Here is a 122,064-nt window from a genome sequence, read left to right as displayed (position 1 = left end):
GATTAATGTTTTTAGAAATTCAGATATAATCGTGCTGACACCCACACATAGACTTGCACGTGAGATGAAACAGCGGCAAGTACAATCGTGCACGTATCATAGTTTCTTTCGGTGGCGCGGAGATACATGGACTCCTGAACGGATGGGAGAAAAATATATACCTAAAATAATTATTTGGGATGAGATATGCACGGTCTCATTGGATACATTAAAAATGTTTCTTGATTGGTTGTTGACAAAAAATACCGCCATAATAATGTGTGGCGATCATGGTCAACCGCCGCCCTTTGTTGGACCATCTCCACATGATTGGTTAAAAAATTTCGTTGATTATTACGAAGAAATAGATGATGATCATAGAGCTCTTGATGCAAATTTGAAGGAGTTTAAAAAATTAATCAGATTACAATCAAACTAAATTCAGTGTGAAATAATACGTGGAGTGATCTCAGAGACATCAATGAGTGATTTTTTGAAATTATGGAGACCCACCGATTTGATCGTAGCAAGTAGAAAAATAATCAGAGACGCTTTACAACAGCAGTTATTTCAACTACATAAAGAAAAATATTCAGAATTACCCGTACCGTTGTGTTATAGACCATCAGATACACGAAAACAGAATATTAATGTTGATATTCCAGGACCCTTGACAGAGTCAAGGAAACAGAATCTCGTATTAAATGATATTGTCGCCGTTGATATCAGTGTAGTCGAAGATGCAATACACGCTGACAAATCTCCATGGGTGTTGGGATACGCCATGACAATCCACTCGTCTCAGGGATTAACTATTTCTGATACACGAGTTTGGATTGTAGACGATCGCATCGAGTGGTCAAATTTAGTTTATTTGGCGGTATCGAGGGTCAGAAATATATCTCAATTACGTAGAATCATAATTCCTGAAATCGTTGATAAATTTAACATCATCGATGATGATATAATAAGAAAAAAATTAATCGGATACAAAAAATCTGATAAAAAAAATAAACGTGACTTTGATCTTGATGTTGAATTTATTATTGAGTTAAAACAGCAGCAGAATAATCATTGCACCAGTTGTAATTGTATAATGTTATGGCGATATTCGAGTAATGATTCAAGACAATTTACCGTAGATAGAAAAGATAATAGTCGCGGTCATACACGAGAAAATACCATGTTAACCTGTCTTGAATGTAATCGACGTAGAGGCGCTAGTTAAGTGATCGAAATCACCGGAGTGATTTTGGTGGTAGTTGTGTATCCGCGGGAATTATTTGTAGTTGTTCACGTGTAAATCCACGTTGAGGAGCGGCCGAATCTAATCTGTAGATTGCAGGTCTGGAAACGCCTACGTTTCTCCCGGTGGATCTTGTCACGGTAGATATTTTGTGTGTGGTAACACTCCAAATAGGATCAGTTGCTCTCGCTTTACCACCTTCAAGTTCACCAGGCTCATATAAATATCTGACTGTGACATCACCTAATATTTTTTGTTTTCCAACATCTTTTCGTTGTGTTGGTATATTTTTTTTTTGTGACCGCGCTAATGGGTTTCATGTTGGTTGTTCGTGTGATCTCATTATTTAATGCAGCTATCACGCCTGGTAATCTTGCAACCCATTCGCGAGATCTTTTATCCTGAATAAATTCCCTCGCGTATTGATATCCAAATAACCGCTCAGCAAGTGTTCGATTAAATCGCTCAACAATTGCTTGATCACGGTGAATTGCAGTATGACCTCGTCGTATTTTGGTATTATGTTGTTTCATCAACGATGATACTGGACCAAGAAATTCCTTACCAGGATCAACCTGTAGTAGCTGTGGCCATCGTAGACCACCTCGTGGTCCACCACCTCGTTGATAAATTCGTTCAAACGCATCGGTTACTTCAGATGATGTTTTCGCTGATAGCGGCTCTGCTTCTTTATATCTACTTGCAACATCAACTACGGTTAGCGCGTACTTGTACGTTTTTCCACGCACAGTATCATGCGGTAAAAACAGAATATCAGCTTGATGAACTTCATTAGGAACACTGACATCGAAATACGCGTACTGAATTTGTTTAGGACATGGTAGATAAATTTGCCATATTGCTTGTTTAGATAACCACGTTTTAGCAGTAGAATGTTTAACCGCCGCTGCATCAGCGAGTTTACCAATTGCTGCTTTGCCTCTCCAGTATCCAACTGGTGAATAATAAATTGATTCCATTATTAATTACCAGCCCCAATCGCTAATTTACCTTTCATCGAGGATCTTACTAACCAATTAGCTAATGATTCTCTAATATTTTTATTTTTTATAGAATTTAATGAATGAATTAATTTTACATCTGCAATATGCCTATCTTGTAGATTTTGACTTTTATAAGCTACATCATGAGCATGACAAGCTCGATCAATAGCGTTTACTGGTTCCTCGCCTGGTTTTGGTTGATCTTGATTATCGAGCCTGATATCGAGTCGAGTACCAGGACCGCAATAATTATATCCTGGTAGATGTTTTTCTCCGCTGTATTTAGCCCATGGAGTACCTGGAAACTTTGACATCAAATTAGCAATATCATCACCGCGCTTATTAGGTAAAAACGAAAATTTCTTTCTACCGCACACAGAACATTTTCCACCGTACGCTATTTTTTTGTTTTTTGTTATAACCGTAGCTAAATCAGTGGTTGGAGTTTTAACTTTACAGCGTAAACAATATAGATTCATGTTATAATATATATGGATATAATTGATTTCTCAGCAACTCGGCAACGAGAGCCAGTTAAGCATCATCCTGCGCTACCGAACTCCATCAGAATGATTATCATAGGACCATCTGGATCGGGTAAGACGCAATTATTACTTAATCTGATAATGAGATGGTTGAAATGGGATAAATTATATTTAGTAGCACCATCCGTTGATGATCAACGATGTTATGATGTACTTAAAGATTTCAATGAAAACGCGCGATTACTGGATGAGGATAATGATGTTATAGAGTTTATAACCGATATTGATGAAGCACCATCCGTAGATTCCATAGACGGATTTATTAATAATTTAGTTGTATACGACGATGTGATGCTAGATAAACAATCAAATCCAGCCAGAATATTTTCCCGAGGGAGACATAAAAATACAGACGTGATCTATGTTACTCAACGATATACACAAATTCCGAAGGTGATCAGAGACAACTGCAACATTTTAGTTGTGTTTAATGGCGTAGACACACACACGTTGCGAAATATTCATCAAACTTGGTGTGGTGGTGACATGGATATAATTAAATTCAAAAATTTCTTCTCACGAGCGCAAGCTACCCCACATGGATTTATAACAATAAATTTACATGATCCAAGAACAAGATATCGTGTGGGTCTTGATAAAATATTTGGGTAACAGGGGTGATGATAAAATTAAATTAAATTAAACAGATATCATTAATATAATGAACAACTGTGCGTGGTTACGTCAAGGAACAACAGATAAATGTAATAAAAAAATGCCGTGGAGAATATTGCAAGAAACATAATTATCTTATAAAGAAAAATCCTCATGCTGGTCCACGAAGTTGTGTTGGATGTAACAACGGCGTTAGAGGATTATATCAGATTTGTAAAAATTGCGGTGGAGATCGATACAGAAGTTTGATGAACTATTACAGAAAAAGAAAGAACATAAATCCCAAAATAGAAAAACCACCATCAGAACTTGAATATTACTTGAAACATAGAACAAATTCCCATGATTCAGATGAAGATTCCCATGATTCAGATGATGATTCCCAAGACTGATAGCAGCAGAGAGGGCTCGTCTACAATTCTGTTTGGGACAAACAATAATCGTAGACGTGGTAATTGACCTCTATGAGTGGTCACTATTTTTTTTGGTAAAACACAAGGGTGACCACTCCCTTAAGTGGTCTGTTCACCCTCTCTGCTGCTCCATTACTGACGGCCCACTTTGCAGCCCGTTCCTATGATCACTATACCAAAATGCAATGTAATGCATTTCGATAGTAAACTATATTTCTACATAGCTAATACAAGTGCGATTCTGAGTACGATGGGGATATTGTGAGAATCATGTAGATAGAAGTAATTACGGTAACTCGGATACAGTTTGATTATTGTTTCAATAAGTACCATACAAAGGGTCATTCTAGCCTAATAAAAGACACCGATTCTGTCCGATAAAGGCGTATTTTATAATTTTGCGAATTTTAATTTCGATACGACTTATAATATGCAAGTTCAATTTTTAAAGGCAGTTCTTTCGCGATCTCATTTTGATCGCTGAAATGTATCTTCCTATAAGCATACCATCTATACTGTATGTGTATATATATATATATATATATATATATATATATATATATATATATATATATATATATATATATATATATATATATATATATATATATATATATATATATATATATATATATAATTACTATGTTTTAAGTCAGTTACGACTCTGTGTCTTAAAATATGCAACTGAAATGGTGATGCCAAATATAAAGTTAAATCAACAAGTTATTTCTCTACAATACAAAATGAAAATTCAAGAGACACTTACAGCATTTCGAGTTCAATCCCAAAAGTCCAAAAATGTTCGCAAGTCCAGAATTATAGAATGTTCTAAATGAAATCCAATAGTCTTGAAAGTTCTGATGTGCCACAATAATGCAATTCGGAATGTGTTGTTTGAATGAGCTCACAATAATCCCAAAGCAGTGTATATCCAAAATCAATGAGCTCTTTGGTAATTCCAATGAATAATTTAAATACATATTTCCTCTCGAATTACCTCTAAACACAACTGTAAATCAAATTAATGGATTCCACAGACTGGACTAAAACGGTAATGTAGTATTAAAAAATTCCTTATTTAGACACGTTTTCACTAGACATGGCTGTGAATGATTCCATATGAAAATTTCATTCTAATTGTAAACAAGACTGAGCCTAGAATTTTCTGAACTCAAAAGATCTGTCAACATTTTATTTGTTACTTACAAGCATGAACAGATGTTAGCTACGTAAACATGTTCTTTATATTATCTACAACTTACAGTCAAGATCAAAAGTTATGCACACATCTCAATATACATAAGACATTCATATTACCTCTCACTAAACGATATATTAATTCTGTCCGCTGACTTAAATAATTGTGTTATAAATTACGCTGACTAAAATAATTGTGCTATAAATTAATTATGATGACGACTTATGTCTAGATTATTCAGTGTATCTCAGATATGTATAAACATTGTCAAACTCATTGAAATAGATTTTTGTCGGTTCAGCAGGTGATTTGCTCCCACCCATTTTTGTTCTTTCTTGGCCAGGATATCGCCACAGTTGAGTGTAATATAACTGCTGGTGGGAATATATTTTTCAACTGGCTGAGAAGGAAACAATTGTCTGTACTGAAGCTATTATGGTAGCCAAAGTTTGTAGAGAACTAAATTCCTTGTGATCACTCCTTGTGATCATTATTGTGAGCTTTCCTTGTGATCATTCCTTGTGATGATTCTTTGTGATAGTTCTTCGTGATCATTATTGTCAGAATTCCGTGTGATCATTCTAACCACATCCTCTCTTTCCTTTGTATCAAGGCAAACTTGACATCTATTGGCGGTAGAGGTTTTGATTGTATCAACAAGATCTCAATCTATATATATTTTGTACTTGTTTTTATAGATAATAAATTTTACCTAACATATAGCCGCGTTAAGTCAGACAATTAAGAAACTCGCAGTTTTATGTCGAGTTAAAAGTTAATACAATCGATGGGTGTTCTTCGTATTTTTATATTATTTTTGAGATGATATGATACATAAAAGCAACACGCTATCAATAAGATGGTATGATACATAAAAGCAACACGCTAGCAATAAGATATGATACATAAAAGCAACACGCTAGCAATATGATGGTATGATACATAAAAGCAACACGCTAGCAATAAGATGATATGATACATAAAAGCAACACGCTAGCAATAAGATGATATGATACATAAAAGCAACACGCTAGCAATAAGATGGTATGATACATAAAAGCAACACGCTAGCAATAAGATGGTATGATACATAAAAGCAACACGCTAGCAATAAGATGGTATGATACATAAAAGCAACACGCTAGCAATAAGATGATATGATACATAAAAGCAACACGCTAGCAATAAGATGATATGATACATAAAAGCAACACGCTAGCAATAAAATGATATGTTACATAAACGCGCCTTACTGCACTATACTGTAAAACACGCAGGATAGGGTCTACTTTGAGCAGTCTCAAATGGCGGTTACATGTTTCTGGGTCTCCTACTTAAGGACATAAGAATAGAAACAACGAAAACAGTAACTTTCAACCCAAAATTAAGTTTATTATGGCGGTTACCAGTTGCTAATACATATATACATGATTCGGTGCTGTAAATACATATATTAAAAGTACAGTTCAAAATAACATTGTAGATGGCATAATTGACTAATCTGTTTTGTAGATCGATTTTAACCCTAGAACTTAAAGTATATCTAGATTATGTTATATGTATTAAATGGCTTCAATTAGAAGGTATTTCTCCAGAGAATAGAATATGGAGTATAATCTGCACCATAAATAATACATACGGTACACCGCCGAAACATTGGCGGTGCTCGTGGCAGAAAGTGCAAGCAGGAGATACGCAAGTGACGGTGCACTGAAAGCTTGCCACATGAACGTAGACCGTATATTGTGGCCAAAGATGGAATGTGCTACAGAGAAGCACAATACTACACGACCAAGGTACAATCAAATCAGATACATGTACCAAGGTTCTTACTGAAGCATATTACAACTTCCGAAGGTGCAAGTAATAGACTGAATCGGTGATCATGCTACTCAGAAGGTGCACAACACGAAGTGTAATGACAGTATGTATTACATCATAAGGTACATTGGCTCCGGCCTTGTAACATTATATAATATAAGTATGCTCTAGCCTATTATATAATTAAAGCAAGTTTCGAAGGTGCATAAACAACCGCACTAAAGGTTCAGGGTATCAATCACAACATTCTCTGGAGATAACCACACCTCTGTGTTAAAAAAATGCTATTTCCAAATTATCATACCATTTCATGATTTTGCATCCTTAATACAAGAGATTTCTGAACCATGGTGAGTTTTCAGAAGATGTAAATACAGATAGAAATGGAAATGTTTAGCTGAACGCTACGAAATCAGATTGTATCTGCCGAGCTAGACAATGCTGCGCATGGCTCTTATACTCCACCCTAGCAACAGCGTGTAGCAACCAATCAAAACTGATTTACACCACAGACAAAAACGATTAAACGTGGCCGCGCTAAAACAGTGGATATACCTAACAACATCGGCTTACTCACTTCACAACGTTCATCTTGAATAGATGAGTCTGTTGCACAAAAATACGAACGCCAGGTAATTAATGTATAACGTGTGAAGACTAAACAATACGTGTATGTTCAGGTTAAGTTGTACACAAAAGAACAGTAACCCACCCCCATCCACAATTCATTGAGCAGTCAAACGCAACTTGTGAAGAAATCTATTTTTCTAACAATATGAATGATGTGATACATAAAACCAAACAGATAACAATAGGAGGATGATATGATATGTAATGCGCATTGCTAGCAAAAGGCAGATGGTTAGATACATATATGCCCCTTACTAGCAACAGACAGATGGTTAGATACATATATGCCCCTTACTAGCAACAGACAGATGGTTAGATACATATATGCCCCTTACTAGCAACAGACAGATGATATGACATACTAGCAATACACAGTTACTATGATACAATAAGGCGAGTTGTTACCAATAGGCAGAAGGTATACATAAAGGCGATATGATAAAAATAGCATATGATGCGACAAATAAAGGCGCCATTCTAACACTAGGCGGATGATATGATAGATAGAGGCGACATGCTAGCAAAGTTAAAGATGATCCAGAACTTTAAAAAAAACTTAAACTTAAAAACTAAAAAATACATACAGAAGCAATATGAAAGAAAAACTCGAAATGAAGATATGAAAGAAATAAGGTAGACAAAATTAAGACGTAGAGTGAAAATATTGAACTAATACAACTCAATCTTGAAATATTAGGACTTAATTTATGCACTATATTTGAATGGCTCAGCATTTATCGGGCAGATTGCAATTCCGATCACCACGTCTTATGTTAAAGCAAAACAAATCAAGATATTTAAAGGGAGTAGCAAGCAGAACGTGTTTCTCGGTTTTATTATAGAACGATCACACACTATCTGGATGTTCATCAAGGCAGAGGAAAATATTCAAAGACATTAATTTAAACAGACATAATAGATCTTTTAACAGGGAGTAGAATAAACGTTAGACAGTCAGAACCATGAGATCAGTAAGGAACGGGCTACTTTTTACAATTGTGGCAGGTAGGTAATGTCGTGTGGCAGAAATAAGGTCTACAGATTAGTGATGTTGTTTTGTGGGTTTAACGCCATGTTTCAGGACACGATAGTCTATACATAGATGACTCAATGATTGGTGGATGAAGAACTCCAATAAAGCCCGGTGAGAACTATTGGCCTACGGGAAGCTTCTGGGAACTAAAAGGTCTTGTCTTATATTTTATAAAGATTTGACATAACTGATATTTGGTTTAATTGACCGCGTAAAAACACAGACAATCACTGAGTAAAGCATACGTTAAGCAGTTTTGTTCAATGTATCATTCACGTTACGGTAGTTTGTCTGGATGAAACATATTTCATTCTTTATAATCAAAATAATAGAGATGGTTTAGAAAATATTAAACATTGAAGTATCTAGAATTAATATAGTCTGCTTGAACAAAACAAGTAGTTCCTGCTTTCATGCAAACTTCATTCTTCCTGTCATCCACCTTTTCTACCTAGTTTATTTTGTGTCTAAACTCAGTTAGCAAATATTTAAAAAAATATAGTTGAAAGTTAGAGATGCTGTAGCACGATCGATAGTGTGAAAAACGAAATAAAAAATTGCGAACGTTTGCTACAGAGTGTTCAATGTAAAATGTATTTTAAAGTGAGTCTGTATTTTGCCATTTAACATGGTGATCATATTATAAATCGGAAAAACGATGACCCTCTTTTGATTTCAAAGCCGTAATGAAATAGTTCTTATAGAAATGGTTATATAAGTACATGTTTATACCAGCTGACCGTCTCCGGATTTCGTATTTAATGCCAGTAAGAGTCACAAACGATCTGACTTAGAAAAAGTCTTGAAGGCGAAGGTCATTAAAGATAACATTTATTACAGATTATGTCAGGGCTTGCTATTCTCGTATAAATAGCAGCATCAAAACATGCAATGCCAAGTCATGGAAAACAAAACATTTATTCTAGATGTAAAAAGAAACACTTAAAGGGAAGACAGTGATGCATGTTGAAATATATCGGAGAAGTCATTGTTGTGGCTAATTTAAGTTACACCAAACAGTGGCAGAAAAATCAAACTCTATAGTTAAATCTTAAAGGTTATATAAATTCCAAGTAGTGCAAAGGCATTTCGAATGAAAACTTATGCTCTACTCTGTGTGTGTGTGTGTATATATATATATATATATATATATATATATATATATATATATATATATATATATATATATATATATCCTACAGATATTAATATATCCATGTGTCTTTGAACAAATGTTACAGAACTGTGGTTCCAAAAAATGATATTAAATGAAACAAGTCAGTCCACTTAATGTATCTCTTTCAAGACCAGTAAAATATCAAGAATGAATGATTCCGCGTTCTAGTCCATTGATATATTAAGCTAACAACCCAATAGCTAGACAATTCAATACCAGGCTTTCAAACAAATAATTTAGTCTTTAGAAATACTCATTTAAAATAAACAGCATCTGCTCCAGTTCTAGAAAGTCAGGAACTAGGACAGTCTGACGTTTTAACAGTACAAGTGTCCTGTTTATTTAACTGTTTCATTGCAGGGACCGTATAATTTGTCTATGAAATAGTAATATGTGTTATACATGACTGATCTTTGCAATATAAACCCATTCATAGGACATTAACATTAACAATTGTAATTAACTAAATAACCCTTACTAAAATAATTATTTCGAAAATAATATACATAATGTAGATATGCATATATATATATATATATATATATATATATATATATATATATATATATATATATATATATATATATATATATATATCTTTGTATGTGTGTGTGTGTGTGTGTGTGTGTGTGTTCCTTTTCGTTAGCATCAGTGGCAACGGGGTCCACGCTAATATTGATACTTTTGTTTCGAGAAGCTGATATTTAATGGGTGACTATGGGAATCACTTTTTGCAGTAATGAAACAATTTTTAAATAACGTCATATACAGTGTTACTCAATCGGTCGAATGAGAAGTTAACAGAAAGCCAAAAACTTCAAGAAAACCATATATGAATGATATATCTATGGCAATATAGAAGTACGATGACATCAAATCAGTGAATACGCATCTTGTATATTTTCATGAAACGCTATTACCTTGTCGTCATGCTATCAAATATTTAATATTTTCAGGTATATTAACTTCTTTACCGAGAAGCCTCAAACTTGTCAATGCTATGGCATTTAAATGAACACGAGCAAATGTCGTCTGTCATTGTGGCGTGATGTCACTATCAACGCCATCAAGCGACCTGACAACACAATTTCACTGGCAGAGATCACAACTATGATTTGCATATTTCAGTGTAGAGCATAACTTTCCTTAAGATTTTCACCCTCATGATCTTCATCTTCTTAGACAAATCCAACGTAGGACACTGAAATGCAAGTTTGATATATTTGGCCATACCGCAACCACATACAGTGACGTGCAAAGGAGCCATGCAGCAAAGGCAAGAATTGGTAAGCATATATCTCCTATCAGCTATTTCCGAACGCTGATGTTTTAACTTGTCTTGGTAAAAACATAAAATTGAAGTTTGAAAAAACAAGCTACGGAAAACCAATAATTTTCCAAATATGGCAGTTTGTATTCTTTCTATGCACAGTCCTCGCACGTTTCATACTATCTCCTTTCAATAAAAAAAATAATTGTCAATCATAAACAAATGTTTTCAAAACTTTTTCGCTCTAGTTCATTTGGTTTATAATTTGTAATAAAAATGTCTAATGAGATAATTGTATATATATATATATATATATATATATATATATATATATATATATATATATATATATATATATATATATATATATATATATATATATATATATATAAAGTCATCACAATGACCTATTACTGGCCGATAAAGATGACTTTGGAACTTATGAACACGTGTCAACGGAGCATCCTTACCTGAGTCAGGACACCGAATATACAGTTATGGTCGGCGAAACATACTCCTTAACCATTGTATCCAGGTATTGTTATTATTTGTCATGATACGTTAGGTTTAAAACCATGTTACCAAAATTTCATTGGAAATACCAATTTTTACCTGTTTACTAACACATTGTATTAAGATCATGTAGATATTCAAAGCCGACTATTTCAGCAAGGAGTGTATGTTTTTTTTTCGAATTTGATTACACATTCCTTTATTGCTTTATTTGGATCCTCATATATCCATACTCTTTTGGAATATTATTAGTTACATGCCCCGATAAGTACATACGGCAAAATTAATGTTAAATTACGTGGACAATTTTGGACAATATCAACATAAAGGCGTGATCCAGTATAAATTGGATTGAATGCCGTGCGCTATGATACCGCAATGAAAGCAGCGCGTGCTGAAGACAAGTATGTACTACCCCGTTATTTGTTATGACAGGCCCGACGCCCTCTTTTCTTAACTAAGTCTAGTATATGTCTACCAATGTAAACTTAAGAATTTTCGTCTAGAAGTTGTTTGATGATATTTAATGTGCAGAGCATTTAACAGTCTGAATTGAATAGTTTGTTTAAATTATTTTAATATTAAATTTTAAAACATCAGTTCCTTGTCATGTATATTACAAGGTACCTTTTCTTGTTCCGACATTTTACTTTTAAATTTGTTTCTGTTTGAATCAGCTGAAAAGAGAAGAACCTGATGCCCCTGAAAATCGATCTTACTGTTCATTTTTTCTAACTTTTATGTGAATGTTGGTGGTGTGGGTGCAGGTGGAGAGGAAACAATAGGTATTGCCTTTTGAAGATTAAGGTATGCATATTCTCAAGAGGAAATTAAAAAGCTAGCTCCAGACGCATATATTCGGTTTATAGAATTGTTTTAATTGATTAAATTAAACACTGTCACAAACAATGTATATGTTTAAGTGTCACGGGAATGAATGTCTTGTTTGAAAAGTCTATGGATTAGGCTAGAATTTAATAATAAGAATTTTAAGGAAGTTTAAATCTGAGTAGTAAGTGTTTGTCACTCCTTCATACTTGCACCGCAAACCTTCTCTCGCGTCCGACGTAATCCAAAAGACACCGTAAGCCTTCTCTCGCGCCCGATGTCATGCAAAATATCCCGGAAGCCTTCTCTCACGTTCTACGTCATTCAAAAGATACCGTAAGCCTTCTCTCGCGCTCGAAGTTATGCAAAATATACAGGAAGCGTTATCTCCTGTATGACATCATGTAAAATATACCCGAAACCTTCTCTCCTGTCCACGTCATACAAAATATACCATAAGCCTTCTCTTACGTTACACGTCATACAAAATATCTAATCATTCTTTTTTATTTAGGCATCAATGCAATACGGCTTGTAACGAATTGCATCTGTTCCATTGGACTTCAATCAGTATCTTGTATCAACAATCCGTCATTCAATATTGGAAAGACCATCATTGTTTCGAGGAGATAAATAGACGGATGGGATACAGGCTAAAACTAAAATCGGTAGGTACTTATGTGCGGCAGTCAGCGGAGTAGTAACGAAAAGTTACTATAATCAAAGTTTTATTGGCACGTGCACGAACAAATAGATATGCACATTTACATGTTCTATTTTAAGAAAACTTTATTCAGTCACGCACCTCTGTGGTTTTCAATTTTATTACAACAAGGCAGAATGGATACGCTAAAGATAGCAACGTTCTTATAAGCAGATCGACTGACAGGAAGCGACCAGTAAGAAACACGTTGACAATATGCAAAAATTAATCGGTTAAATAAAACATTGTTTAAAATGAAATGTTATACCAAGCATTTTAACAATGAATTTTTTTAAACGTTTATACGACTTATCAAACTATGCTTTTTTGTGTTGTTGCGTTGGGTATTTTGGGTTTGTTTGTTTTGTGTTTTTGTATTTTTGCTTAACGCCATTTTCAGCGCATTCTAGGATATACGTGGCGGTCAGTATACTTGGTGGCGGAGGAACCTGGAAAACACCGGGAAGAACCATCGAACCACGGGAAGCTTCTGACAGGCTTTCCCACATACCCGCGTTGGCCAACCCTAGACTCGAAACCATGCGGACAGGATTGAGATGTCAGTGATCGGTGCAGGCTAGCGCCTGACACCATTCAGCCACCTGGCCTGACTGCAATCACAAGAAATCCTATAGAATAATGTGAAAATCAAACATCTAAATGTCACAATGTAAATGAGTATTCCTACACATTACTCGATTTAAAGAGCAAAACTATATTTTTTTTTATCTTAGGTTGGTCTCCCAAGTGCCACATCTGGGACTATATGTGTTAAGTCGAACTTTGCAAATGAAGGTTTTGCAGCACCTTTGAGACAGTATGATGTGAAGATCGTCCTTAAATCAAGCAGTGGGTAGGTGTATTAGCCATTTTTGGGAGTGAGTGATAAACACACATACCGCTTTGCACCGTAAAAAATTCATTAGTTGGTCAAGCTCTTCATATCTGTAAGCAAGTGAAATTAATTAAATAATATGGGCTTTGAGTTTTCATACGGAAATCATCGAATAACACGTATTATAATTTATATTCTTGACGGATGAAATCAAAGGAGCATCTACATACACATGGTATAGGCTTAGATCTTGATCTCTTCTTAGGATTATTATACATTTTATAACATGCCAAACACGCGTAATACATATTATAAGATGCTGTGTAGGTAACGTGAATACAAAAATAGAAGGAAAAGTTCGAATACACTAGGTGTACAAGTGAAAACGTTAAATACACTTCAGAAAGTTCAAAACGGAAATATCTTGCTTTGTTTTATCTAGAAAATATTCATATTTTCCATTTTCTCATGTTTGGACAGGTATTCGTATCCATTTTCGCATCTTTGTGGTTCTGACACAAGAACATGGTTGCCAGAGTCGGATCACGTGATCACTGGAAGCGTAGCAATCCCATCTAACACGCCCACAGAGTCGTATCAGGAAATATAAAGACATATTTGAAACAAAAATCAACGAATGACCATATTAGGTGTAATATGTTAAACAATATAAAAATTATACATATTTTGATATGTATATTTGCTTTCTTTAAGTGACTTCTACCCAGTCTACAGAAATATTAAATAGCGTTTACAAATCAAAAGAGGGGTTACTACACTATGTCTCTTTGTATTCAAAGCAAGTACATAACTTATTGGGGACCTCTTCCTTTGTATTCAAAGCAAGTACATATTGGCGACCTCTTCCTTTGTATTCAATGCAAGTACATAACTTATTGGGAACTTCTTCATTTGTATTCAAAGCAAGTACATAACTTATTGGGGACCTCTTCCTTTGTATTCAAAGCAAGTACATAACTTATTGGGGACCTCTTCCTTTGTATTCAAAGCAAGTACATAACTAACTTATTGGGGACCCGCGTGGCCTAGTGGTCTCAAGAGCCCACCGTTCCGGATCACTGCTATCTCACCTCTGTCTGAGTGGGTTCGAGTCTCGGGCTTGGCTAACGTGGATACATGAGAAAACTTGCCGTTAGCTTCTCGTAGTTCGGTAATTCGCCCTTGGTTCTCCTTCCGTTACTTGTACTGACCACCATGTGTAATAATCCCCTTTCACATTGCTAACTACAGTAATAAACCACTTTCACAATGCCTGCTACAATAATAAACCCCCTTCACACTGCCAACTACAATAATAATCCCCTTTCATATTGCCAACAACAAAAGTAATTCCCTTTCACATTGCTAACTACAATAAAATTCCCCTTTCATACTGCCTCTTTTTTGGGAAGATACAAAGTTTGCAATAATTCCATGCAAGAGCATGAATACAAATACCAAGCGGTAAGCGAAAAGCTGACCTACAAGGTTATAAAATTTTTCCAGAGGAGCAGCGTTTAACTGTTAAGTAGCCTCGGGATATGGCAGCGCAGTATTATACCAAGATTCTTACCCTAGCCAGGCAGGATAAAATAACACAATAATAAATGTACAGCCTATTCAACAATCTATATACACATGCAAGCGGTTTAATATATATATATTATATATGTATTTAGTACGCAACGGCTACTTGATGACTAGGACTTTTACTGCGGTGCAATCGGTGAAACACTACAGCGCACCATCATACCAGAACCTGGTTCAGCATTCTGAAATTTACAACACTACAATGAAAAATGAAAGCAACATATATCATCTGCGAGGACTTCGAATGAATTAATTAACCAGTGGAAAGCGCAACCGGTGTCCCTGCACAAGTCTCACTATGGTTTTGTTATACTGTAGTTAAATGCAATGGGTAGACTGAATTACCATTGTTGTATCGCTGCCAGGACTCGGTTGGGTGTTTCTTAAATCGATCGAGGTTACGGCAAAAATTTAATTTTACTTGACATTCGAGTAAGTAATATTACTACAGATTGTGTAATCTTACTAGGTATGGTCAAATCCAGTCATTGGTAAGAATATTTTCGAGTTAGATTTGGAGTCAGCTAATGTTTAATCACAATGGGGGCGGTAGCTGATATAATGTAGACTGCATTTGCGCTGTATTCTTAATAATGACTAAGATTTAGTGACTAATACTTATACGTACTAACCTATTCCTCTCCAGTATTGAGAAAGGCTTGTAATAGGTTGATATACCAGATGACAATAAAACGGACAAAATCTACTTGAAACAAAATGATTTATACCTTCTTTGACAGAAATTTCTTCGTTCAATCGTATTAAATATTTTCAGTAATCAAACAGCATTGTACAGGAAAGACAGAGAGTGTGAATGGATCACTGTAGAATTGTAAAGGATACACAAAATCTGAATTGATCAATATGACATCGCACAGGAAAGACAGCCTGAATGGATCAATGTAGCATTGCACAGGATGGATAGAGTCTGAATGGATCAATGTAGTATTGTAAAGGAAAGACAGTCTCAATGGATCAGTGTAGCATTGCACAAGATGAACAGAGTCTGAATGGATCAATGTGGTATTGTAAAGGAAAGACAGAGAGTATGAATTGATCAATAAAGCATTGTAATTGAAAGACAGAGAGTTTGAATGGGTTAATGTATCAGTGTACAGGGTAAACAGAGAGTCAGAATGGATCAATACAACATTGTACAGAATATACACAGAGTATGAATGGATCAATACAACATTGTAGAGAATACACACAGAGTATGAATGGATCAATACAACATTGTACAGAATATACACAGAGTATGAATGGATCAATACAACATTGTAGAGAATACACACAGTCTGAATAGATCAATACATCATTGTACAGAATGCACTTTAAGTCTGAATGGAGTAACACAAAGTTTGAATGAATCAACACAAACATGTACAGAATACCCACAGAGTCAGAATGAATCAATACAACACTGTTAAAGGACACACAGAGTCTGAATGGATCAATACAACATAGTACATGATACAGAGAGAATCTGAATGGATCAACACAAAATTGTACAGAATACCCAAAGAGTCAGAATGAATCAATACAACATTGTAAAGGACACACAGAGTCTGAATGGATCAATGCAACATAGTACATGATACAGAGAGAATCTGAATGGATCAACAGAAAATTGTACAGAATACCCAAAGAGTCAGAATGAATCAATACAACATTGTAAAGGACACACAGAGTCAGAATGAATCAATACATCATTGTAAAGGATACACAGAGTCAGAATGAATCAATACATCATTGTAAAGGATACACAGAGTCTGAATGAATCAATACATCATTGTAAAGGATGCACACAGAGTCTGAATGGATCAATACAACATTGTACAGGATGCACACAGAGTCTGAATGGATCAATACAACATTATACAGGATACACAGAGTTTGAATGAATCAATACAACATTATACAGGATACACAGAGAGTCTGAATGGATCAATACAACATTTTACAGGATACACAGAGTTTGAATGGATCAATACAACATTGTACATGATACACAGAGAGTCTGAATGGATCAATACAACATTGTACAGGATGCACAGAGTCTGAATGGATCAATACAACATTTTACAGGATACACAGAGTCTGAATGGATCAATACAACATTGTACAGGATACACAGAGTCTGATTGGATCAATACAACATAGTACAGGATACACACAGAGTCGGAATGTATCAATGTCAAAGTATGCAGACTGGTTAATAAATTTAGAACATATCTATGATAGAAAAAGCATACTGAAACAATCAAACATTAGTAACTTTTACAAAATCTCTTGGTACGATAAATGTTTCGATCTGCCATCGATAAATATTTGAGTAGAAAAGTATTATAAACACCATAATAACAAAGTATTTGAATTTCGATGATAAATAATTGACGTGGGACAATATTAGCCTTCGTGTAAATTAATTTGATATTCAATGGCCAATAATTTACATAGAAAAATATTAGCCTTCGTTTACACTTCTTTGATATTCGATGACCAATAATTTATATAGAAAAATATGAGCCATTATGTTTATAAATTTGATACTTGATGACAATAATTTACATAGGAAAATATTATTCTTAGTGTATCTAAATTTCATACTCGCCTTTGTGTAAGAATATATTTGCTCTTTTTCTAATTCGGAAACTGAAAACTTTACACGTGTACAATTCATACAGAAAGAATAAAAACATTTAATAAATTCAAACCTGATTTCAAAACTCAGATATTGATTTCCAAGTCTTGCTGCAAATTTCCATCTACTAAACATAGAATGTAATGCTGAAATACATTTTTTATGAATCTTGTGAAACTGGTCACTAATTAGTTACTATGGAGATGGTTAAAAATAACTATCAATAATACCAAAAGCTTATAAAAAGGTGTTAAAACTTTGGCACTGACAACTTTGGACAAAAGATTTTCCTTCTTTTTCTGACTTCTAGTGGCTAGATTATTTAAAATCCATCTAAAACATATCCCGTTGCTTCCATGAATTGGAGTAACCAGTTTAGATTTGGAAGCGCTTCGACAATATTACCTTTATATAGCCACTATGGTAGGTAAAGAGCAGGAAACGCCATGGTGTGCAGAGAATTCGGTTATGCTACTTCACTTCATTCTCTGCAAATTGGCCCTTTTATTTACTTTTTATTCTTAAAATCCTTTAACATGTGAATAGGAGGGATTTACTCCCGTATAAAGGAAGCTGGTTTAATATTTGTGCACTGTCCACCTTCTGTTTTTACCTTTAAATTCTTTGATAGACAAACTCTAATAGTATTGATGGTGATCGGTTGTCGTAGAGTGGTGCCTCTATATTTGGGTTTGTGTAGTTCGCTCGAAATCATAAACACCATGCACATGATGATCTGCCAGCATATGCGCATACACATCTCAGTTGGGTGAGTGTTATATACATGAGAAGTACGGCTCTGCATATCCTGGTTGGACCATGACTCTCTGCCAAAACAATGGCACCATCCTGAAGCGGCCAGACATTTGATGGGGTTAGTTTGAATATTACATTTAAATCCTGATGCGGCCCAACATTTGATGGGGTTAGTGTCAACATTAAATTTAAATCCTGATGCGGCCCAACATTTGATGAGGTTAGTGTCAACGTTAAATTTAAATCTGCAATGATGATAACGCATTTAAAACGAAAACAGGAATGTATTGCACGCTCAGTTAATTGATGCATATCATTCTGGCGCATAAATAATCCGTGACCATTTACACTGACCGACTAAAATATCAGAATTGATACATATGTATATTCCTCTTCTTAAGTGTATCCTGTGTATTACCGCGGTACCTTAAACCAGCAAGGTACGATTAGCCGGCTCCAGAAGCTTCTTTTATATCAGCGAGTCCTTTCGATACTTGTATACGAGCATCCTCGACCTTGTGGCTTCCGATCTATGAGCTTATAAGGAACGAGGCTAATGGTTTAATGCCATTTCGTAACAAACTTGAGACGCAAAGACACCGAAACATCAAGGCTTACTCTCATATATTTCAGTGTACAAGCTGAAATGATCATGTATTTAGTTAACTGAGTCAAAATCTTAATTTTCTTTTATTTTTTCCTTTTTTCTTCTTCTTCTAATCAACGTGTTCGTCATAGAACTTGTTCGATATATAACAAACCTTTGAAACATCTCCTAGCCCTATCATTGTATCGTATAGCATATATTTATTAAGTTAATTTTCCGAGTGAGAGTTGTTGTTGTGGTTGGTTTAACGCTATTTATCAGTATAACTTGTGGAGGAAGAACCCGCTTGAAACCCCCGGGAATCTACTGACAAGCTTTAATATATGTCCAAACAGACTCGGTCAGCAAGGTCCGAGTGAGAGTTCATTTATGATAAGGATATGCAGTCAGTATATACACTATATATTTTACTTCGTTTATTCATATATATATGATTATTTTGTACGACAGTCATTGAAAGGGAGGGTGTGTCGACGCCCGTGTCCACACAAGCTATCACCAGTCACAAAGACGATGATAACTCAGCATTCCTCCTGCATTCTCACTTTTACTTTAAGGGCTACTGGTAATACACAATTTAGGACAGGTGAATGGGGGATGGTACTCTGATTATGAAGAAATGGCTACGAATTATGGTAATAGTGATGTCTCATTTCTTTTGTCCTGCAACATTTAGCTCTGAGTGTGTGAAAGAATAACTTAAAATAGAAACAATTCCATACCTTTTTGTCCACCGAGTTTAAAGTGGTGTGCAACAATATGGCGTCGGTATGTATTGACAATAAAACGTCACTGACACTTATGAATAATCCTTTTAGTGGCAAGGAGAACTGGATATTGAATAAAACTTGGAGAAATTGAACACGAATTATTTTTCTATACATACTCTTCACAAATAAAATGGATTCTAGTCAGTCCTGAACAACTTTGACAGTAGTTTCTAAAAAATGGTACGAATGCCTGTCATGGCCATACGCATTTTAACATCGAGACAATAGCGCAATTCTCCATGCATTTGGTAATAATAAAGGCGACATAATTTTAGTCCCAATTATTATGATGTTCCCCAAAATCAAGATTCTGGAATATTCATGTTCTCTGCTCACACGTCCTTCTGTACAGGCTGAACTAGTTATGGTACCATAATTGGACGTGTGGCTTTCTAAACTTTATCAATTAATGAATCTTGAGTTTAAATCTCTAACCACTTTCATGGTATCCTAATAATGGGTTCAAGGCCAAATTTCGAAATCTAAGACTTTGGTCTAATATTTTCCTTTTATGTAGACCACCAACCATATTAAACTGCATCCTTTTACCCTGATTTATACAGAACCCATGTCTTTGCAAGTGACTGCACAGTACAACGATAAAAGCTCATTGATCGAGTCCCTTGTTCAGAGGGCATACTATAAACAACATAAATAACGAGCCATCACAAATACAGAAAAATGTTACTTAAATTACCACTAACATGTACATAACTAAAGCATCATGCGAGGTGAACAGACCTTTTGCTAGAACGTCATTTTTGAAAAAATAAAACTTCTTACGAAAACGAAAACACCATAAAGTCAATAACGCTAAACCGACGCCACTAACTTACCGAGAGTTTCTCTAATTGGGTTAGTTTTGTTTTGTTACTTTATTTTTTGTCGTGTTTTTTCTAAATTTGTATGTTCGTTTTGCTTACCCACCGGACGTTTCGTTGAGGTCGCACCTCCTCTGCTACTATAAATGTACGATTAATTAAATCATTATTATATCAGTAATAGAATCTTACACTAGTAGATTAGCTAGAGAAAGATTAGAAGCAATCAGAAGATATATGCCTATTCGTGACGCTCTCAAACAAAAACTGCAAGAACGTCAAGAAGCACAAGTTGAATATGCAGAAGATAAAGAACAAGTATTTAAGCCTGTTACGAAAGTTACTGAAAGAGTTGCACAAGCTGCTGAAAAGATAGCAAAAAGAACAAAACAGACAAAATGATTTTAGAAGATCTTCCAACTAAAGTAGTTGCCTCTCAATCACAACCACAACCTGCCCCTCAAACACAACCAGAACATAAAAGGTGAAGAAATAATTGAAGGTGCTCTTGGTGAAGAACCAGAACCTAAACCAAAAAAAGATAAAACTAATATAAGTGAAAAATTTAACCCAGGAATTATTAATGAAATAAAAAAGGTAATGACATTGATTTAGCTAAATTTGGATTATATTCTTATAATTACAGAAAAAATACTTAAACCCCAGGTATAAAAATATAGATTACAAAAACGAAATGGGAAAAATGGGTATATAAAATCGAGCATATAAAGGTACTAGCCAGGCTAGAGATGATGATCGTGAATTTATAAAATATCTAATTAATACAGACAAACTTCAAAAAAGTATAGGAGGATTTTCAACGCATAAACAAGCTCAGATGGCGTCACAGAATTTAAGAAAATTGGATGGTCAACCGGATCCTTTTAGAAAATTGTTTAAACCTGAAATTATTAAAGAACTTGAAAACAACACTAAATTAATTGGTATAGCTGCATATGGATATAATGAAAAAGACAAATATATAATACCTCAATATCTTCGAAAGCGATCACCAGAAAAATGGTTTGGTGAGGTATATGGAATTGTAGGTGATTTAGATAAATTTAATTGGGATGACCCAGAACTAATACAATTTCAAAAAGTATTAAGAGAATATAAAGAAATAAAAGAAGTACAAGGACGAAAACAAACGTAAGAGGAGGAAGAAGAGGAAGATGTTCTTGTTGAACTGTTTGGAAAACCTGGCCTGACAGTGTTCTCGCCGATGTTGACCGACTAGAAATTCTGATCGGAGGAAAACGTGCAGGAAATAATTCTCCAGAAATTATTAATGAAATATCTGATATTTGCCGAAGATTTTTATGGATCGTAACATGTATCATTCTCTCATTAATGAAATTGCTGATGATTATCATAGTGACTGAAAACAATTAATTAATCAGCATGTAATTTAAAAACGATTATACACAATGCCCAACGTGGGCCTATTATAGTTAGGGTACTAAACTCACGATTGCCAGCGTACAAAGCGATTTACGGAGATGGACTTGGTGATGTTGTTCAAGGAATAGCTCCAAAAGCAATACCGATTGCAAAACAATTAGGAATGAAAGCTATTGATGCTACTCGCGATAAAGATTATGGTGCTGTTGGTGATATTGCTGGTAAAGCATTTTCATCGATCAAAGAAAGATTAGATCGATTAGTACAAAGAAAACCACAACCAGTAAAATTACCCAATATTAAAATCATGCCTGCAAATATAAGTCAAATAATAAATCAAGCTGCAAAGCAAAATCTAGAAGAATCGTCTAATATAGACCAGTCAGAAAAAGAAAATAATATAACGGCAAGTTTAATAGCAGGAAAATAATGATTGAATAAATTCACAAACACGTAGTCATATAATATTTGACAAACTTGGAGTTAGTGAAGCTTCCTTACGAATAAATCGACATCAAGAACCATCTGAAAATATATTGTTAAATTTTGATTTGAACCATATAGCACGTGTACATCATTGATTACTGACATTTATGGGACGTGATCAAAATATAGATACTGGTTTGCAAAAATCTCAGTTAGATTTTACAAGTCTTTATCCAATCTATTACTTTTCATTGGAACATATAGGCTTATTTAAACAATCTGTCGTTGATGTTCATTTTCGAGCTTGTGTAAACCCAGCTGGTGTTGATTACAGAGCAATTGCAGTTATACTCAGCGAAAAAGCAATGTTAATTAAAGGTACTAGTGGACGAATGTGAATTATTGACTCTCCAACAGAAAACATGTAATTAAATCGATCACGATATTTATAATGTCATATCCTTATGTTAGTGTCAGTCTGACTCCTGGTCCGATTAAAAAGCTTCAATCAAATTCAGCAAAGAACTGGGAGGAAAAATATCACTAAAAATGATCTTATCACAGGAGGTCAAAATAAACTATCATTGTCAGAACGTCAACTTAGGCATTTCAATGGCCCCTAACAGTCAAAAACAGGCGTCAAACTCAATCTTTCTGCAGGTGTGGTTAAAGACTCAATTAAAACAGACGGTATACTTCCACTTCTTGCAGCTATACCAGCGTTAATAGCCGCTGAAGCTCCAACTGTAGCAAAAGCAGCTGCACTTGGTGCTGTTGGAAGCGCTGATGGGATGGCATTAAAGAAAGCAACAGGACAAGGATTTAAAAAAGGGAAGGTATCAAAGATTACCGGGAACCCCTTATCGATACGGAAAAGGTCTGAGACTTCCAGGAACAGTTCGTTAATTCTTCCAATGTCAAATTTTGATTTACTTGATGCTGCTAAAATAACTAAATATCAAAAATTTTAGACGTGTTTTTATGCTTATAGAACAACCAAAGAATATTGAAACCGGTATCATTAATCTTGATAATAGTTCTGGTCCTGTTGCTCATTGGGTGGCATACGCAATTAATCCACGTGGAATTGTCTTTTTGATTCGTATGGGTTGGCACCACCAAAGGAATTTTTAAATTACGTAAACACAATAAAAACTCCAGTCTGGTATTCAACATTACAACACAAACAATAACCGATCCGCCAATATGCGGCCGTGAAGTAATTGCTGTACTCGACACTATATCTTCATCAACATTACCGCCTCATAAAGTCGTGCACGGGGAAACAAGTAGTCGCGAATCGTTTTAAACAGATTCTAAGGTATAATGGTTGATATGTACGGAAGATCTTCTATCAAAGACAAGAAAAAAGATGATATTGATTTGTCAGATTACGCGACTAAAGATGAACTTGACGATATTATGTACCTATCTTGAGTAGAACAAGATGAAGTTGTTACTTTTCAGGATAAATACGGTGTTTTAAAGACGAGTAAAATCGAATGGAATGATATAGTTCGTAGAGTTCTCGGTGCTACTACGGATAATATTCCAGTATTTACTGACGGCGGTAGATTCAGAGACTCAAATATATGAATCGCAACTATTAAAAATGAAACTGCAAAAAGTCTTGCTAATAGTTTACGATGTACCGGTGATACAATGACATGTGAGCATTTAAATAACATTTTCTAAGTTAATATTATATAACTTTAAACTCATTACCTGCTAAACCTTATACTAGGATGACCGCTCCGATACCCTAGCGGTTAGAGCCTCCGCCTCGGAAGCGGAAGGTCGTGGGTTCTAACCCTGGCCTAGTCATACCAAAAACTTACAAAAAATGGTACTAACAGCTGCCTCGCTAGGCGCTCAGTCCCAGTGCTAGACATCACTATAAACTGCAGACATCGTAGCTATATGACTGTTAATTGTTAAAGCTACGTTAAAAATCCTAATCACACACACATACCTTATATTGGGCTATACAACACCCGCCCATCTGTCAAGCCAATTCATAATACCAATAGCCCTTCAAGCACAACTGAATTCTGGGCTTTACTTGAATGACTACAATGGATCAAAGACAACCAAATACCTAAAGCAGTCATTATAAGCGATTATAAGCGATTCCCTTAGCGTTATCAAATCGATCCAAAATCCCAATACACACTCTAGGGAAACAAATTCCTCGACAGAGCATGCCATTTAATCGACGATATCACCACAGCACATCAATTAGTCGAGCTCGTGTGGATACCGTCGCACATTGGAATCTCTGGCCACGAAACTGCAGACAAAGTTGCACAAACCCAACTAGGAGATCAAAGCTCTATCAAGCTGAACTATAGCTCTACAGAAGCACTAAGCTTCGCACAAACATATATAGACCAAATGGCAAGATTTTTGGAACTCCTCCACAAAAGGTAAAAAGCACTATGAAACCCCAAAAAACGTAGATAGGAACATACATCTACCTAAGGGAACCTATTTAGAACAGAAAACCATAAACAGGATAATAACTGGAAAAACTAAACTAGCAAGCAGTTTTGGAAGGTCTATAGGACCCAAACTAGCAACCATTAACTGCTTTAACTGCCACACCACCGAAGATCTACACCACGTAATCAATATATGCCCAAAATATCAACCAGCTAGGAAAATATTTATCAAAAACCAAAAAGAGATTGGATCACCACACACATACCCAGAGTTACTTATGGACTCTAATAAAAACAAATAATCAGCATATAAAAATATAAATCAATTCATAGACTCAGCAGGACTTAGGAACAAAATATCATTACTATCCCCACAAAACCAAAAGACCCAGTAACTAGCTAAATAAATTTAGAAGCCCCCACATAAAAACCCATGACATATCATTCAATTTTATAAAAATATTAATAAATAATTCACTTACGAAGCACCTATCAACAACTAAGGAAACCGCAAAATCGGATGTCCTAGATGTCCTTAAGGAACCGAGTAATCAGCAAGGACTCCGGTCCTAGATGTTCTTAACGAACCGTGTAATCGGCTAGGACTCCGGCCTCTTGCTAAATAAAGTATAAATAACATTCAATCTCTAAAAACCTTAATTAATAAATAACTTAAAGAGGCAATATCTAAAAACTTATAAATAATATAACGCAGGAAGCACACCCTAAACACCTCGACTAGTAATACCATAATAACCTTGAAAATCTCTCTTCATACATGATTTCTACTAACAACCTCTATAAACTGCATAGAACACACACACACACACACACACACACACACACACACACCTTTTTAGAACATTTTGAATGAAAAAAGACGATAAAACGCAAGAAACACCAGGCAAATGCAACAAGAAACCTGCGATGTGATGCAACCACGACCTTTCCCGAGCTCTCCATCCCACTAATGACAGCCAACCATTCAACTGTAAGGGACCTTTATGGACCCACAGATTGAGACCAAACTATCAGGGTTCCTTGAACCCATAAAAGCCTGGGGGAGGTGGCACCATTCCCTTCCCCAGGAACGACTAGCAGGCTGCGGTGCAGTCAGAAAAAAGTGGCACATACACAATTGTGCGCACACCACTATAATTAAACTCAACAACAACAACAACCTTCAAGCAACAATGCCGCCATTTTCATAAAATTTCACCATTCTTAGAATCTAACTAAAGTTTGGATAGAAGGAAATAATTTGTTTTAAAAAATCTGACATTAATCATTCTTTGACATAATCAAGATGTTAGGTTTAAACGACGTTCAAATATACAGATTAGAATTAAGAAGTGCCACCTAATAAACGGACAGTTTACGAATTAGGCGGATGTGACGCACACGGAAGAACCTCATGCCCAAAAGCACCCCACTTGGACAGGGACGACTGTTGGAGCGAAATTAACTTACGTCCTAATAGCAACCGTTGTTTTGCACAAACTCGTATGAGCAGCACCATAGTTAAGCGTCAGCATCACAACGTGTACATTCCAGTTTTGTTCTCTTTGTCCGTAATCAATGTGGCAGAGCACGTCAAGTCTTGTGGATAAATTATATGCATAACAACAAGGCGAATTAGTATTCAGTCGCCGAAGTCATCCTTAATTCCTTTTGTTTTCGGGAGTGCTCTAAAATTAGTGACGTCTTGCATTTGATTACTTCCTCTAGTGACTAATTTATTAACAGCAACATTTGCACATGGCTGAAAAAAAAATGTTTCGAGAAAGAATGGAGAGGTAGGCCAGATTTTTTAAGTGGATCTGAGATGTTTGAAATAAAATAAGCTTGTGTACGTATCAGAAACAATATGCTTGTCCATTTTCCTTCACTTTGTACACAATTTGTTTATATTTGAAACAAAGAAATCTAGAATAATATCACATAAGGATCACCCTATCGTATCCGATTTAGCGTGGTGTTGGCTTCTTCTGTTTTCAACGATGACTTTATCAAATATTGTGTTCCCGCTTTGAAATCGGTTGACCCGCGTGCGTCGTCGATCAACATTGTATTACTTTGTATGCATGTTAAAAATGGCCTCATTTCTTAGTTTGAGCGAGAGTTTTCAATGCTCATAATGCGATGAATCGTCGATATTATCTATTATTTAAGGCACCCAGTGATGTTAAGGACTAATATATTTCAAGATTCATTATTATTCAGGTGACTTAATATAAACAAATTTTGAACGTAACGGCGGCAATGGGAGTTAAAACAATTTTACTTGCTTATCCATTCTATATTCCACACAAGCTGATACATTCTTCCTTAAAGAATTTATAGAAAATTATATTTTCTGGAAACAATCACCACTGATTTTTTTACAAATCGTATTCCCATACTCTCACCACTAGTATGTATGTATGTATGTATGTATGTATGTATGTATGTATGTATGTATGTATGTGTGTGTGTGTGTGTGTGTGTGTGTGTGTGTGTGTGTGTGTATGTATGCATGTATGTATGTATGTATGTATGTATGTATGTGCTTTAAAAGAGCTATAAAGTGATTATTAAAAGTTTAGTTCCAGAAAATGGAAGGGAAAAATTTGCGAAATCTATAGGAAGATAAATCCGTCCACATAAACATAAATCTGTCGAAATAGCTGGCGAAAGTTACGCTGAGGAGACAAAATACGGGGATGAAGTCATATAATTATCAGTCTTGAAAAAGTAATTATAGGGTCATTATCAACCTTGAACGATCATTAATGGTCATTCAGTTTTGTAGAATCCAACTGGCTTGCGCTTTGCGTTTGCTCATGCATGTCACACTCGCTCGAGTTATTGTCCTTGGAATGGTATCAAGTGTATCATATAGTTATTAGAATGTATCAGACCCTTTTTATTCTTTGTTTTTTGTTTCATTCGATTTTAAAATTTTGTCTCAAACAAGGGCCATTAAATATTAAATATTCGATGACAGAGTTAAGAAAAGTGTTCAGCTACAGTAGTCTGTCGTTTTTCTTAGCATGTATGCACCATGCGTACACCACAAGACTTTCTTTCGAGATAATGCGATAACAAGCGTTTTCAGTCATTGTGAACTAGTCCATGAAAAGTCTCTCAAACACCTATTACAATTTACGATAAACTTATGGGAAAGCATATAACAGGATTCATGGTTTAAACGTTTTTTTTTTCTAGATATCTGACTAGATTCAAACTGTCGTTTCATATAGCACATTTCGTCTTTGTTTTCTGTTATGTCATCCCTCACTGTCCACAGCAAATATTTGTTTGTCTTCTTCTTTGTCCTGAGACTGTTTTGTCTGAAGACTTATGAGTGTGTCCAGCTGTGACCTGAAATGTATATAAACGGTAACTTCAGCTGCTAATGTATATAATACACAATGTATCTAATTATTGATCTAAACATGCACCAAACAACCAAGCAGAAAAATGTATATCCATGTCGCCGAGTTTAGACCCTACATATGTAATATACAATATTGTTTTTATAAACTAACAAACAAAAAATGAGATCCTCGTTTAATTTGCATTGATTTTCAAATACATACTTTATTTTACCAGCAGAGTTGCCAGAAACTAACTTGAAAATGTTTGCATGAATACAAAAATATTTCCACTTTTACTAGGACGGTCGCTTTGTTATCCAAGAAAAGTGATGAGTATGGGGTGGAGGTGGCGTCGCATGCGAGCATACTGGAGTTATGTTATCTTTTCATCTGCAATTTAGTAAAACTACTCCTTCACAATTCAGATAAATATATGTTTTGCTCGAACCATTCTCATGTACCACGATTGGGAAGGGATCACTGTGGTTGGGGGTGATGACAGCAGGATAGTCGAAGTTGGTACGAATGATCTCAAAAAGAGTGTGGACAAGCTGCTTTACTGTTCACAGATTTTAAGAACATAAGTGCCTCACAAGAATAAATTGTTTGAGTTACATACCATTTATGCCTTATACAAATTCATTCATCGCAAGAAGGTGTTTAGTGGAATCATATGTCGTTCAGATTGCAAAGAAGTCATGCATTTTACCACGGAATTCACAACATCATGGTCCGTTACAGCGAGGGACTACTGATGTATATTTATTAAATGGCGAGTAATGTTATAGCTATGATGTGATGTGATTTTTATTTTTAACATAGCTTTAAAAATTTTTTAGTCATATCGCTACGATGTCTGCAATGTGGCAGTTTATAGTGATGTCTAGCACTGGGGCATCATGCCGCAGACATGTAGCGTGATGTCCCACCCAGTCACATTATCCTGACACCAGGCCGACCAGTCCTAACACTAACCTCTTAATGCTGAACGCCAAGAGAGGCAGCGGTTAGTACCATTTTTTAAGTCTCTGGTATGACTCGGCCGGGGATCGAACCCACGACCTCCCGCATCCGAGGCGGAAGCTCTAACCACTAGGCTACCGGAGCGGTCTTATAGCTATGAAATATTGTGATACATTAGCAACAAGGGGGTACGTTAAAGTGATACACTACTATAATAATTCCGCAGTAGCGAGATATATTATAGCGCGTGATTACTGTGGTACTTTTCCCTACTAGACAAACGGGTTATAGAAAGGAACTGAAGTAAATGTCCGCAATAGAAAGGTACGTTTAAGCACGGAACTACTTAATAAATGTCTGCAATATAGAGATACGTTGTAGCAAGGAATCACTGAAGTACATTTCCACAATACAAAGGTGTGTAATAGCAAGAAAATACTGTATAGAGCGAAACGTTAGAGCGAAAGACTACAATAAATAGTATACACTGACAAAAAAATTATAACATTGACTAACTGTATTTTGAGAAGCGCCGTCTCTTGGCGTGCCAGTCGATTCCTGACCGTCATCAAATTCAGTTTGTGAGTGTCCAAGTTATCCAATATATCCCGGATGCATTTGTTCATCTCGTTCAGTGGAGGTGTCTCCCATTTTTCAAGAACTTCTTGTAGATCCGTGATATCTTCTGATGGGATATATCTGTTGACTCGATAACCCTTGGGAATGAAAGTAAGACTGGTATGAAAATACAGGCAATCATCTAATTACATAGTATAAAAAATACCACACAGTTTGTCGTGTACAAACTTCCTCCGAAGCACCAAAAAAAAAAAGATTCTGAGACCAACAAATTAAAGCCTTTCCCAACTGTTCCAACAAATGCGTGCAAACAGCTAACCACAAATGGTTGCAATGATGTTTGTTTTTTTTATTGCATAAGCTATTACTTACAAAATAAATTATATACCAATTACTAAGAAAAGACATTTTGAACATGCAAACACGCGTGCATATTCAAGCACACAAAATGTGCTTCAGCATCACGGGCAATTTCGATGTTTTAGTAAAACAAATGGACTGCGTCAGACAAGCTGATACCAGGCTGAAACCCGTGCATATACTATATTTGATTTCACAACAATAAGAAAATATCCATTAATTAAAACCAAACCTTAAGGAAATTCTTCAAACCATATTGATTTAGGTCGAATAAAATGTTCCCAGATTCTGCATATCACACACTCTCAATGAACCTGCATTTTGTCTTTATTTTTGGTTTTAGTTTTTAGGCAGTGGTGGTTCATACAATCAATACTTACTTCTATTAATGGTTTTATTATTCAAAATACTTAGAATAATATTTTTTGTTAAACGCTTTGAAGCATTGCGCGTAAGTCTGTTTGGACCCAAATGGCAAATACGTCAACCATGTTCTGGAACCCTTTGAAAACTGTTATGACTCTATGACCATAAACTAAGCAACAGAGAAGAGCAAAACCAACAAGTTTTGTAGAACTTAACAAATAATTTAATTTTCAAAGATATTAATAAAACGTGTTAGAGGAACTTACATCATTATAAAGTGAATCCAAAATAATCATGATAAAGTTCTATGAAAGTTCGAACCGAATGAAAAGTTCAGTATACATTTCAAAACCGGAAATATACTGGACCGTCAAGAACTGTGACGTTGTCAAGATGGCGTTGTCCAGAAATCCTTCGAATAATTCACAACAGTTCCAGAATAATAACATAGTCCAAACAATGAGCACTTTCTGTTTCCAATGAACAGTCCCAACCAACGTTTTTCCTCCCGATTAATATCTAAATACAAAATAATACACGGCTGCAGACTTACAACAGGAACACAAGAAATAAGAATGATTCCAAAATACGAATGACTCTCATTGCTCAGTTCTCCCATACACCTATTACGATTCTATTTCACAACATATTCCACGTGACATATCATACTACTCGTTTTATTGCGAATTTTCATATTTATATGGCCTAACTCAACCAATAGGACATTACTTACATCTTATAGAACCGTCTAAACACAATCAGCCAATGAGAAATTAAGTCAAAGTCGTCATCAAGATTAGTATTAGTATTTGTCAAACAGTACTTGAGAAAGCCTGCCAGTAGCTTCTCGTGGGTCGGTGGTTCTTCCCGTGGTTTTCAATGGTTCTTCCTCCACCAGTTATACTTGCCGCCATGTATAGCCTATCTTGTGCTGAAAATGGCGTTAAATCCTACAACAACAACAACAACTTGTCAAACAATCGTAAGCATCTGTTTATATATCCTATGTATTTTTACGCTGTTTTAACAGACTCGGTCATGCAGGCAAATTCTGACTAAAGATATTCTGTACAATTTACAGCCATGAATAAAAATTATAAAAATTAGATAAAATCATGTACCGGGAGTTACAAGAAATATAGGGGCCCCGAGTGGCCGAATGGTATAAAGCGCTGTCCGTTACGGATCACTGCCATCTCACCTCTGTCTGCGTGGGTTCGAGTCTAGGATTCAGCCAATGTGGGTATGTGAGCAAGCTTACCAGTAGCTTCTCGTGGGTGGGTGGTTCTTTCCAGTTTTCCCGAGTTCTTCCTCCACCATTAATACTGTCAGTCATGCATAGCCTATCGTGTGCTGAAAAATGGCGTTAAACCCCACAACAACAACAACAACAATAAGAAATATAGATACACATGAAAAAGGATACTACAATTATACCTTTCCAATGTAAATACTATTCAGCTCGACCTTGGCTACAATCCAGGCCCGGCTGACCTCTAATCCCCGTTGTGCGTCGTTTTGCACGTTCTGATACGTGTCGCTCAGCTGTGCGATGAAGATAGTCAGCAGCAGCACGCAGCAAGTGAATATAAAGCACACCATTAGAAAACAGCTGATTGGACTGTGAAGAGAAAAACGACAACCGGATTATAAGATGGTTCAGAAGTAAAATAAAGATCAAAACTCAAATCAGAATACACACTAGGACAAGAACAATACTTCTATATAAAGGATGCCGATCACGAGACATAAAATATAGCCAGTATCGATAATGGTGGTTTTGGATCGATGAAACAGACACATATGATTCAGTCAGAAGTGACAATAAATAATCAAAATCTTTAACAGCACATTGATGACAAGATTGTCACGATATTTCTTCCCTGCAAATCTGGCTTGTTTGATCAAAGAATAAACAAAAGTATCATTAAAGGCGCATTTGACGTCCCTCAGTGCTTAAAGGTTTTCTGTGTTGGCACTATCAGGTATAGTTGGCAGACGGGTTTTGGTATGCGGACTTGACATTAACTATTTTCGTGTAAGGATTTCCATGACCGTGAACTCTTGACTTGTAGACACCAAACTCAAATACAAGACATCCGCAAAATTTGGTCAAGGAACATCACTGGGAATAAAAGTTACTCTGCAAAACCAATTTTAGTTGATCTGCAGTGACTGAGATTTGATCATTTGACCCCAAAAATTAGGATGGCCTCTTCCACATAGTTAGGTAAAAATGTATATTGATTTTTCAAAAGCGAAACTGATAACGGACAGAGAAAATCTTTATGTAATACACTCGGCCTAATGGTGAACGTATGCAAATAATCAACTAAAACCATAGATTCATGAGGCTTGGAAAATTCAAGTAAGTAATACTAAAAAGTGCATACCTGTACCCCTCTGGCCCTGTATACTGAACTACGGGCTGTGCCTCTGTTAATATTCTCACTCCAACGAATAAGATACCCCAAAACGTGCTGAAACCAAAAAACATTTTGTTTACATTATTGATACAGCGATACCACTCGCCCAATCTGTAGGGAAACATGCTTTTCTCAAATTCGAGTCCATGATATTTCCTGATAATCGATGAACTAAATACTAGAGATGCCACTGAATCAAATTTGATTAAATTTATATCCATCACAAAAAGACCCTGCTAATTTTTCTTGACTGATTCTCCTACAATTAGTTGTCTGGAATTGTTACATTATAATACAGATGAACCATTCTCATTTTAAGAGTACTTGTAAAAGCACTCTCATATTGTATTATTGTAAGCTCTACTACAAATCAAGTATATACAGCACAGGAAAGGTCAGCTGCTGTTTACAAAAACTAGAAATAAAACATATTCAAATTAATACTAGATTAAGGGACTTTACTTTATATAGAGATCAGACTATATTATCGATGTCTAAATTAATGGTTTATCGAAATACTCTACTGCATATAGAGATCAGACTATGTTATCGATGTCTAAATTAATGTTATATCTGAATACTTTTCTGCATATATATTGGACTATATTATCAATGTCTACGTTATTACAATGTCTAAATACTTTAATGTATATTGTGATTAGACAATATTATCGATGTTTACAAGTTAATTTTTACATACAAATTTATTTGATCTTGTTTTCAGAAAGTTTGATATTTCATTCACTTACAGAGCCACATGCAATGAGCATCGGACAATTTTAAAAAAATCACTAATTCTGATTTAGTCAAATGATGCTAGACGATGGTGATATAAGACCGTAAATGTAACGTTAATTTGGTGTTGATGGAACTTTGCAGAACTTGCGTAAATAGAGATGGCAGCGACTTCTATTTCTTATCAAATAATGAAGAACGAAAAATCCTTATACCATCTAATAATCACAATAAGATTCCTGTGAAAGAAAATGATCAAGTCAATGAAAAGTATACGAGACCTTTGACATCTTTAGTAATTACAAGTTAACGTAAACAACCCGTACAGGCTTTCTGCTGAAGAAAACCAATCCAACCTCTATAAATCAGTCACACTGACAAAATTCATTTATCATTGTATACTTTTATAAAACATATTTCATAGGTGACATATATGATCTTCAATCTGTACAAATTTGGCAAATATTTTAATATTTATACAGTTATTATTTTTCGGACAATTAGTGACAAGATATTTTGTCCCAAAGTTTTGTCCGTAAGGACTCCTTCCTTAGAGAGCGATATTCAAACAGGAAAATACACATCGGTCAGTATCTTTTAAGTGATGTTGGATTGCTTGGCCCCTTAGCTATGCCAAAAATAACGTTTTTTATATAGTTAAGTTTTCGAAAATTGGACAAGATATCAACCTTAAGTTCTGTTGGTTAAATACCGACATGGACAAAATATCCGAAGTAGATTTCTTGTATTGTCCCAAGGTGATTACATGTATGGCTCCGACTCCAGAAAAAAATCGTGTGATACTAGATTTGATGTACAGAAAGTAACGAAACAACTTTTTCACTTGGTTTTACCTGGTTTCATTGTGAACATCCAAACCATCATCTCCTCTAAGCGACAGGACAAAGGATCCACTGAATGCTACAAGTATTATGATGAACAAGACGGCGAACTGAATGAAGTCATTGACTAACATTCGCCATAAAATCTGGACGTAGGCACCCGTTTGTCTGAAAAAATGTTATCATAAAACGTTCGATGACTGTGACAGTACTGTACTAATACTGGTTACTTGACAAAAGAACGCTTGATTTCATAGCATAATGAATTTCGCTGGCCAATGAAATGATAAGCAATGTGTTCTGAAACTTTTACCATTATTTATTTGTGAACATGCCTCGTTATGTAATACATGTAAACATTCTAAGCTTGTGTTAAATATTGATATTGTAATTGCTCAATTTTAATGACTGAAGCACTATGGACTTGTGTCTTGTGAAGAGAAAAAAATGTTTACCAGAGGTAATTGCTCCAGAAAAGACATGCTATTTTGCTGTAGAGACATCGAAGGGCGTTTTAGAAGAGAAATCGGTCAATGCATCAATACTTATAAGCCAATACATACAAATGTTTTCTTCTTGATGAAATCATAACGTTTTCTCATATTAAACATAATAGTGTTGAAGGGTGCAGTGCAAGATTGTACCAAATGTCATATATGGGTCAACCGAGTCATGTTTGTACTAGCGATCGTGAAGTCGGAAAAGCAAGCAAATATATCAGATGACAATTTATTTAAACTGCAACAAAATATTTGGAGACTAAATAATTTTCTACGTGTCCTGTTGTTATCCGAATTGCATTTCATAGTCACTACCGGCCGCTAGTGTATATAGAAGCTGAATTAATGACAAAAAATAAACTCACCATCTGAAGGGAAAAGGAATATATTTCCGAAATATATGATTTAGCAATAAATTAATGATTGATTCCAGAATGGAAAATATCTATAGTACAACCCTTGAACAAAAATAATTACACATGAACATGTCATTTGTTTCTTTCGAGCCAAATTTGCCGAGGATTGTACAAGATCTGGGGCGAAAGAGAGCGTAGTCTAAGAGCAAAGAATTTATGATCATATTGCTAAAGGGAATGAGACAGAAGTAAAATGAGCATAATTATTCATGAAGTTCATGTGCTCGTGATCGTTTATTCTTCCGTATTTATTCTGGATATAAGAGCAAATAAACAATGTATCTTCATATATTTCATTGACCAACGATGAAAATTCATTACAAGAGTATAGTATTATTATTATTATTATTATTATTATTATTATTGTTATTATTATTATTATACATATGAACTTTTAATGTGCATTTATTTAATGAACACCTGATTCGTCACCTGAGAGAAAAAGTAATTCTTTACTATGATCAATAGAGTATGGTCAATAATAAACTTTCATAGCAAGTAATTGTGAATAAAATGTGACATAGACAACATAGGAACTATTTCCATGTTAAATTCCCGTTATACCTCCAAGTACCGCATTTTAGAATTTCCAAAGATTAATATTAGGTATTGGTAATTTCCATTATTGCCAGAGTGACACTGTATCCCCAAAGTGACACCAAGATGGCGATCTTAATGTAGACTCAAAATGTTCCAAGAGCGATATTCCTACATTGGTTTGCAATTGTAATTACCCTTTAGTGCCTCGAGTGGACATAATACTAAGTATTACATTTCCCCTTAAAGTTCACACACACACACACACACACACACACACACACACACACACACACGCTAAATCTATGTATATTTTAACATTACATTCCGTCTTAGGCCAGACAGACCCAACCTGTTATATTTCCTGCCATTCAGACCCATAATGGAAACCTATAGATATTTTAACATAGGATCTCCCATTTTGTCTCCAGAATCCACAAACCCTATTTAACACAGTATATGCCTTTGCCCCTAGAGTGACATCCTACTAATACGAAAATTACCATGAACATGAACGATTGTTTCCTCTCTATTCTTTTCTTTACTACAATCCATTTCGTTCTGTTTGATAATGTGTACTCAACGTTTTCTTGAAACCTTTCCTCAACTGATTTGAAGTGACATACAATATCAGAACAAAAGTGAGTAACTACCTTTAACGTCATAGGGAGGAAAACTAACGTCATTGCTGTTGGTAAAAGAATCTAGTGACGAAAATATGAAACAATGGTATTTGTATCTCCTCATCATCGTCATCTTTATTTCCTTCCATAGACGATCGCATGATATAAAAATAAATCATCTGAATGCAATCAATAAATAAGTACCAAAAACAAATTGAATATTAGAATACAAATTCTTAGAGTGTATCAATTAATAAATTGTTCCTCAACTGCATAAGATGCAAGTTGCAGTGCCTTATATGCAGAAGATAGCTGCACATTGCATGACAAAGTTTTCTTTTTCGGTCCCTTTGCTCTTATCATAGCATGTCACCTCTTTGGTACAGGGTCGCGAATCGTTCTGATTTAGATTGCCCAAAAGAGTATCAGATGTCAAGGACAACGTGAATATCATTGGATTTTGATTTTATTTTATTTATTTGTGGTGTATGTTCTCAATAATAACTCGGTTTGGAGTCTGTCCTGGTAAGAACTCGGCGTTTTATCATTTGTACACTCTTTTGTCCAACCATTAGACAATTATTCCCCTGGAAGACCCATTCCCAATTTGAAAACTCTTCTGCAATAACTAGCGCACGAATTTTCATCAAAGATGGAGTATCACTTTTGTCAGACTCTTATTGATCTCAAAAGGGGTCAGTTTTAGCGCTGTTGCAAATGATGTACCCCCTAAAACATTGCCCAAATATTTTTGAATGGCATGTGTGCACTGCACAAACCTATAAACTCTTGCCAATTTTCTTAAAACATAAACGTTTGATCTTTACCCAAAACAACTTTTAGTTTCATCGTTAGAAATCTCCCTTGACTACTGGCTTTTAACTGTCGAGTTATGTCTCTCTTCAAACTATGACTATGCATGATTCTGCTGAAAGATTGTTCGCTTCATTACAATGTATGTATTGAACCATAACTCTTTAATATTTTGTTGATAATGCTTTCAGAATCATGAACAATGAACATAGACATACTTATTCAATGCTACGGTGAGATCCTACAATGACACTCTACGAATATCAGCATTATGATGAACAAGGGGAGACAGTACATTGCAATCCAGTTTGCAAACTATTTTGATGTCCAGCTTGCTTCTTGTTTTCCAAGGAACCACTTTTTGTGCAACTTCTTAAAACGTATATTATTTGTAGAATACGATACTCCAGTTATTTAACATGTTTGTGTTTTGTTTTTATTCTTGTTGCGTGTGTGTGTGTGTGTGTGTGTGTGTGTGTGTGTATGTGTGTGTGTGTGTGTGTGTGTGTGTGTGTGTGTGTGTTGCACACAAATAAAATCAAGCCTAATAATTCTTACAATGAAGTCACGGCATGAAATCATATTTTGCAAATAAAACCGATTCTTGTGATAGACGTGGCTCCCCGCTTTTAACATTGCGCTGTACATTTCAGAATCATGTATGTTGACATGTCACTGTACATGACAGAATCATGTTTGTTGCAGTCAGAGACGTATAAGGCAATCACGGGTCCTGGGGTAAAAAGCACATGGGCCTCTTCTAGTTCTTGGTCAAACAAAATTTTTCTTCCATCAAATTACAAAGTGTTGTTCGGCTTGGGCTCCTGGGATGCCCCCTTACCTATTGTCGGCCCTGATTGCAGTCTACACTTGAATTACATTTAAAGTTATTGCATTTAGCGGAACATATCACAATTATAAGTTTATTACATTTCTTTCATACCTGACAACTGAGGCAAACTTAAATATTCTGAACGTCCAGAAAAGATAAGCAAACGCAAAGACGTGCCACTGTTCTCGTCTGTGAGTCAGGCGCAATGGAAGAAGTGCTATCAACAGCACTGATGAAGATATGTCCATTATATTAAATGCATCGTGGAAATATTCAATCCTGTGCCTGGAAAGATCGAACAAATTATTCATATGCCGTAATTTTAATTGATTAATATGTCTAGAAAAGGGCATTGTATAACTCTGACAATGTCTCTGCAAATAAGTACGAAAACGTTGACGGGGAAAGAAGTTGTTTTTTTATATACAACTAACACTGCGTATTCTCTACATAAATGCTGAATGAAAACAAATGAAAACTCAATTTATGTTTTGTTTCAACTAAACAGCACTCATAGAGCGAACGTAAAAAAGGACTTTAAATAAGCGAGACATAAGCGAAAAACTCGTGTGGTACACAAATGAAATATTCATTTCACAAGAAACCAGATGTAGATTCTATGATTTTCTAAAAGTTATAAAATTGCCAAAGTTATCTTTAAAAAGTCAGGATAGGATGTGGTAAATAATAAAAGCTGACTGAATACAGTGAAAACGTAATACAATTTTAAATCAAATGGAATCGTGGTAGTAAATCACATTTTAAATAGGAAACAACTTGATTATAAATTATGTCTCACTTCCTAAGTTGATTCATTTCTGTCACAAATGTCAGAATAGCCATGACGTAATAGATAACCTCGAATACTGCGCGCGTGTATTGAAGTCCGTTGTCATAGACCATAGGATCCGGTGTCATGGCAGCCACGATTGCAGAAAACGTTAATCCCAGTAAGGTCAGTAAGTAAAGGAATGAATTGAACCTGAAAGAAGGAAAAAATAAATGTGATTTTTAAAACTTTTGTCCAATATTTCTACCCAGTTCGAACACATTATTGTTACAATGTGGCCATTTTATGATAGCTAGCAAAATGTATTAGGTGGCGCTCTACAGTTTCGTGTTTTGCATAGGTTAGAATTTTAAAGGGAAAGAATTTCCTCGGGTTTCCTCACTGGTTATACTGACTACTTAAAAGAGACCTTGTATATCTTACGTATTTTTCAAAGAACCTTTAATTCCATTTCAGTTTGTGTATGATTGATGGGTGCAATATGGGTTATAGAGTATACAGCTTGGCCTTACTCCAGATGTGCATCTTTCAAAAACTGCTAGCTCCGCTTGGTCATTTTCACTACCCGGACTTTAGAAGTAAATTGTAAAAAGAAAACAACAGCCGATAATTATTATTTTTTACATTTTATGCATGTATTAATTCATCCATTGCACGTTCAGAAGCTGGTATTGTCTAGCTGAGCAAAATTCATTTTCCCTGTTATAATATGTGCTAACGATAGTGTACTTTTAGACTAATTCAGGCTGATTTTTTCAGCATAAGGGAGCAGTCATTTCAGTTACCAGTGTGCTTAGATCATGTACAATTTCCATACGACAATATCCAAAGAAATGTCAGCCACATTACATCAAAGTAGCATAGAGGTATGCCACCATTCTCTCCACTGTGCATGTTTTAAATGCAAGCAACTTCACCTTACATACATCACTCTCTCAAAAGTACATAATAACTGGTGAGCGCCCCCTTAACACCTCATACACACATTGCGGGCCTGCTTCAACGCAGCCATTAGTGTGGTTTGCGAAGGGTTACACATTTGCAGAAACATTTATTAGGACAAAGGATTCTTTGTCATATATTTTCGTTGAAAAAAAATTATTTCGTCAGTACAAATTAAAATTTCACGCCAAATGCATGGGAAATTTCGTATCTTTGACCATTTAAATTTGCATACGAGACGTAGCATCAATCATGACAGTGTCTGAAGGACCAGATTTAGATCAGTACTTTAACTACTAAAATAAAATTTATTAAACATACAACAACAACAATGATGATGATGATAATAATAATAATAATAATAATAATAACATTAATAATAGCGATGATGAAAACATTCCTTGGTGAGCACCGGCATAACTGAAAGGGAATAATTGTGTTGGAATTTATGAGAGTCTGTTAGGTTACTCTATTTCGTGCTGAACATCAAGGTGTAAGACATATTTTCTACGCTCTCTCTCTCTCTCTCTCTCTCTCTCTCTCTCTCACACACACACACACACACACACACACACACACACAAACACACACACACACAAACACACACACGCACATACACACACACTATATGCCTGACCAAAATCTAACATTTACAAAATGTTTTTTTTTTAATATGGTAACTCCTCAGTCTATTTTCTGCTGACAAACACCATTCGGTCCCATTATCCCTTCCCCACTCTACGAATTTCATATATTAAAATGTATAATACAGTGCGTGTGTGTGTGTGTGTGTGTGTGTGTGTGTGTGTGTGAGAGAGAGAGAGAGAGAGAGAGAGAGAGAGAGAGAGAGAGAGAGAGAGAGAGTAATTTGGTTGGTATTACACTTGATAATAAAGAAAGATGGAGGAAAAAGAGAGAAGTATGATAATTCACACAATTTCTAATGTCACGCTGTACGGTATGTTATATGAATACCTCAGGTCAATGCAACTAACCGTTTAAGGAGAAAATCAAGATACTTAAGGTAAGAGTAACATAATTTTTGTTCGCGATAGCATTGACACCAGTATCAAGCATGGTTACCATTCTGTATGAAATTGTAATTAAAGTTTTAATCTTGGCTGTATGGCGGCCATATAAAAATGCAAATTCCGAACAATTTGTATCCCGAAGAAACTATCTGACGTTCAGAATGCTTATAAGAAAACCCTACGTCAGTTCTAAATACTACAGCGATGGTAGCATGTATCAACATAGTTCCTTGTTTATTTCTCAGATGACTGACTCATTCAGAAAGTATCCGACTTGCCTTTATCCCACTGTTCTCCCGAACTTTGAAACTTTGTAAATCTCAAAATTAGTAATATTTTTCATGCCGTTTGTTTGATGTCGATCTCAAGGATTTATATGGATTTTCTCACACGAATAAGGAAAAAGCCGTTTACTGTTTGTTTTTGTTTTGTTTTTGTTTGTTTTTTTAAATCAAGATCGTGCTGACAATGCCTGAATGTACGGGGTCAAGATGGTGCTTGCAATACCTGGATGTACGAAATCAAGAAGGTGTTGACAATACAAGATGTATATACTCATGATGGCGCTGACCGGATGTCCGGAATCAAAAATAAGACTAATAGTTTCGATTAAGAAGATTAGCAAAATGGCCACCATGATAACCATAGTGATACCACTACATTCAGACTCACATTGACTCAGGTCACATGGGTGTAAAATGTAAAAGTTATCCTCCAAACGCTGAAGGAGGGATAACGATAACACGTTTTCCATTATGGTCACCATACTGAACGTCCTCAAATAAGCACACATTTTATGGAACCAAATGCAACTTGTATAAAGCGCTTGTTTGAGCACATCGTAGGACTATTTAGTAAACTTGTACAGAGTGCTTGTGTGAGTAAACCATTGGTCTATTGAGTTCAGCGTGTACAGAACGCTTGTCTGTGTAGACGTTAGGAATATACAGTACAACTTCTACAGAGAGTTTGTCTGCGTACACCATAGGACTATTTAGTTCCTATGCAAATTATGTTTGTAAAGTTTGTGAATCTTGATCAGTGCAATTTAACACTGTACGCCATCAACCCGTTTTCATGATGACCAGACTGAATATGTGAGGCATGTGAGTTGCAATTCAAGATCCAGGCGAAAGACTAGTTTAGGTAATGACAATGGTGAGAAAAACTATTTGAAGCAAACAATAGCAAAGAATTTCCACTAAATGGACGCAAGACCTGTGACCATTACATTAGATCTTCAGACTCTAGAACGGTAGAGTTAGAACACCAAAACAAAAATATCAAGAGCCAATAGCGATATTGATATGTTTGTTTTGTAATGCCTGAGTCATCTTTGCCATTCAGATAACAATCATAGACTTATAAAGACTGAAGGGTTGTGTTACTGCATTATCATTGTTACTGCATTATCATTCTTCATCCGATACAGGTATCTTTTATCCGCTTCTTTCACATCAAAAAACTATTTATATAATTAAGAAACGTAAAACACTACTACAACTACTACTATTATTACAACCACTGCTGCTACTATTGCTATTACTACTACTACTACTACTACACAAAACAAAAAATAATAATAGAAGCAGCAGCAATAACAACAACCAAAAGATCATAGCATGCATGTTGAGACTACACTGAGAATGTTAGCATATAAAAGAAACTAAAATGCAAATAATTAATTATATTATCTGCGAAATAAGAGGTTAGTCACTATGAAGATTAATTTTACACGCAAAGTGTCACTTGACCGAGCGAATCAATTATCTGCGTGTCCCTGGCTTGAAGTACTTTATTTTACAATAATTTCAAAGGACCTCGGGAGTAAAGATAACATTCGTTGTCAACTGAAAGGTTCTTAATTCATACATCAAGAAACTCTAATTTCACACTTGCGTTTTGTTTCTTATTTTGCATTTGTATGATTCAGCAGTAAGCGTTTCCACGCCGAATATTAATACATCACGTCATATAATACAAAAAATGACCAAAACACCTAACAGAAATAAGTATTCCTATCTCAAATGACTAAATACGTATACCTAAAACTAAGAAATTAGGGATGGTGCATTTTACAAATTTAATCCATGCTGTAATAATAATAATAATAACAACAACAACAACAATAATGTAGACTTAGTACAACGCCTAATCGTTAAAAGCTCTAAGCGCTTTCAAATATTAGATACCACATAAAAGCATGCAACGACAAATTTACAAAATCAATCACCATGAAATTACAAAACAAAACGAAGATGTTTGATTTGCTTCGATGTCGTGCATTATTTTGGTTGTATTTATAATGCTGAGGTTTCTCCTAATAGCGAAATAGATGGAGGGTTTGATACTAATACGGTGAGATGGCATATGACGCAGAGGTGATCTGACGCAGGTTCAGGTCCATGAAGAACCAGGTCTACGAAGAATCCGGTCTCAAATGTGACCATATTTATTGTTGGGTTGGCTAACCGACTGTGTGAGGTTCTAAATGTGAATAGATTCGAGGTTTTACGTATACTGATTTTCAGGACAATTACAGTGAAAGTTTTAACCTCCAAGAATAATCAGACTGGTTGCCACTTATCGAATTTCCATAGTCTTTGAGGTTAGTAAACTGCTCCAAAAAGAGAGATTCGTCAGCTTGTTTCTTCGACTAGGATAACGGCGGTAAAGGCGGAAAAAAGAACTGACATTTGTTCCATTGTGATCAAGGTGTGGACCATTTAAACTATGTGTGTTCGAAATTGAAAGCTGCAGTGTAGTCAAGACAGTGAATTGTGGAGTTGTTTTAGACCACAGCAATTCCGCCGCTGCAAGAGTGGTGTGGAAACGACTTGATGGATTCGCCGGAGGGTGTTAGATCATATAATCTGGCTCATCTCCTGCTGTGTTACATTTAAGTAAATATGAACGTAGTCCCAGGTTATTAAGTATAGTTTGCAATGTAGTATCGAGTGCCAAGGATTTGTTATTTAATGCAGTTAATGGGATCGATCGTAACATAAACAGCTCGACTTGCGATATAAAGTGATGACTTCATGTTCAAAACAAAACAACGGTTGAAGTGCAAGTGAAGCAAAACTTCGGAGAAAAAGTCAAACAGTTCTTCCCCACCCTTCCCTCAAAAACCTCAAGCAAATGAAGAAACAATGCATAACGAAACCACCAAATGAAGATACATACAGTCAATAAACACATATGACATGAGAAACGTCACAAAAATCCAGAGCAGGTGCTTCAAGCCCATTAAGCAGTGGTGGTCAGTTTGAATCACTGAAATCAAAATAAGCCATAAACAGTGACGTAAATACAAATAGCACATACGCAAGCTTTGTTTTAGATATACTACATTGTGAAACATGAACAAAACATATAAAGGGACTGAGAAATTGTGAGTAATAAAAACTTGAACCAAACACATTTATTGAAATATATGCCTGTGACCAGTATCACTAAAGGTCACAGACAAGCGTGTGTCAGCGAACGATTTTCTTCCATTCATAATGACAGAATCCGTATGCATATCCTCCATAAATGTTACCTTTATTTCAAGGTCAAAAGTAGCAGCAACGACGAAATATAATATGATTGTATTTACTCGTTGAGGCCACGTGCCAAATATGAAATAAATCCTTCCTTGGGTTGTTCAAATATTTTGGGCATTAACAAATTGAAACAAACTCTTAAACAAATTCTGCGTATTTGACCTTATTTGCAAGGTCGGTTGCTTTTTGCACGTTATGAAGCATTCGTAGTAAGAAACATAGTCATCGATAGGTTAGGAAATATAAGTTATTTTAAACTTTAAAAAACGGAACTGTTGACAATTAGGCTGCTGTAGCTGAAAGAGAACTAACTCTTATGATTCGCTGTTATGCCATATTGGTTGAAGACGAAGAAGAAACAGAAGATGACTGCTGTTTATTATAATATACAAATTGAAAAACAAAAGAGATCATGGACAAACGATGACTAGGGACACTATTTTGATGTAATCTGCGAGTTATAAAGAACAAGGAAAACTGGAAATGTTAATTACGTTTACATCAAGTAACCAGAGAGGAATATATTCAACGATCATAATTACGCTAATAAAGTACGTCAGAATCACAATTACACTGGCAAAGCACGTTGAAATCATAATTATACTGGCAAAGTGTGTCAAAAAGCATAAGGTGCACAGATACATCGGACTGCATTGTATCCTGTCGCTGTGTGTATACAGTCATAACATTTTATGAATGTGTTTGACATTTGAAATGAACACAGGCAGAAGTAGCTTTTGTGGAATATGTACGTTTCCGACCATTCGCTGACCATTCTCATTGATCTTGCCCCTTCCGTAAAAGCCGAGACAGGAGGACCAGGCCTCATGGTCAGCTCCCACTCTAGCATTGAAGTCTCCTAGTAAGTAAAGGCTTTCACTGTTGGGGATACTGGATATTGCCTGATCCAGAGCCTCATAAAACTTGTCTTTCTCCTCGTAGGTGGAGTAGAGGGTTGGGGCGTACACACTGAAGATGTTGACCGGGCCTAAGGATGTTGACAGCCGAAGGGCAAGGATTCTCTCAGTACCTGATGATGGAGGTTCAATGAAGGCGATTAGCGTGTTCTTGACGGCAAAGCCTACACCATGCTGCCTAGGTTCATCCAAGGGCTTCCCCTGTCAAAAGAATGTGTAATTGGCTTCCCTGATGGTGCCGCTGTCAGCCAGTCGGGTCTCCTGGAGGCAGGCAATGTCGATGTTCAGTCGGGAGAGTTCTCTGTCAATGACGGCAGTCTTCCGTGCATCGTCGATCTGTTGTAGGTCACTGGTCAATCCAGGACACATGGTCCTGATGTTCCAGGTTGCAAAACAAAGAGTTGGAGTCTTTTTATTTCTTCTTTTAGTCTTTCCTGGTGCAGAGTTTTGTGGCCCACTTGTCGAGATGGTTCTCTAAGCTCCACGCACCCAGTGAAGCAGGCAGGCCATGGCGGGCAGCACCTTACTGACTGGGGGCTGCCCAGCTTGAGGCGGGCGGTAGCTGTCCAGTGAGACCTGATGATCTCTCCCACCGTCAGAAGTAACCCCTGGCGCCAAGCTCTACGCCAATCGAGCTATGACTTAGAACCGGTAAACTGCTACTTCTCGTGTTGTGCCGACGCCGTACGCCGACGCTGGAGTGTCCTCTCCAGTGGAGCTATGAAGCCTGGGCAGGGTGGTATGGAGAATCAGCTGTTGCCCATTCAGCAGATCCCCCCTCTCCACGCAGCTGGTGTGCCCAAGGGAACGACGAATGCCGATACAGCTTGGCACCAACGGCGTCGCAGGAGTTGCCGAAATGACGTTGAAGTCAATGTCATACCGCCTTAGGGACTCCATCTCCGGATTTTCTGTCGGGGTTTACTCCCTTAGCCTTTCCCATGAGTGGGTATAGCCACAAGGCAGCAGAGGTTTGGAAACGGAGTTTTCCTTCTCCTAGATGAGGTACCATCCAAGGTTTACCAGTCCCATCTACCCGAAGCAACTGGTTTTAAGGCGCCAGTGGGCCGCCTTCACCCCTTCTCCTGTTAGTAGAAAACATGGTCTGCCGGGCTTCAAATCTAAGCCACTCGCGAAGGCCAGGAGCTGGATTTTAGTTGACAGAGGCAGTAAGAGACGCAGGCCGTAATGGGCATTATGGAGGATTGGGGCGCTTGTTTCCCACTCCCACCCCGGGCAATGTCAACCTTAGAATGGTCAGCGACTGCTGCAAATGTGCTGCTCCCACAGCCTATGTGTGACCAACACTTTCTTCAAATGCAAGGAGATCCACCAGGTGTCGTGGAGACACCCACGTTCACGCCACTGGCACCAGATAGACCTCGTCATCACCAGGCGTGCAGAACTGGCCAGTGTCCTCCTTACCCGCAGCTACCACAGTGCCGATTGTGACACGGACCATTCCCTCGTGGCCAGCAAAGTGCGAATATTATCCAAGAAGCTGCACCACGCCAAGAAGAAGGGTCACCCACGTATCAACACCTGCTGTGCAAGCAACCCAGAGAAAACACAGCAGTTCATCAGCAAACTGAAGGAAGCCCTCACCAAAGTGACACCTGATGACACCATTGATTCCAAGTGGTCCCATATCCGTGACTCTGTGTACAATTCAGCCATCACAGCTTACGGGAAGAGGGAGCGAAAGAATGTCGACTGGTATGAGGCAAACTGGGAGGAGATGGAGCCCGTGACTGAGGCAAAGAGGAAAGCCCTCCTGGCATACAAGGCTGCACCTAGCCCCAGAACACTACAAGCCCTCAGGATTGCAAGGAATAACGCCCAGAAGACTGCCCGCCGCTGTGCCAACACCTACTGGCTGAACCTTTGCAACAGTATACAGACAGCTGCTGACACCGGGGATTCAAGAGGAATGTATGAGGGTATCAAAAAGGTGACAGGCCCCCCCCAGCTACAAGACTGCCCCCCCTCAAGTCCAAGACGGGCGAAGTCATCACAGACCAGGGGAAACAACTGCAGCGATGGGCTGAGCACTATCTCGAGCTATATGCAACCCAAAACAATGTCACTGGAACTGCCCTGGACGCCATTCCAGACCTGCCTGTCATGGAGGAGCTAGACACACAGCCCACCCTGGAAGAGCTCGGAAAAGCCATCGATTGCCTTGCCTGTGGGAAGGCTCCTGGAAGCGATGGCATTCCGCCTGAAGTCCTCAAGAGCGGAAAACCAGCACTGCTCCAGCCCCTACACACACTCCTCTGCCTTTGCTGGGAACAGGGATACGTCCCACAGGACATGCGTGACGCCAACATCGTCACTTTGTACAAAAACAAAGGAGACCGTAGCGACTGCAATAACTATCGGGGCATCTCCCTCCTCAGCATCGTCGGAAAGGCCTTCGCCCGTGTTGCCTTGGCACGCTTGCAGATCCTAGCCTCCCGCGTCTAACCAGAATCCCAGTGTGGATTTCGAGCCGGCAGGTCAACTGTAGACATGATCTTCTCACTACGTCAGCTGCAGGAGAAGTGTCGCGAGCAGCAGATGCCCCTCTACATTGCCTTCATAGACCTGACGAAGGCGTTTGACATGGTTAGTCGGAGTGGACTCTTCAGACTCCTGCAGAAGATCGGCTGCCCCCCCCCCCCCCCCCGTCTGCTTGCTGTCATTATGTCGTTCCACGAGAACATGCACAGCACAGTGTGCTTCAATGGAGCAACATCTGAAGCATTCCCAGTCATTAGCGGAGTCAAACAAGGCTGTGTCCTTGCACCGACGCTCTTTGCCATCTTCTTCTCCATGCTTCTCCAGTACGCATTCAAAGACTGCAGCGAGGGAGTGTACATCCATACCAGGGCTGACGGCAAGCTGTTCAACATCGCCCGTCTCCGTGCTACGACTAAAGTCACAGAGGTACTCATCCGTGAATTGCTCTTTGCCGACGATGCAGCCTTGACATCACACACGGAAGATGGACTTCAGCAGCTGGTATGCTGCCTCTCCCATGCATGTAAGGAATTTGGACTGACCATCAGTTTGAAGAAAACGAATGTCATGGCACAGGACACAGACTCCCCTCCCTCTGTCTCCATCGATGGGTACAATTGGGAAGTTGTCGAGAACTTCACATACCTCGGGTCTAACATCTCCAGCTCACTCTCCATTGATTCTGAGGTGGGCGGCAGGATTGCCAAGGCAGCAGCAGTGATGGCCAGACTTAACCAGAGGGTCTGGAACAACCCCAACCTCACAGAGAAGACCAAACTGCGTGTCTACCAAGCCTGCGTGCTCAGCTCACTTCTCTACAGCAGCGAAACATGGACCACCTATGCAAGACACGAGAGGAAACTCAACAGCTTCCACCTGAGATGTCTGCGGCGCATTCTGCACATCCAGTGGCAGGACAAAGTACCCAACACAGAGGTTCTAGAACGCGCCAACATGAACAGCATGTTCTCCATACTCAGCGAGAGGCGCCTTCGCTGGCTCGGCCATGTCAAGAGAATGGACCCAGGTCGCATTCCCAAGGACCTGTTATATGGGGAGTTAGCAGAAGGTGCACGACCAACTGGACGACCACATCTGCGCTACAAAGATGTTTGCAAGAAGGATATGAAGACAGCAAACATTAATGTCAACGACTGGGAGAGCTGTGCAAACAACCGTTTCAGCAGGCGTCTAGCTGTCAGGCAGGGAGTTCAAAACGCAGAGGAAAAGAGAAGAATAAAGCAAGCTGAAAAGAGAGCTAAAAAGAATGATAAGCAAAAGCGTACTTTGGAGCTATGCCATCGTCTCTCGTAGACGGACGGATGCCAAGAACAAGAACGTTTCCGGTCCGAGTTTCCTCCGCCCATTCCGGTACAGATTTATTTATACACAGCTGTCGTTTTCAGTTAGATTGGGATCGTGCGTTGGCGTATTAGAGATACGAAATATGCCTGAATTGTCATGAATGAGAAGATAAAGGTTCTACTTATTTATATCAGGCAGGTGCGATTCAATACAGTGTTGCGTACATTTGATAATTATTAATACCAGGCAGGTATGATTTAATACATTATTGTTTACTTTTGCTACGTATGGATATCAGGCAGGTACGATTCAAAATAGTTTTGATTGTTTGCTACTTACTGACATCAGGCATGTACAATTCAATGCATTGTAGCTTGCTTTTGCTAGATATTTTTTGCACGCGGCTCTTCATTTCCGCTAACGTGTAGTTTCTTAAAGCACTATAGGTAATAGGTAATGTGCATTGACCTCCCACCCAAACATAACAATCCAAATATCTACAGCGGAGAGGGAAAGGTCAAGAAAAACTCGAGCTAGTACATTTTGCATGCTTCGTTGATTTTTTTTTATTTACATGCCATACAGTTTCTTAGACAATCTTGAATGTACGGTTATTTAAGTGTATGCATTCCTTTATTGATGCTCTTTAAGGTAACATTCATAAAATATCATTGCAATGTGATCTTCTTTTCTTGCTAAATTAGCCATGCTAAAATTTCGGAACATGTACCCGCCAAGCATGTGAGACATATCATACAAAAAATATCCTATATGTTCATTCTTAGCAGATAACTTCAATTATTTATCAATTATGAACGTGAATGACGAGAAACACAATAACAAATATATTACAGGCAATTTTACTTGTGTCCTCTCTTAATACTTTTCATTTGTTCTTTAATCTCCTTTTACCTTAGCTACACAGACCTGGGTTCTTGACGCGCTGATTAATTCCTTTGCGCTGAAGAATTTGAGAAGGGAGATCATTTTCAGAAGAGATAACAATTCTTACTGAAGTGGCCTGCAGCGAAAAGGTCACTCTTACACAACTTTAGATGTGGAGCTATTTTGTGAAGGAAAACAAACACCAATGTATAAAGTAACTGAAAAATTACACATAAAAGTCACACAGCAACTATAGAAACTGACAGGTCTCTAAATCTTTACACACACCAGAAGCACACTCAAGAAACTATTGCAGGTGACGTTAAGTTTGTAAATCTAAACTTTTTTAATAAAGACACATCTAAACTTACTGGAAACGTATTCTTGCGTAGTCTTTCCATTTTCTTCTAATAAGCAGTCGGACGGCATCATGATATACCAATGTCTGAAAGAACATATGATTAAACTGGTAACTATTTTGTGAACGGGTCGCATTGCAAACATTTACACGACGCAACGCGGCCAATTCTCTGTATGTGAATACATCTCATGCCATTTAAGCGGCACCTTATGACTTTGATCTTCTTCATTTTCAAACCATTATCTTTTCATTCCATGATCTTGCTTTTCCTATTTTGATAAATTTCTGTCTATATCCGGTCCAAAACTATGAGGAACTGCTCCTGTCGAAATTAGGTACTCAGCTTCATACTGTAAATTTAAATCTGTCTTTCATAATTTTCTCATCGCTGACTCCACTGATATGTAGGCTTTTATACTGCATTTTGTCGTGTAAAAATATAATTTTTTCTTTTTATTGTTTCGCATTGATGGTATCATCCTTTAATATCTTCCTAATCAGAGTTCTGAATGATGTAGATACAAAAAGCATGTGTTGTACTATTTATAAACATCATTAAGTAGTAGATTGCCCTTTCAAATTCTAAATATAGTAGTAGTAGTACTTGTTGTAGTAGTAGTAGTATTTATAGTAGTAGTAGTAGTAGTTATTGTAGTAGTTGTAGTAGTAGTAGCAGCTGTAATAGTAGTAGTAATTATTAATAGTAGTTGTAGTTGTAGTAGTAGTAGTATTTATAGTAGTAGTAGTAATAGTAGTTGTAGTAGCAGTAGTTGTAGTAGTAGTTTTTATAGTAGTAGTTGTTGTAGTAGTAGCATTTATAGTAGTAGTAGTAGTACTTATTGTAGTAGTAGTAGTAGTATTTATAATAGTAGTATTAGTAGTTGATGTAGTAGTAGTAGCTGTAATAGTAGTAGTAGCATTATTAGTAGTTGTAGTTGTAGAAGTTTTAGTAGTAGCAGTTGTAGTAGTAGTATCAATAGTAGTTGTAGTAGCAGTAGTTGTAGAAGTTTTAGTAGTAGCAGTTGTAGTAGTAGTAGCGATAGTAGTTGTAGTAGCAGTAGTTGTAGTAGTAGTTGTTGTAGTAGCAGTTGTTGTAGTAATAGTAGTAGCAACAGTAGTAGAAGTTGTAGTAGTAGTATTAGTTGTAGTAGTAGTAGTTGTATTAGTAGAAGTAGCAGTAGTAGTTGTACTAGTAGTAGTAGTAGTTGTAGTAGTAGTAGTAGTAGCAGTAGTAGTAGCAGTGGTAGTAGAAGTAGTAGCTGTAATAGTATTATTATTATTATTAGTAATCGTAGTTGTAGAAGTTTTAGTAGTAGCAGTTGTATTAGTAGCAGTAGTTGTAGTAGTAGTAGTAGCAGTAGTAGTAGAAGTTGTAGTATTAGTATTAGTTGTAGTAGTAGCAGTAGTAGTTGTAGTAGTAGTATTAGTTGTAGTAGTAGTAGTTGTAGTAGTTGTTGTAGTAGTAGTAGTTGTAGTAGTAGTAGTAGCAGTAATAGTTGTAGTAGTAGTAGTTGTAGTAGTAGTAGTAGCAGCAGTAGTAGTAGCAGTAGTAGCAGAAGTTGTAGTAGTAGTAGTAGTTGTAGTATTAGTAGTAGTAGTAGTTGTAGTAGTAGTAGTAGTTGTAGTAGTAGTAGTAGTAGCAGTAATAGTTGTAGTAGTAGTAGTTGTTGTTGTAGCAGTAGTAGTATGGCTGATCTTATTGACGTAAGTGTTGACCATTCTGGCGATATCAAGTTTAACATGGCATCATTTGTATGCAAAAGAGAACATACAATTCAGTCATTCTTGACACATGATCCTCCATGATTATCTAGATTTATACCTACTTAACTTTGATATAGATCTAATGAATAGTGTTACCAGTCTAGATCCTAATATATGGAACATAAAGAATTGAAACTAGGCATTTTCATTAAAATCCACAAACAATTTATTTCCATACTATACAAAGTGCAAATACATGACGACACTTGCAGAATCACGAATTAAATCCCAAATAATCCTAAAGGTCCCATCACAAGTCCCAAAACTTCCGAATGAATTCCAATAGTCTTTAATGTCCTGATATAACACAATGATGTAATCCAAATTGTCTTTGAACTGAGTTCACAATAATTCATAAGTAGTGTGTATAAATATAAACATCATTGAACACTTTGGTAATTCCAATGAATAGTTTAAAAGAAATAATTCCTCTAGAATTATATCTGATGTCAACAACACAATTACAAATTCTGATCTTTGATTCTCACAAATTAATTTAGAGCAAGGATGATTTATTAATTTATCACATCCTAATTTATATACATTTTCACTTGACGTAGATGTGAATCATTCCAACAGAAAATTCCAGTCCAACTGTATACAAGACAGGGCTTAGAGTTTTTAGAACTCAGTTGCTTTGGAAACATTATATTTACAACTAAAAATCATGGACAAAAGTTATCTATGTAAACATTCGGTTTACATTATCGAAAGAACAACTTAGCTCATGTACAGAAGTTAAGCAAACAATTAAATATACATAAATGTATGACGTTAAAATACAAAAAGGAATGAAAAAGATACACTCACATAAAATAGATCTTGACACTGTACTAGCAAAAATCATGTGGTTCGGTAGAATTGTTGCAAATGAAATACTTTTCCACAAATGAAGTAAATTCTTTATGAGCTTTTGTAGGACGGTTAGGATGCAGATGAACATGGACTTCAGATTTTTCCTATTTCAGTCCGTGTATCGTATTCGATATCTGCACACTAAAGTATCAAAGAAACTTTAAAAACGACAATCATCAGAAAGTATCAAACAAACTGTAAAAACGAAAATCATCAGAGCACAGGCTCATTCGAGATGTTTCAACCATGTATAGGTTTTCTAAACCTCGCTCTGCTTGATAATCCATGCCCGAGAGGGGACATATAATTAGTCTCTGGTTTTGACTTGACATCTTCCTTGATGTTCCTTGGAAAGATCGTATAGTTGTGTATTTCCAACTGATGCTGCAAAGTGTTGATTTTCCTTGTCAAGATGTGTCATGGCCTAATGTACTATGCTCAGCGACGAGCAAGACTATCAATCGCTGTATTGTCCTATACGCCAAGATGAGTCTCATTTCTAGCCTGTGATGTTCTTAGGAACCCCATCGTAATTTCGATATACTACACACCCTCTCTGATTTCCAAAATCATTTATATCTGTTCCCAATGAGATGAAATAATATGGACTTTACCTTATCTCCTCGTTTAGCTATGATTTGCAATGGCGACTTGGAGTTGCTGTTGAACTTAGGATCGTTCGGGGCTCGCCCCTTATCGTCACCATCCAGGATTTGGTAATAAACACGGAGATGACCACTATCACCGTACGGGTCGATCATACAGTCAAGAACAGAAACGGTTGTCTTCTGGAAGAAATAAAAATTATACCACTAATAAATCATTTAAAGATGAATTGTACATCTTAAAATAACTTTAACGTGCTCAGATCCAAAATGGAATATATCTTAATTAAGAAGAAAACAAATCGCCTGATGTTAATACAAAGAACAAAAGGTTTTTGCATAATATGTTGCAGCCGTTCGAACTGGAAAACAAAGGAAGCTACCTTAGAAAAGCCTAAATCCAACACATAAGGTGTTGACGTGCCTGTGGTGGTCCGTGTAGTGGTGATGTGCCAACATTATTTTGTTGGATCACAATAATACAATTCTAGGATATATTCTTATTTGAAATTTCACTATAAATTCAAGTCTCTATTTACAAGAATGCTATTTTGTGATGAGCAATTTGTAATTGCAATGAATAAATAATCTGAATAAATAAACTTCCAGCCGAAATGAACTACTCTGCACAACAATAATACAATTAATTATGCAGATTTTAAAGCAGGAATGAATAGTTTCTAAAACCAAACACGATTATATAGACTTCTATTTGACCTTATGTTGCAATTAACTTTTTTCTAATAAACACTATAACATAATGGAAAATAACCTTCTAGAAAATTCCTAACGTTTACAAGATAGTTATGATTAGAATATAAAATGTGGTAAACACAATGTCCTTGACTAGGGCAAAAATAATAATCCTCATATGTAAACCATGCTCATAGATAAACTATTTAGCTATGTATTAGTTGTTTACAAAATTTAAAATAAAATCAATGATTCAGGTCATGTAGAAAATAAACTTGATTTTGGACAAGGTCAAGTCCAACATACAATGATACATTATCAACTGCATATAATGAAATAAAAAGTAACTAACAAACAATGCAGATTAAATATACGTAAAAATACATACACACACGGATCAAGCAAGATTATATAGTCCTCTACTTGACCTCCGGTCATAATTAAAATTTTCTAATGAAAACTATTCTAGAAGGTTCCTAATGTTTACAAGATAGTTATGATTAGAATATAAAATGTGGTAAACACAATGTCCTTGACTAGGGCAAAAATAATAATCCTTATAGTTAAACCATACTCATATAGAAACTATTTTGCTATGTATTAGTTGTTTACAAAATTTAAAATAAAATCAATGATTCGGGTCATGTAGAAAATAAACTTGATTTTGGACAGGTTCAAGTCCAACATACAATGATACATTATCAACTGCATATAATGAAATAAAAAAGTAACTAACAAACAATGCAGATTAAATAAACATAAAAATACATACATACACGGATCGATATAATTTCTAACATACAATGTTACATTATCAACAGCATCATAATTAAATTTTAACAAATTAAGAAAACCTAGCTTAAAAACAATGCAAATTAAATATGCATAACACAAGAATAATATGACCCTAACCTGGAGGTTCAGTTTAAGTAGAGAGTGAAATGAAAATTCGGAATCCTTGTGACCATCACTGGTATACAATTTACGCACTCTGAAAATAATAATAGATCTGATGTGTATCTATCTATCACTACTCAGCGAAGCTAACTATGGATTTGATACGGTTTTACGTTTCTGTAAACGCATCACCACACCAACACAAAACGTTTCGAACATAATTTTCAGATAATGACTTTTACTTTATAATAATTACATAAATAAAAACTGAGGAATATGTTATTAAAAAGTAATAAGGGTATTTGGTTAGTTTGATATCGACACCTTCTATCAAGTTTGTATTAACACTGATTAACAAATTCTTTTTAACAAACATAAATGCATCCATAATTCTTTCCTTCTAGAAGCATCTACCGTATGTTGCTAATGAATGTAGATAAATGATAAAATTTCCGGGGGTTTTTTTTGGAAAATAGTGTGGAGTAGGATATATACAACGAATTAATGAAGGAGAAATAACAAACATGTATACAAAGACGAAAATTAACACTCTTAGTATTGCTATAAATTAAAGTAACTGCTATCAATCAAACTAAGTAATTTAATGTAAAATTAAAGAGCATGGGATAACACTCTGGATCAAAGTAACACTACAATATCGACAAAAGGAATTAAAAATGCAAACAAACTCACGTGTAGTTTGGCATAGAGGTAACTAACATGGCGGCGATGTCATCGTTTCCATTTTCCAATGCTATGGCGTATGGCAATTTACCAGTCGTGTCAAATGCATGGGGCAGCGCATCATTTTCCAATAGTTTACTGGTAACACCCCTGAAGTTTCTCATAACAGCAAAATGTAAGGGTGTTTGAAGTTCTGAGTTTCTAGCGGACGGGTTGGCACCTCTGTGAAGGAGAGTGTTAACTAAAACTTGAACCTGCAACATAAGAGAATGAGGTATATTTCTCAGTAACCAAAGATATAGATCTGTTCTCAACATAAAAGATTGCACGAATGTAAGTTACCGTTTATTTCCTCTACTAGGTTTACGAATTAATTGATAGACATGACAGTATATACTATTTTACATATCTGTTTGCTACTCACATTTGTTTTCTGAAGTTTCTTGTACCTTCTCTTTTTTATCGCATGAAAATACCGATTTATGTTAGTTTTGTCTTCTTCTCTTCACTTGCACCTGTCTAAATAACATGTTGATTTAAAAAAAAACAACAGAAATTGAAATTACAGTATTCAAGTGATTAAACATTCCAAACATCAGTATGAACCGCAGTAGAGAAAATAACGCAACACTAAACCTAACAAAATAAATAACCCTAACGTGATAGAAACATGACACAAGCCCTAACGTACGCCAAGGATGCACTTTAAAAGACCACATAATTGTACGGTTCATATTAAAACCCTGGGACACTGATTGCAATCCCAGAGCGTGAGGAAAAGATCTGCAATAGGAATGGAAAGTGATTACGTTCTGATATAACTGATCCACAGACAGACTCTTTAAATAATAAGGGACCAATCCGGTGGCCTAGTGGTTACAGCGTCCGCCTCAAAAGCCGGAGGCCGTGGGTTCGATCCCCGGCCGAGTCATACCAAAGACTTACAAAAATGGTACTAACACCTGCCTCGCTTGGCGCTCAGCGTTAAGAGGCTGGTGTTAGGACTGGTCGGCCTGATGTCAGGATAATGTGACTGGGTGGGACATCATTCTACATGTCTGCGGCATGATGCCCCAGTGCTAGACATCACTATAAACTGCCACACTGCAGACATCATAGTGATATGACTGAAAAATTGTTAAAGTTACGTTAAAAATCCTAATAACACACACACACACACATACTAAGGTGTATATTTTGCAAGAAAAGTATGACTATAGCTTAATATGGTAAAATACTTTATCATACATCTAAACAATTATAAGTGAAATATATATTTAATTTAATGATAATACAATAAATAAATGACGAAGACTCAAATACTTGGTTTACTGATCAAAACCAGTGAGAAAAAATAAACAGATCTTTTTAATGCGTATTCTAATTAGAAAATAATTGAGACGTGCGTGCAAGCAAAGCTCGTACAGAGTCAGGACTAAAAGACTTAGATACGTATTAATAGGATTCAGATATGTACAGATTTTACAGCGTACACAACAATATATATATATATATATATATATATATATATATATATATATATATATATATATATATATATATATATATATATATATATATATATAATTCTTGAAGAAGGATAAGTTGTACAATTTCACATTATCAGCATAATTACTATGTACTACAGGTTGTTGTGTTATTTCTTAAACTAACGTTTGGACGTGCACGAAGTGTACATACTGCGCAGCAAATATTGGAAATGTTCTATGTATCAAGAGATATTTGCTGGACGTCGAGGATGAGAGAAAATATATAATGCAAACATTGCAAAACATATCATTCAGTTTATGTAGCCCGAGTCGATTTATAAATAGTACAGACCAATCCTTTAAAGAGGCCGTGGTTGCATTCGTATGCCTTACAAGTGGCTGGTTAGGATTCCAAAACTTGTCAACGAGTTAAAATATGCTAAGCAATTGCAGTTTATAGAACATGATGAAATACAGCTGTACATTACGTGAATTTTAAAACAAGGAGCGTGATCATGACCACTTGATCGGACTATGGAGAAGTTTTGCATATAACAAGTGTAATTTAAATTTAAAATATCCAAATTTAATGCCACTATTAATTCGCAATGTGTCCAACTAGGATTCAACCTGTCAGTCAAGGAGCTGATAAAGCAATACAATATCAAAGATATAAAAGAAAAATCACAACAACGTGAAATAGATTTAATTTAATAAGGACTGCCCGCTTAATTCGGTAGAAAAAATAGAAAATGAAAATTTCCCGAAAAAGCTACTAGCTTTGTAGATTGCTTTCAGTTAATTGGCCAATCACAAGAGCAGTAGATAATAATTTAAACGAAGACATGTTAGTCGAGACAATGAGACATTTTGGTGACATGCTGTCGCATACCAATGTTGTAGCACTGAAACGAATACATGGACGAAATTGTTGTCTACACATAGATGATTCAGTATTTTAAATATTTTAAATAGTTAACGAAACAACGCTAATCTTAAGAGAAAAGTTTTACTTAATGATTTATATATATATATATATATATATATATATATATATATATATATATATATATATATATATATATATATATATATACTGACAATTACCAGTATATACATGACGTGATGTCATAATTTACTTTCGAATAGGATGTGATCCGACAATTACCAGTATTACCAAGATATGATGTCACACTTTACCTTCGGATAGGATGTGATCTGGATGACAATTACCAGTATATACTTGATGTGATGTCACGCTTTACCTTCGAATAGGATGTGATTCGGACGACAATTACCAGTAAATACACGATGTGATGTCACACTTTAATCTTCGAATAGGATGTGATCGGACGACAATTACCAGTATATACACGATGTGATGTCACACTTTACATTCGAATACGATGTGATCGAACGACAATTATCAGTATATACACGATGTGATGTCACACTTTAACCTTCAAATAGGATGTGATCCGGACAACTATTGCCAGTTTTACCATGATGTGATGTCACACTTTACCTTCAAATAGGATGTAATCCGGACTACAATTATCAGTACAGTGTATATACTTGATGTGATGTCACATTTCACCTTCGAATAGGATGTGATCTGGACAACAATTACCAGTGATAAGGTCAGAAATCAGTGACGCAATTAGTATGATGTAGGAATCATGTAAGAAAACATACAATGAAGGAGAATTTGACAGCACACAACCAAAATCTTATGATAATAATCTTAATCGTACCTAACCTTTATGAATCTTTATGGATCGGGGTCGGGCTAATAAATGGTCATAAAAAGATTGACATACAAGTTATGAACAAGTTTAGATGGATAGACGAATGAAATCTATTTAAACTACTGAAAATAGTTTTACTGGATGTATATTATAAATAGTTTTGGAGATTCCATTACGACTGCGCAACCATTTCAAAGAATATTAGTTAGCTCAAAATATATTAATTCCAAACAAATTCTATTTATTATGGTTTCGATAAAGTGATTCATGATTCATAAAGTACAAAGCTAGCAATAACGCAGATGTCACATAGATTTGAAAATAAGAAGAAATATTTGACACAACAGTAATTTAAAATTCTACCTGACATTGGAGTTAAAACGAAAAATGGTACACGAAGTTATCTGTGCTTACCAACAACGGAAGCAAAACTTATTCATTAAACTAAATGAGAGTAAGGGACGAAACGCTTCAAACGATTTCGAAAAATACTTCCTCAACTTAAAGAATTGGGGAAACAGATGGAGAATGTGAGACTCAAAAAACAGTTAAAATATATACAGTAGAAAAGTAATACGGAAAACATTAAACGGATCTATCGTTTGCAAAGAGACAATTAGTAGGTTACAAATTGGTGCTAGTCGATTTGAAAACCACAAATAAAAAAGAACCAAACCAATGTATAGTACATTCAAAGTGTTAGAGTAATGTTATCCAAAATGTTTGATGTAGAGATCCTATTAAACCGCATTAAAGCACAAAGTACTCTAACAACTTGACAAATCAGCAGGGAACCAGTCTCGGACTGAGAATACCGTACTTGCTGAATCGAAGTCAGACCATTGGATGAAATATCTGAATGCAAAACTTTTCTTTATTTTCTTTTAATTTTTCCCAGACTTTATTAGCTTTTTCAACTCCTTTATTGATAAAGTTAATGCACTTAAACGATTTCGACTGCTTTCGAGCAGGCCAACAGTATCCTGTGCCTACCCTTTGCAAGACTGTTGATTAAGGTAAAGCTTGCCCGTACTCCGTTTTAGATACTTTTCTATCAAGAAAATGTCGCGAAGTACCCATCCAGTACACAAAACAATTTTATTTTTTTAAATATTAACATTGAACTCTACGGACAATAAATTAGTGGTGGTCAGATCCTTAAAGGGAAAGTAACTGTACTATATTTTCAACTCTGATTAAACGTATAACTGCTGTAACGCTGGTTCGAACTATCTTTAATGGTCCGTTTACAATTATCATACAAGACATCGTCTTGTGATTTTACGAAACTATATTCTTTAATTCAAAGCTTTTTATTATGGGTCTGCAAAACAGTGATATAAAGACTGTCGTGCACTACTTACTGGAAGTGATATCAAGACTGTCGTGCTCTGCTTACTGGAAGTGATATCAAGACTGTCGTGCACTACTTACTGGAAGCGGTATTATTGAGAATGCTTCCACGAGAACGCATAGAAAACGTGAATATACTAATATTAATTCTAAACTTCCTACACTGTATATCTTGGAAAACAAATGTGCAGAAAAAAGTTGAAAATAGCGTAATATGCACTCCAAATTATATTAAAACTTTTCATTTTTTTACTGCTTGTTGAACAAAGAAGCGTATTAATCGTTATTTGCTCAAATTATAACATACATAGTATAACTTAGGATGCCAGTTAAATAGAATTTCATTCATTGATTTAGTTTATTCTTATACAACGTTTTACATTTTTCCCTATGTTATTATCGAGAGCGTGCAATCTTTTTTCACTAGTTACCATGCGTAAGGAAAATGAGTGTTTTACCACCAATAAACAAAATTATACTAGGAATATTCTGTTGATTAAGATAAAAGCATTAAACACGGATAAAGCCGACAAGTAAGTTCGTAAAGACATACAAAATTGCGTGATCAAAGAGAAATTAAAATTCGAGATGACTTTGTATTACTGAACATAAAGACATGATCTTGAAATATTGAACATCAAGAGATAAATTTACGCAAATCCTACAGTCGCTAGTTGTATAGTATCAATATGAACAAAATAACACTTAATTATACCGATCAAAAGTGGTATAAAGTGGATAACGTAAATAAATTAGCATACGGTCACGTCAGCACCTTGTAATGAAAAGAAAACTTAAAGCTCATTAAATGTTTGTTACTTTGTTCGGTTTCAATGTATTTACAGCTTCTTCTTTCATTTCTCTCATGAAGAGCATCGTTATTTTCAGACAGTCTCCACTGCGTGGATGTCATTCTTTTAGAAGTCAAAGACAAAACTGTATTTTCCCTAAAATATAAGAGGAAAGAATGTGTACTATTGGACGATTCTTCATATTGATATTTCAAATATATCTACCATGAACACTAAGTTAGGTCAATTGGTTTCTTTTTTCTTCTAAATTCCCACAAACATCAAAAAGAAACAAAGTTTTGGTCTCTTCCTACAGGCCTGTCCCGAGGGCAAAGCTAACTAGGCAACCGCCTTGGGCCCCGCGCTTTCAGGAAATTAACTCCGCAATGCAATTTTTTTGCTTGTGGCCCCTCTTATCGCTTGCTACCTTGGGCCCCGCACATCATAGGGCCGGGCCTGTCTTCTTTCATATTGACCAGTAACTGTAACCAACCAGAACTCTAACCATTTAACAAGTTTGTCCACAGGATCCATTACTACCACCATTTCACCCTAATGATGTAATCGAAAGCGTCTTATATTCAGTCTTTATCCTTTAGAGCACACAATGTGTTTCCAAAATGTGTCACTCCAGAAATTAAAATTTACGTTATTAAAAGCAAAAAATAATAATTTTCTTGAATATTTTAAAATGTTCAACGGAGCATAAGTCACGAAAAAAATATACATCATGCGAATTTCTTTCCACTGATTTGAAAGCGGATACCGTTTTAGATGTTGACTAATTTAAGACCTCTACCGTGCAGTTTGTATTGGATGTAATTCTCAGATCAATCCAGGTATAGATAATGTGATTCTAACAAGTTATTAACACTTTGCTATTAACTTCTATGTGCTTTTGTTGTTCGTGGAAGAAATTCTTGTGGCTTCAGTAAACTGTTGGTTTAATTGTAGCTATGGGATTACATCATGTTTAGTAATCACCGATATTTGTTCTATTACCGAGCTAGACGATTTTTCAGGAGAGCTTTCGATTCTTTATAATAGTATCGGAACATCCCTTAAAGTTATTTTGCGAGACGGAGAATTGAGCATGAGTTCAAGCTTTGTTTGCTGTATTGCCGATAAATCTCCACGTAGTTACATAGTCATAGAAGAAACCTATATCATATTTGCACATACCAATAATCGATTGTGCAATTTTTATTCAAAGGTAATAATTATATCGTACTGCAAACAAATATTTTCAAGCTCACTGTCATGATTTTTAGCCCTTGATAACTTCAGAGGGTTTTACGAGTACAATGTTAAATCTAATCTGAAATCCCGAGAAAAAGCATGTGTATAGAGTAGAAAATTATCTCATACTGTCTCGATGCCATGTGGTATTTTATCCCACTTTTCATACACCATAAACGGTAGCTTTCTCAACTGTTCAGTAAGTATGCATTAAGCAATCCTGGTTATTCTAACCGTTACAGGTAACCACAAATATTTGTATATCATTAATAACTAAGTTTTAAACACATCATTGATAATGTGCGTTTTCTACCCAAAGTGCTTAGTTACGGTAAATGTGAGACCGATAACTATTGTTGCTTCATTCATAATTCATTTCCGTGACCATAACTATTTTCTTGTATTCATGACAAATACAGTTTTATAATGATGAAACTTTTGGTCTTGCTTTGCTGCAAAAATAATCTGGCTTTCCTATACTTTGAAATAGTATTTATTAATTATAATTGCAAAAAAAGTAATATTATTCTCCTCGAATAATTTGTTTGAATCTTTTACATGGTACGAATTAGATTCGTTTTGAACATTTATAATCCGGTATAAAAGTTAAAATGTTTTGTTCTTTTTTCAAATTTATCTTCAACTGTAGTTCACAACAATGGTATATAAAAGCCTCGTTTTTTTATTTAAACATCATGTTGTTGTGAATTACCTCCAGTGTGTTATTCAGCAAAGAATTATGATGGTTTTATTATTCAAATATCTTTTTAATCTGTTCCAATCTAGAGTATAATGTGCCTTAGCTTTTTAACTTTGCTTGTATTTTTTCCATGTCATTCTCTAACGCCTCTATTTTCATATTTCTCCTACTCTTTAGCCTACATAACTGTAGATGTTACTCGTATCTATTAAAGTTTGCGTTTGTACATTTGTTCTTATTCCCATGACTGATTGTAGTTACTGAAGAGCAGCAAATAAAGTAATTAATATATGCCCTAACAATTCCATTCTTACTAAATATCATCATGTTATTATAAAATCTGTTTTTCTTGCTCTGGTTTTTTTTTTTTTTGGCTCTTGCATTGATACTCTTCTCAATAGTTGTTATTTTACTGTAATCTTGTTCCCTTCACGTTTAATGCCGCTCAAACTGTTATCCCCCAAAGGCTTTCCTATTTCAATATCAACTGGGTTTTTTTCTTCTTCACAAACATGATGTTAGCAGTATGACAACTACATAATTAACATCAAGGTAAACATTCTTTATCTAATCAACGCTAATAAGTTTACACAGAAACCAAACTTAAGTCCTTGAGCTGCGTGAAGAAAATATCTGACATGCAAGCAATGAAAATATATAGTCTTTCCATGTTCATCTCTTATGTCAAAAATGGCTATGTTAATTTAATTGTAAACTAGTTCTCATTTTGTGCAAAGGGAAGCTTCGTTCACTTGTATTGGAAAACTTATCATAATTATATGTTGTACCATGTTCACAAGCACCCGGGTTATGATTTTTCTTTTCAAGTTGTACCACTTCCTGTCAGCTTTCTCTTTGAACAGCCTCTTCATCCATTCCATTTTTATATTAATCTTTTAATTCTGGTTGTGTTTGTTTCAAATAGTTCTTTGGATATGTTGTGTACGCATTTGATCAAAGTAAACCCTTCGTGACTTAATTTCGTTTTTCCTGATCGCTTTACTTACAATAAAATCACAATGGTTCAAAACTGAAATGGCAGGTGTAACATCTCGTCATATTCTAAAATGTAATGATAAGTATCCCATAATTCAAAGCGTTTTAAACAATTTATGTAATTGCTTTTCTAAATCAGATAAAGGTTATTGAAACAATTATAACAATAATTATTTCAAACGAACAATAATAGTTTATCCAGATGCAGAAAGTACCTAGAACAGCCGCATCAGCACATGCCAAATAATGTATTACATAACCATTTAAGCGAAGATGGCTAATCTGTGGTTTGATACATTTGATACAGAAGTTCAGTCTCTAATTGGGTATCGCACATTCCGTATCCCACACCAAATTTCCTTATAGCATACCCAACTGGAACTACTTTTAAAAGTTAAAATATTAAATAATGGTCCTCTTATGAACAATAGGAAATGATTTATTGCTATGCATTTTAAATCACTCAAAAATGCCAAAACAATTTTGTAATTTTAAGAAATGCAGCTATCTTTGCCGAAACTGGCCGCTTTTTGGCGCTAGAGACATTGGGAGAGTATCGTAAGTAGCAAAGGGAGTTTATGTGCATTATTGGGTATCTAGGCCGAAAAAATCAGAGTTCATCGATATGGATAACACTATCTTTGACAGAATGTTTGACAATGAGTTTTCAGATGAAACTGGTGTGCAAAGTGGCATCAAACATGAGAGAGAGCAATTACTTTGCCGCTGAACCTTGTATTCACATTTTTTGAAATCTCGACAAAGTAAGAAAGACTCGTCGAGTCAGGTAAGGTTCATGGCATGGCTGGAAATGCCGGAGGTTTGGACAAAACATCACGCCAAATTTAATTCTCAAGACAGACATTCCACAATTTAAATTATATAAAATACCAAACACAAACAAACTCCATTTAAGCTTCAGAGTTTCAAAATACGTTCTGAGGAATTATTTCTTAAGAAACAAGCTTAAGTGCAGGGATTTACAATTTAATACTAAATATATCAGTTAATCGATTTTTTTATAGAAAATCTGAGGATGAACTGATAAACATTTGCAACATACAGGTGGACTATAACATACAGCAGCCGCTGTTTTGATTCTGACCCAGATTAGAAGTATTACTTCCGTTACAGTGAGAGATCGCTGAGGTACATTGAGGAAAATGTATGCTGACATTTTAAATTATTGCGACTGCTCAAATAGAAGCAAAGAGAAGAAAACCGATAAATTGTTTTCTTGTTAAAATAGATCCAAACGAATATTAAAACCTCGTCCGCGTGAAAGATACGTAATGTTTGATTTCTTAATGTTATGCTTCAATTATTACTTTTAGTTCAATCATCAATATTTTCTGTATTAATAGAAACATAAAAATTGCGAATTAGACTATACTATAAACTAATGAGCTTTCCGTTTAAACTGGAAAGTATTTAATTACTGTTAATAAATATAATATATTCTGAGATTTGCATGGAAGTATTAGTAAGATAGTGTTATGACTCTATGGTTTTAAATTAAGTAACAGAAAAGAGTGAAAAGTAACATGTTTTGTACAATTCAACAAGTAATTTATTTCCCTTGAATACACAATGAAAATTTAAAAGAACTTTCAGTATTGTAAATTAAATCCCAAATAGTCATTAATGCTCTATAACAAGTCTAAAAGTATGAAGTTAGAATTGAATTCTAGTGGTATTCCAAATATATTCCAATTTTGAATTTTTTTAAGTGTCTGTAGTCTTCAACGTGCTAAACTGCAAACTGCATGGAGTGCTGCAATTTACTAAGGCTCTTCTGATGTATCACAATAATATAATCCAAAATGTTCTTGTCTGAATTGATTATAATTCCGAATTAATGTTGCAGTCCAAGATTATTAGTGAGCACTTTGTAATTCCAATGAATAATATATAGAATAAATTACACTCAAATTAAAACTGAACACAATAATATAGGTGATTCTGCTTCCGATGTTAAGGCAAGAATGAATATTTATTCAAGCTAAATATTCATTAAAATACTAAGCCACAACAATAGAGCCGTTTTCTTTAAAAAGCATCCAACATTTTCGACAAGCTTAGAAATTCCAAGTAGTAAACTGATGTCCCAGACTCAAATTCAATGATCCGGATATTAATCATATAATTTTAGAGAAACATTAGCTATGTTCTATATACCACGACTATATGGTCTTAAACAAAGTAATAGAAAAGAGCGCGCTTTAAACTGACACACTGCAGACATCGTAGCGATATGACTGGAAAATTGTTAAAGCTATAATAAAAAAATCTAAATCACACAGAGGGAGAGAGAGAGAAAAGAGCAAAAACCAACCAGTTGTGTAAAGTTCAGCAAATATTTTCCCCCGAGTATACAAAAGTGAAAACTCTAGAAAAAAATTACAGTAATGCGAATTAGATTCCAAATAGTCCTACTGACTCAGCTCCTAATGAATAAAATAGCCATAAATCTTAGTGGAATTTCCTATAAAATCTAGTGCTAAAAGGGTTCACGTGCATGTAGCGGCATGTAGTCTTGAATGTACTAATAGCCTTTAGTGTAATGATATGGCAACAGTCAATCACAATAATATAGTCCAAGAAGACCTTGTTTGAATTCACTATAACCCCAAGCTATTGTCTCTGTCCAAGAATAGTAATGAGCACTTCGAAATTTCAGAGAATAATAATTTAAATAAATAATTTCTAGCCTAAATCAAACACAGATCACAAAAATAATACTGATTCTATCTCAAGATCTTACAGCACGAATGAATAATGTCTATATAAACAATTTTATAAACCCCATTAATTAACTAGATCACAACTATATATATATATATATATATATATATATATATATATATATATATATATATATATATATATATATATATATATATATATATATATATATATATATATATATATATATATATATTTACCTAATGGAAACTGCTATTCTGGAAGATTCAGTTACTAAAATTGTAATATAGAATGTGGTAAACATCGGGTAGACTAGATATATTTATGAGACAATCATAATAACCATCACCCAAATGTTTACTTCTACTGATAATGATCCTGATATTTAACCAAAACACTCGCAAAAAATAATAGCTATGTCTTATTTGTTACAAAATGAAAACAACCTGTGTCTCCAGTCAGGAAAAATACGAACTTGATTTTGGACAAGGTTAAATCCATAAAACAATTATCCATATGAATTTTTATATAAAAAATAACAAACAATGCAAATTTAACATACATAACATGTGTTGTTTACACTAAATCATCTTATTGATCAGGCAAACCATGCACTTGATTTTGGACAAGGTCAAGTACAAAATAACGGTATATTTAAAACATAAGCAAACAAATAATACAAAATTCGAGATATACACCAATAAAAGATCACAAGATAAAAAGTTGAATCATTAAAAAATGAGTCGGTTCATTCATCAAACGTTGAAATCTTCAACGGTATTCTCTAACATATTATTTCATGTCTGACCATATTGCATAACAAAAAGAAACAAAGCAAGGCTGCACATTTTATTTATCAAGCATTGTTTGTGCATTATTTTTAATGATTCGTTACTTTCAATTAACCTTTAGCAATATATGTCTGAAAGTTGTCAAACTAGCATGATGTAAGGTAGTCATCTGTCACTTCAATGAATATACTGTCAAACTGTTGATCGGAAGATTCGTGTCACATCTTGCAATTACTTTACATTATAGCAGCTCTAGTGTTTGAACAGACTTCATATCTCTTATTAGTTTATTTTTCATTCAGTTTTTTTCCCAATTAGTTTCAGAAACAATTTGCCAGTTATCTCTTTGCGTGTTCTGTTTGAAAATGTTATGTTCAATACATGTTTTATACTCATCGACTTCTGTAATTGTGTGACTTTAACCTAAGAATTTTAAATATCTTCATAACTGCATTAACATCTATGAAAGTCTCGTTACATGATTTTCTTTTCCAGTATCACGATGACAAGTATATAGTCTCTGAAACTGTGTTTGTTTTTATCGCACCTCAAAAAGTAGTTAGATTCATCTTCATACTCCTTACTATTATCTCTTTTTATTTCTTCTGTGATATCATGCTATGACATGACTACATCGCGTTCGCCTTATGGTTTTTGATTTGTACAATGTTGAATTGTGATGTTCTTATAATATTTCATTTGAAACCTGGTTTTTTGACCGCTACAAATTCGCGTGAAAGACATATTTTAGCTCCATTTTCTAATGCGTTGCTTTAAAATATATGTTCATTCCAGAAAGCTCACAACTTTCATGCTCTTTAACACAGTTTATGTGTACGTTACCGTTATTTAAGTTAATGGAGAATGCTGAATGTTTTAGTCTGTCTTTCAACTGATAAACACTTTATCATTAAATTTACATATCACAAGTACCACCATTTTACTTTTTCTTTTCACGATTATTTTTTTTAACTCTGCATCAGTCATCTTGTTTGTCAAATATTGTTCATATGTTGGTGTTCTGTTTGGCCAACTTTTAATTTTTGGAAATATAAATGGATCAGTTATCAATTACTTGTCTAGATTGATTAATATTTTTATCTCGTTTCTTCCCTGTTCACTTCAACTTGAGTTGTGTCTATTGTTATTATATGCTCATTGTTTTCTCCGTTAACTTTACATTCTCAGAATCGTTCAGTATCTTACAATATTGCACACCTTCATTTTGCATTCACGTGCATAAAGTAACTACTTTCTATTGTAAACAAACAATGGGCGCAGACGCCAGCACTTTTGATTTGTAAACAAATCATGTACACTTGCGTAGTAGGCGCTTTAGGTTTTGGTTGATGAAATTTGTTTCTCAATGAAGTAAAGGAAATATTTCGTGGAGTGCCACATACCAGCTGTTTTGGCACATTCCTCGTTAACTTTTTTGATACAATGTTTCGTATTTAAGCTAGCTATACAGTATACGCCAGAAAGGGTCCTTACAAAGAACATACAAGTGACAAGGCATAAACTGTCTTCTTTAGCTGGTAAAAAGAATGGCAAAGAAATATACTTACAGTCTTACATCCTGACTTTCCTCAAAATGTACTTTCATAGTGCTGCAATTTCGAATTACATGTGCCATGTCATAGGTTCTCAATCTTGATTACACATTTCGAAATTGTACTGTAATTTCGACTATAAGTGCAATTACATCCTCCTTACTGCACTCAAAATGAAATAAGCATTAAATTCCATAGCGTCTTTTTGCTAATTGCAATTGAAGGACTTCATATTTTCCCCACATTATGATTTCAAACATTCAATGACAGAAACAGAAACACATTTGCAGATGTCAACACGCTTCTCCCTCGCTTCTTTAATCCGATGTATTTCGTGTGGAATTGTCACATAAATTCAGCCCATAATCACGAAATGTCGTAGAATCGACAAAAATACCACAATCTATTCATTCCAGATCAAATGGAAAACTTGTTGTAATGCGCATTCATTCACAATATAACTAAAAATGTCAATTTTAAGTAGACCAGTCCTATCACTAACCACACAATGTTGAGCGCCTAGCGAGGCAGTTAGTACCATTTTTAAGGCCTTGGTATGACTCGGCCGAGGGTCGAACCCTCGACCTCCCGCGTCCGAGGAGGGCGCTCTAACCACTAGGCCACAGGAGCGGTAGATAGATAGATAGACAGATAGGTAGGTAAGAGGAGACAGACAGACAGACAGAGACAGAGAATTGAGTCTTACTCTGCTCTCGGTTCCGATTTCAGACACAACATATAGCAGTGCTTTGTCTTTATCACCAAGCCTTGCGATAATTCTGTCTATGAAAACCTCAATCTCCGCCTCCTGCATCCCGACAAGCAATTCCTGGGTTTTCTTGGCGACCTGATTTTCGTTATCAAAATTGTAAAAGAAAAATATGAGACTCCGCTTATAAAGTCCCTTGGATAAGTGCTTTCAAAAGACTTCAACAATTTTGTTAAGTTTTATAGTTTTTAATTAAAAAAGAAGAAGCTTTACGTTTTATTTTCACATGATTACAAATAAAGATTATGTTACAAAAGGAAAGAAAGAAATACAAGTATACTATAACGACTTTGAAGTACATTCCAATGCCACATATTATCTCATGACCTTATATGACGTCATGGCACGACTTTCACGTGCTTAATACAAAAACATATCGAAACAGCCATGTCATAAAAAGAATACTTTATGAAAATGCAAACATTTTCAAGATTATAATAACTTATCCCGTTGTAAGGAAATATAATTCCATAAAGTATACTTCGATCTGAAAGTCTAGTGGTTTGATTACCTCGATGACTGGCTTTACGATTTGGTTTACAAATGTTTAGTATCAATCTAAAAATACCTTGGCTTTAAATTTAATTTTATATTGCTATTTCAGTATGTGATACAATACGAAGGAAAGAATTTGTTTTTTTAGATGATAATATTAAGAAGAAGAGACTCAATTCCGTATGCTAACAAAATATTTATTCCATGGTTCTGTCGGGGAAAACTGTAAAAATGCTTTCAGTAAAGATCTTCCTCGTCTTTTATAAGCTACAACTTACACCTGGCTGAACGAAGGAAGCTTTTCAAACACTAATCATCAAGATAACAGAATTATATTTTTATATGAAAAAGAAGTTTCATTATTTTCATCGGTTTCAGATTAATGTACATTAAGATTTATCTCGAAACGATATAGGACATCCAACCAGCTTTGCACTAAAATATCTATGGAAACCGATTTGAATGTGCTGCAGAAATCACACGGTCACATTGGACTTCACGAATATTAACTCTGCCGTATTTGGGGCTTAATGTTCTTTGCAGATTAACAAGGATTATTTCCAAATTGGCTCTGAGAAGTAGCGAATAGCCAAGTAAGGAAAGTCTTTAGGAAAGTGTTGATTTTGGGGATTTTATATAGTAGCATCGTGCCGTGGAACATTGCTCCTCACCGTAGACATTGCCTTAATTTAACCTCGCTGTGAATGACTTGCAATTATTTTCACACACGGTCTTTTTCTTGATACACTGTCGCCATCACCTCCAGCGTCCTTGGAAACGTAATAATGTTGTCGTAATATTTTCAGAAGAAGGTGAGACAAAGTAACATCGTTTCGAATTGAAAATATTACTCGATTTTTATCGTAGTAAATCATTTACTGTTTTGGGTTGCAAGCGCCCTGGTTCCCTATCTGCGCATGAAATCGTTCGTGATTTTTCTTTTCATCCAAATCTATTTCGGACTCCACCAGGCCAATTGTTTTATCTTCGATGACCACCGAGTATAGTTTACTAATTGTATTGAAACTGTTTTGCTGTGTAGCGAGAAGTTCCTAATATATACGTATTTGGTTAGGTAAAAGTATCGAGATTGTTTTGTCATTGCCATCCGCGACATTACTACCGACATGGCACCGTTAGCAAATCCCACTGATGTACCAATGATGGTTTGCTGTAGTCAAAATTCCAGCAACGCCAAGGTCAAAAGTAGTTGTGGCACTGATTCCACAAATAGCATATATGACCACACACACGCTTTTTATTTTACGAGTTAAGCTGTTTTCTTAGCGATTTCATCTCGTAAATATTTTTCTAATTTAATTATTTTCTCGCATCTTTTAATTTTGATGGTCTATCACAATCCTTCCATTAACATTGTCATTGTGTAAATTAGCCGGTCGACAGGCTTGCCTTCTTCAGCTGTATCAAGCAAACGCACTTCCAACCAATCATTTTTCTTCACTGGCATAACAGCTATGCAATCGTTGCAAAAATCTTCCTGCGTGATATTTATGTCTTCAGTAGTTAAGCGTTCTTGACCTCTGCCATCACGTTCAAATAAAGCTTGTTTTCGTCAAAGAAATGTTACTGGAACATGTGCCTCCTTGTTGAATAATCGTCAATATCTTTCTCTTCTTAGCTGAGATAATGCTGGTTTAACATAATCACCGAGTAATGTAATCAAGATGGATACATCGGTAAATTTTCACTTATCAAAATTACCCCAAATGAAACAGTCTCCGCTAAGGGTATGCTTGTCAATCAGTATTTGTTTGTCCAGAGATCCGCAGATCAATAATAACAGTTCTTTGCAGCTGTAATATTAGAACTGAGTCTCTTCGTGGAAACAGGGCTTGGGGGCTCACGCGGATTACAATCGCAGACTTACGAGTGTGCAAAAATGGTCAGCGGGGTAAAGTCACTGGGATAAAGAATGGGCTTATGAATCCATAACCGGAATTTAACAGCCTTTTGATATTACTGATAATGATATTACTTCTTTAGTCCATAATAGGCTATGCATGGTGGCTAGTATATTTGGTGGAGTAAGAACCGGGTAAAACGAAATCTGTCATCTCTAAAGGCGTTTGCATCAAACCATTCGGCTACTCGGGGAACTGAGAGTGAATAACAAGCTTTATGTGAAACTCACTATCCTCAACAGGTGCGCTGCCGGGGTCGCTGAAGGTTGTTGAATTCAGGTATAACCAAGAAAACTGCTTATTTGCACAATCCAAAACATCAAAACGCCGAACTCAGGATAAAATTATACCACAGTGATCACTACAATTATATCGTTATATCTAAATGCTAGCATCTCTCTAATGAATGAGTCACCGTTGTGGCCATCCGGTACCCTGGGTAATTGGTTAACATACTAGCTCCAGGCAAGGACTACCGAATGACGGAATCCAACGAACCAAACAAAATGGCGGACATGGTACAATTTACTATGGAAATGTTACGAATCAGTGTGTTCTACAGAGGACATAATATTTTCATTCTGCGGATTTACCAGAAGCGTCACAGAAAATATATTTTTTTAGTTCGTAAAAGGAAATGCTTCAGTTATTTTCAGCGTTTTTAGACCTCATGTTAGGCCACGATACACCGTCCCTCCCCCAGCCCGTAGTCCTTGCCCGTGACTAGTGTTTTAACCGAAGATCCAGGGTACCCATATGCCTTTGGGGCTGGCTAAAACTGGCTGTAATATAGCCTATAATGTTATATAAAGGCTAACTTCATATTAAATATATCTTTTTGGTCTTGGAAAATGTAGGTCTCATATAAAGATGGCTGTCTTACAGAGGTTGCTGTTAGAGTAGGTTTAGTTGTATAATACAAGAGGCTCAAAATGAAAGTGTTCTGGGAATGAATCGTAAGATTCAATAAATCGTTATATTATCGTTATAAAGGGGGTTCACTATGTGAGTTAAGTCGTCATAACAGAGGGATATACCCTGCAAAAGACTTTACTGGTACCTCTAGCTTGAATGAGTCGTCATCTCCCAGCTCCGACCCCAGGGAAAACGCAGAGGCCGTTTTGTTTACAATGCCAATGTTGTTTTTCACGGAGGATTCTGCAAGTTCGAATAAAACAGTTAGCTTTAGTGAGACAATATAAAGAGAGTTGTGGTACAGCACTTGGCTGATTATAATTAAAACCGATCATTAAAATGTAGAAATGCAATGGATTTAAAGGCTTCGCTTAAAAATACCTAATCAGTTGGATTGTCAGGTCTAAACTTCGATCAATTTTTATTTTATTTCATTATAATGAAGTAATTCAAACATAATATCTAAAACAAAGTCTGCCACTTCATGCAGAAATTATAAGAAAAATTATGAATCATGAATATATTTATCAGATTTAAGTCACAGTATCTCTATATCACTCGTATATCATAATATGAAATGGACCTAGTACTTAAGTAATGACAATATAACAGCACCTGCCATTCTCAAATACAATATACTAGCATTGCGTTTCAATGATGCAGATCGAGTTTACTACTCACATTGATCATTTGCTATTCTAATTAAATGTGTGGCATTGTACCTGGTCTACTACATATTTAATACAGCGAAAATGAGAGAGAGAGAGAGAGAGAGAGAGAGAGAGAGAGAGAGAGAACCTTTCTCCTCTGTTTCTTCGATATTATCGAAGTTGCACATTTCTGCGTCCCCGTCAGAATATTTACTTTTCCTCTTTCGTCTCCACATACTGTAATTGTCCAAATCTTTTATATGCACCCGACGAGTTTTCTCTATGGTTTGCTAGTAAGAGAAAGACAAGATTTAATAGCAATAAGCGATAATATGGGTATCTTTTTTGCAATACCAACAAGCAATTTTAGAGCCTCCTGGTATCTAACCAAAAAGCACCTCCAAACGATTCTTTAAAAATGGCAGAACCAAATAAGAAATAAACTTGACAGCCAAAAGAGTTTTGTAAAATTGATTATAAATTTCGAATCGCGAGAGTCTCATGAAACTAAATATATACATGCGCTCTCGATGAAAAATGACTTACCTGTATTTATGCTATCATCTTGATTATTTATATGTAATGCATATACCGTCCTTCATACTCAACACCTTTTTATCTAAATCTAATTAACACACACCATTTAACATTCCCCGTTGATCGGGAAGCTTTATATATTACCCATACCACCTTACCGTTTTGATTTTAACTGTTTGACATTTATATCGCTGGTCGACAAGAAACCGTTTATCTCTTTTAAATAATCCTACATATAACCTTTTGTCTGGCTCTAAATAGCCTAGCAGTGCTGATGCGCCGTAAACATACAATCAATCAATCAACCTGTAGTTACTTTGAGCATAACAATGTTCTGATTTTCAGATTTGTTTCCTTTCATTTATAAAATAAATATGAGTATACCGAGTAAATAAAATGCTTTGTGACAAAAACTATGCACAATACACATGAAAGACACTATATTAATTTTCCAAGAGTCATGTGATATGTGTTGCTATTTTGAGAATGTTATCAAGAATAAACTGATCGGATGCAGTTGTGTATACATTGAAATGGACGAAACTATACCGTCGACCTAACAATTGTAAAAATAGCTTGCTATTAAATAATAATCAACTTATCGTTTCCTGATTTTAATTCAGGAAATGAAATCCTCTTCTTTATTTTATATAGATGTCAAGTTATTTGTAACTTAACTGGTTAAAGACTAGAGAGACTTCTCTTATAATCCCTACAGATATTAAACATTTCATCCTGTCTATCGTAATTTTGATTTGCCGAGGGAAGAAATGTCGAAGGTATCTTTTGCGTGATCGATGCGCGGTCACTTTGTTTTAATGTATATGCAACGATCGATTATCTTCGGCTCATGACAAGCATTGTTATATTTAATTAGGGGTTACTAGTTTATTTCCTTGCATAGTTCAGGGAAATATGAACCGTAAAATCGCTGTGCTAACTTTATGATCCGCGGCCATAATGCATATAGATTATTCGGTTTGTAATTCACTGAACTTAACAACAACAACAAACAAACAAAAAATAGACGAAAGATTTGTTGTTTTATATAAGGCATAGTCAGTCACAGCATTTGTATTACTTTGTACACATTTGATCATTTGTTATATGAGAAAATCAGTATCCAACAGAGAGGGAAGTTTGGCGAGGATAGATGGCGAAAGGTCGAAGTGAGGCTGTCTGCGGACTCGTTACTTTAGTCTCTTTCACTCTTTGGTATTGAAGCAATAATGCTCATCGGGCAAAGCAGTTGTTAAAACGACAGAGGGAACGCGTATGATGTAACAACGCAGGGTTACCGTCACCAAAATACTAACGATAAAGCTTGAGACTGTATGTGTCCTTCTTCTGATGCCTAATAGCGGTGCCTGCTTTCCTTTTTGCTTCCTCGTTGGTCACCGACATTAGCTTTCTACATTCTGACAGGAATTGAGACAGATTCTTCGGATCCTCGTCTTGTGTCGTGCCATCCAAAAGGTTATTAGGAAAATTCACCTCTTGACCCAGCATCAGCTTGTTCGGGGTGAATCCGAAAGATAAATGTGGCACAAAGTTCAGTTGTATCGTTCCACCAGCTGAAAATGATAGGGAGACGTTCGCGTCTTCTTAATTCCGAACAAGACACAAAACTCTTTAAATATAGCACTTTCAAACTGTCGGCTTTGGCAGACAAAAACATACGATGAACGTAAAAACCCACAACATTGTCAAGCAACGCTCTTGCAAGCCTAATGGCCTCTATATTAGGCAAAGGCACCGCCTCAGTTTACTTGCTTAAATGATCCCCATTCACATTAATGTATGCATCTCCAACCCCGTCTTTATAGGATGTCCTAAAATATAGACGGCCAAGAGCTCTGCTTCACCGGCCATTATGCCCTGAATAGGTTATAATATAAAGATAGGGTATGTGCTAACTATTTTTACGTTTCCTTTAAAGCTTTGTTAGATTTTAGAGCTGAATTTGTTGGTTATGGGGATCGATGTTGGGAAGATATTTCTCAGCCAGCGTAATTAACCAATTTCCTGGTGCAGATGCCAAAATGTACATGATTCATGAGACCTTAGCATGGATTAGTTTCGTAAAAGGACCCTCTATAGGACTCACGGTACTAATTCAGTTCCCATAGTAAACCTATACAAACACCATGATATTAAAAGTCAATAAATTTTTGAGTGCTCATGATCAAACCTGTATTTATCAGTATAGATGAAACCTGGATGTCAGCTTCTGTGTAGAGGAAAGGATATGAGCCGCGGCATTTTCTGGACCTGCATGTGTTTGAAACATGTGCTTTCAATTCCGCACCAAAGGGTCAGGTACTAATTTTAGGAATGAGTGTTCCAAACTCAAGACTGTTAAAGGACTGAAATTCCTTCAATAAAACAATGTCTCTATTTTTTCACTTACAACTAGGATAAGCTCTCAAAAGATTATTTTTCCTTCAATATAACTTGCATTATTAACCAATCCGGGTCAGCCTAACCCATATATACTCTATTTTAGGTTCACCCATTTCCAGGCTGGTTCCCATTTTTCCATAACATTAGTACCGTGTGTCCTCTAATGTCTTAGCATAGTGAATTCTCTTGACACTTTTAGGTATATTTGTTTAGTAATTTAAGATAGGGATAATTCTTTTTATTGGGTGTTTGGATCTTGTTTTTATTGCATGGCGTGAAGTGCTAATATTCGTCTAGGAAGCACTTACTGGGAAATCATACATCTTTGAACCAAGAAAACCATACAAATATGAAATTAAAGTTTCATGACATGTGGTTCTTAGGTGATTAGAGATAAATTATTTGTAGTATTTGCAAATTTCGTTAAAGGTTATATAACCGTTTCTCTTTTGCATCTAGTAACAAATCATTAGAAATAGTTGTTCAGTTTTTTATATTTAGGCAATAATAATCCGTAAATAAAATACGCCTTAAAGGAAATAATTTCATACACCGTAAACCATTATATATTTGTTTTCATAAAACTCTATATGATCTTTCCAAATCTTTTATCATCGACCCAAAATGGGCAAAAGCTTTATTTCAATAACTTTTTCATGTGATCATATTTTCTCGCTTATTCAACAAAGATTAAATCAAGATTTGGGAACCATTCCAGAAATAGATACATACCCCTTATTAAGTAGAGAAATCAGAAAGAAACAGGGATAGATTTGAATTAAGGACCAAACATGGCCCAATGATTTAGAAAGGGGAGAAGACCCTGGACAGTATAGTAGTTTAATGCCAGCCATGAGTTTCTGCCGATTAGCATTAACAAGAAAGACGACTGATTAATTTGGGTCTGTGTTAAAGGATATTCTCTTTCTCTTTCTGTGCAACATTAATTCCGTTTCATTTATAAAATCGTATTGTGCTATTTGGTTTCCATGGCGATAATCATACTTGTTAATTACAGCATAAACTCTTAACGGTCAAAATCATAATTTATCGATTACCTTGGTCAACAAAGACAGGTTGTCTCATTAAAATAAACAAGAATCTAAAGGAACTAAAGTCCCGATAATAGTGCTAATATTATATAAAGGCTAAACAAAAATAGTCGTCGCTGTCTTTTTAGATTCTCTTACACAAAACGAAGAATGAATATGTTATAAAATTTAACACAAAAGAAATAAGGCATATGCAAGTGCTTGGAAAATCCATTTAGACAGTCTAGGGTTTGAGTTTCTACGTCAACAACATCCAGAAGGACTCAAATAATTAGCAATTTAGTGAAGAACAATTAAAACCGAAAAGAATCCAGAGTAAAACTTGTCGGTGAATGTGTTTATAGTTTGACTTGTATAAAATTAGATTACATAATTGATGGATGGATAGATGGGTGGCTGAATGGATGGCTGGATGGCTGGACTGATTGATTGATTGATTGATTGATTGATTGATTGATTGTGAATGAGTAAGTGAGTGAGTGAGCGAGCGAGCGAGTGGTTGGTTGGTTGGTTGGGTTGGTGGGTGGGTGGATGGATGGATGGATGGGTGGGTGGATGGATGCATTTATTGAATGATTGTTTGGGTGATGGATTGAATGGTGGGTGGGTGTGCATGCGGATTGATTGATTGATTGATTGACTGATTGATTGATTTATATTTAATGACAGGTCATATCATTTCTAGTCTTCAGCAAGCAAACGACTGACACGGTGATTGACTAATAAATGTGGAGTACGCTTGTGCTAGTTACATAACGAAAAGAAATACCTGGTGACTAGGACATTTTTCCTCTGTCTAGCACATAGAACAGTGTTAGAATCGTAATAGGATGCTCCAGAAACTGTCTTAAGAAATGATTAACGAACCCGTAACACAGATTCGTATTTTTGGATTCACTTGAAAATAATGTACGTTCCTCTCACATTGTCATATACAACACTGACAATTAAATTATTTGTTAAGTTTTACAACAACACGACAGCTATGACCAACCGATATCAAATTAGCATCCAGTGAGTTTGAAAAAAATGTACGACAAATTAGTAAGTGCGCCATATTGGATATCATCACATCCGGCATTCCAGTCAGCTATTTTATCATTTACAAATTGTTTGCACAGTACCAACGTGGAGCAGTCTTACTCGAGCTAACTAACACTGTAGTGTCGAATATTTTGTTAAATAATTAGTTTACAGGCGTTCTCGTGGTGCTGACGACCATTCATACCTGTAAATAAAGTGCAAAACAATATACACGTGGGTTAAATACATTAAATATAAAAACGTGTGTTTATTGTAGATTCCAGTACAACAGACTCCAGTGAGTATTAGATTAAATTTGAGATGAAACAAATTAAACTGCCTGTATTGGAAACGGACACGAGAATCGATAGGGGCGTGGTTATCTCCTGCTTGCCCAAGGGTCAGCTGAAGCAAAGCAACCTACCCAGGGACACACAACGTCTACAGACCCGATGTAGTGTAGACAGGCTATCTTCTTTGCGAGTATAGCACCAGACTACTGCTGTACCTTTATTAAAGGTCAAATAGCTGCGATATCTCCCGCCATTATTCGGACACACGGATCCGAACAGATAAATCGCTACGGCACAGGTGATCTCCTAGCTGGTTGTCGGTACATCTCTAAATTTCAACTAGATTTGAAACTACGCATATTTTGCATTATATTCAAAATGGAGTGTCCCATTCCGTGTAAAGTTCAGAATATTAGACATTTCAAACGTTCCCGCACAAGCCTGAGAGCTGTTCGACTTTGCATTGCAACTCATAAGACTACAGTATACCTTGAATGTTTTGATTCCTCACAGAGTTGTTAGAAATTAACTGCCATTTTAAAAGTTGTATGCTGCTGCTAGCACTGACATTAACAAACGGACACTAAATCTAAACAGTAGTCAAATTGGTCGATTTTAAACTTGACGAAAAAGCGCGCCCACGGGGTGCATGCAAACGAGTCAAGGTTTGGGGAACATGGAACAAACTCTTGCGTGGAAACCTGCGCTCTAGCGCATAAGGTGCAGCACTATACGTAACAAATGTGTTTCATTTGTCCCCTAATGAGATGCAAACTTGGATCCGGGATCCGCGAGTTACGCAGCCCATCGTTGTGCCTACATGAAATAACTCCCATACCCTCTCAATTTAGCGCACATTCCCCCAAATTGGACGAAATATATTCCAGATACAAGCATTTGTGTGTAGCAGCCACTCCCATAGCTATCCATAATTTATCATTTCAAACTTAAATATACAATAAAAGTAATATACAAAACAGGGCAGAAAGTGGTATCCAGGGATCATGCAAGAGGAGATATATCTGGAGTGTCTGCGTACTTAGATGAGATCGAAATTACTATTTGGGATTTAATTCACAATATTGTAAGTTCTTTTAAATTTTCATTCTGTTACCACTTTGTAGTGTTGGGAAATAAATTATTTCTTAAATTTTACAAACATTGTTAGCGTTCGCTCTTTTCTGTTACTCAGTTTACAACCATAGAGTCAAACACAAACATAGACCAATAAAAACCTCCATCGTTACCGAGAGACATACGTGATACATTTCTATATATGTAACATAGGCAAATAAAACCTGTCGTCAGTAAGAGATATACGTGTTACATATTTATGTATCTAACATTCACCAAACGAAACCTCCATCGTCACCGAGACACATACGTGATATATATATATATATATATATATATATATATATATATATATATATATATATATATATATATATATATATATATATATATATATATATATATCACACCGTCTTAGAGAGACACGCGAGATACATTTATCTATCTAACATAGGCCAATAAATACTTACAATATCTCTAGGTGTAGGAACGTTCCGACCTGTGACGTGTGCCTAACCTCATTTTCCGGCCAAATCTGAACTTGATATTTATTCCAGTCACTACTTGTCATTTTGATGATTTTCACACAGGGCACTTTTGCTCCAGAATGTAACAATATGATCTTATTTAAACCCTACGTGTTTCTGAATGTTTCTTATGGACCCCATCTCTCTACCCTCATCCAAACCCCTCCTTCTAAATCCACCTATTTACATCAATACATTTTTGTTAATAAACACATTTCGATGATTGATCTGTTCGAGCTAGATATGTTTGACTTACCTTAGCTTCTGTCCCGATACAGTTTTCCGTTCCAAGTCAAGCATTAATAAAGGAGTTATATGTCCTTGTCTGCAGCACAGGTAACTCACTGTGGAAAAAAGTATGCTATTAGTCTAATTGGCTTTATATGGTTGGATCGGCTGAGTTAGAGCCATGTATAAGTAGATGTGAAGTAAAAAGTATGGATCATGACGCAAGTTGAAATGACGAATACAAGTGAAATTAAAAACAAGCCACTTGCCAACCGGATCAATGATCAAATTTATCTACCAGCCTGAAGGGATATGTGCTCTAAGTGTCTATGTATATCCCTTTTGTTGTCACATGAAAATATGTGTGTGTGTGTGTGTGTGTGTTCTATTTCTAAGTTGATTTTTCTTCTGACCAAGGTAAAAAGCTTTAAATTTCAGCCATATAAATCTATAGATCAGTCTTAGAATTAAAATACGTGCCCTATTTATCTTTAGATTTATTTCAACAGAAATAAAAGGCCTGTGAATGTCAGACGAGAAGCTTTTACATATGTCAGATGTGAAGCCTTTACATATTTCAACTGTAAGGCCTTTCCATATATCAGATATAAGGCCTTTATATATGTCAGACGGAAGGCCATTACATGTGTCACACGAAAAGTGAACTCCGTGTGTGTGTGTGTGTGTGTGTGTGTGTGTGTGTGTGATATGGATTTTTAACGTAGCTTTAACAATTTTTCAGTCATATCGCTACGATGTCTGCAGTGTGACCGTTTATAGTGATGTCGAGCACTGGGGCATCATGCAGCAGACATGTAGCATTATGTCCCACCCAGTCACATTATCCTGACACCAGGCCCACCAGTCCTAACACTAACCTCTTAATGCTAAACGCCAAGCGAACTAGCTGTTAGCACCATTTTTGCAAGTCTTGACTCGACCGGGGATCGAACCCACGAACCCCGCATCCGAGGCGGACGCTCTAACCACTAGGCCACCGGAGAGGTCGAAAAGTGAACTAAGAAATAGTATTACAGCACATAGCAAAGAAGAACAGAATATATCAGATCTTAATAAACATCTACGTAAATGATCGGGACGAAACTTTCAAAATCCTTACCGTATATAAATTATTTAGTTATTAACAAATATTTAAAAGAAGATAATGAACTTTATTTCATACACACTCTATGACCACACCTTAATAGTTTTAACTAATCATCCGACATTTCGTGAAAAATTACAACGGGATGATTCGTACCATCGGAAATCTATAATTTGTTGTTTTAATTTGTATGGCATGTTTGATACATTTTATAAATGTATTGATGCATTTTCATAACATACCGTGCAATTTTCTACTCAAGAAAGAACCAGAATTTTACCGTTATATCTTAGAAGCAGAAAAGAAGCGATACTCTCGTTTTCTGGTTCCGTATCACCATCATTCCAAACGAGGCTGAGTCTTTTTTTCCCTTCATATACTACTAAGGTCTCACTAGAAAGTTTCGTATTTTGACACCTGCCTAATTTGTAAGGTAGAAGGCATGGACCTAATTGTGATAAGCATAGCATTTATAAATTCACACAGAAGCTAAATCTGTAATGTGGTTTAGATATACGTTGAGTTAGGCTTGAAAATGGGTTGGCTTGTTTGGTGACTGCCTGTCACAGTTTCACCACCATTGGAGATCAAATGTGCAACTTGGGCTGCAAATGAACAGCCGAATTGGCGTACGTATTTGCGTATGTCTGCTACAGAGGTAAATATCTAAAAATCTAGATGGTTGAGGGTTGATGAAAAGTATGCTAATTTGTTACAGTACTAGTGAACTTTATTCATGCATAAGGCACATACTGATTCTTTTAGCCGCCTTGTCACAGGAAAAATATTCAAAATAGCTCTTTGCTGTCAAAAATGAATGTAAAAAGAGGGGTTGGTGGCAGTAATGATTCAGTATAAAAACCACCAGTTGTATAAGGAATTAACCGGACTGCCGCAGTCAAAATCTCTCATGCATGCTTTCTACAAAAATCATCGGTTTGTTTTTATTTGTTTCTTCAGTGTAAAATTATTCTCATTTTTCTTAAATAGGTCACTGTCGGATGAAAATTGACCAGATAAACTGTCCAGTGAGACCTAAACAAGCGTGAACAACAAACTATGCCGTAGTGTCACTCAACATCCAAAGGAAACTAGACATATTCTCTGGAGAAAAAGACAACTGCATTCAGGGCCGGATTTAGGCAAAGCTAAACAAGCTACAGCTTAGGACCTCACAGTCTGAAGGGGACTCTCAAAATTTCAGAATTTTTTAAAAAATTAGTTAGTTTCATTATAATTTATTGTTACAAGTCAGGGGTCTTTACTTGACCGAGTGGTGTCAAACCCTGGCGCTATTCCCCTCTAAAAGCCATAAGTTTACCCCAAATTTCCAAAGACTTCCACACAACTTCAGTTGTAAATTAGAAAGCCCGACGTGTCCATTCTATATATAAATTTTACTCTAATCAATGCAAGACCACAGGTCTCAAAACCTGCCAAATATATATCAACCGCACATGTGCATGGTTTCTCTTCGTTAGGTTTCCGTACCGCCAGCAGTTCTCGCCATAGAAACTATGCAACTGTCCCTTAACACAGGAACTATTTTAACTACGCCACCTTAGGCCAGTTAAACTATGGTTTCCAGGCACTTTTCGCTAGTACAACTGCGTCATCTTTGTCCCCATGGCGACATAAACGGCGTCTACCGAGTCCCTTCTTATTGATTCCATTGTGTAATTTACCGGTTTCCTACCGTAAATACTGCCACTGCAGTCACACCACCAATGTACACCACTAGATTTAAATAGGGGCTAGGTTACTGCAGGGATAATCATTCGGTTTGGACCTGAATTCACTACAAGTGAACCATGGCATCATGGAAACTCACTAACACTTTACTCCGTGACGTTTGCTCCTAGTAATTGTTTTTTAGTTAAGTATAGCATTGTATTAAATTATCGTATAACAAAAATATCATTATCATAGTAATTCCATCTTGATTGCTTGGTCAACTCCTTTGTCGGAATCAGAAAGACATGATCATTATGAAAGGCTTTTCTTTGTAATGATCCGGATTTCCTGATGTTGAACGTAATCTAGCAATCAATATCGCATTACTATTATATATATAATTATATAATTATTTATGCACACACACACACACACACACACACACACGCACACGTATGTATGTATGTATGTATGTATGTATGTATGTATTGGGGTATTTCTATCGAGTGCAAAATGTTTGACAGTGTTTGGCCAATGGCTGTGAAGAATGTTGAGTGATTTCGTCAGTCTTACAAATGTGTTTTTGCTTGCAAGTGTTGTATATAAATTTTAGAAAGTCGCTTATATGTCGCCCTCAAGTAATGACGTAACTGGCATAATAATGACGCGAAAATGTTTCTGGACAAAAAATACTTTGAATGTGTAATGCATCTACCTGAAAAGCATCAGTGACGGTCATGCGAAAGCATTTGAATGAATAAAGTATGAACAAATTATTCATTTCCTGTTGAATTAAAAACATGTTTCTACCTATGGACAGGCACATGGACATATACACGTGTGTGTTGGAGGGGTCATTATCCACGATCTATTTTGAGTAACATCGGACGAACACCATTTACTTAGTCTGTTATACGGAAAGGATAGTGTATTATCCTTCTAACATTTCAACAGACTTGATTTTGACATAAAGAGTTTCCAATATTATTTTATCTTTGAAAAGAAAAATAAATTATCGGTGAAGGCTAGTGCCCAGTGCGTGACAAGAGCATGCATTAATTACCTCAAGGCAACTGCTAATGCACGTATGTATACAATTTGGCGTCCACACTGACAGTATTTAAGGCACAATTTTGAACCCTAAACTGAGAGAAGTTTATGGCAAGATTATGGGTCATTCTTAATAAATATTAATAGAATTTTGCTTCAATTTCACCAGGGCCGTAGAGAGCGATCAAGCACCATGGGGTAAGAAACACTCGGGACTCTCCTAGTTCTTGTTCAAACAAGCAATTTATTTTATAAAATTAAAAAGTGTTGTACGGCCCTGCCGCCTTACGGGCCCGGGCCCCGGGGATATATTCCCGGTTGCCTCCCCCTCCCTTGTCGACCCTGATGCTCACCATAGTCAACAAAAAGGTTTTGTGAGAACTCATGGGGTTCCCATGCGCTTGAGTCAAACGAGTGAGTTAGGACTATTTCGGTTACGTCACATGACATATTAAAATCCACAAAATGGGGCTTTCCAAAAAACTCCAAAGCAGGTAGTTATGGTTGTAGTGACAGGACAGGAGTTATTCTGTTCTTTCTTTCCTCACCAAGAAGGTGAACGGCAGGAATAACACAGGATGACCGTGTGATCTGGACTTGTCACCTTTTCTCAATTCATTTGTTTCGGCAGAAATGTTGTTATATTGTAGAATTTGTGATGAATATTCGACGGCGTGCGGTTGTGATAATTAAGAAATAGTCAGTTTCACGTGACTTACCGAAACTGAGACCATGGATTTAGACACCCCCTTCTTAGGTGATGTTCTATTAAAAATGTGTGTAACAGAAGAATGCAAGGTGATTTCACCACGCGCTAGAACTATGAACTATCCTGAATATAACACCCCAAAGTCAGTCTATTAGTGTAATAAAACTATCGCCGAAACTGCAAATGATCATTCTAAAGAGCCCGCCATATCAAAAAATACCCAGACTACATGAATAGTGGCGCCCATATCAGTTTATATTTGAATCTGGTACTGCATGACGGTGCATTAGACACTTCCCACCTTCATTTATACGGACATTACATAAATCAGGTTTAACACTTTCGAGGCAATACTGACATATGGAATGCTGGGAAAAGTCTTTCCTGGATGAATATCGTGACGATGCAAATAATAAATATCTAACAGCAGCAGCTGCTACTTTTGATAGATTGCAACTTGAATCCTATCAGGGCGACGGGGTCTTTTATTCCACAGTTCTGGAGAAGGCACCCGTCTTGATAACAATGGCATACACATAACCAGTACATTTATTGTTAGTCTACCTTTTCAAACATCATTCTTCGTTGGCGCTAGAGAGTAACAACCTTTTGTATGTCCTTCAGTCTGTAAAAAAAGGAGAACCCCATGGTTACCGATGAGATCGAATATGTGACGACCGATTTTGTGTTGATCAACTTGACAAAACTCTCCACACGAAAAGGCTTCACGAAGTAGCAGAAAAACTGAACTTGATAGTTGGTAACAAGATATCTAAACCGACGACAGATCACACGCATGCTGCGTGAATAAAGGACTAGGATGAGGTCACGTTACAAGTCACACATACAGCCTCCCAAGATCATGGATGCAAAGCAAAGCAGATATTCACATTGCAAATACACATTTATGTACCTCCTAACACTGAGAAATCCTTCAACTATTAAAAATTTCAAGGTCATTCACTATCAGATTACCCAACTTAAACACTCAGGGCTCGGGATATGGACGCACAACACCCCAGGTCAATTGAGTCCTGATGTTCTTTCCTTGACCAAACAAGTAATGAAAAGTCTGTTTATTTTTATATGGATGATGATGGACAGTTTGTGAGTCTCTATATTTGAAAGTAAGGGCCTAATTGGATTCCGGCAGTAGCATCAGCATAATTTAGAACAGTTATATGATTCTCCCCTTTCATCCTGCTAAAACTCATTTTTACCCAGTGTAAACAAAACGTCTTAATCAGCCAGTCCTCATTGACAGTCCTCTACAAATGCATCTTCAAAGGCAGCACAGCATGCCGTTGTATACATGGTGTTCTTCACTGTATAAAGGTGGTATGCTTAGCAATGTTAAAGCTACAACTAATGTCAGAAACCAGAGCTCGGCTTAACTTAGCATGCATTACCATGGTCAAAACTAGTACCGATGTTGGATCTGGATTACAGGCGTTATCTACAGATTATTCTGAAATGTCATAGAATGGTATTTGTGTTGATAAAGCTGTTGTTGCGTGCTTTTTCAATTATGTTGTCCCAGGTAAAGTTTTAAATCATGTGACTATATACATTTTAACTAAAGGTACTGTTTTGGCACATTTTAGACTATCATAAATGTGGAGATATTTTTGTCTCATCCCGTTAGTCACACGTAAAATGTACCCATGTTTCTGTACAGAAAACGTGAGAAACTCGAAGTCTGATCAAGTCAATCACATTTAAAATGTATCCATGATACTGTACAGCCAACTTGACAAACTTGATGTCTCGTCACGTTAATCCAACATACAATGAGCCAACATTAGTGTACAAGTCAACTTCAGAAACTCGGTCATAGTTCTCATATTCTACCAAATTCCAGAGTTCTAATCTCACATAGTGACGCAGAACAGCATTCTGTGATATTAAAGTCATATTTCTGGCATTGTGTCTCAGCAGATCTAACAGACTCATAAAAGTGTGCACTTTCTTCGAGCTTTTTACTGTCATAGACATATTTTTGTTACCAATGAGAATATTGAATTTGGTATCACCCGCACGGTGGAACATTAAATTTGGTATCACCCGCACGGTGGAACATTAAATTTGGTATCACCCGCACGGTGGAACATTAAATTTGCTTGAAACTTGATACTGTATATAAGCATAAGCAGCCACTCCAGTTACTTCCAGATAAGTGACACGGTTTTGCTTATAAAACACGGTATTGTAATGGGGGTTGGGGGTGGGTGCTAACAGACATAATTACAAATCGTAATACTAACTTCGATTCCTTTTGATTGTTAGTTGTGCATAATTATAAAAAAATGCTTAATACAATGGAAAGACAACAAAGACAATTTATGCAATATATACAGAGACTACTGCAAGATGGCCTTCATATCCCCATGCTAATAATTCAAAACGAAATGGATGGCATGCAACGAAAATATTTTGCTAGTAAACCTTAAATTTTTGGAGTACTGGGAGATAGCTTCTTAAATTTAGTATAGCATAAGATTACTTTTGAATAAAGCCGGAATCAATAATATAAAATCAAATGTGATTTAATTGAATTTAATCCAATGATTAGGCTAAAGGTGTAATTTCAATTTGGTTTTTGTTAGTAAAAAAAAATAATTAAAATGCATTGACTTGTTTTATTTTTATAACTGTATATTATCCCTCTTAAAGTCATTTAGCCAACGTGACTGCAGTGTCAGCTGAGGAAGTCATCAAGCTTAATGCTATTCAAATACCGATTTGGAAGGGAAGTTAAATGTAGCACACATATTTCTGAGTGTTACAAATTTGCATTAAGTAAGATTCCATTAGGTCGTGGGTTCGATCCTCGGCCGAGTCATACCAAAGACTTACAAAAATGGTACTAACAGCTGCCTCGCTTGGCGCTCAGCATTAAGTGGTTAGTGTTATGCCTGGTCGGCCTGGTGTCAGGATAATGTGACTGGGTGGGACATCATGCTACATGTCTGAGGCACGATGCCCCAGTGCTAAACATCACTATAAACTGCCACACTGCAGACATCGTAGCGATGTGACTGAAACATTGTTAAAGCTACATTAAAAATCCAAATCACAAATCACATCACAGATTCCATTAGTATTTAGCGATGTACAAGTCGAAATTGTTGTGTAGTTGTTATGCACATGAGCACCTATCACACTCGACATAGCATGAGCTAGCGCATACAAAAATCAAACTGAGTCACGTTTTCTACAATCCCAATCGCCTTACAATTTTCAATTTCACTCATTCAACAATTTATAGTCATTCATATTAACAACATATTTAATGTACGAAATGGAAAAACGCCCTCCCAACCAATCATATTGAAGTTTATGAACCCCTGATCTGTGACGGTATTATTGATGAGTGCGATAGTTCTGGTTTCGATAAGTAGAAAACCTAAACGGACCCAAGCAATGCTATATGTGAACAAAGCCTGTCTAGTGAAAGAAACATTATCTGTCATACGGTACATGTGAAGACAGATCAGTTAAAATGCTTTAGCATTCCCCACGTAGATGTTGATTTTCGCCTTGCACTTGATACCTGTTGTCAAGCCACCGGTGACAAGCTGTCTAAAAATCAACAATCAACTCGACCCCCCTCCCCAAGTTGGAGTTATTACGTTTGATCGATTGTGTACTAAGCTGATTCCAGGGGGGCCCACATAATTGGGTGGGGGGCAAACATATAGTGGTTAAGTTTTACAGATGTAGTACAAAACGTGTTGGAGCTGAAATCGGGAAGGGGGGGGGTCACTTTTTTTTTTTTTTGATTATTATTTACGTGTAATACAATTTATTTCTCGACTTGATCTAATCTTGCTGCCTTTATTTCAGATGAAACTGAAAGGTCATATATATGAAAGGTGGTTAGCTATCATCCAGCAGTTTGATTTAGAGATAGTTTACAAATCTGTCCCAGTAATATTGGTTCCGGATGCTTTTTCAATGTATGTTTCACATCGAGAAATTTACTGTACAACCCTAGAGGAGGACAACCCATTCTTGCCATATGTCTCGGAGAAGACTACACTAGTGCGATTTGTCTCATCAGACAACACTCGCATGCGCTTTAAGTACAGCGTAATTCAGTGTACAATCCGGAATGATGACGTCAACCTCCATGAAGCAAATACAGAACATAGTAGAGAATAGTAAATAATGGTAAATATGTGAAACTCGGAAATGCTGCAAATGAAAGATGTGCTCCAGTGCAATTTATACGTTTCTCCTAATTAAATCTTCTGAGATGTATGTCTTAGCTTAGTATCTTTTTGGATGCTTATACTGACTATCAGTGAATGACTGCCAAGCACTAACGGAACTGAGCGACGGTGAATGATTGCCAAGCACTAACGGAACTGAGCGACGGTGAATGATTGCCAAGCACTAACGGAAATGAGCGACGTTGAATGATTGCCAGGTACTAACGGAACTGAGCGACGGTGAATGATTGCCAAGCACTAACGGAAATGAGCGACGTTGAATGATTGCCAAGTACTAACGGAATAGAGCATCATTGAATGATTGCCAATCACGGAATTGGGTGTAATAATAATGAGGACTTTATATAGCGCCTAATCTTTAGAAGCTCTAAGCGCTTTACAACATTAGACAACACCTATAAGATAAAAAACATATAATAATATTATTATAAAAACAAACACCATGAAATTAGAAGAAAATAAATATTAAAAAAAAAAAACATGCTGAGAATATTTCAGGTAGGAAACATTATTAGATCTTTAAGTTTGTTCTTGCAGTCGAAATAAGTGAGTTTTGAGAGCCCTCTTGAATGTGATCACTGTGTCTTTGTGTCTAAGTTCAGTGGGCAATTCATTCCACGTTGCTGGGCCCTGGTAGGCAAAAGAACGCTGTCCATATGACTTTGTTTTCATAGTGGGAATAATGAGTATACGATTGTTAGAGGAGGAGCGTAAGTATCTTGCTGGTGTGTACACATGGGTGAGATCGGATAGGTATGTTGCACTAGAATCCGACAGTAAAACGTAGCACAGAGAACAAATTTTGTGTTTGATTCTGGATCGAATGGATAGCCAGTGTATGGTACAGAGCAGCGGGGAGGTGTGCTCTGATCGTGGTACTCTAATTATGATCCGAGCAGCTGAGTTTTGAACTTTTTGAAGTTTCTGGAGCAGATATTGAGATGAACCAGACAGAATTGAGTTACAATAGTCCAGCCTTTAAAGTACTAATGAACACACAAGTGTTTTAGTGGCATCAACTGAAAGATATTTGCGAACTGAGCTGATGTGTCTCAGCTCAAGATATGCAGCATTGAATATGTTCATGACATGTTGGTGCAGTGTGAGAGTACTGTCCAGAGTAACACCTAGGTTTCGGACTGATTGTGTGAATTTAATGTTGGCGTTGCTGACAGTTATTGTTTGAGGTAAAGGATATGAATGATAAAGTCTTTGTGTTGTGATCAGAATGGCCTCAGTTTTATCATCATTCATCTGCAGCTTGTTACATATCATCCATGATTTCACATCAGAAATGCACCTCTCTACACCTTGGATGGTAGCATCAACTTCAGTTGGGTGGCTAGATTTGTATATTTGGGTATCATCAGCGTACAATTGGTGAGACACTGGATGATTATCTATGACACTTGAGAGCGGCTGAGTGTACAGAATGAAGAGAACAGGTCCAAGAACAGACATCTGTGGAACACCACAACATAGATCAACTGGGCTGGAGTGTATTCCATTTGCAGATACAATTTGTGTCCTGTTGACCAAGTAGGACTTGAACCACAGTAAGGCTGTATCATGAATGCCAAATACATGCTGGAGAAGGTGAAGTAATATATCATGGTCTATTGTGTCAAATGCTGCAGACAAATCAAGGAGGGTGAGGACTGTAATCTTTCAGCTATCCAACGCAGAGAGAATTTCATTAACTATTTTTAGAAGAGTAGTTTCAGTACTGTGGTAAGGGTGATATGCAGATTGTACATTGCTAAAAAGACTGTTTGAATTTAGATGAGATACAAGCTGGGATAGAACAACCTTTTCTAAGATTTTTGATATGAATGGGAGATTAGAAACTGGGCGATAGTTCCTTAAATCGTTATGGTCTAGTGTCGGTTTTTTCAGCAGAGTCTTTACAATGGCAGTTTTGAAAAATGATGGGAATTCCCCGGATGAGAGAGAGAGGTATTAATAACATCAGTTAGTGAAGGCAATGCTGGATCTAAGCACTCAAGCAGCAGTGATGCTGGAATTGGATCAAGTTCACATGACTTTGGTGCACTCTTCATCAGGATTGTATGTACAAAATCCATAGAGACTGGTTCAAATGCTGCTAATGGTTGCCGCTCAAATTCTTTATCCCAAATGTATGGTGACTCCGAGAATCATCGAATGATTACCAAATCTTACCAATGAATGAACGCCAAGAGCTAGCAGCGAATGATTGTCAAGCACTAATCTAAGATTCTGGTGACTTGGTGTTAAAATGCTACAAGAAACATCAGTATTTTGACATTGATTCCCCGATGTACCATGTCGCATCCATTCGAATACGAGTTCGACCAGTCTCATGTTGACCAAAGTGGAGACTGCCAGTGATACAGAAAATGTATCGGACTCGTAGACTAATGTTCAATTATCATATGGTGCTAATTATGAGATCATATCTACTGAAAAAGTATCTGATTGATCTGGCAGTACTAATCATGTGGATGAAACCTGAAAGTATCCATCATTGTCAAGTTTCAGAGCAATAATTTACATCAACAATGCACTATTTCTCTAATGGGATTTTACAAAACCTCACATAAGTCGTGCATGATTACCCGACAGAAGTCCGATTTTCCTCCAGGTAATTAACTCGTAACTTTATTTTACATTCTAGTTATCTGAGAAACATATGTGATCGATTTACGTTAATTTCGTCATTATCTTTTGTAGATAACTGTACTGCCAATTCGATCTCAACTGCTGATCGACATAAGCTTGAGTTGATACGATTTTCCTTAGACCAAATCGTATTAATGCATTTTGTCTCTTCATTAGACATTTTTTAACTCTATTTTTATAAACTGAAGGTTTTTCAGTTTTTTTGCAGCTGTTTTTATGGGTAGGTTTGAATCGCATAAGATGGACTTGCTTTGAGTATTTGTATTTAAAATGAATCATTCATAGCCTCTATAGTAACAAGGTCGACCTTTAGCACACTTTGCCAGAACCGGAATGTAAACACCTTATGTTGGAGCCATCTTTTCTTAAAGCTGCCATTGGTCCCCTCCACGTAATGAATGCTAAACTAAATTTGATTATTACCTTTGATGATATCGAGAACAAAATAACTATTACATTGCTATTGACAAAATTGGTTTCCATGATCCAAGCCACGCATTTCAGTTTGCCATTCATTAAACCTTGAATGGCGAGTGCAAATACCAGTCAGTCGTACATTGAACGAACTGATGAACTGATTAGTTTATATGTTTTCCTCAAAGAAGGCGCAAAGTTGACTTCCATTTTTTTTAAAATTCCTCTTTCTTGCTTTTAATATTTTTTTATCATCATATATTGTAGTATCCCTTCACTTTGAAAACTGCACTTTGTACAAAACATGCATTATCCACGTTGATTCATGACAACGCTCGTTGTCAATTTATGATTAATAGATATTTTCGTCGAATTATTACACACACACTGTCGCTGAACATACGACTTCGTTTTCCTCTCCAGGCATGGCATTTTCTTAGACCACCACGTCCTCTGACAATAATCGTTTCAGAGCTACTCACGAGATGTGCTCTTAGTTCAACAAAGTATACAGAAAACATAAAATACGATCACATACTTCCTAATAAAATAGACTACCGAAGGATATTCAATTGTAGATCACATTTGCAGAACTTATTCCACTCTTTGTAAATGACAAAAATGGAAGTGTCATCTTGGAGAGAGAGAGAGAGAGAGAGAGAGTTGCAACGAATGGTGACAAATACAGGGCATAGTAGTTATAATGTCAGTCGCCTTAAGGCATATATGCAGAGATTATGTTTAATAATTATTACTTCTGAAGATTTTACTTCCTTTCAATGATATATTCCGTTTGCATGATTGCCCTGTTAATTATAGAATGTAAACAGAAGCTCATTTCAAACAGGTAGATCATATCCATTCAATAAGTCACGGATGTAAGTCATGGATGTAGCGACAAGTGTATGTATTTGTTACAATGATATAAACGGATGTAGCGACAAGTGTGTGTATTTATTATAATGCTATACACGGATGTAGCGATAAGTGTATGTATTTGTTATAATGCTATAGATGGATGTAGCGACAAATGTGTATTTATTACAAAACTATAAATAATTTCTTATCAACGAATTAGAATACACTCGGTCCAATATATGTGAACGCTGGTTTTTGTCCAGATTCAGTGTGCGCATTACGTATGCTATGTGATACTCGTCGTTTATCATTTTTTTTTTATAATACTATTTAATCCGTCTGGATTTGACGATTTCGTACCCTTGCCATCATAAATGGGCGAGTCTTGCATGTAAATATTACTTTAAGGAGCTACATGGATCAATGTGCGTGTAACTGTAGGTGGGGGGGTATTTTAATTTTGTACAAGTTTGCAGGTGTTTTAGTGTTTTCGCTCGATCCAATACCATCCGGCTTCAGTCCTGTTACAGCACCGTGAGTATCAATGCTCATTATGTAGTGTTATTTTGAAAGTCCAATAGAGATAACTTAAGTTCAAGTTTTGGCTAAATAGTTGAGACCAACTTGGCTGAACTGTGTTTATGTGGATGCTATTCAATTGTCATACCCGTATTTACTGAACGATTTAAAACTCAACACTCCAAATTTTTCCACATTTCGTATACATTTGTTTCGTGATTTTTGTTAAGAAGGAGGTCCAGTCACTTACACGACATCTTCCTCGTTTTCATCGGTTCACAAAAACAACTATAAAAATACCATTCACTTCTGTCCGCTCTTACAGCATTCAACATGACTTTCTTTCAATATCTTCCTCCAGCCAAATTAATTATGTGCACCGTATACCATCAGATGCAGAAAGAAACGAACAAGTGCGTGTACATTCGTTTGAAGCCCAAGTAAGTGTTACCAGGGTTTTCTTAGATAGCCCGTCAATTACAAGGTATTATTCCAACTCCTCGTGAAACAGAGTGTTTTTTTTTTCTTCAAAAATATAAAGTAACTTACACATTACTAATCGATCCAATAATCGATACTCAAACCAAATAAAAAAAGCAAATCATCTTTAAACCAGGTGATAGTGGATCTCTATGAAGTGTTAGCTTCTGGGGTCCAATTACCATAGCATGAAAAGGAAAACACACCACAAAACCCAAAAGACAGACAAAAAGAGGAGTGACAGAGACTCTAAATTATCACCCAATAGGAAAACCAAGATGAAAATTACCCTTCAAGGTAGAAAGGTAATGACGCTAGACACGCATTTGTGACCCTCTTTCATTCTTCTTGATGCCGGCTAAGACTGATTTAGGACAAGTATTTTCCTAATTAACAGAAAAGGAAACCCATCTCGTATAGAACTTATTTTCCTCTGTCTACGTCTTCTTCTCCTGCTGTAAATATTGCTACTGCAGTCATAGGGATGAAGAAAGTGAAATGTAGGGTGTACAATGTTTGCTAGATTCTTCGAAGCAACTAGCACCGTTTGGTCCTTTTATAACACCACGTTGTACAGTAGTGCCCAAAGTTACGTTGGCAGGACATCCCGACATTCAGTGGAAACAAAATCTAGTATACAACAAGAAGTATTGGACAAGACTCATGTCAGATTCTCTTAATAAAGATTATTGCTCTCGAAGTTTACGTAACTGTCGACATTCAAAGATGTCTTCCTAAAATGTACACCATGATGACTCTTCTCGTTTAGCTAAACATGTTTTGTCAGTAGTGCCAAAACAATTTCTCGATGCGAAAACAAATAATTGAAAAACACCCTAAGAAATCGTCAATACTGTGCGTGAATTTTGTCTGACTGTCTTGCAAGGAACTGTTCTTTGACCAATATACAGAAGAGAGTTTAGGACTACATCGTCATGTTTTTCTCCAAATGGTGAAAAAGTAAAGTCGAGTGAGTTAAAGGAGAAAGTGCTAGTTCAAATAAAAGGATTTCTTCCCATGCTGGTACGTTCGTTGATAAAAGTTGTTCTTCCCTTTCTATGATCTATTACTGAAGATTTTTGAGAAGGAATGATAAGATGAAGTTATAAAAGAACAGACCTTTCTGTAAGGACATCACATCTTTACACCCAGATGGAAGAACGAAACTTAACTTTAGTCCCTTACAACGGTGGGTGGAACACTTTCAACACGAGTTGCAGTCGCTAATGGGTCGAACAGATTTGCCCAAAACGGAAAAGGCACAATGATCTGGACAATTATTGGAACGTCTTCAACTGTTTCACCGGAAATGTTATAAGACACCGCCAATCCTACTTAGAGCTTTAAAGAATGCTATGAAACCGAACGGGAAAAAAACAGCAGCAGCTCCAAAGACGATGGGGATGAAAGATAATGAAGCAAGAAAAGTATTTCAAACCACCTCTACTCCAACATCATTTCCCCTCACAGTGGCTCCTATTGGCATCTTCTCATACTCCATGGTGATACGAAATGAAAGCCCGTGTTAAAAGGATGATGTAAACAATATTCTGCTCTCTGTCTGTCTTTGTGTGTGTGTGTGTGTGTGTGTGTACAGACAGAAATTTATATCGGCGCAAATATACGCAATAGATTCCCATCACTTCAAGAAAAAAACAATCTACTTCAAGAAAAAACAATCTAGGTTCTTAACTCAGACATCCTTGAATATCAGGGGTACATCTATAGTTACGAGATAAAAACAATAGATCAAAAGAAAGAAATAATTAATAACCGGTTTAAAAACCAATGTTTCTTTTATGGTGCCTTCATTTCAACGAAGTTGCTAAATAAGACACAAAAAAGGAATTGGTGTGCCTATCGCACAGAGAACCAACATAGTTTGACCTAACCCAATGAGAGAGAGAGAGAGATTTGGATTTTTAAAGTAGCTTTAACAATTTTGTTAGTCATATCGCTACGATGTCTACAGTGAGACAGTTTATAGTCATGTCTAGCACTGGGGCATCATGCCGCAGACATGTTGCATGATGTCCCACCCAGTCACATTATTCTGACACCAGGCCGACCAGTCCTAACACTTACCTCTTAATGCTGAGCGCCAAGCGAGGCATCTGTTAGTACCATTTTTGTAAGTCTTTGGTATGACTCGGCCGGGGATCGAACACCCACGACCTGCCGCATCCGAGGCGGACGCTCTAACCACTAAGCCACCGGAGAGATCTGAGAGAGAGAGAGAGAGAGAGAGAGAGAGAGAGAGAGCAAGTTACAAACCTAGGATATGTGCTACTTGTTTTGACCTCTACGTTTGTAGGCTCGATAGAAGTTAGTAATTAATTATTTTAGCATGGGGAATCTATGTTGGGAAGATATTTCTCAAATGATTAATTAGACAGCGAAGAACTACGTTCGTCTTACTGAATCGTATTCAAATGATTTAATCGTAACGTGTTATATTAATAAACTGACCACTGACTGGAACCAATTTGTGTATTATATGTTCTGGTCCTCTTTATTGATGCGTAGCATAACTGGCCGATCTGCGACTTAGAATTATGTAATGGTAAATCATTCCAAAGTGAAGTGTGATTTGGACTTTTTTTAACGTAGCTTTAACAATTCTTCAGTCATATCGCTACGATGTCTGCAGTGTGGCAGTTTACAGTGATGTCTAGCACTGGGGCATCATGCCGCAGACATGTAGCACGAAGTCCCACCCAGTCACATTATCCTGACACCAGGCCGACCAGTCCTAACACTAACCTCTTAACGCTGAGTGCCAAGCGAGGCAGCTGTTAGTACCATTTTTTTAAGTCTTTGGTATGACTCGGCCGGGGATCAAACCCACGACCTCCCGCATCCGAGGCGGACGCTCTAACCACTAGGCCACCGGAGCGGTTCCAAAGTGAAGTAAGAACAAACGTTCGTTTTCTTTATATAAAAAAGCTTGTTTGTTTAATTCATTGTTTGGATTGGAATGGGAGTGAATTGTTTCTGTTTTTATCTTAGTGACGGGCATGAGAACATAAGAAGCGGGTCATATAATGTATCTGAATCAGGAATGTTGTTTCCATGTTTAGCAGGTGTGGGATAACTAAAAAGGATATTGTCATACTAGTTATATGATTTTAGTCTTTCTTTTTTCTTCTAGTCATGATGGACGTAATTCCATTTCAGTGCCGAAGAAAATCCATACATCGTGAAATATCAGTTATCAGTGGATTTCCTCCAAAAGATAGTTACGCAGAATACATGCATTGGCAAATTTCACGTTCCAGACAGTTCTCTTAAAGAATACACTGATGCTGTTTTGAATCCTGGGTCACCTAAACCTTAATCCATAGAATCCACATGTTAGTATATATATATATATATATATATATATATATATATATATATATATATATATATATATATATATATATATATATGCATATGCATATATGCGCATTTCTACTTTCATACAAATACGAGAAAGACAGTAAGAGAAAACGGTTATTTTCTCTGAGAAAGCAAGTGATTACATTATTCCAGGTTCATAGCCACTACATATGTTTTCACATGATTCCATCTGGTAAATAACTTTGGTACTTACTTTTGGATCTCCCAGATCAGACGTTTTAGTTTCAAATTTCAAATGAAATATCAAATCAAAGTAGAGATATTGCAGGTCTGTGAGGTGTCTGTTTTGCTTTAAACTTTTTATCGAAACATAATATATTTTGATAGTAAAAATACTAAATTTAGAAACTTTGACAGCAAAATTCATTTAAATCTCTAAATACAATAAGAATTTCAGAAACTTTGAAATTCACTCCGATCTCAGTTCTACAAAAATGTCAAACCCGACCACAAAAATGATTCACAACACAATTGCAAAGTAATTGTTTCAACGTTTCTTCCTCACTGTTGCAGAAAGAACACCTTTTAACAACTACAAAACCAGTTTTGAATAAATAAAAAACTATTTGTAGTCAGTATATTTTTTCTTACAAATTCAAACATCTTTTCGTTTTTGCTTATCTCCTAACCCCCTTGTATCTAAAGACAAAATACTAACCATTTTCACAAAAAATTAGAAGATTGTACAATTCTTACAAATATACCCATGTACCATAAAGTGTGAACGTGGCAATCAAAAGTTACGTACGATGAAGGATCCCATGAATGACCAAGTTACATCCCATGAATGACCAAGTTACATCCCATGAATGACCAATCAAGAAAGGAAATCTTAAAAAATAAGAAGCAAGAGAAAATAAAGGCACGTAGATTGCAAGAAAAAAAAAATCAAAATACACAATCAAGGTCAAAGTACGCTTCAATTTTGGAAAATGAATCACGGTGAATATATATATATATATATATATATATATATATATATATATATATATATATAGAGAGAGAGAGAGAGAGAGAGAGAGAGAGAGAGAGAGAGAGAGATATGCGCACATACAGGCATTCATACGCATATACACACACATACATATATACATACATATATACATACATACATACATACATACATACATACATACATACATACGTATGTACTAATTGCCTTACAAACACATTCATATAGTTATATCATTTTACTGTTACATTCCTTATATCCTTCACTTGATGAATGAACAAACATCTACTGCTGATACGTCTATGTAGTCAAAAAAGATGATTCTGACATGTCCTAAAAAAAATTAATCTGTTGCTAAAAGTCTTCATAAATGCTGAAATCAGTTCAGTGATTATTTGCCCTGAAGTTGTTAAATAATTTCAGTGATTATTTGCCCTGAAGTTGTTAAATAATTTCAGTGATTATTTGTCCCGAAGTTATTAAATAATTTCAGTGATTATTTGCCCTGACGTTGTTAAAAAAGTTCAGTGATTATTTGCCCTGAAGTTGTTAAATCAGTTCAGATGTTACTCTCAGCATTCCACCGTTCTGCAATTTTACAAACACCTTAACGTGTACTTTCTACGGAGTTTATTTTTGCGACGTCCTGCAGCATAGTTTCCACATTATATCAGCTGTCGCCTAATGTGGTTGCAGATCACTACGTTGTTGCGTGAAATTATTAATAGATAGAACATTATTTGCAACGGTCAATCGTGGTCCACACGGTTCAAGTTCTCTGTTGTGTGCGCTAAACACAATGTGAGTACATAAAAAACACACTGATACCAAGCCCACTTTTCTTTCGTACAACCTTCTACAAATTCAGTTTGTACCACCACTTCACGAAGAATGCCTCTCAATTCAGCTACAACGGAAGAGGCAGTAAAGGAAGTACTTGAAACGTGAGAATTTGATCAACATTTGAAAAGTGGACAGCAAGTATAGTTCAATCCAAAAACCCAGACATGATAAGTGTTCACTGCTTCCCTTATCTAACGCTGATTGCATACACAGAGTCCTAATGATACCCCGCAAGTTACCGTTATTACCCGTGTAAAGAGCGCACACAGCTTCGATCCGAGTAGATACAGAACGTACTTCCTGATATTTTGGACGATCATGCGATGGCAGGTCAGCATTTTGGAGTTTCATACGCTTTATTTACAATAAATCCATTACGCCCCATACGTAAAATTTGGACAAATACATGAGCTACATACCTTTCAACTTAGTGTCCTGGTTTGTGTTAGTATAACCCAAAACGTCATTGTTGACTCAATCCCGCCAAATTAAAGTCTCTCGAATAAGTTTCTTATATATTGGAGATACCATCAATCGCTTATTTTCCTTCAAGACACTGACTTTTTGTGATACTTGCCAGCTATAACTCCACACGCAATACACAGCACTGTAATGTCTTCGGCTGCAGTAAGAAGTAGCGTGTAAAAGACATGCCTGGATACATGGGACTCTGCAAATGCTTATCTGACCTGAATCAACTTAGAAATGCATCCAAGCCAAAGAAAACCTAAAGTACATAGAGGTTAGTTCTCTTGTTCGTTTGTTAGTTGAATTAAAGTCGTTTATCGCCAATTGGCATGCGCGACTCGTTAAAACATGTACGCTTTTGCGTACTACTTGATTTACAGTGTCCCTCAAGTGCCCACGTATTTTTTTATGACATGCCCTTATTCGCTTGCGTGACGGATAGTGCAGGACACCATATGCGTCATAGTATTCACGTTAAGAACCTTTAATCCCTTTGTATGCCTTCGTTGGAGTATACTAAATACGCTTTCGCAGTATTTAGGCCACAGAAAAAATGTATTTCAGACATTGTACTTTACTTAACACGCAAATCCTTCACGTCAGCCTGGACTATTCATTTTGACTCTTAAGATGATATGAAAGTAGAATGTAATGGCAAACGTATGTGGACCGCTCCGGTGGCCTAAGTGGTTAGAGTGTCCGCCTCAGATGTGGGAGGTTGCTGGCTGGAACCCTGGCCGAGTCATACAAAAGAATTATAAAAATGGTATTAGCAGCTGCCTCCCCTGGCGCTCAACATTAAGAGGTTATTGTAATGACTGATCTCTCTGGTGTCGGGATCATGTGACTGGGTGGGACATGATGCTACAAGTCCGCGGCATGATGCCTCAGTGCTAGACATTACTAAAAACTAACACACTGCAGAGCTCGTAGAGATATGACTAAAATTGTTAAAGCTGCGTTAAAGATCTAAATCATACACGTGAAAAGTCGGTGATTTCATCATTATTCTTTGCTTCGTTGTTATTGTACCTGGTATTGTTTATATACTTTTCAGTGTATATATAAGATAAAAAAAATAGTATTCTAACAATTTAAACTTACATTTAAATATGAAAGGCCTGGGAAAAAGTTGATGTAATTCTTATATCTGTTTCAGGAAGTAGTGAAAAATCACATCTTTCATCTGGTGTTGACAACCCAGACTCAGAATGACAAAATGACATCGTTTTCATGCAGCGTAAGAGTTACGATGACTAAACTATTCAAAATGTCTACAATGAATTAGAAAACAAAGGTCCTAAATCGAACATTGAAATTTGTATTTAGCGTTGAAAAGGCTAAAGTGGATGAGCGTTCGCAACCTACTGAGCACTTGTCAATCTACTTTAAAAGGGTTCTGATGAAGGGATTCATAATGAAAATCAGAACTCTAACGGTACCTTAGTGCTTGTGGACAGGTCAAGATGTCATTAGCGACCATGATGTTGATGCCAGTAGCATTACCTTAGCAGAGAGTATATCCTTCAGAAAGCGAGGCAAATCGTCGACACTATTGATCCAGATGTTTCAGTAGACGTCCGCCTCCATGACAAACCTGGTTCGGTAAAATTCAATTTCCACAAGATATGAAAATAACATCTTGCTTAAGATTAAGAAAAGTCTGAAGCAATCAAATCGTCTGCTGAAAAATTTCGTCATACGCAGAAGCGAATCTTAAGTTGAAATTTTAAATGAGCTGAACGCACATGCATTGCTCATCCAGCTCCCTCAAGAAAATACTCCAATGAGCTGAACGCACATGATTACTCATCCAGCTCCCTCAAGAAAATACTCCAATGAGCTGAACGCACATGCATTGCTCATCCAGCTTCCTCAAGAAAATACTCCAATGAGCTGAACGCACATGCATTGCTCATCCAGCTCCCTCAAGAAAATACTCCAGGTTTACTGGAAGTGATTTGTATTGTACAAAAAATTACCAGCAATACCGGGTGAGGCTGAACATGATTGAATCTGGCCAAGACTTGTAAACTCTGTTTATTAAACTATTAAGACTGCTCAAATAAATGTTTGTGGCATTACAGACTGAACACGTTATCTACGTGTTTCTCTGAAAAATGGCATAGACGATGATAGCATCCAGGCCATAGAAACTCATTTAAAAGATACTGAAGGGTTGAATTAGAAGGACACAAATGGTTCAGATTCAATAAACAACAAATACGGGTCAACGCTCCAGAAGGTTTTGGTGGTGTCAGAATTCTTGTGGAATTATAAATTACTCGAATTATGTATCTTCAACTCCTTAAAAAAAAAAAAAAAAAATTGAAAATAAATTATTGGAGTACTTTTCAGAAACAAATTAAATGTCTACAGGTTTACTGTGTTCTCTTGCTTTGTTGTTATTCGAAACTAGTATTGGGCAAGGGACATAATATTCTCAGCTCTGAATACAATCGTATATTCATAATGATAATGGGGCTATTTTTATATGTGATGACGTCAGTTGGCGTATCTGAAACGCATCAGACAGCTTAACAGCTTTGTCCATGTTCCACCACACAAAATTATGGAATGTTTGACCCAGAAATAGACAGTTATACATAAGTAGTGAATAGGGTCACCCTAGCCTCAATGGAAATTAGCATTACAGGACCCCTTGGGTCACTCTAGCCTCAAGGGAAATTTAACATGGGGAAAAATGATGGGTCACTCTAGCCTCAAGGGAATTTAACATGGGGAAAAAGTCTTGGGGCACTCTAGCCTCAAGGGGAATTTAACATGGGAAAAAGATCTTGGGTCTGTTGAGCGACAAGGGAAAATGGAACAGGGTCGGGACCCTATTTTCATATGGTCCCGACCTGATGGGTCTATGGAAATGGAACATACGAAAATTGAAACAGAGAGGGTCTCTATTTTTTAAACAAAACAAAAATAAAAAAAATGGGGTAGGCAATTGAAAGTCTATCTCTTCTTGAGAGATGTGGGTGGCCCTGAAAAGGGCCTTTGGGTTTAGGTTAATATGTCTTAACATAAAGGGCATCTGCAACATCTTCGTCTTAGGCTTCGTCTAATGGTAGGTCCATAGACTAAAACTCTTTTGAGGCATCCTTGCCTCTCCACGTAAATCTTACGTATCCATAGGTGCGTGTCGGTCCTATGGACAACTGTCCACTTGGATCGGACATACATCGGTATGTCCGTCCTGAACATCATCGTTGACACAAGCGTAGAAGATTGCACATCGGTCCACATCTTGAGGCGCCGAGTAACAGGTGAATGATTGCAATGAACTGCACTTATTTATAGGGAGAGAAAGGATTGAAACGGATTGAGTTAGTTGACCAATCCAAACACGCGTTACAAAATTCAGTCAGCTCGCATCCAATCCGAAGAGAGCAGTCTGTGACGTCACGTGGTCTATATAGATTCGCTAGCGCCTGTGTGCAGTCAATTCATGCAACAGTTAATCAACATGACGGAAACTCAGAAAACGACAAATTGGGGTGCACCAGCAGTGGAGACCACCAAAGGGAACCCGAACTTACTTTCAGAAGAGGTGAATTGGGATTTTGTGGATTTTCTTACCTCGCAAGAATTTGTTCCGGAACCTTCGTCACCTTCTTTATTACCGCACGTGGAGAATTTTAGACAGAGACAGAAAGAAGAATTGGAGAAATTTATACAGCAGCAAAAGGAAGCGGAACAAGCTTTTCTTCTACAGCAACAACAGCAAGAAGAAGAGGTAAGAAAAAAAACAACAACAAGAAGAAGCAGCAGCAAAGAAACAAGGGTGTGAAAATTAAACGGTCACGGTACTGTTAGACATTTTAGCGGAGTTAAGAAGTCTGAAACAAATGTATCAGACTTCTTTTTTACCACCGAAGAGAATACGACCTTCCCGAGCTAAACACTCCAACCCTGTGACTAAGCCTACCGTGCCACCCTTAGTGATTTCAACCAAATCATCATCATCAACATTACGCAGTCCAGAAGTAGGCCTCGGCCGTGGCAAAGGGTTAAGACAGTTAAAGTTGATTGCTTAAACTCACCCCTACACCAAAAAAAGGCCCTTTTCAGGGCCACCCACGTCTCTCGAAAAGAGAAAGACTTTCAATTGCCAATAACTCAAAAAAAAACCATTTTACCCCTATAGTACGTGTCTGTGTATGAGTGTGTGAGTGTACGTTCTTATTTTAAAATCAAAACCCAAAGACACTTACCTTTATATCTAATTTATTCTTTTATAAATATTTACAATCCAATTCAAAATTCAAAACAAATAACTTTAAAAAGTTCATAAACTTCTTCTGTCTCATTGTTCACTCTCTGTTTTTTTTTTTTAAATTTCTTCACAGTCACAGTCTTTTCCTCTTCTTCCTCCTCACTTTCTTCCCTTCTTCTTTTCTTCTCCTGTTTCTTTTTCTTCACTGTCTACTTTCTTTCTCTTCTTCTTCCTCTTCTTCCTCTGAAGAATCCTTCTCTTCTTCTGACTCCTCTTGTTTCTTTTTTGGGCAATCTGGAGACCAATGTCCTTTTTCTTGACAATAATAACAGGTATCTTGACTTTTGTCTCTTTTAGCCCCTATTTTGCTTTTTTGACGGTCTGGACACTCTGAAGACCAATGCCCTTTCTTTTGACAGATATAGCAAGTATCTTGACTTTTATCTCGAAAGGAAGGAGAGTAGTCCGATGGCTGGTCTGAAGAAAATTTTCTAATGACCCCTCGCAACGCTCTGATGAAACGTTCCATCTGGGTAGTCTCTTCCATCGTTGTGCTCGGTTTGAGAGTGAAATGAATAGTGAAAGGACAAGACACATACCCTTTATATACGCTGGTCTGCCAAGACTATAAATTAGTCCATGGTGTTTAAACTGTAGTCATTTGACGTTTTGCTATTAAGATGAAACTATCCAATTCATTCAAGAAGAAAGAAGAAGAAAGTAAGAGGCAGAAACGTGATCTATCGCCTCGTACCAGAACTGAAGTCTTGGCACAAATTCATGCCAGTGATTTTGAAGAGGACATAAGTGAACCAGAATCCAAACCCTCTAAACAAAGTTCACCACCCTTAGTCAACCCTGAAAAGTATTATGATATTCGAGAGATAGAAAAGCGCTCCTCTAGAAAATTTAGAACCACGGCTTACAAATACACGGTGAAGTTTAAAGATTTCAAGTCCGACGTACCGTTGGAGAAAGCAGAAGGGTTCATCACTCGGGTGTGGGATTCTTTACTTACCACACTCAAGCGACAATGTCAACCCAAAGAAGACGATCGCTTGAGACTTTCCATACAACACGACGGTTTGAAATCCCCTGTTTGGATCGAGTTTAACAGCCCTGCAGAATTGACCGCTTCCAAAGTCATGGACAAGATTCAACACGTACAACAATCCAATGACCAGTTTGACATCACCGATGGAAAAGCCACACTGGACATGACCCACGTCTCTCCTCCTCAAGGGACTGGACGCAAAAAGATGTTATTGGTGGACGAGCTTCGCAGCACCAAAACAAGTCTCGTCCGAATTAACAACCCTCAAGACCAGATTATTTTTGCCCGTGCCATCGTGGTGGGACGAACCTATGTCAACAAGAACGACACGGCAGAATGGAAAAGAGCCTGGAAAACTATTCGACAATCGGACCGAGCCAAACAACGAAACGAATCAGAACTCCTGTTACAACAAGCCGGCTTGCCCAAAGACAAACCCTGTAGCATTCCTCAAATGAAAAAATTGCAAGATGCCCTAGCTCCACGATATACCTTGAAAGTGCACCCTCAAGAAGTGCGCGGACCTCTGTTGTTTCGAGGCCAAGATTTTAAGGACGGAAAATACATTCACCTTTATCATCACGATGACCATTTCGATACCATTACCAGTATCACTGGATTCCTGGGATATGTTTATTATTGTGAGAAATGTGACTATGGATATAACAATCGAGAGAAACACAAGCATTGTGGATCGAAATGCTCAGGATGTTTGGCCTCTCCACCCTGTCTGAACGAAGGACAAGAACCAGTGCATTGTTCAATTTGTCAGCGCACGTTTGTCAGCCCTGCCTGTTACCAACAACATTTGAAGACGCAAGGTTCACAGAAGAAATGTGCTTGTCAACTCCTGAGATTGTGCCCTACCTGTGGACAAGGCATATGTACCAATACTGCCAAGGCACACGTATGTCGAGGAAAGAAAAAATGTCACATTTGTCACCACATCGTGGACTTGGAACACCAATGCTACGTGCAAAAAAACCAAATCCATCCAGAGAAAGAGGATGGACACAAGACGAAAGGCAATTTCATCTTTTTCGATTTCGAATGCATACAAGAGACCGGTATTCACATTCCTAATTTCTGCGTGGCTCATCGAGCGTGCTAGAAGTGCATTCAAGAACCTATCTTCAGTCATTGCCCTCACTGCAGTACGATTCCTGGAGGACGTGAAAAAATCTTTCGAGGGCCGAACACGCTAGCCGATTTCGCCCGATGGGTCTTAGACCCCATCGACAAGACGTGGAGCCAAGAGGACATCGAACGTTACGGAGATTGTCATCGTCATGCCACGGTGATGGCTCACAGTTTCTCCGGATACGATGGACAGTTTCTTTTGAGATACTGTACGGAACGAGGTACCGAGCGTCTTAAAGTCACTTTGAACGGAGCCAAAATCATTTTCATGCAAGTGGGACAAGTACAGTTTAAAGATTCAATGAGCTACTTGGCCATGCCTTTGAGCCGAATGCCTAAAACGTTTGGAATGACAGAAATGGCTAAAGGGTACTTTCCACACTTTTTCAATACGGAAGCCAATCAACATGCCGTTCTACCCCATTTGCCTGAGGCTCACTATTACGACCCCGACAACATGCGTACCGAACAACGAGAAGCTTTCTACGCTTGGTACTAGGTTCACGCCTCGGACCCTTTCGACTTTCAGGAAGAAATGTTAAAGTATTGTCGTTCCGACGTGGACATTTTACGACGTTGCTGTGGAAAATTTCGAGAACTGTTCATGGAACACGGAGGGGTCGATCCTTTGAAAGAAGCTTGCACCATTGCCAAAGCGTATTCCTTAGTGTACCGGCAACGATTCATGCCTGAAAACACCGTGGCTGTCATCAGTCCTCAAACTACCAACTATGTCAAACGTCAATACTCGGTCAAAGCCCTACGCTGGTTACGTTACTTGTGCGACAAGGAAGACAAATGGATTCAGCATGCCCGCAATGGAGGGGGCGAAAAGATCATCGGAACGCATTCGGTCGATGGCTGGGACTTAGAAAACCCCAAGATCGTGTACGAATTTAACGGTTGCTTATTTCACGGATACCCCGTCTGTTACCCTGACCGTGGCACTAAAAATCAGTTTTTACAACGAACCATGGAAGACTTGTACCAGGACACTTGTCAGCGACGCCTAAAGTTGGAACAGGAAGGATACCAAGTGGTGGAAATGTGGGAACACGAATACGATCACCGTTTGAAAACCGATCCCGAGCTTAAACGCCTCGTGGAAAGTTACCAGTTCATGGACCCCCTGAACCCGAGGGACAGTTTGTACAGAGGAAGGACCAATGCCACCTGTTTGCTGTACCAAGCTGACGAAGAAAAAGGAGAAGAAATCAAATACTTGGACGTGTGTTCGCTGTATCCCTACGTGTGCAAATATTGTCGCTTTTCTGCAGGGCACCCACAATTGTTGACGGAACACATCGACCTGAAAAATATTCGACAATACGAAGGTCTGATCAAGTGTAAAGTTTTGCCTCCAACGGACTTGTACCATCCCATCTTACCTCACCATTGCCAAGGCAAACTGATGTTTCCTTTGTGCCGTACTTGTGCCGAAACGTGCAACCAGGATCAACCTTGTCATCACACCCAGGAAGAACGGGCCTTGACGGGGACGTGGGTCAGCGTAGAATTGTTCAAAGCATTGGACATGGGATACCAACTGTTAGAAGTGTACGAAATTTGCCACTTTCCCAAGACACAACAATACCACAAGGGTGACCCCACGCAGAAAGGCATTTTCGCCGACTACGTGGATGCCTTTTTGAAACTGAAGCAAGAAGCCAGTGGCTATCCGTCCTGGTGTCACACTCCCGAAGACCAAAAGACATTCAAAGAGAAATACTGGGTACAAGAAGGCATTACTTTAGATCACATCGAGAAAAACGAAGGCAGGCGATCGTTTGCCAAAGTGATGTTAAATTGCTTGTGGGGTAAAATGGCACAACGACCGTGTTTACCCAAGACGGAATATTTGACCGAACCTTCCCGCTACTTTCAGATGATTCACGACAAAACCAAATTCATGAAACACGTGGACGTCGTTCGTGAGAATTTGATCTTGGTCAATTACGAAGAAGATCTGGACTTTGTACAAGACGACACCTTTGCAAATGTCATCATTGCGGCTTACGTGACAACTCATGCTCGCTTAAAATTGTACGAAGCTTTAGAACTGTTAGGGGAACGTGTCCTGTACTTTGACACGGACAGTTGAATTTACATCCATCACCCGAGTCAACAGCACCCTGACATCGAAGGAGACCGTTTAGGAGCCTGGACAGGCGAGCACCCCGACGACAAGATTCTAAGTTTCGTCAGTGGCGGTCCCAAAAATTACGGCTACGAATACCCGGACAAACAAGGAGAAGTGCACACGAAGTGTAAAGTGAAAGGATTGACTCTGAATTATCGTACCAGTCGTGAGAAGATGAACACTTTAAAGTGACCACCTATCAGCCCAATAAGATTGTACGTTTACCCACCCACCACATCGTCAGTCGACCCTTAGAAAAAGTCTATCAAATCGTTTACCAAAAGCGAGTGCGACTTCCCAATCACTTTACTTTGTCGTATGGACATGTTGGTATAAAACATTGGTTGTAAGAGGATAGCCACCCACCAGAAGTATGACTTCGCCACAGCAAGAATCAAGTCAGAAATCCAGTGAGAACTCCAAGTTCAAACCAACCATTTTCCGGTCTTCTTACCTGACTATTGTAATTGTGCCCGTCGATTGGACATGTTTCAAAAATGGCCTACGGATAGGAAAGGATTACCTTCTTCGCATGTTTTAGCTAGAACAGGATTTGTCTACTTGGAACCTGAGACTGGATTGGGACACGAAGTACAGTGTTTCAGTTGTGGTCTGAAGTTACGAATGGATCTATGTATCTATAAAGATCCAGCTATTCTGGAACATACTCGATGGTCTCCTCACTGCCCTTGCCTTTCTATGGCCTTTCCACCCATTACACTACGGTACAATTATGACGGCACCTTAGAGACGGTACCTTCCAAAACAAGACATAAAAAGGAACAATTTACAAGCTTGAGACTTCATTGCGACAAGTATAAAAAGGGGGCTATGGTCAAGATCGATAGTTCATTGTGACTACCAAGACCGAGCGAACAAGATGAATACTTTCAGAGAAACACAAAACAAGTTCAGACAGGCACAATTCAAGTTTGGGGTCTCTGAAGTGGAATGCGATTTTGAGCCTTGCGATGGGAACGATGCTGTACGTTGTGACCTTAGCGATGCCGTAAAGCATCATGGGAACTTTGTTCTCACTACCCCTATCATGGAAAGTGATGCTGTGCGTGTCAAACCTGAGGGATGCGAAAGCGATGCCGCTTGTCCTCTAGGACACTTTACTGGGTTTCGTTTTAAAGGTGAATGTCCTCCTTCACGTATACCCCACTACGGATGTCATCCAGCCCTGAGCAAACTCCTGTCCATGTCACCCAACCCTCATCGAAACGAACCTGTGAAAGACGAATATTCGTTCCCCGTACGTTTGTCGGAATACTGCGACTTTGAAAATCGTCTTCAATCGTTCAAAGGAAAATGGCCTAAGTATCTGGGAGGCCCGACCCCCGAAGAATTAGCCAGAGCCGGATTTTTCTACTTGGGCGAAGGGGATAAAGTTAAGTGCTTCAGTTGCGGTGTGTCACTTCACCACTGGGAACCGCAAGATTCGGCCTACCTAGAACATGCTCGATGGTCACCGAATTGTCATTACTTACCTTTAGTGGGACCGAGACATGGAAGTAACTTACCATATCATTGAAGAAGAAGAAACCAGATTGGTTAGAAGTCAAATGTTGGACGTCACCGAGACCAGTATTTAAACTTCATTTCAAAAACGATATTGAATCATTACCTAAAGAACTGCAAGAGAAGATTTACAAGGAAGTTTGGCAGGGGTTTGCCAGAGTGAAATCTCAACGGATGACTGTAGAACTTTTGTGCCGAGAAATTCACAAGAGGAAAGTGAAAAAAGTCAACCAGTGTGTTAGATTTCTCTCGATCAAGTGTGCATTCGTCCTATTATATTACTCTAGACCGTTTACATCAAAAGAGTTCAGTGACATTCTTGGACGTTACCCTGAATGGCAGTGATCAGAAATTACTCACTATGTGGATTACGTTTGCTCTAGGAGAAGATTGTGAATTGTACAGACTGACCTATTCACGGATGCTTTGCTAGAGAACATTCGAGCTCTACCTGTGGAGTTGAGAAAACGCATTTACCGAGAACTGGTCAAAATACAAGTGAAACGTAAAGAACAATTGCATCCGTTACGTCACAGGTGTTTGAACCACTGGTACCTGAATACTATACAAGGACTGATTCAGTTGAAAGTGTTCCATTGGACAGACATTGATCAACGATCCCCTGGTTTTAAAAAGGATTGGTTTGCTATTGATGATTCTATCTACTACATTGTAAACTTACTGCATCGAATTCCAGAGGAATAGTTAACGAATTACCAACATCCTTTACGCAATGTCAACTTAGTGAAAGAGGAAACTTCTGAACGAATTGTAATGTGTAAATTAGTGATTAAACGATCTAAATTCGACACTGAAGTAAAACCATGTCTGTGCAAACGATACATTTCTTGTGTCAGAAAGAGGATTTATTATGACCTATTCATGGATACTTTACAAGAGAACATTCGTGCTTTGCCTGTGGAGTTGAGAGAACGCATTTACCGAGAGCTGGTCAAAATACAAGTCAAACGTAAAGAACAGTTGCATCCGTTACGTCACCAGATCTTTAACCACTGGTACCTGAATGGTATAAGAGAACTGATTCGTCAGAAATTGTTTCAGTGGTCAGACCTTGTTCAATACTTCCAGAGCCCGATGATCCACGTGTTCATCATTTTGGTTACTTCGAGATTCACCTAGTGCAACGCATTGAGGAAGACAAGTTAAAGGATTACCAACATATTTTACGTGGAATCTACTTAGAGGAAGAGGAAACTTCTAATCGAACTTTGAAGTTCAGGTTACACTTTGGAGCATTTAGATTCCCCACTGGAGAACGAAGTTCTCTGGCTAGAAAGTACGTGTATTGTTTCCGAAACAAAGAGAGTACAAAAACAGGCTGCCATGCCACGACTTTTATCACATGTAATTGAACAGATTCCTTGGCAGGAACTCAATGACCATATTCAAACTGTGGATCATTACCATCAATTATTACAAGAACTGTATCCAATCAATTTGGGACGACGCATAGTGTGTGTCTTAGTGACTTGTTTTCTGGGATTTCGTTTACCAGCCGATTCCTTGTGGACTCTTTACGAACAGTACTTACCACCCAAATGTCCTTCAATGGTCACGAAAGACTCCTTTTCCTCAAAGCCTTGCGTTTTCATTTGGATACTTCTCGACCTCAACGGGAAAAAAAGATTCGTCAACTTTTAGCTACCGAAGACGTGTATGACGATGTGTGTGTAGCTTGTGACTTACACCCCCACTAGACAGATGTCCGTGACTGGAAAAAAGAGGTTTTGAGGTTTGGACCCAAGAAGTGGCCCAGTATGCACGAGAGTTGTGCAAGGAAAAAAGTTACTTTTCAACCTGTGTTAGTGACAGTACCAGAAGAAGAAGAACCCGTCACCCAGGACAGGACTGTCGTGGACAGGCCTGAAAGACCCTTTCGGGAGGACACTTGTATGACCTTCCCTCCTATAGAACTGGTCAGAACATTACCCAAAACATGTTGTACAGACACTTGTTTTTATTCCACGTTAATTGTTTTCATGTGCCTTTTATCGTTGTACTTAAGCCCTTGGTTTTTATGTATTTTTGTCTTTCGTGTTCATGTTTAAAAACCTCAATAAACGTGTTCTGAAAAAAGTATATAAACTCTTGTCTTGTTTGTTTTCGTGTTACAAGTGACATTCCTGACACTATGGCTACCTCTGCTGTCTCTGCTTCCTCTTCCTCTACTGTCAAAGTCATCGACGAACACTTAGATCGTGCCAGTTGGGAGGCTTTGTATCTTCGCCATCCCTTTAACATGCTCATTGCTGGACCTAGCGGTTCAGGCAAAACCGAATTCGTCAAACGTTTGATTGGACATAAACATCATTTGATCGATCGACCACCTCAATGCATCGTGTGGTGTTACAAAGAGTGGCAATCGGCGTACAGCCTCTTGCGAGAAAGTCAAGGCGATTCCATCGTGTTTGTGGAAGGCATTCCTAAAGAAGACGACGGCATCGTCTCTGACTCCCGTCAAACCCATTTGGTCATTTTCGACGACATGTTAGGAGAAGACGAAGAAGAAATTAAGCTGTGGTTTACGCGCAAAGGGCATCACCGTAATGCCAGTGTCGTTTACATCACTCAGAATTTGTTTCAACAAAGTAAAGTAAAGCCCATCGCACCATCAGTCTCAATGCGCATTACGTGGTCTTGTTTAAAAGCCCTAGAGATAAATCGGAAGTGCAAGTCTTAGCCAAACAGTTAGGAACGCCTTGGCTGACTCAGGCGTACGACGATGCCACTCAAACTCCACACGCCTATTTACTCGTCGATTTGAAACCTACGACCCCCCGATGATTTGCGATTCCGTACCCACATGTTTCACCACTGGTGCCAAGACGGAGGGCCGGTCCTGTACACGTCTCCGTCCTTGACTTAATTTCACTCCACAAAAAAATCTATAAAAACCTCAGACCCTCTTCGTTTGTCTCACACAGTTTGAACATGACGTCCCTTCAGTCGCATCTTCCCGTCAAATCGATTCGTGCCTTGTATGGCATCAGTCGAGAAAAAAATCCAGAAACACGAGCTCGTGTCTTAGAAGCTAGTCTCAAAGAAGTCTTACGATCGTTCACGGTGACAACACGTCAATTACTCCAAGGGATCATTCAGATTCCTCATCAAACCAAACGCTTTTTGATCGAAACAAAGTCGCTTAGACCCAACTGGCCGATTCTCGCATCCACACTCAAACCAAAAAACAAATCATTTTGAAACCTGGAGGGAACGGTACTCTAGGAGGGGTCATCATTCGCTCTCTCTTAAGATGGGATCCTAATGCTCCCAAAGTTCTCCCCAAGAAAAAAGTCAAACGAAGCTCCAAGAAGAAAAAGAGCCACGTTGCCAAGACCAAGTCCCCAAGGAGACCCGTGTCTCCAAGAACTTCTCCAGTGGCGGGACCCTCCTCTTACCAGACACCACCCCGGAAAAAAGAAAAGAAGCCCCCAGGAAAAGAAAAAGAGAAAAAGTAACCAGAAAAAGAAAAGTCCACAGAAGAAAACTAGTCGTAAGAGACGCACTTCGGCCAGGACGCAACCTTACACTCGCAAACCACGACCTGCCACGGCGGTGACCGCGTCTCCGGTAGCCTCAGGTTCATCCACTTCTCCGTTGATGACACCAAGAACTGAAGAGTACTTGGAGACGTTGATCACAACAAGAACTTCTCCGTTGATAACCCCAAGAACTTCCCCAGTGGCAGACCCTCCAATTTAGTGGCAGTGGCCGCTGCTCACAAAGTACCTGCTGCCAAAATCAAAGTTCAAGAGAGATCGGGCATGTTACAAAGTTTACTGGATTTGTCCAAGCAAGAACTGGCTCGATTTAGTCCGTTACGTACCCCTGCACGACGTGTCATGCCTGTCCTGAAGTTGATACGACGTAAAGACAATCAGTGGCGACGTGTTCCAGTATGAAAAAGGTGTGTGACCAAGTAGGGTATCAGTGTTTTGGTGCTCCTGAAGATGTCACCCTCCAGAAAACATCTCTCTTCTAAACAACCCCAAGGAAAGAAAAGGAAAAGACTGCCTCCACGTTTAGTCAAACATGGGGACATGTTATCTGTCCTGTCGAAAGCTTCTCCACCCCTGCGAAAAATACTCATTCAATCAGCCTCCAAAGAGGTCATCGATACCGTGTGCGAATTTGTTTGAAACTCTTGAAAGGCACGATCCCTTTGTCCAAACACCAGAAACAATGCTTAGGCAAACATCGTCACGTTCTTCGCCAAATGGTTCAAAAGAAAATCCCCATTCGTCAAAAAAAGAAGATGTTGGTCCAACGTGGAGTCATTTTACCCCTCTTGTTAGGTCCATTGCTGAAAGGAGTCTTGTGAACCATGTTGGGAGGACTGGTGGAAGCAAGATAAAAAGGCCCTCTGGAGACCCAAGATCTCAGAATCGAACCCTAACATCCCATGGAAGGACGAAAACTAGCTTTAGTGCCTTACACACGATGGATGGAATGCCATCGTTGGCAACAACAACGCACCCCGCATTTACCTCCCAATCCCAATTTGAGCGACATGTCCCAGTTACAACACGAATTGCAGTCCTTGATGGATCGCCAAGATTTGTCCGAAACAGAAAAATCGCAAAAGTACGGAAACTCTTGCAACGACTGCAACTCTTTCACCAGAAAGCCTCAGATGAAACAGCTCTTCCCACTCTGAAAGATTTTAAGACCTTGATGAAAAGTCCAGCACCATCACCAGTCCCACCACCACTACTACCAGTGACAAAGACAGAAAAAGGAGAAGGAGAAGAAGAAGAAGGGTTTCAAACTCCACCAGAAAAAGTACGCAAGTTAACAACACCACCTACCTCTAGAATTGGATGGATTAAAAAGATGATGACCACCCCTTCTTCAGCACAAGAGAAAAAGAAAGTGAAGACAGAAGTGAAGACAGAAGTGAAACAAGAACCGATATCCCCTGTTCCGACATCCTCCTCTTCGACATCTATTGCTGGTCGCACACGCAAAGCATTGCAATCCAAGAAAATACCCCAAGAGAAAAAGAGTAGCATCCTTCAAGAGTGGGTGCCTTATTAACAAATAAACACCAAATGGAGAAGGTGTTAGCCAGCATTTACTACGATCCCTCCCAACCTGCAGGTTACACAGGAGTTCAAAAATTGTATCGTGCTGCCAAAACGCGACTGAAAAGTCTCCGTTTACCTCAAGTGCAACGATGGTTACAAGAACAAGCTACCTACACTTTACACAAACCCATTCGACGCAAGTTTTCCAGAAGTCGCACCGAGTGGAAGGTATCGATCATCAATGGCAAGCCGACTTAGCTGATGTCTCTCATTTGGCCAGCTACAATCGCGGCTACAAATATTTGTTTTGTGTCATCGACGTCTTTTCCAAATTTGCCTGGGTCGTGCCCTTTACTTCCAAATCGAGCAGCGAGTTAGTGCCAGCCCTGCAACGAGTGTTGAAACAAAGCGGTCGTCACCCTCTTCGATGGCAAACGGACAAAGGTACCGAATTTCTGAACCAAGCTTTCCAAAAAGAATTAAAGAAACGTGACATTCATTTCTTTACCACCGAGAATCCTGAAACCAAAGCCAGCATCGTGGAACGTTTTCAACGCACTTTGAAAGAACGCATGTGGAAATATTTTACGCATCTCCACACTCTGAAGTACATCGACATCTTACCGCACCTGGTGCAAGCGTACAACCAATCTTACCATTGAAGCATTGGACATGCCAGGCAAGAAGTGACTCCCGAGAACGAAGTGTTGGTGTTTGAGCGCCTGTTTGGTACGTCCCCGACGAGGGCTGTCCCCAAGAAAAGTGGAGTGTTGACCGTTGGTGATTGGGTGCGCATTGGCAAAACCAAACGCACTTTCGACAAAGGTTACTTACCTAACTGGACTACCGAATTGTTTCGTGTCACTGGACGAGTTCATGGTCGTCATCCTGCCGTCTATAAATTAGAAGACATGAACGGAGAAGTGCTCAAAGGAACGTTTTATTTGCCCGAGTTACAACGTGTCACCAAAAAAGAAGACGACGTGTACGACATCGAAAGCATTCTCGAACGCAGAACCCGTAAAGTGGGAAAACGACGTGTCAAAGAAGTCAAAGTACGTTGGAAAAGATATCCACCCAGTTTTGATTCTTGGATCGACGCTTCGCAAGTCATCGACTATAAAAAGAAGTGACCATCATGCCCTTTCACACAGACGCAGCTACGTCGACCACTCCTTCACCCAGTTCTTCTCTGCAAGATTTACAGAAACAACCCTTGTGGGTGTGGTGAGGAGAACGTGTGCCTAAAACGCAAATCGTCTTTTTCTGCCAAATCTTCGTGGTGTATTGTGTCATCGGGGCAGCCATCGCCAATTTGAGTTTGCAACAAGGAGACAAACAATTGTGGGCCATTTTATTAAGCAGTTGCATCGGTTACCTGCTTCCCAATCCCTCCCTGAAATTCTCCTCGAACGGGAACAACGGGAACCTTGTGTCCAGTGCCAGTGTCAGTCACCACTCCAACAACAACAACCCATTTTTGGGTGGAGACACTCTTCTGACGTCTAGTAAGCCCTCCGACAGCCACAAAACTCTGGAATTATGAGTCACCAAAACCAATTTTACTTAACCTTACCCAGTGACAGTTCTATGGAGGTGTTTCCCAAGAAGACGTTGTGCTGTTACACGGCCAAATTACCTCAGACCATCCCATTAGATCACGAAGCCCTTTGGGAAGTGGCTTTGGTGGAAATGATTCACCCAACACAAATCAAAAACATCACTGAAAAGCAAAACACTTTCCAGGTGGAAATCCTGAACGAACAATTGCAACTAACCATGAATGAAATCGGGTTTTCAGGCGACGTAAGTCCAGCCAACAATCCACTCTTCAGTATCTACACCTTGAAAATTCATTCAGGGTTTTATTTTAGTGGTCAACATTTGGTGGATACCATTGCTTACAGGTTCGAGTTAGCCTTTGGCAAAGCCCTGACCAAAGCCAAGAAAGTGTGAAGATTGAGTACCATAAAGTGGCTTGTTGCTTACTGATGAAATTTCAGGATACGGACACGTTGTCCCTCAGGTTCAATGGTAGTTTGTTTGAAATTTTGGGTGGACATGCAGAAATGGTCGCAAACAATTGGAGCCCCAAGATCAACAGTAATATGGATTTTTACAGAGCTTATGGAAACCCGGTAGAAGTGAACCACGGACTGAATTTGATCTTTGTATATTCCGATGTGGTGGAGTACAAAGTGGTGGGACACTCCTCTGTGCCGTAACTGCGTGTCATTCCTTTCAAAGTGGATTCTACCACGTCCGCTGACGAGGAAGGTGGAAACACTTATTACGTCCACCGCGAATTTGTACATCCTCACTATTTGCCGGTCAGCAAGTCTTATTTGGACACGGTCAACATTGCTATAAAAGGAGATCTGGGACAAAATATTCCATTCACCAAAGGAAAAGTCACGGTGAAACTCCATTTTCGAAAACGGTTCTCTCACAACTCGTAAGTCATGTACCCAGTGTACCGAGGGGTTGCTCGACAGCGAGGACATGCCTTGAAAAATGCCGCACTGACACAAGGCAAAGAATTTCTCCAAAATGTCATCATCGACAAACAAAACCCTAAAGAAGCCTTCATGAGGGCAGGCAAAAATGTCTTGCTGCAAACGGGCAAAGACATTTTGGGCCGACGAGAAATACCTATAAATGCCCTGCACGCTACCGAGTCAGGCATTCAGCAAGGACAAGGCAGAAAGAGACGACGAAGAAAACACCCTTTCACCAGACTTCACACTTCTAAAGCTAGAAAGACAAAGAAAAAAAGAACCATTCGAGATTTAGACGTTTTCGATTATTAAAGTATTGAGACACAGAACAAAATGATGCACCGAGAGTCTTGCGCCTGTTCCAAGACGGAACTGGATCTGTTTGCCATGCCCCCCACGATGATGACCATGCAAGAATCCCAGTGGGTGGAATTTCATCCCGTCTGCTCTTTGACGGATTCCGCTCCCATCGAGTTTGAAATCAAAGGACAACCCGAAGATTACATCGATCTGAATAGCAGTTACCTGTATTTGAAAGTGAAAGTGATCGAACCACCCAACGCTAACATAGACAATGATGATGTAGTAGCTCCCGTCAACAACTTCATGCATTCCTTGTTTAGCGAAGTGGACTTGTACTTGAATAACAAACTGGTCAGCAGCAGCATGGATACTTACCCTTACCGAGCGTACCTGGAAAATCTCTTGACGTACGGAAAAGAAGCCAAGAACACTCATCTGGATGCTTGCGTGGTATGGAAACCTGAGAAAGCGACTAAGTTCAACAGCATTACAGTTGCTGGGGATGCTCAAAATACAACGGGATTTGTAGAACGACGAACGAAAATTCATCTAAGTCGTAGTTTAGAACTGATGGATCGCTTGCATCTAGACAGGTGGTTACAAGAAAAATATTTGCTGAACGGGTTGATATCCGCTTGAGACTGAATAGCAGCAGTGCCGCTTTCCATTTGATGGCTGCTGATGGTTCCACTTACAAAACCAAAATCGAAGAAGCCAGACTCTACGTGCGTCGTGTGGAAGTGTTACCTAAAGTGGGAAACGACGTCAGTCAGACGTTGAGCAGAACGACCGCCAAGTATCCGATACGAAGAGTGGAAGTGAAAACGTTCACCATTCCTGCTGGACAGCGATCCATGGTCGAAGATCATCTGTTCCAAGGACAGTTACCCAAACGTTTAAATCTTGGTATCGTCAAGAATTCAGCCTTCAACGGAGCATACCATGAAAATCCTTTTGAGTTTCAACATTACAATGTGTCCAAGATTGAAGTCAGTCGCGATGGCAAGACCTTGTGTACCCGACCCTTTGAGCCTAACTTTGGTGCCGCGAAGAATTATTTGAGATCGTACTTGTCCCTGTACGAAGCTACCGGACAGTTAGGAACCAACACCAGTCACAGTATTACGTACGAGGATTATGTAGGAGGCTACGCTTTGTGAGCTTTTGATTTCACTCCAGACCAAGGCAGTGACGAGGGACATTTCCACCCTATAAAATCCGGCCAGATTCGTGTGGAACTTCAGTTTACTAATCCTCTACCTGACACAGTGAACGTCCTACTGTATGCAGAATTTGATAATACGATAGAAATCAACAGTTTAAGAGAAGTCATTCTAGATTATTAGAAGCTATGGAAGACTGTTATCCCTCTTTACCTAGTGGAGAAACTTTGGACATGGAATGTGAGGAGACTGTGGAAGAAGAAGAATCCCAAGACAAAGACGATGAAGTTATCATGATGAAGTCAAGATGGCCAGAACAAGAAGCCCATTTAGTTTCCTGTTTTTCTACAGTCCTGGAAGATATAATGAAAGAATTGATCAAGGAAGAGCGCTATGGATGTCATAACGATCATCCCAGTCAAATTCAACACGACAAATGTCTGATGTTCAGTCAAGAAGAAAAATTGGACGAATATCTGGACAAAGCTTGGGATCACATCGAGATAGAATTCGTGTTGAACGAGTGTTATAAAGGCCTGGATAAACATTCTTCTCCTCCATTAACGTCTCTGGAGTGCCGTCGCATCGAATCTCTCTTGGACCAGAGTAAGAAGTCGGATCTAAACGCCTTTTATTTGTCAGACATTTTCAAGCAAAAAGTCAGGATCGAATTGATCACTTATCATTACCGGTAAAGAAGAAGAAAAAAAACACACAAATCAATGGATACCTGGGAACTTTATTACCTTTTGAACCACAATTCGTATACTGCTTCTTGGAATCCTGTCGTCTGTGCTAAAGATGAACTCCCTCATCGCAAACCTCAAGACCATCTAGCTTATGTGATCAACACGGACGACAGTCATCTCCCGGGAACCCACTGGGTAGCCTTCTACTTTCCTCAAGAAGGATGTGTGGAATATTTCGATTCGTATGGATTGGCTCCTTTGGAAGACGATATCATCGACTTTATGAGAAGAAATGCTCAGACCACCCGATTCAATAATGTGAAATTACAAGGCACAGATTCCTTGGTGTGTGGACAATATTGTGTGTATTTTCTGCATCATCGCAGCCTGGGCTATTCCTTAGAACATTTAGTGACTCATTTTGATCCTCGTTCTTCTTCTAGAAACGATGTGAAAGTAAATCAATGGTTTTGTGACCATTATGCTTATCTTTTGTCTCAAGCTAGGAAACGTAGTGTCCATCAATGGCCTAATGACTTCCAACAGTGGAAATCACAATTTCATTCACAACGTTGTCAACCCTGTCCAAAATAATGTGTTAGTTGAAAAAAATGTTTGTGACTTGAAAAAAATGTTTGATGTTATATTGTTTAAATTTTGTTAGTGTTAAGTGATTTTGAATAAAAAATGTTGTGTTTTGAAGAAAAAAATGCCTTTGTGGTTTGTTTGGCTATAGGAATCTTGATTCATGCTCTTTGACTTCTTACTATCCCTCTCATGACACTCATTGAACGGTCCGACTTGAAAACCGTGTGGTTTTGTTTTCCTTCACGTCCGCGCTTTGACTTTAAAAACTGGGGCAGTTTCCAGTCTAACCATGAGTCTGCAGCGAACACAAAAGGAGTAACACCTAACAATGGAGCTAGCGACGGAGATACTAATCCCACAACAGACGTTGAGCACAATCCACGGACTAGGTCTGAAGATAGCCTCCGGCTGGAGCTTACGAGCTCAGCATAAGAGAACAACACTCTTATTGATATGGGAAGAAAAAGAAATAGAAGAACGAAGAATTAGGCCCAGGTCTCGACGCGGAGGGAAGAAACAGCAGCAAAAACAGAGGGAGCATAAATTGCAGACCCAGTATGTTAGCAGTCCTACCACAACGAGTACCACAACCATAAGACAGCAGCCTACAGTCCTGAATGTACAACCTACGGTCAACATTAATAGGGCCCAGGACTCTGACCCAG

General features: G+C 37.3%; 1 protein-coding gene and 1 long non-coding RNA gene across 3 annotated transcripts; one reads left to right on the top strand and one right to left on the bottom strand.

The window, feature by feature from the left end:
* Positions 1-22,799: 22,799 nt before the first annotated feature.
* LOC149799055 (transient receptor potential cation channel subfamily V member 5-like) lies at positions 22,800-101,271 on the bottom strand. Of its 2 annotated transcripts, XM_089958032.1 has the most exons (16): positions 100,976-101,271; positions 81,683-81,770; positions 74,666-74,807; positions 74,013-74,110; positions 70,473-70,613; positions 56,409-56,653; positions 55,731-55,809; positions 54,135-54,308; positions 50,912-50,985; positions 39,420-39,602; positions 38,732-38,905; positions 34,912-35,067; positions 33,290-33,376; positions 32,334-32,517; positions 30,108-30,307; positions 22,800-28,632 (listed from the first exon to the last, which is right to left on the bottom strand). In XM_089958032.1, exons 3-16 carry the CDS (start codon positions 74,751-74,753, stop codon positions 28,539-28,541), a joined length of 1,977 nt encoding a protein of 658 aa, XP_089814158.1. In that variant the 5' UTR covers positions 74,754-74,807; positions 81,683-81,770; positions 100,976-101,271; the 3' UTR covers positions 22,800-28,538. The 2 variants fall into 2 exon arrangements, with proteins under 2 accessions (XP_089814158.1, XP_089814159.1); XM_089958033.1 differs by lacking the exons at positions 74,013-74,110; positions 74,666-74,807; positions 81,683-81,770; positions 100,976-101,271 and adding an exon at positions 61,810-61,937 and having other exon boundaries at positions 70,473-70,606.
* Positions 101,166-103,406, top strand: LOC149799054 (uncharacterized). The gene is made up of 2 exons (XR_016421076.1): positions 101,166-101,298; positions 102,184-103,406. It is a non-coding gene; the product is annotated as an uncharacterized LOC149799054 (long non-coding RNA).
* Positions 103,407-122,064: the final 18,658 nt, after the last annotated feature.

The sequence above is a fragment of the Sinohyriopsis cumingii genome, chromosome 5 (genome assembly GCF_028554795.1).
Source record: "Sinohyriopsis cumingii isolate HCF-2022 chromosome 5, ASM2855479v2, whole genome shotgun sequence".
Lineage (NCBI taxonomy): Eukaryota > Metazoa > Mollusca > Bivalvia > Unionida > Unionidae > Sinohyriopsis > Sinohyriopsis cumingii.
Note: the sequence above shows the minus strand (reverse complement) of the source record. Positions and strands in the feature narration are given on the sequence as shown.

Excerpts from the sequence above, each read along its gene's own strand:
- LOC149799055 (XM_089958032.1), bottom strand. The coding sequence starts at position 74,753 with ATGTGGAGACGAAAGAGGAAAAGTAAATATTCTGACGGGGACGCAGAA. Across the intron at positions 55,810-56,408 it reads ACCTCTATGCCAAACTACAC|AGTGCGTAAATTGTATACCA; the intron begins GTGAGTTTGTTT and ends TATTATTTTCAG. Across the intron at positions 54,309-55,730 it reads TACTTAAACTGAACCTCCAG|AAGACAACCGTTTCTGTTCT; the intron begins GTTAGGGTCATA and ends TATTTCTTCCAG.